At 38.0% G+C, this 144,179-nt stretch overlaps 1 protein-coding gene across 16 annotated transcripts; it reads right to left on the bottom strand.

Annotated features, from left to right (window-relative positions):
- Positions 1-1,418: 1,418 nt before the first annotated feature.
- On the bottom strand, positions 1,419-106,471 carry PICALM (phosphatidylinositol binding clathrin assembly protein). Of its 16 annotated transcripts, none has more exons than XM_055581542.1 (23): positions 106,249-106,471; positions 71,602-71,744; positions 68,395-68,470; positions 64,506-64,608; positions 57,039-57,132; positions 48,607-48,718; positions 46,611-46,717; positions 44,481-44,522; positions 41,035-41,120; positions 39,154-39,277; positions 38,743-38,879; positions 36,057-36,160; positions 30,915-31,043; positions 28,049-28,129; positions 25,283-25,390; positions 23,518-23,649; positions 23,392-23,422; positions 23,113-23,212; positions 19,913-19,936; positions 18,505-18,564; positions 16,900-17,004; positions 4,042-4,144; positions 1,419-2,797 (listed from the first exon to the last, which is right to left on the bottom strand). In XM_055581542.1, the coding sequence occupies exons 1-22, from the start codon at positions 106,376-106,378 to the stop codon at positions 4,052-4,054; spliced, it is 2,121 nt and encodes a 706-aa protein (XP_055437517.1). In that variant the 5' UTR covers positions 106,379-106,471; the 3' UTR covers positions 1,419-2,797; positions 4,042-4,051. The 16 variants fall into 16 exon arrangements, with proteins under 16 accessions (XP_055437517.1, XP_055437516.1, XP_055437515.1 ...); XM_055581541.1 differs by having other exon boundaries at positions 23,518-23,634; positions 30,915-31,064; XM_055581540.1 differs by having other exon boundaries at positions 30,915-31,064.
- Positions 106,472-144,179: the final 37,708 nt, after the last annotated feature.

Raw genomic sequence — 144,179 nt, forward strand, 5'->3', positions numbered from 1 at the left:
CTTCCCAACCCATGGATCGAACCCAGGTCTCCAGCAATGCAGGCTGATTCTTAATCATATAAACAACAGAAGAGCCTTGCAATTATTTTAGTACAAGGAGAAACTAATTCCATAAAGTCCTATATTCTAGGACTAATGTTTTGTCGGCTTGTGGAGAAGTAAACAATTCCTGCTCTAACATAATGCCTCTTCCTAAATACGGATTCTCATAGTCACTTATTAAGAAAAATGTATCTTAAGAAAATATAATGAATAGTAATAACGAGATGTTAAAAGCCTAAAATTTTGAAAATGATTTGGGATGGGCTAGCTTCCCTCTGCTAACAATCTCTGCAGCCACTTCCAACTTGCTACCTAGACTGTAAGATGGTGTGGGCATATACAGGTTTATAACCTGATTCAGTTTTGTGTGTTTTTATGTATTCAACAGCTGACTTACCTCACTTGTTACATTCTGATTATAAAGCTAACATGGTTGTGTGGTTTGTGCTTTTCCTTGTCAATCACGTCTAGACATCAGAGCAGGAAGTGGGAAATGTGCTCCATCTGAGAATAAACAGCGGTCATCAGGCTAGACCACAGAAGGAAACAATTCCCCTCTCAGTTCATGTAAGGCCTGACTCCCAGGTCTATTAGCTAATCGACCTGGGCAAGGCTCTAATTCCAATCTGTGAACTGGGTATAATGGAGATAATACCAACCCAACCAAGCCCCAAAGTTTGAACCGTAAGATGGAAATGTTTCTGAAGCATTTCACAAGCTTGAATAAAAAAAAAAAAAAAAAAAAAACACAGTATAAACGGAACAAACCATAGACCTCAACTATAACATCCACTCGAACACCAGGAGAGACAAATCAAAATCCGTCATAATGGTAAGGAAGTTAACTTACAAAAGTACATTTTCCAGTTTGTATGAAAATGGTTTAATAACAGTGAAACTTAAAAAAGTGGTAATATTCACAAAGTGTATCGGTTAAAGACTATTTTTTCCAACCATGGCAAATAGTATGCAGACACATTTATCAATGCAAAGCTTTTGGTCCCTCTACCATGTATTCTGAATCCTACTTACTATTCACTACGAAACACGATACAGTCAGAGACTTTTATGGCAGACAGATCACATGCATCAATACGTCAAATTCACAGCATTTTCTCCCTTAAACTTACCTGACTGAAGGCATCTGATCAAAATGCAAAAATGAACAATTTTAATAAATAGTTCAGCGTATCAATGTCTAGAAGGTAACAAAAGTACAAAGATAAAGCTTTTTGGAAATTAAGTTAAAACAGAAATAAATTTTACATTTTATTAAATCATCAAATATAATCACTGGGATATACTTTTATTAGCAAAAAATAATAATACCAATGATAAAGAAAAACGGAAAAAAGAAAATGCGCCTCAGACCAGAATACCATAACAAAAGTTTTGTGGAAGCTGCATTTTATTTGAAAATCCACCCATTTTTGCTAACATACATTTTAATATTGTAAACAAAAATAGAATCTGCAGAGACAATGCAACAAGTATGCTTAAACTCATGTACAGAATTGCTTTCCGACAACAAACTGTCCTTCTTAAGGCCCCTCTCAACCCAAATGTTAAGATGTATTTACACAAAGCACCGATCAACAGTGCAGTTTAATTCTTCATTAACTAAACTCTTGGCTAGACATTAATTTTAAAGATACTATTTCCCCTTATTTAAAAGGTACATGATCATAACATGGCATGAGCCAAATAAAAGTTCAAGGATTTTGTCCCCTCCCCTCCCCCTATAACACCTCCTAGAGTTTTACTGAAAAGAAGGAAAGTCTTGAAGTGAAAGCAATTCCTCACATTCATTTTGGAAAGGCCCTAATGTCAAATGGAAAATAATGACATGCCAAGCACAAAGCAGTAAAGTTCCTTCCCAATGCACTAATGCTGAATTTAAAATGTAGTGCTTTTCCTAGTTCAGTGAACTGTTCCCTTGCAAAATCCTAGGCACAGAATTGACTATAAGGATTAATGCATTTATAATGCTTCCCTAAATCCCATAGAGACTGAGAATTCTTAAGCGATTCAGACCTATGGACTTGCCTTAAAATATTTAGTGCTCTGTATGTCAGCTGAGAAGCATTCTGAATCAGGTTCATTCTTATGGATAACAATCACACATACTGTGTACATCCATACTCATTTTCATAAGGAGGTTTGATACAATATTAATGTTACGTAAATTGATAATCATAAATAAATACAAATACTTAAGGAATGTCTACTGCAAACTGAATATATAATTTTTTTTTTTTTTTAAAGAAAAGTTAATTTTAGTTACTGTTTCTGTATCTGTGAGGACTGGAGAAAAGAAAGATACTGCATAATGAAGAATTATGATTTGATCCCCCCAAGAGTCCTGGTGCATTAGCGTAAAGGACACAGCTCTTCTCTCCAGGCAGCTTTTCCAAATACAAATTTCACACTTTCCAAATAAGGGCTTTTCTTGGTAGGTTACTGATTATGGGTATTAATAGGAGTTGAAAGAACTGAAGGGTTAGTCACCAAAAAGACAGCTCTTAGTCTGAAATCATGGTATTTCTTGGCTTTATAAACTGTATTGATACGTTCTCCTATAGACTAGTCCCAGTTTCCTTCATGGGCCTTTACTGGGTTACTGTAGCATTCTAATGGAAGAAGAGAGTTTAAGAGACAGCAGTTTGGATTTTGCTGGAAGTAAGTATTTGCCGCTTGAGCACTTTGTCTTTTTGGAATAATTCCATTCTCTTCCATCTAGTTACATAAACTGTATCTGGAAAAAAAAAAAAAAGAGTGTGAGTTAATTCACTGCATTAAGAGATACCTTCTCATAAGTGAAAATGCTTTGTGTCTTTTACCATTCAACTTGCCCGGAAGTGTTCATAGCATGCTTATCACAAACCCTGATTACAAAACAAAGTCAGTATAATCAGCTTATCATGAGCCAGAACTCAGTATTTGAAGCAAAATTACAGGGCCTTCCAAGTTTCTTTCTAACTACTAAAAACCAAGGGGTATGGAAAGAAGGAAGATGAATGAACAATTTTTCCATGACAAGTTCAGAAAATCTCTCCATGAACACAAATATGCCACATAAAAATCTCATTTAGGCAACAAGCAAAATTTGAAATTTTACTTCTAAAGATTATAGCAAAATTAGAGATAATTAAGGGAACAGTATTGATATTTGCTAAAAATTTCTTTACTAATATAAATCAAAATCTGAAAGATCTACTTTCTATTCACTCAGATTCTTCATGCATAATATCCTTTAAACTGCTCATCCAAAGAAATTACTGGAATAGATATGCCAGTGAACTGTTGTGAAATCAGAAGAGTACAAACTCTCAAAGATCCACAAGGTGTATCTACACTGGGGCTCCAGCATCAAGAAGAAAAATGACACTGCTTCCAGGAAAAGAGGTGGTGTGGATTAAAAGCAGAATCTTTCTATCAAAAAGGGCATTATGTATTCACTTGCCCTTACCTTAGAAAAATAATAATAAGCTGGTTTTGGGGGAGGGGGAAAATATTACCATTTTAAAGTGAAAAGGCATACATAAAAAAAATAACCCTTTAAAGAAACTGTTAAAAATTAATTCTTCACAATGAATCCTGGCCATTACATTAAAACTAAAGATGCTCCTTATTAAGCTTGAATCCAATGCATAAAATTGCTATTGTTCTCTATATCTTTTAAGACTGAATACAAACACCCAGTTTTTAATGGGTGGTGTTTGATCTCATCCATCTGCTGTGAGCAGTGGATGCTTATATGTACACATGTGAGATGGTCCTTTGGTTTCACACCTTCTAACAATGTTACAGACATTTTCCAAAAGCAGTTTGTCCTCATGCCCTATTTGGATCTATTACTCTTCACTGCAAGAACAGAGGAGGAGGAAGAGGGGGAACCTAGAGTGTTTTAAAAACGAAAAAGAAGAGCCATTTGTGCTTAATGTTTGGTAATTTTTAAAAGTTATTTCAGTCCCCGTCTCCCCCAACAAGCAGCAATACCTAAAGTGATTTATAAGAAATCCTCCAAAGAGAGCTCTGCAAAAGGGTCCTTTCCTGAAGCTCTGTGAGGACTGTGACTGGAGGGGCTGGAGGCTGCCGACAGCTGGGGGAAAGAGACAGAGAGAGGGAAAGAAAAAAGATCTCAGAACGACAGAACATGAAGGCAGAAAATGTAATGAAAGAGGAGGTGGTTTTTGTTTGTCATCTTTAATAAATATATAATGGCAGCCTTTGCAGAAAGCAGAATCATTAAAACAAAAGTTTCAGTCACATGTCAAGTTAAAGGGTATCCAATGGCATGTGCTTTTCAGAAAACAAATTCTTGTTTCTGAATTTCAAAGGAATAAAGTCTTTTACCCAAAAAGGTCGAAATGAGCTGACCCATGGTTAAGACTTTTATTATATGTGTGAGTAGGAGTGGGGAAGAAGGGAGCCAGAGTACAATTGTGAGCTGCAGATGGTGGCTTCCAGGGTGGAGGCTGTCTGTCAAATGGTGTGCAAAATCTGACCTCTGTCCAGACCCAACACATCTAGTTGCAATACTCTTTCCTTCCTTCCTCATCAGAGGTGGAAAGTCCTGTCCTCAGTGTTCACACTTTGGACAAGGAGTTGTCTCTTGCCTGTTTATATGGAGAAGCTGCAGCTGATGCTTTTATACTCTGGAGGGAGAAATGAGCTCAGAGGTGATTATCTACCATAGTCGAACTACCCACATACTGCCCTGAATACAGGGAATACTTAAGATCCTTGATTCAGCTTCCTGTTAGAATACATTTACTTGATTCTTGGAATTTGCTCCTTTTGTTTAAATATACAGTAAGGCAAATAGACTGCTGAAATCAATAAAATATTTTTAGTATTTCCTCAAGTAAAGACAACTCCTGAAGTACCATCAATATCTCCTTCATCAAGTCTACTTGAACAGTACTTTAAACCAAATATGAAGCTATTTTTTTCTCTCTTTTTAATCGCTAAGTCATGTCCGACTCTTGCGACCACATGGACTGTAGTCTGCAGGCTCCTCTGTCCATGGGATTCTCCAGGCAAGAATATTTTGGAACAAACTTTTAATTTTTTTCCTCCACCTGCATTAGATTGCAGAGGCACACAAGCACAGGAATATTCAACTGAGCATTAAATCAAAGCTAAGTAGAAATAGTTTCAATTCATACCTCAACATTTGAATTCATGTAAAGGATTTCAAGGGTCAAAATCTGTCTTTGCTGGCTCAAAGTGATCCCATTTCTGCCTTTTATTTTTTTTAGCACTACAGAGCATGAATAGCCAGTGAGTTTTCAACAAATATTAATATTACACCTCAAGCATATGCCATTTGTTGTTTTGGGTGCCAAGATTAATTTACAGGTTTAGAAATCATTCTCAGTTATATTAGTGAAAGAAAGTGAAGTTGCTCAGTCATGTCTGACTCTTTGCGATCCCATGGACTGCAATCTACCAGGCTTCTCTGTCCATGGGATTTTCCAGGCAAGAGTACTGGAGTGGGTTGCCATTTCCTTCTCCAGGGGATATTCCTGACCCAGGGATGGAACCCAGGTCTCCTGCACTGCAGGCAGACGCTTTACCCTCTGAGCCACCAGGGAAGCCCAGTTATATTAGTGGTTGAGTCATTTTCTTAATCCAGATCTTGTTCTCAGAAATAAATGTTCAAAGACAATGGGAAGAGACAATGGAAAAGTTGATGGAATTTACACAAGCAGCTATGGACAGGAAGACAGGACAGTAGGTCTGGGTTTGGAGAGTCAAGTATCATCCAGGCTGCTGCTGCTGCTGCTAAGTCGCTTCAGTTGTGTCCGACTCCGTACGACCCCATAGACGGCAGCCCACCAGGCTCCCCTGTCCCTGGGATTCTCCAGGTAGAGAAGCTTAATTGGAAAGATGCTTCTCTTCCACCTTTCATATCAACCAGGACAACCATTCAGAAGCAAAATGATTTTAAGTAAAGTAATCATTGAGCTGGGAGTTAAAGATTAACTGGGTTTTTCTCCAAAACACGTTTTCTTTTTCATTTGACGTTAAAACAAAAGTCCCTGCTTACTGCAGAACGCCAATCATCCAAAATCTACAGTCCTGTATGAAAGCCTCTCGCTAAAACATATTCTTGTATCACATTTTCATAAGGGCAGCAGTCTGAGAGGAAAATGCACTCTGAAGAATATGGGAAAATGGAACACCAGAATTCTTTTCTTTTCCATATGTGAGCACACTGCTAGAGTAAAGTCCTAGAGGCTTAATAATAATGTTGAAGAGCATCAATTTTCCTTGGGGGAAAAACTGCTAGTTTCTAATACTTCTATTATTTGTTAAATTGGCAAAATAAACACATACATAAGTCTTCAACACCTATTTAAAAAATATGTAGCTACATTAAAACTTCAGAAAATAAGACTCAATAGCCCTGCAGTTAAGTTGCATATCAGCAACAACCATCTCAAGCAGATGGAACCTTGGCCCAGACTGGACAGGCTGACTGCACAGGGCGCCCAGGGCTGAGCCGTGCAGCAGTCCTTCACCGCCTGTCCCACCCTTCCAGCACCCACACCAAAGGACATGCACATCATGCACTGCTGAGAAAGCAGTCAGTTCAGAGAGCAAGTAAGGAAGCTGAAGGAAAGGAAATACACTGCAAGAGCCCAGTCACTGCTCAAGGAAAGAAGGAAGAACGGAGTGCACTAAAGGGCAACAGGATCCTGGTGGCTGAGAACCAGCAGGATTTAAGGAGCCTGAGAAAGTCACCCGAAACTACAAGCATTAGCTCTCCTTTACGTATCATTCTTGAGAGTGTGTTAAAGAATATGTACGGCTGCTACGTACTGGAGAGGGTTCAGGATGGAGAACGCATGTACACCCGTGGCAGATTCATGTCAATGTATGGCAAAACCAATACAATATTGTAAAGTAATTAGCCTCCAAAAAATAAATAAATAAATAAATTTTTTAAAAATTAAAAAAAAAAAAAGAAAAATCCAATGATCTTTGTTAAATGCAAAATCACTGTATTTTACAAGGTAGCAATAAGACAAACTGTAACTGACCACTGCAGTCATATTCCACTACAAATACGCCAGCACACACACACATCCAAACAAAAGAAAGACTTTCACTTATTTAAGTCAGTAACATTCTCTATACCACAATTTCCACAGAGCTAAAAAAATTAGTACAGCCACCAGTTTGTTCAAATTAAACTGACCTATCCCACAACTAAATATGCCATTTAAACAAATGGTCAGTCTCACTAGTCTAAAACAGACATACTTAAGTTTTTTCTCATTTTATACGAAAATGAAATACTGAACAATTTAAGAAGAGCTGAATATAAATTAAAATACTAAAATGTACAGGTAATTGATGATGGCAACTCAGTTGATACTCTTTCACCCTCTTTCTCCACCTGAATCAACCTTTATAAAAATGCTGCAAAAAAGCAGATTTTCCCCCCTTTTTGGCTGTAGTGTGTGTTTAGCATAGTAAAGACAATAGTACAGAAATCGTAAGTTAACTTCAAAAAAAAGCAAATATTCTAATAAAGGAATTTTTGAAAAACAGAGTTCTATCAATATACTAAAGACCATAAAATAAAAATGGTTACTACTCCTTCGTTCTACAATGTTCAACACCAAAGAAGAAAATTTCATGTTAGAACAAGAAAACAGCATCAGTCTCAGAAAGTGGGCCTAGTGCAACTGAAAGCTTATAGGAGAATAAAGGACTGGGCATTTTAGGACAAACTTCTTGAAATACATACTGGCTGTGTTTAAAATTCTTAGAGAAGGAGCAACTCTGCTACATCTTTACATCTGAATTTGAATTCAAAAGCCTGGATAGCAAATAGCAACACTGTAAAGACTCATTTTGTCTTTGCTCAAGAGACAAGTTAGGAGAAAAATGGGTGCACTTCTTTTGCCAAGGATGAGAGCACAGTTTTATGGAAAGATGGAGATGAATCTAATCCTGGCTCTTTCGTAAAATGGGGTTAAGAAAGACCCAATACCCAAACCTCTGTTAACAGCTGCCTTGAGGACTGAAATATACAAAAAGCACCCAGCTCGTTGAGTGGCATATATTAGTCACTCAAACATTAGTTCAGCCTTCCTTACCCACTACAATCAAATGCTCATCTAATTTTATATAATAGGATCAGCTCGAATCTCACTGAATCTGCATTGCTCTTTTAAGAGTTTTTATTTTACCATCAACCAGTCACTTGTGCTTCCATACTACACTCACCTTCAGGCTCCTCAAATGTACAGAAACATTAAGAATAAGAAATATATTTTGTCTCTTGTTCAGCAACTAGCAGTGACTTACACACAGTAAACACATTCTATAACATGCTAAGTTAAAAATATAAAACTTATAAAGTAAAACTAAGTAAAATTACACATTCTATAACATGCTAAGTTAAAATGATTTTTGATGATAAAACAAGCTCTGTATAAAAATGATCACCAAAGTGGCATATTAGAAGAAAATATTAGAACTTCCCTATTTTTACCCTCTTAAAATGTCTATTTCTCCACGTTTTTAATGTACATAACACTGCTATAAGAATACAGAAGTATAATACACTGAGGGTACATGCTTATAGACTACTTTCCTGATACTGCTGTGTAATCAAAACATTTTAGAAACCTAAGCCCTACTTAATATGATTTTATTGAGACATTACCTACAAAACTAACCCACAGAAAGATATGCTGATTTTGAATGTTACTGAATCCAGATGAGTAAGACATAAACACTGCAATATTTTATACTAAAGACAATGCTATTCTCAGCTGCCTCTCAGAAGTATGGCTACAAAGAGAAGACTTCTCTATTGCATAAGGTAAAGGGCCTGTCCTGGAGGCTGAGTCAAATACCTTTGATAACTGTTTCCTTGGGGTTTATGTTCAACACAAACCCATCATGGGCTTTGGCCCATCAATAACACCAAAAGTAATGCCAACATTACTGTCGCCTTCAAAGCGCTACTCATCTTGTTTTAGGGGCACAAAACAGTGACCTAAGAGGATTTCTCTTTAAATGTATGTTGTTTCTAAACCTCTTTACATAGAAGTAATGTTACTGCAAAACGGCATCTGAGACATCTCCTTAAAATCATGGCAACGTAAATTGACAAAGAATTAAAGAAAACCAAACTGCAGAGGGAAATGGATCGCAAGACTTCTTAAACTCATGGAAGGAAATATTAACTGCTAAAGCTAAAAATAAACATTTCCATATATAAGTAGTGTTTCCAGGGTAAGAGAAGTCTGCCTAAAGTTCAATTTGATGGATGGAAATCCTGAAAGTTGGCTCAGCTTATGTGAATAAAATGTTTACGGCTCATTCATATAAGACTTTAACTTCTTATCCCTTGAAAACCAAAGAAAATGAAAAGCTTAGGTTTATGTTAACTGGTACATAAGGAGACAAAATAGTAATTATACCTAAAATGCACTACTTATTTGCTATTTATTGAAAATATGGCACTTTTCTTCAGTCAAAAAAACTTTCAAACTGTGTTCCATATATGAGCTTGAGGCTATTAACTGATTTATCTACTACCTGATTTATGCTTTTACCTGATTTATCTACTAAGCTTCAATTTAAAACATCTATGGAGAGAGCTCCTTAGACTTGGACATTTTCACAAAAGGTTTGCTACTCCCACCAAAAAGGCGGGGGGAGGGGGCATATAAACTATACTAAATTGGACCAAATAAAAACTTGAATATAAAATCAAGTTTGGTAGTTTATGGTAACACTACCTCCACAAATGCTAAAATACATAAGGTAAAATCATCATTTTATAAAGAAACTGAGGCTCATCAAATTTCCAAGGGCAACTTTCTCTGAAACACCTGGTTAGTGGGAAGTCGAGCTGACGAATCTGTTGAACTATCCTCGCAAAAGGTATCAATATGTTGAAGTCCTGACCCCTATGAATAAATCTATGAAAGTGACCTATTTGGAAATAGGGTCTCTGCAGATGTAATCAAGTAATGATGGGGTCATTAGGGTAGGCCCTAATTCAATGACTTTCTATGAGGGAAATGCCACGTGAAGACAGAGACACAAGGAGAGCACCACATGCGAGAGGCAGAGGATGACTTGGGCTGCTAAAAGCTGAAAGAGGCAAGGAAGGGTCCTCCTCTAGAGAATTCGGGGAGAAGCATGACCTGCTGACACCCTATTACTGGTCTGTAAGCCTCCAGGATTGTGAGAGATGAAATTCCTGTTGTTTGAAGCCATCAACTTTACGGTTCACTCTGTTATGGCAGCCCTAAGACACCAATAACAGACTTGAAGCAGTCCCAGTTCCCAAAGCAGTGTGACTGCTTCCTCTCTAAAACTTGCTGTCTCTATTAATCTCCACTCAGCTAGAATTTATGGTTATATTTAATATACAGAAAAAAGTTTAAGATTAGAAAGATCATTTTTTAAAAAGGATTTCTCTAGTCGATGTCAGTCAGTACCCACAGTGTGGCTTCTACATTCACAGTGCTATACAGTCACTGACGTTCATCAAGAAGACTTTGTAGAACCTCACAGTCACCCAGGATTTTATGGATTTGTTCCAGTTTTGTTGAAAACAAGAATCCGATTTCCACCTTTTAGGGAAAAAAATGTCCTCAGCAAAAATCCAGCGAAAAGGCCTGGTGCTACATGTTGTCTTATTAATGATAATGGTCAGCAGATGGGACTCCTCCAATTTTTCTTTTGACTGATTCAGGTAGGCCCAGGAGACTACAGAAACAGTCTCACCAATGGTACTAAATCCCCGCCATGGGATCTTCTACTAAGCAAGGATGAATGACCACAACACACTGCTGACAAGGCAAAAGGCTCCACAGAAATGCAGCTGGGCAGATCAGCTGACAGAGAGGCACTGCCAATACCCACAATTAACACACCAAGAAAGTTAAAACAAACAAACAAACAAAAAACGTAAAGCCTAAAAGCAAAGAGAGCTATTAGTTCTCACACACAAGAAAGTCATTAAAAAGGCCTTTTTTTTTTTTTGGTAAGACTTAAATTATTCCAACAGCCAAAGCTAACAGTACCCCCATTTAGGCTGGTAAAAGGCACTCACAACCAGCCACTGTGTCCTTTCAGACACTCAACTGATGTCATACTTTCTTAGATCTGGCAGATACAAACAAAAACACAGCAGCCATTTTACATTTTATCCATATCCTCTACTAAAAAAACCCTCAAAGCCTCCCAATACCAATCAGAAAAACAGTAAAACTTTTAATATGCTTATTTTAAAAATCAGATATTCAAATATAACACTCTATGGTTTTCATATTGCTTTTTGGAAAACAGATTGATAAGGGGATCAGTATGAGATTCTCATATAAAAAAGTGGTAAGAACATAAACACAACGTCCCCCTCACCAAATCTTCAACATCTCAACTGTTTTATGAACATTCATTAAGACACTGTTACTTCACATCACAGTTAAAAAAAAAAAAAGAAAGCAAAACCAGGTTAACTGTCTTCATGCTTAGTAACATAATTGCTGCATTACTGCAACGTTGGAACGAGTTTACAAACTGTTAATCAGCAATATACATTTCAATTTATATACCAGTGTGTACCAGTGTTTATATAAAGCACAAGCAAGAGAGGGCAGTAAGAGTCCCCATTCTCCCCAAGTTAATAAACACCCTAGTAACTGGTAACAGGAAATCAAGTAGTGTAAGGAAGCATGGAAGAGAAGAAAAAAAAGCATTAGCCATACATACGGTTCTAGTATTCTCCATACAGTCAAACATACAGAAATATGCACTCATGTAGAGCATTAAAAAAAAAAAAAGGCTACAACATTAGTCATGAAACAGAACATCTTTAAGCTGTGTGATAATATTTAAAAAAATATAGAATTAGCACAAAATGTGAACAGAACAGAGTAAGTGTATAGGTCTATAGGAACATTAGAGTATGGTCTATTAAATAAATTAAGAATATACTGAAGAACAAAATAGTCTGAGCTAACAGCCATGTGGAAGGTATTACCTACTTTCTTGTTAGCAGGCACTAACATAGCACTAAGAGAAAGCTAAATATAATTTACAACGCGCAACACATTGTTTGGAATACTTCATTAATGGTAATATGATAAATATATGTGGCAGGGTTGAGGTACCCTCAAGAATATTAACTTGGAAAAAAAAAGAGTATTAACTTGGTTTCATAGTAAGTAGGTAAGAGACCAGGAGCTATAAGTTACATCTTTAGTAAGTAATGGCTCCCAAAAGAAATACTTCAAGAAATAGGAAGACTTCTGACAATAGTAGAATTGGGATTTGATTAAAAGATTCTATTTTGATGGTTTGCTTATATTTATAAACTATCATTTATTTTATACTGTATAAAGGACATCTTTGCCTCAAAGAATTTTTATTAAACAAAGAAAGCATAGCAATGAGAGAACTAAAAGGTTTAAATTAAACATTAAGAAAAATTATTTTGTTTACTGCTACCACTGAACAGCCAAAGTTAATAAAAGAAACTAGCTTTGCCATTGTTCAGTTGCTCAGTCATGTCCAACTCTTTTGCAACCCCATGGACTGCAGCACGCCAGGCTTTCCTGTCCTTCACTATCTCCTGGAGCTTGCTCAAACTCACGTCCATCGAGTCAGTGATGCCATCCAACCATCTCGTCCTCTGTTGTCCCCTTTTCCTCCTGCCTTCTCTCTTTCCCCAAATCAAGGTCTTTTCCAATGAATCGGGCCTTTGCATCAGGTGGCCAAAGTATTGGAGTTTCAGCTTCAACATCAGTCCTTCCAATGAACAGCCAGGACTGATTTCCTTCAGGATGGGCTGGTTGGATCTCCTTGCAGTTCAAGGAACTCCCAAGAGTCTTCTCCAACACCACAGTTCAAAAGCATCAATCCTTTGGCGCTCAGCTTTCTTTATGGTCTAGATCTCACATCCATACATGACTACTGGAAAAACCATAGCTTTGACTAGATGAACCTTTGTTGGCATAAAAAGGTTCTGCTTTTTTAATATGGTGTCTAGGTTGGTCATAGCTTTTCTTCCAAGGAACAAGCGTCTTTTAATTTCATGGCTGCAGTCACCATCCACAGTGATTTTAGAGCCCAAGAAAATAAAATCTGTCACTGTTTCCATTGTTTCCCCCTCTATTTGCCCTGAAGTGATGGGACTAGAAGAAACTAGCTAAGAATTATTAAAAACTAAAGCATGAGAAAAATCTTTCCTACTCCAAAGATAGTTTAATTCTTAAATGAGTAAAAATATTCAATCATGAAATTAAAGGCATTTTCATTCCTCAGGTTAGTCACCTAACATTTTAGCTTACAGTCTATTAGCGAAGAATTTAAACCAATTTTGCACACTGCTTTAAATTACTACAATGTTTTTAAGTAAGTAAAAAGATATATCAATGAGAAACAGAGTAAGTGACACAATGGAAAATTATTTGTCAACCAAATTCTCTTGTTTGACAAATAATATTCAAAACCTGTTGAGTCAGGCACCATTTTAGGAACCATGAACATAAAAGTTATACAAGCTTGCCTCTGTGAGGGTTACAGTCTAATATAGGCAACTCTCACTAGATCAAATGGATGGAGGGAGCGATGAATGGACAAATAGACGAACTGACAGATGCTAAGTAATGACAAATTCTATACAGAAAAATAATGCAGAATAGGAAAAAGAACTTCAAATCTCAGGAGAACTGAAAAGGGATGAGAGATAACTTAGAACGAGCAAAGAGTAAATCCACTTTATGACAGACAAAGTTCTTCTAGAAAAGACAAAACAGCAGAACAACACTGGATAATTACAGGGAATTGTGAATGCATGGAGCTGGAAGAACATGAATGTTCTGCTTATTCATTATTATTTCAAAGAGGGAAATTCTGTGAGAAAGTTTTTAAGACAAAAGAAAAGCTGAGGGTATATCTTACATGTTGTTATATTAGATTCATCTCCTTAGATTTTTGAGTCTGGAGATAAGATGCTACAAATACTGCCTACAGAAGTTTACTCCAGTATCTACACATGGATTAAACTAGAAGGGCAAGAAAGGTTCCAATCTGGGTCAAGGATTATAGACTGCAAAAAGGGAGGGGCTAAGAATAGCAGAGGAATGATTAGTGGGACACCATCACAAGATACAGGGAAAACAAAGAGGGGAAAGGAATCAAAAGCAACAACATAGCATTTAAGACTCTGACTTTCAACTGGTTCAAATAACTCTGTAAGGAGAAGTCCAAAGCCTCTTTGAACCACTTCAATGCCACCCAGTCTTCTTTTCCTCATCATCAATTTGCCTTCTTCATTTGCTTTTCTCAACCAGTAATATTTAAAATTAACTACTGACTTCAAATTTGATTTCTCAACTAGAAGCTTGTTCCCAAATGTTCTCATTCTCTTCTGGGAGCAAGTACTTAGAAAAGGGCAGTTCTATCACTATTTCATTTATATACTTGGGAATTCTTGCACTGTTTTGGTATTTTAGTGACAGTTAACATGGATTTCAAAAGGAAACAAGATATAAAACCTGTGTTAAGAACTGATGCCAGGGGGCTAGCAATTTTTAAGGTAGATTCTTTTTTACTAAGATTTGTTTTAAACTATATTAAAAACACACACACCAAAAACCCTCATGCATAATGTTTCAAGGTTAAAGTATTATCCAAAACTGTATAGGATGCTCTTGACAACTACAGCAGTTATATCTTAGATACATAAATATAGTCTATAATCTAACAGGAAACCCAAGGAATTAGCAGAGTGGTTCACCACGGGCACAGGAAGACAGCGGTGCCGTAGTGGCCACATGGCTGAGGAGCAGCAGTAGAGAGGTAATGTGGCGCAAGTGAGCACCGGACCAGGGAGGAGCTAAGGTGCATTTCACCACTTGTTTAGTTTAGTTGAAGAATCTTTCCAAATCTCAACTTTTTTAAAAGAAAGAATGGTGACACTAGTGATAGGAGGCTCGTCTACCTTAAACGTTATTTTGAGAATGAGGTAATGTATGTGAAAGTGTTTGCAAACTGTCAGGTAGCACCCAAGCTTAGTAACAATATATTCTGTTTCTGAGCTAGGAGCTTGCAAGACAAGACCCACATTAGGTGCTGGGTTTTAGCTATGCATCAGGGAAAATTAGGTAGGTAGTGGTTACCAGTAAATTTACAGCTCCAAAATATAGTTGTTGTTTTTTTCCTCTAAATACATTTAAGTTCTTCATCACTTGGTCTTGTAACAGTAAAAAACCCAAGGCAATTTTTAGAAATAAACTACATGTACCTCAAGTTCAAAATGTGGGTAACAAAGAAAAAACTAAAAAAACAACAGGAAGACATATAAACTAAAGGATCTACATCAAAAGTTAAGGAAATCATCAACAGCTTAATGTTATCAAAATCTATACATTTCTTTAACAGTATTCAGCCAATATTCAGAACTGCTGCTGGTAAAAGATGGAAAGGAAAGAAAACTATAAATACCCATAATCTAATTTATAAAAACAAATGCATAAGAAAGATAACTGCATCAATTACCTCATCTACCAACTAACTTCATTATGAATACTTAACTGTTAGAGGAGCAGGAAGAAAAGGTCACTTTAACATGGACAAATGGGGAATAAAAGAGACATCCGGGGAAATACATGAAATTCAAAGAACATAGATTTTACCTCTCAATCAGAATTAAATTCACTATCCACTCCCAGTCACTGGCACTGCCCAAGACATCAATTTATTAAATGATAAATACTCAAATTTATTAAATGATCAATACTCAAAAAGGCTGAAAAATGAAACGGTCTCTTCTGCTTCACTGGTCTATGAGATACATATAGACTAACTTAACTGGATCAATACAAACTAATTTTTGCAATATAACACTGTATACACTGGCAAGTATAAAACTACCTGCATTCCAGTGGAAAAGGAATAACAAGTCCATCAACAAACATGCTCACAAATGCTTTCAAACAGCATTAAATACATAAAATAATCAATCAGTTGGCACTGGAAGCCACGAAAGGGGGTAACTTTTACAATCACATGTCAGTACTTCCCAACTGTTAAACGATATGAGCAGGGTAATAGAGAGGGATAAGCCAACCTATCTCTTTACAAAGGTCTCATCCCACAGGATGTCATCAGAGAGGTAAACAACAAAGAAACTTCTTATCTCCTCTCCTAACCATAATGGGAGAAGCGTTTTTCAAAAAAAAATCCAGATTTCCCTGATGTTAACAATAGTGAGATGAAAAAGAAAGAGTGAATATCCAGGTGAATTTTCATGAACTGAAGAGAAAAGTCCTTCCTGTGAAGAAATTAGGTCAGGATGGCAATTCAAGCTTTTTTGCTCTTTTGTGGGGAGAGGGTTATCTGTTTTTAAATATGATCTTCAGCAGGAGAAAGTTATCTAATGAAAAAATAGCATTCACAACTTTTGAAGACTTGTCAAGTTTCACAGACATCTCAACGTCAACACTTCATTGTGGCATTCAAGCCAAGAACTGAGTTCTGAGCTCAAGGTTTCTAAGACCAACACAGGAGAGTGCACATCAGAATTGTTATCAGAAAGAAGGCTTCTTAACCTCTGGCCCCACCAACTATAAGTTATCAAGACTTTTCCATCTTTACCTGTTTGTAATCTGCTTATCCTTTCTTTCCAAATAGTCAACATTCCTAAAAGCTCTAATATGAGAAAGATTCACGAAGAAAGTATCATCCTCCATGAAGGGAAAAAATGCTAACAACTTGTTTTTTTGAGCTGCATAAAAGGATTTTTCGGTATTATATTTCTTCCACATCAAGCACAGTACAAGTTACGTGCAGCATGTTAATTAGTACCTGTGCTCCTGATACAGGGCCAAAAGGGTTTGGTGGTCTCATGACAGGTTGGCTGTATATTAAGCTTGGTTGTGTCATTACAGGTACACTTCCCATTTGAGGAGGCTAAAAAAAACAAAAAAACAAAAATTCTCAAGTTAAAGGATGCTGACTCACATTTTCCTTATTATGAGTAAGTAAACAAGAAGGATGATAATGATGTACTAGTATTAGTACATCTGAATTAACTCAAAGGGGAAATGTCTATAAATGCAAATAAGACTGACAGCTAAAAATTTTAAGAGAATTTTTTTTTGTATGGAAAATCTTTCTTGTGCTTATTTTTTAACGTTTACCAAAAAACTCAACTTTTTCTATATGAATTGCAAAATTCAAACTACAATAAACAGACAAAATAATTTAGACCAAAAAAAATTTCCAAATTTGCCATCTTTAGACATAGGGAAACTTAAAACTATAAAATGGCTAAGACATTTCAAAGTAAATTGCCTTTGTTCATCAAATCCAGTTCTTATACCATAATGCAAGTAAGTACAAGGGAAAATAGTTGATTCTTTGAAGAAGTTTACCTTCAACATTCTTTCATTTTATCTTAACACATTTTTAAAGAAAACCAAGAAGAGGCTTAAATTACACACACAGAGGTTAGTTCATTCTTAAGTAATTGAAAATAAATCTCAAACAACCATCTCTTTAGAAATTACCACTCCACGATATAAAATTAACATAAGTGACAGAACAGAGTACACACACCATCACATTATTTTGGTCAAAATGCAATATTCTAAAATCTTATCTTTCTGCAAGTTCTATTTAACTTTTTAAGATGACTCCTATTTTCAGTGATTCACTTTATGAGTTTTCTGTGTAGATACCCTTTTTATGTAATGACTACTAATCCAAAAGCTTTTATGAAACTTTTTCATATGCAGGGAAAGAGCTACTTTCACTAAGACATAAATAAAGAAGTAGCCACAACAGCAATACCAATGGATGAACACTGCCTCCCACCAGCAACAGTTTCCCAGAATGTGTAGTGGGCTGAAGCTACCACACCTTCATTTTTATTTGAGTCTGCATATTAAGAGAGCTGGGAGAGTAAGAGCAGTTTATAATGTGGGTTGTGGGCAGCTTAAAAGTTTAAACACTGTTTCTGTACTATACCAATCATGTCATAGGAAAATTTCTCTGGCCTTTACTAAACTAAATTTACCCCCTACACAATGCAAGAAACATCAACTCCCCACATCCACTATAGTAGTATTAAGGTTATAAGACCTCACTGGTATTAATATAAGGTCAAAGCAACAGAGACTTGGAGTTAACATTAATGTTTAAATGAGTTCACAACGAAGCATAGATGCCTAACAGAACTTATGAGAGGAAAAATAAGCCGAGTAATACAGTTAACATTAATAAATGATATTTGTTGTACAATAACTGTTCTAGAAATACTTATGAAACCTATGCTGTGGTGCAAGGTTCTGTGCTAGTTACTAAGGGTATATGTGGCATGAACTCTTTTTTCAGTTAAGTTTGGAAATAAATACATGTTAAATGCAAGTCAATCGATTTTCGAAAAGCTGTGTTTGGAAAAATACTTACGATTCCATATCCTATCATGCCTGTTGGTGTAGTAGCAGGATAGGCCATTACAGGGGGGGCCTGACATGGTGAGAGAAAAAACAAACAAGCAAGTGTAACTCACATATGTCAATGGAGTCCAGGTAATTAATAGCTAAAAAGAATTGCTAAGACAGCTGTGATTAAAGGTGATATTTGTGTTCGTTAATAACTGTGTCAAGCTCAATGACAAAAGGTGTCTTGAAATTAGCAGAAAAGCAGATTAGAAAGAAAAAATACCATTTAAACTTAGATGCAACAGTGATCTAAGATTTCAATGTGCTTTTACAGCATTAAAAATATTCAGATTTTTAGAAACACTCAAATCCTGCAATGTAACGTCTGTCTCTCCCATAAAGATGTCTGCCCAGAAAAAGCAGCAGAGTGAATGTTCCTAGGTGCTTCACTTCTGCAGCAAAGACAAAACTTAAAGATTTCAAATCAGTGAACAACCTGATCTTCCAAAAGACTAGTTTCTAAGGACCTCATTCACTTCTTTCAAATAAGCCCAAAGATTTCAAACCACTATGGAGTATATGACTCAAGTTTATATGTAGAGTATGCATATTAATATTCTAATTTATTCTGTAAATTATTTAAAATATGTTCTGCAAAGCACCAATTCAGAGGAGTAATACATTTTCAAGTCTGTTTATGCTTAAATGTCTAAAAGAATGCTCTATCACTAAGATTTTTAAGGTCCTTCCTCTTCCTACTTCAATTCATGCTTTGAAATATACGACCTCAGCAAGAATCATTTTAGATATATTTGCTGTCTTAACAACATTCCCCTATGTGTTATCTTTTAATAAAAACTTAAGATGAATACAGGTGAAAGACCAATAACACTGCTAAAACATAAAAATAAATTATATGGCAATTTGAACATACACATGGAGAAGTTAAATAAAGCATAACTAAAGTGAATAGTTAAAAGTTTAGTATTTGAGTGAGCATGTAGAACTTATTGGTCTCTCCCTACTTAAAGACCAAGAGCTGCAAGAGCAGTAGACAAACTGCCAAGTACAGCAGAAGCCTGTAAGATTTCATGCAATTGTTATTTTCAACATTACCACAATCACCATTTCCCTTCATTCATAAGTCATCAAGTGCATAGTGGAAGCACAGATACAAACACAGATGCCCAGCCATCTGGCAGCAAATGGCAGAATATTAAGCAAGAAAAAAAATTAATATTTCCCATGCTACCATCATCAGAATCAATTCTACAACAAACCCATGAGATCAGTAGATGCTAGGAAGAATTTTTGGCACATTGAAAATTTGAATGTGAAAACAAGTAATAGCTGGAAGGTTATGAGATTCTGCTACAGCAGTGGTTAATAGCATGCCAATTTATTGCAAAAAAGGCTAGTTTTTGGTCACTTACGTATTGTGGAAAATGCATGCCATTCTGTTTTTCCCAGGGAGAACAATTACATAATGCAATAACACTGGATTAGAACAAGTACTTACACAACAGAAAATACATAGAGAGCATTTTAGTTCACATGTACATTCATTAACTACCTAGAATTCCCTGTATTTCCAGTATCTAATGGAAGAAGATCTATACCAAAACACTATCAAGGTTGACAAGGGAAATTTAGTCTTTGGCATCATCACCTTACTTACGTAGAATTACAAGTGTCATTAAAATATAAAACCTATCAGTAGTACAAACAGTGTAAAGTTCAGTGCATACCATAAACCGGGATGCACTGTATAATGAATATCACAGAAAAAAAAAGCAAGCAGTTAAAAGAGTTGATAGTGTAACATCATTATATATTTTAATAAAATATCAATAAATTTGTTTTAAATTTTTTAAAGTTTAAAAACCTTGACAGTGTTTAAAGATTAATAAAAAGGTTAGAAATGTAAAGAAATGTCATAAGCAGCAGTTTATCTAGGTAGTGACTCACATCACCAGCCCTAAATGTTAGTCATTAAAAAGAACCTCTATGGAATACATACATACAAATATTTTAACCAAGTCCTCAAGAGATGACACACCTTACCATATACAACACAGCACCATAGATATGGTTTCTTATCAACATTCTAGATGGTTAGATGCCTATTACATTCTAACAGTCAATCTAAGGTCAAGTGCTATTTGCAAATTTCTACTATTTCATATAGATTAGTACTAATTTAATACAAAATAAGAAAATAGTCATTGTATTTTCGTATCAGCATGCGGATTTATATCATGGTTCATATGTTATATCAATGTATGATTCACACCTACAGGTGTGTTACAGTGGGAAAAACACTGGATTCAGAGTCAGAAGGGATGGATTTCAATTTAAATCTGCTTCTGAGCTGCTTTCCACTTGAGGGGAAAAAAAAAATCACTTTACCCCTACAGTTGGGACAACAGCTGCTACCAAGAGTGCACTAATTATAGAGTCAGGATAGTGTGTGTGTGTGTGTGTGTGTGTGTGTGTGTGTGTGTAAAATGTAAACTATTTAAAATGTAAGGTTTTATTATTGGTGATGGTAGTGACCACTACCAGGAAAAAAGTTGTTGTTTAGTCACTAAGTCATGTCCAACTCTTTAGAGCCCATAAGGTTTCTCTGTCCATGGGATTTCCCAGGCAGAAGTGGGTTGCCATTTCCTTCTCCAGGGAAATGTTCCTGACCCAGGGATCAAACCCGTTATCCCCTGCATTGGCAGGTAGATTCTTACTGCTGAGCCATCAGGGAAGCCCAGAGAAAAAGTACTGATTTTAAAAGGTAGCTAAATTTTAGTATAAATTTCCACTAATGAAGACTGAGATTAATAAAACTCTCTAGATAATGTCATGGAAAACTTTAATTGCACACTATTTTTAGCTCAGCCGTATATTTAATTTTTACAATTAACCCAAGGAAAACAGCAAAACAGCAGGATGCTCTGGAAGAGATTTAGTAACAAAAGTGGCTATAACAAGGGTATGGGGGTCTCTAACAACAGGAAGGACACAATGTGCAGCTTGCATAATCAAAATGCTGCTTGTTAGCCCAAGTTTGCAAGAAAGCATGTTTCAAATTTTTCTACAAAAAAGAAACTGGTTTTCTCTGACCCAGGAAGACATATTGGATTGATAAAACAGTAGCTGACCAAGGGTAGTGACAGCCACAAACTACTCAGGGACAACCATACCTTACGGTAATTAAAACCATTAGAACTTCTTTAGTATTAGATTCTAACTCATTGGTCCTCCCTGGAGGCTGACAGTGAAGAATCTGCCTGCAATGCAGGAGACCCAGGTTTGATCTTTGGGTTGGGAAGATCCCCTGGAGAAGGAAATGGCGACCCTCTCTAGGATTCTTGCCTGGAGAATCTCATGGACATTAATTATCGTACAATTAATTTTCATTATTCATAGATTCTATATTTGCAAATTTGCTACAAACTAAAATTTATTTGTAATCCCCAAATCAATACTTATGAAGCTTTTGAAGTCTTTCATATACATGTGCAAAGCAGTGAAGAATTTGTCACCAGATACATCCAGTTCTGACAAGAAATAACCAGAGGATGGAGAACTAGGGAAGACGCTCTGGCTCTGGGGCCAGGTGGGCAGGTCTGGAGTTTCAACTTAGGTACCAATTAGCGGGTTGGTCAACTTAACACCTCTGAATCTCCTTTTCTCTTTTGTAAAATAAAAGAATATACCATCTACTAGAATAAATTTATTTAGGATTTAAGATTATAATCTATGTGAGATGTGTGAGTGTGTATACATACACAGCTGAAGCTATACTTGCTTGGTTTTTGTTAATACTGTCATCTAATTTTTATAGCTGATTCTCCTTATTTGCTGCACTTAAGGTTCAAAAGACCCCGATGCTGGGAAAGACTGAAGGGAGGAGAAGGGGACGACAGAGGATGAGATGATTGGATGGCATCACCGACTCAATGGACATGAATTTGAGTAAACTCCAGGAGTTGGCAATGGACAGGGAGGCCTGGAGTGCTGCAGTCTGTGGGGTCGCAAAGAGTTGGACATGACTGAGTGACTGAACTGAACTGAAGGTTCTTAAAGTCACCAGAACACTGAATTAGTGAACACCGAGCCATTTTTAGGGGAAACACTGTGTGTGTGAAATTAGCAACCGATTCAGTGTCAGACAAATAAATAACAGATTTGAAACCAGCAATAGAGAATAATGATTAAGAACATAGCCTCTGAGGTAACGCTGCCTGAGTTCTAAAAACCCACCCCATCTCTTTTATTTGGGCTCATTACTTAATAATCCTATGTTTCCATTTCCTTATCTGTAAAATGGGATAATAATAGTTACTACCATATAAGGTTAATTTGAGGATTATATAAAACAAAACCACGTTATTATGTTAGAATTGATGCCTGGCACAAAATAACCCTTAAGTAAACGTTAGCTACAAAAATGTACCTGGCAAATAGTGTCAACCCAGCTTCCTTTAGAAGCTGAATGAAAGGAATAAAAATTACTTTTATTTCTTAAATTTTGTAACGATCTTTGCACTTACGCTTTATCACTACTTTAAACACATTTTCACAGTACATATTCACCTAAATTATTCATATTAGTATATCATGAGATTTTCCAACTCACCATTGTCGCAGCATTCCACGCAGTTGTTGGTGCAACCTTTGGTTGCCAGTTAGATCCTCCAGTGAGCTTCTTTTCACCTGGCTGACTCCAATTTACATCACTTTAAATAAACACAAGTGAGATATAAATGTTTGTAATTAAGAAGTTTCTTTACTATAAATTTAGATTGAACAGAGCATTTAAGATGCAGATGACACTTATACACACACTTTCTTGAGATAAAAGCCAAACCAACCTCTAGATGGCACATGGGAAAAAAAATGCAAATTTAACACTCACTTCTTAGTGGTTCCATTTCCAATGCCAAGATCTAGGACACAAGAAAAAGAAAGCATTTAAAAACTAGACTCATTTTTATAAAACAACTTATTGTAAAGAAGACTCAAGAATTCAAAAAATACTTACTGCCCACGAGGTTGGCTAAGGATGAATCCAAGTCATCAGATACTAACTTGTTAGGTGGGAGTTTGGCAACGGGAAGACTCTGGTTCTGAGAGGCCACTGTTGGTTTGAGAAGTCCACCTAGTTCATCAAAGCCTTAAAGTTACAAACAGATGAAATAGGATTTTGTAAGGAACTTTATAGAGCTACAGCTTTCTAAAGGAGGTCTCTGCCTTTTCTCCTTGTTTGTTTAATGGAAAAATCCTCTAAGAAAATGGGCACCAATAAATGCCCTTAAGTGAAAAAGGAGAAATCCACCATTTCAAAGTAAATCGATTGAGGAGGCTGTATGTACTTTGGCAGAATTCATTTGTCTTACGTCATAACAAAATTACATTAAAGTTAAAGGAAATGAAGAAAGAGGCATTCAAGTAAACTACTCGTATTCCAAAACTGGGATGAGAAGGATGGAATTAATCCTCCCCCTCAGCTGACGAAGTCTTCTGAAGACTCACTCACACTTGAAGAAATACAAGTAAAAAATACATCTCTGAAAAAACGTTTCTTTTAAGAACTGTATTTTATAGACCTTTTTATACTCTTTAAAGTGAAGAATGTAAGGTATACGTAAAAGAGTATATTAGAATCAAGTGAAAATGAACCACTAGCTTATCTCTTTTTTTCTGTCTAAAAACAGCCTAAATTATACCTAAGAAATAGCTAAACTACACTCTAATTGTACAGAATCATGTAGTAAATTAGGACATTGCTTAAAAATAAAATCCCTTAAGGTTCTCTCCTGAAGGGTAAAAGGTAAAACAAATCCAATCAACCAAGCCACCCAACGACTCAACAGCATAACCTAGGAATACTAGAGAATTTGAAAAAGAAAGTCACCAAAAATGGGGGCTTAGAAAATATGAACTGGTTTCTATATCCTTTATCCTTCCTCCCAGTAAGACAAACTCAAGAGGAAAAAGTTAAATACATCAAAAATCATTGTAAACCTACCAGTGCACAGAAAAAAATGAATTTCTAGTCCGTAATACTCTTTATAAGCTTGCTTCTTACTTTTGTATAAACACGTATGATAACTATTAATAACTGTATATTATGAAATTAAGAGTATCTCAATGTTTAAATGGTCTGAATTTAATTACTACACTTACCACTCTACGATTAAGAACATAATTTAGTGTCAACTTTATAGGAATTCAATTTTTACAAACTTCAAATTAACAAGATACTAAATGGAAACCTAGCTCTATAGGTCTATAAAGCTGTCTTAAGACAAATGAACAACCACACTACAAAATGATTAAAAAAAAAAAAAAAAGCCCCTGCACCCATAGCTCTGATATTTAATTATTCCAGCCGTTTACTATACAGACTATTTCCATACGTCAAGGTACCACAGGTAATACTTTCCTAGTTTTCAAAAAAGCCAATTTTATTTCAGTAAAAGTAAAAATTATAGTGAGTAAAAAACAGAGCATTCTACACATAGTCACTAGTAATTGAGAACTCTAATCTAAGGAAAACCTCTTTTTTCTCTCTCTTAACAGCTCTGGGAGAAACAGAATCTTCCCAGATTCAAAACTGCCACTAAGAAAAGAATAAAGGCTAATAGTTGCTTGAAATTTTCTTCCAGTCGTTGAGGGAAGAGGACCCACTTCTTTGGCTATCCTAATTCCATCTATTTACACATGGTAAAAGTACCATTATCTGTCCTTACACAGACTCTAAACTAGAACACTAGAGTAAAGGTAATAAAGTAATTTTTTCTTACCCCCAGAATCTACAGTAATGTTGGTAGATTTATTTCCAAACACAGATTCAAAGTCAACATTAAGGCCAGCTGAAGGATGTGGCTGTGCAACTGGAGAAGGAGTGAACCCTAAGAGAAACCAAAATGGAAGAAGCTCAGTCTTTAGTAACTCTACATTTATAAATATCTAATAATGAAGAAAATAGAATGGAAAAAGCCCTAAATTCCCACAACAAAAAAACAAAGCCAACCCTTCAAGCAAAATGTTCCCTAGACTACCACATCTCCTTGTAGTGATTACATTTTCCAGAACAAAATCACCCCACTAAGAAAATAAAAAAGTAAAGTTGAATTACTAGTTTGTTTCATTACAAAATAACATTTTTGCTTATTTTTTACTTTAAATTTTTATGCTAATGATCTTTAAAAAACCAAACACATCTAAAATTCTAGGATCTTGTACGAAACCAAAATTTAAAGGATCATCTGGGAATAAAATAAGAATTCTGTGGTGTTTAAGAAAAAAATAACTTAGTATCCCAAAAAGTCTTTCTCCCTCTACCTACTCACCTTCCATATTTCTCGCCTCCCTTCCTTCGATGGTTAATCAAAAGCTATACGGTTTAAGTTCATTTGTGAAGTAACAGGATTCTTAAAAGTTATAACCCACTAATCCTTATGAACCCCTTGTGTCCAGGTGTTTTTTGAATATTAAAAAAAAAAAGAACTATTTTCAACCATCTTCTAAGTTCAACTTAACTACTTCCATAGGGGGCCGCCACATGTGTCATCAAATATACTGGTTTAACTACACTGAAACACAAGAACAGAAAGGGAAAATTTATTCTCTTCTGTCAATGTGACACTGATGCCAGTGGCATTCAGCCAAGACATCCAGTTTATAGAGAAACCAGGTAATGCTGAGGTAAATGCAAGATTTTCAATTGTGTGAAGTTTTATTTTTGTGAAGTGAGGTTCTGAATTTCTACAGGCCAACTAGAAGAACCAAAATCATCTAGACCTATTATGGCTGTCACATGACTTGAGGAGTTTTCAATCACTGAGTATATATTCAAGTAGAGAACAGCCTAGCAAGGATCACAAAGAAGGGATTCTTTCACTTGTGGAAGGCTGGAATAAATGGCAATAATAAATTCCTTCCTTGTGGAAGGAATTCTCTTCCATCTCTAAATTTTATAAATTCATAATGTTAAAAAGTTTTAAATATCTGGTATTAGAAGATTAATAACTATATTAGAGAGAAATTAAACTTTTGAGCTGTAAACAAAGACCCTTTCTTCCTGTCCTATCTTTCTGCTAAAGGCAATTTCAGTCTGTAAGAATCTCACACTGAACTCTTAATGCACATGACCAGGATATAAGGAAGTATAATAACGCTGTACTAAAAAGACTGATCTTAAAGAAAAACTAGGACAAGATTTGTTGAGAAGTTCAAGAAGGTCCTCAAAGTCAGAGAAGCCAGAAAGGACTTTTTATTAACAGTGACTCACACAAGCTGGTATACATCAATGATACTACTGTAAAAGTAGCATTTTACATCAGAGTGTCAATATTCTGCAGAGGCAAAGATTTTTAAATGTACAAGTTTGATCTTTTGCCATAGTCATTTAGCCCGTAAAATACTCTTAACTCAAAGACACTGACCATACAATGAGAATACAACATTATCAAAATATAATTACATATACTGATTTAACAGTTCTCTGAAGTATACAAACTGTTTTAGAATATACCACAGGCTTGCCAGTTCTTCTCAAAGCTCCTTACAAAAGGAACAGATATATCTACTCAAGAAAGACAAAAATCTATCGTGCTTTATAATTACATCCCCATGCTAAACCATTACAGTGTAAGAAGCTTACAGTGTTCTTTAAATCCTGGAAACAATGTCTGAGCTATGGTATCACTTAATAAGAAAACAAAGGGAACAATAATTTGTAACTAGGACAGTATATCAAATTTCTATTTGCCTCTGATAACCTGCCCAAATTCTTTCTAGAATTTTGTTGGTATCAGAGATAAGCCTATCCTTCATAATAATACAAAAACAACTTCATAACTTTCTGTAAAGAGAGGAGCCGTCTCCTGAGGTCCCTAGGGGCACCAATCTGTGAAATTATGATGTTACTGCCTAAAAGTATAAAAGAGCTGAAAAGATACAAAGTAATCCAGAGCTAGTACCTCAAATTTCAACAGCTTCTACTAGCAGAGGAAAAAAGTAAAAGGGAAATTCTTAATAAATTATAATAGCTGATTAGATTGTCAACCTTTAATTTTTAAAAGTGACTTAAAGCAAAGTTATAAAATATCACCATTTCAAAAGAGAAGATTTAGGGATTCCCTGCAAAAGATGAATAGGCTCGCCAAGTTAAGGTTAACTTGATGAAAACTGAATTGCCTAACTCTTTCATTTCACAAAACCCAGTGTAAAGTCTGTCACTGGCCACTTCACAGATCAACACTTATTAATACTGCACTGTAGGAACAATCTCAAGAGGAAAATAATAAGCTGACTGAAAGGTACAAGATGAACAAGTGTTGGGGACAGAAAGGTATTCCAAACACCCCTGAGAAAAATTAGATTGTTAATAGATTTTGGTGGTAGTTCGGTAATAAATAGGCCTCACACTTTTTTGAGAAAATAACTCTACTATTTATTAAACCAAGTTTTTTTTTTTTCTTACCAACTCATTTTAAGGAAAACAACAAAAAGAAATACCTCTTGCATAAACAAACTAATAAATTTTAGAGATTATTGTTACCTACCTCCAAATAAACCAGCTACAGTAGAAGGCTCATGGCACATAAAGGTAGTATTACGATAAGCTTGAGTGCCACAAAAAGTATCTGACAAGGCATATAAGGGAGGAAAAGAAAGGATAGGAAAAAGAGAGAAAAGTGAGAAAGTGAGGAGGAACAGCTAAGAGTGGAATGAAGTAATTAAAAGCAAAAACAGGAACAAAAACAAAAGAGAAAACAGAGGAGTCCAAGCCTTTGGTGTTCTTTAATTTACAACTTACTAAAAATAAGCACTTAACTTAAGGCTCCATTATGAGTACTATATTTAAAACATATATATAAATAATATTCACAACAAATTTTAAAAAACAACCAACACTGCATATCCTTAGATGAAAAAACATGAACCAGCTGGCTTGTTAGCCAATACTAACATGTCTTCTAATGTCTTCTTCTGCAGATGAGGAAGGAGGCCTTGACAAAGTCACAAACATGGCACGGCTGGGACCATGATCCACTCACCTGACTTATACATCCCAGTATCCCTAGGGCTTTAATGAGAGCAAGCTACAAACTACACTGAGAACTATATCAAATCAAGGTCCTCCTCTGAAAGATCTGGAAGGTATCTACATATCTAACTCTCTGATTTTTCCTGGTCATGCTTAACTCTATAGAGCAGGAGCTGGCAAACTACAGCCTGTGGCCTATTTATATGGCATGAGAGCTAAAAATGGTTTTTACATGTTGAAAGGGTTTAAAAAAAAAAGAAGAGATGATGACTCACAGATTTTACGCATCATATAAAAGCCTACAGTATTTATTACCTGGCTCTTTACACTAAGTTTCCTGATCACTATTCTAGAGCAGCATGATCCAACAGAGCTTTCTAGTAACAGAAATGCTTTATAAATCTGCACACTATGCAGATATGTGAATACGGTACATTATGGTAGCCACTGTGCCACTGAAGAGTGGAACTGTGGCTAGTACAAGTGAGAAAGAAAAATTTTAATTGTATTTAACACTTAATTTTAATAAATCAAGCCTTAAAGGATGACATGTGGCTAGTTAGATGATGCAGTGTAAGCAATGACAAACCTTGGGTGGTCCTTTCATGCTCTTACTACTGAGTAAGAAACTACTAGGATTTTTATTACACAACTGTACTTCTTAGGAACTTTCAACTTGCACTGAAAGACTTACTAAAAGGCCTCTTCTATGACAGGGATCAACTATAGCTCCTTGTCTTTGTAAATAAAGTTTTATTGCAACACAGCCAAGCTTATGTGTTTGTGTCTTGCCTATGGCTGTTTTCATGCTATGTCAAGGTTCAGTAGCTGTGAAAAAGACTGTGTGGCTCACAAGCCAAAAATATTTACAATCTAACAATCTTTTAAGAGAAAGTTTGCTGACCCCTACTCTAGATTAATGCCTAATTGGTTGATAGCAGTGGTTTTTAATTTCCCCTTCTGTACTTTCATAAAAGTATGTAACAATAAGTTTTAGAAAGAAAGAGTATTTAACAATACTCTGTAACAATACAAAGAAAAAGTATTTAACAGTAAGTTAAGTCCCCTGTGTCTTCAGGGGACACAGATGTGACATCTTGAAGCCCATGCACTGCTCTGACTTAAAAGATGGAAATATACAGCCCAAATCAAAGTCATATCTGCTTCATATTTTCAAACTAAGGGAACAGACTTAAAAAGATACAGTTATATTTACTAAATACATACCATGGATATTCAGTAAATATGAAGAAAAGATACAACCTGTAAAAGACTATTGACAGAACACTCCAAAGATAACTCTTGTTACCCCTTATTACCAAGCAAAAAGGTACACCATCTGACATATTTCTAAGAGTAACAAAATGTATAATTTAGTTTCAACTGCTTTTAATCTAATTTTTAAATGTATTATAATATAATAAAGGAATTACAGCCACCAAATATTACCCTTTAGAACTATTAGACTAATTATGTAATTAGAGCACCTGCCTTGAAACTTTCTCAAATCTCCAACTACTGCTTTCCAGTCACTTTCTCTTCTTCTCTCTCAGATATAGCTAAGTATTCAGAATGTGGCCACCTGCTCTATCTAGGGTACACAGATGACTTTATGCATGCTGCTTCAATCAAAGATTTAAATTTGTGTCACCTTTCGCTGTATCTATGAATTGAATAAAAGCACTTTCATCATCTTTTAAGGGGGTTTAGCATCATTTTAGCAGGATTCAAAAACATTTATATATTTAAAAACTTACTCCTCCTAGTATAACTTTGGTATGAAATTTTGCTTTTTTTAATAGATTTTTATATCACAATTAAAGCTATTCAGTCAAGTTGCTTTTCATTTCCTATTTTTCATTTACCTCCAGGCTAACAATGAAGTGAGACCCTTAAGATTAGACAGAGGGTATGTACAGGTTTTAGACAATATAAAATTATACCATTATTTTGAAATTAAAAAGGGGGAAAAAGATTAAGAAAGCTACTAAGGGTGATAACCACCCTCTCTCTCAAACAGAAAGGGAAAAATGTAAGCACACATAAACATGTAAGTAAGTTCAGGAGATGTCACTCTTCATCCAACTCTAATAACCAACTCTCTGAACTATAAACAGGATGTAGCATGTGATGCTACAATATGACAGAGAACAAAACAAAATTCAATTTCAAAGGAAATTTTCCGTCCTAAAAACTTGCATCAAATAAAATCAGGGATACTGGTGTAAAAAAAAACCTCACTACACTACTGCTAGTTTATTTTAAAGTTTGTTATTAAAATCCAAAGTAATTATTGCAGTGCTTTAAAAATAATGGATACATTAAAAAATACTTAGGCAGTATAAACATTAATTGGAAAGAAAGGTTAAATGGTACTTTACCAACAAACATTTCATGAGTAGGTGTCCTAGTAGTAAAAGTGGATACATCTGAAGAAATAGGAAGGTGAACATCACCACTACTTTTTGTGAGGAAAGGATTTAAGCTTGGAATGGCATCATCAACAGCATCTACAGTAGCAGAGAAAGGATCTGTGCAGTCCAAGTGCATTACAGCAAAATGAAGAAAGGAAGTAAATTAATTAGTATTGTAATTAGTCAAAAGAGGCAAAGTGAAAAGTAGTAGCTATTATCATTATTAATCCAAATGCAAATGATCAAATCTAATCACCAAGATGGAAGAAATGCATTTAACATATTTTAAAATGAACCCTCAGAAAAAAATACTTTTGTGTCCATAACAACAGCAGCAAACTAAGGATGGATCTGCTCTACAACATCAGAAAGACAACCTTCAGGTAGTTAAAAAAGAGAATAACAACAAAATGTTTCTATAAATGAGCCATCTAACCTGAACCGTGTTCCCCACCCAAGATGGGAGTGTATTGGCACTGGTGGCATAGCTATGCATACGTAAATAATTGATATAAATAACTGATATGAATATGGAATAAGTAGTTATTTCAAAAAGCCAAAAGGGATTAGGAGTTTCTAACATGTCCATATAACTGTTGTACAGCTTCAGATGTAGGAAACAAAATAATAAAGATGAAGCAAATGTCTAACGATGGAAAAAGAAATTTTGGAAAAATTAAGAACAGAGACAAAAGACTGGCCATGTAGTAGACTGGGATTAGCTTTGAAGGCCTGGCTGTAGATTTTAAAGCCTAAACGATTTGGTAGGAATAACAAATGTACTATTTCCTACTAGAATGTATCAAATACATACTATCATCAAGTGCTACAATTGAAGTTATTTTAGAACCACATATTTACTGTATCTATTCCTCATTCAAGATAGCCAACATTGTAATGACTGAAAGCCATTCATCATTCCTTAAGTATGGGGAGAAGCAAAAATAAAGAGCAGCAAAAATAAACTCTCATAATTTTATCTAGCACAACTAAAAATGAAAGGTACTCCTGTACTCCAACCAGTAGCCTATTTTTGTGTATTCTGGTTTGTGGTCCTAACTTAAGAATACAGTATTCAGCACTATTAATCTACTCTAAGGCTGTAAGGCAGAACAATAAGGAGGCAATGGCCAAAGAAACAGCTTCTGCATTACAATACAGGCACACTTTATCCTTAAAGTCAATAAACTGAAAGCTAGTGTTCTGCAAATGCTCCAACTGTAACTTCAAAAAGAAAAACATCAAAATAAAATTGAGGTCACTGTATTGAGTCTTACAAACATACCAAAACTCACTGATACACTATTCTAACTCAAATGATCATAAACATCTTTCCCATCCCTCCAACTCCTCAATAAATGGAAAAATGGGGGAAAGAATCAGAAAAAATAATTCAGAAACAAAAGTAGAAAAGAGTCAGAAATAAGATTCACTTTTTGTACTAAAATACAAATGCGATGATGACCACTCTAACTCCTTCTTGTATAAGAAAGGAGCTGCATTAAGTTTAGAGTTGATCAGTTCGGTTCAAAGTATTAATACTACTCTGAAATATCTGATAGTGGCATGGTGCTTTAAAAGTACATTATACTTTGTTGGACAAGTAAGTAACACAAAAACTCTCTCTAGTTATCCCTGCAGAAGCAACCATGAGAGAAGTCATTCAAAAAGAGTATGCACATTTCTACAACAGATTCATTAGGTTTTTGAGAAAAGACATGTTTGGAAAAAGTTACTAGTTATCTGCTACTCTGTTGACTGATACTTTTTACCTAAGCACTTAATATCAATCATTTCCTATTATATGAAACATCCTAAAGAGTATGCAGAAAAATGTAAGTGCATTTGTATATTTAGATCAATCACACAATAAGAAAAACCAGCTTTTAATCTACCTTGACAAAACACTTCTACTATGGTATAGTAGATTAACATCATTTAGATTTAATTATACCACAAAAATTAATTCAAATTCATTAAAGATAAAAAAAATAGTAATAATATTCCAGTTATTCCAACTTAAACTTTATCAGCCTGGCAACTCTAAAATTCTGTATATTTTAATTAAATACTTTTTTCTATTATTTTTTATCATTATTCACTTGAATGTTTAATTTTATGTAGAAAAATAATCCAAAAAGTTAAAATAAAGATTAAAACAGTACCAGTCATTTTTTTAGTTTTGAGATAAATATCTGATATCTACATTTGCACAAAGAAAATTGAGTGTTTTCATAATGTATTTTTAATGAGTGTTTTCACTCATTAAAAATGAGAAAGAAATAAATTAAACTTAAGAATGGGTCATTCTTTTTTGCCTGAAATAAATTTTGAAATCTTGCTTAAAATATACAACAGTGTACTAAGCTGAAAATAATGTGTATCTCTAGATCTGCTGTAACTCAGTTTTTAAGGTGGTAAAAACTGAAATCTCAGCTATTAGTATTCAATAGCAATTGCGTGTTCGACTCCAGACCATTTCTTGAAAAATCAAAGGCTCGTTAATAATGGAATGAAAGAAACAAGCGAGCTTGTGTTCTCTTCAATGTTCATTTTTAGGTACAATCTTACTTACATACCTTTCATATAAACAGGCAAATCTTACTTCCTCTTAACTCTGTTTATCACTAACCTAGCTGTGATTGGAAACACACATCATTTCTGTGGTGCTTATGATAAGAACTAAATTAAATAACAAATCTGTTGCTGACATTCATTTTCAGCAAATGAGAGCAATAAAAGCATTAAATAATATTTTAGAATTATCAAAAAAATCTAATCTTTGTTTTGTCACATGCTATAAAAGCATGATACAAAATGCTACATATTTCAAATGTTCAGGTAAATGGTTAACTTCAAAAAGTACCTTCTGGAATTTACTGTTATGATCAAAGCTTTATATAAAGGACTTATTATCTTAGTAACTTTAATTTTAAAAACAAAGGAAAATATCTTAATCTGAATGTTATGGATATGACAACACAATGAGTAAGTATTAAGAGTTCTTGGCTTAAAATACTCTTTGGCTATCTATGTATAAGTCAAAACTTTGAAGTTATTACCAACTCAGAAGCCAAATACAAGACAAAGTTTCATTTTTCTTAAATTGAGGGGCTTATAGTAAGATCACCATGCTTTCCTCATATATAACTGTAAGCTTTTGGAAAAACAGTAGTCAATTGCTACTGCTTCTGCTCCCAACTATACCTTATACCTGATAATACTTTTTTTTCAAAACAATTTTTACAGTGCCACATTTAGATAGCAAGCCTAATGTTAAAATATGGGGGAAATTTTGACAAAAATAGTACATAAACCAAAATAACCTAAAACAGAAAAGTAAAACATAATTAAATGTACTCCAACATTCTATTCACAAACTGCTATCAGATATTTCTTCTAACAGATTATAAAACAATGTTTACATACTGAAATTACTTAAAATTATTCTCCCACAGTAACAGTCTATCTGCTTTCATATGTGAGCTCAACGATTCCAAACACTACAACTGTATATGGTATCCAGATAAAACTAACACCCAGTTCAGTTTCACTAAAATATTACATTAGTTCTCACTAAGTCTTCTGTAAAATTTTTCATCTCTCCAGTAATACAACTTTTCAGCCTTAATTTTAGAAAACCTATAGTTTGTTTTTTTAAAGGTAAGCAAACTAAAACTGCTTGAATGGTCATGTTAATCCTATTAATAGGCACTTCACAATAAGCAGGAAATAAGCATGCAAATTTTGCCAGATTAAAAATCCTAAAACTGGAATTATCATTAGGCTATTAAGAAATTCCTTTCTCTTAACCCTAATATGCTATCTACAGATCATTTAAATAATTCTAAAAAACTCAATGACTTTGAACTAGCTTACTCCTTTTAGAAATTACTCCCAGATCTTAAGATTTAGCTCAATTAGTTTTTAAAATAAAGTGATAGCTCACAAAATTCATCTAAAAACTTAGTATTTTAGTGTTTTACTATTCCTTTTCCCTGTCCTGTCCTGAACCAGAAATAATCTGCCTCCTAAAAGGAAAACATCTACTGACTCAAAAAACATTTACAAAGTACCTGTTTTATACCAAGAAATGTTTACTCCATCGGGGACATATCACTCAACATATTTTAGAGCTCCTCCCTTCACATAGTTTATGTTCCATTATATAAAATTGGGTCTTAAGAAATAACTATTAAAAAACCCAAAAAAGTTATTAAAACTCAAATTATTAAAAGAAAGGAAAAAAGTCTAATATATCATAAAACCCCACTAGAACAATGAATCCCTGCTCTGAGAGGTAAGCCACTCGTTAGACTTTACATGTGAGCCAGCACAAAGTTTAAGGTAGTTTGCCATTCTCTAACAGTTTTCTAGACAATGTCCTTTCTCAGAATATCTTCCCCTCTCATAAAATTTTTTGAGTGTTTGTAAAATAATATTTATATAAATACAAACAGAAGTACCAAAACCAAACAAAGGAAATGATTTGAAAACATACTAAATGTCTAACTTAAAAACTAACGTGGCTCACTCTTCAAAAATGCCGGGTCATGAACATAATATGTTCACCTTAAGGTCGAAGAACTACTCAAGGGCAGCAAACTTTCCTGTTGGTACTAGGGGAAAATTCTTTGAATACCAAAATCTGAATTAAATGAACATTTTAAATATAATTAGCAGAAGTTTGTCATGACATTCCTCTACAGAAGACAGTGCACTGCCTGATAATACTACCTGAACTTAATTAGAACTTCATTAGATGAGTTTTCCCCTCTGCAAGTAAATTTTTTTTCTATACCAAAAGTAAAATACCCATTATGTATTTCTCGGTAACAGAACAGAAATTCAACATGGGAAGAATTATTTCACACTTAAACATATTTGGTCCTTCTTCATTTGCATTAAATCTCATTTCGTAATTTAACTGAACACATATTCCAAAATTGTATTTATTAATAAATGAAAATGTCTTCAAGGGGCAAAATAACTTCACTGTCATATTAATATTTTTCAAGTTCTCATGTGTCAAGTGAAAGCAAGTAAACCCCACAAAATGGGGAAGGGAGATGCCTATACAACATACAAAGTAGATTCATTCATGCTTACCTCCCCATGTACTTGCTACCTGAGAAGCAGTTGACATTGAAAGTACAGGTGGGTGAAAAGTTGGCTGCTGCAAATCAAGCAGATCATTTGGTAGCTTTGATGTGCTAGAAAGATATTTTGAAAATATGATTTATTTATTAAACTTTGTTGTATTCGTCACTCCTCTCACCCATTCCAGTAAATAAAAACATTTTTTTAAAGTGAGAAAAAAGTCCCAATAAAATAAATCTCAAAAGGGAGAAGAGTTTCAGCAAGATAAGAGTTGCACGTCCCTCATATAACAGCATATTTCAAAGGAGACCTAGAAAATGATTCAAGTACCGTATCAAGTTTAGAGAGGATTCAAGTAATAATAGCCATTTTGGAAAGAATCAAGGTCTTGCCCAGGAAAAAACTAGTCTCTTTATTGAAAAGAACCTAGAACCTAAACAATATAATTCTAAATTATGAAATACATGACAAATTAGTTTTTCTAAAGAAATGTGTTTTTTAATATTTAAAGGACTCCAATTACATTTTCAATACCAAAACACCCACAAAATAAAATACCCTATTAACATTACCTCTATTGCTTCAAATATCAAGCATATCAGTAATCAGGGAAAAAATTAAACATGCATATATGATATAAACTTGTAACAGAGCCACCCCATTACACAATACAACTTATATATATCTTACCATGAGACTTTTACGTGATTAAGAAACAACTCAAATAAGATTCCAATTTCTAAGAATTGAGGCATTATTTGTACTTTAGCATAGTTTATTTTTTACTTACACTTATTCAAAAATAAAAAGTTTTGAAGATGTACCTTTTAGATGTAAAACATAGTGTTATAAGTAGATAAAAATACAAATGTATTTAGTGCTTTGGAGAAAAATACAGACTATGCAGTAAGTGTTACGTAATAGGTTGTAACATATGGAAATTACATGTTGGGGTTTATGATCTTGGTAAGTTTTTGATCTAAGGGAAAGGAGATGGCTTGCTGTGAATCCACCAGTGAGGAATGAGGAATTACATATGCATGTGCAAATATAGTATGTTTGAAAAGAAAATTTGCCCTTAATTACTACTAAAAAGGTGAAAATGTTGAATGTATTAAGTGAAAGAAAAATATTAGATCTTTATCAAATGATTTGTTTTATCCTCAGATATTTAACATTCTTTTCTATTTACCAGCATCCTCTTACCCTGCTTAGACAGGCTTCTAAGATCCCTAAGACAAAAACTTAACACTTAATGGGTTTGATGTTATTGGGGATTAAGGAGAGTATTATACAAAAATCAAAACAAACAAAAAGACAAAACTGAAAGAAAGAAAAACACATAACGAAATACAACATCTACTAAGACTTTTGGGAGCAGGCAGCAGTTGAGTTAAGTTACACTGAACTGTGACAGGAGTAGGTAAGTTGAAGGGAACATCGTTTAAGGATAAGTTAATAAGCTAAAACAGCAACAACAAAATCAAAGAAAAACAAGCAAGCATCACTCTCCATGTGGCATTTACCATGCAATAAGCACTGTGTCCATGGGATTAAACCAGTCAATCCCAACTAAAGAAAATCAACCCCTAATATTCATTGAAAGGACTGATGCTGAAACTCCCAATACTTTGTCCATCTGATGCGAACAGCCTGAGCACTGGAAAAGACCCTGATGTTGGGAAAGACTGAGGGTAGGAAGAGAAGAGGACAACAGAGGATGAGATGGTTGGATGGCATCGCTGACTCAATGGACATGAGTCTGAACAAATTTCAGGTGATAGCAAAGGAAAGGGAAGCCTGGGATACTATAGCTCATGTGGCTGCAAAGAGTCGGATATGACAGCAAATGAACAACAAGCACCATGTTAAACCCTATATTAGTGATCCTATGACCCTGACAGAGATGAAAATTCTTGGTCTTTACCCTACAGCTACTGAACCAGAAACTCTAGAGGTGGGGCTCATAAATCTGTGATTCCGATGTTGGCTAAGACTGAGAAGCATGATCTGTACATTATCTTGTCTGGAAACTGAGATTTAAAAAAAAGAGAGATATAAGAAATAAACAAACCAGGATTCTTATACTCTAAATCACTTTAAGGTAAAACACAGGAGGGATTTTTAAAAAGCCAATTATTTTAATTTGCCTGGAATTAAAATATTTCTATTGTTAAGTAGCTTAAACTAGGCAACAGGATTACTGAAGTTGGGTTGATAGGGTTCAATACCACAGAAATCTGGCAACTAACTCTTACTGTGTTTCAAGTTACCTAAGGGACTAGAAGTGAAAAACTTTATAAGTATCTAATGAAAGGATATTCTGAAATTACATATCATACATACATATCCAAGAGTCATACACAAGGTCTTGAACCATTAGAAGCTTCACAAATCTGTATAATAGTTCATTTTAATTTTTTTACAATGAAACATTTGCCAAGAGAAAAACCACCACTCTCTAACTGGTATAAATTTATCATTTAGCCATCTTCCATTTTTTAAATATTCAAAATATAAACTCTTATCACTTTGTATTTAGCTATTATTCACTACCACCGTTTACTACTACCTTCTTTGTGTGAATTCATGATTATGAAAATCTGGTATCAAATTAAACCTGAAAAGCTCTGCACAATTGATATAAATCTTTAAACCTAGGCATTCAAAGGTAAGCGTTAACCATTCCACCTACCTGTTAGAAGAACTAGGGGTAGAAAATATGTCAATGGCTGGTGCAGTCATTACACTCCCTGCTGAGGTGGACACAGGAGAGGCTGCAGTTGTTAAAGAGGTATGAGGTTTCTTTGCAAGTTCTTTTAGGCGCTGCTCCTGTTGAGAAACGGCACTACCATAAGGAACCTAGAAATGAGACTGATTTGTAAGGCCTTTGAAAGAAAGTATTCTCTAATTTTGTTTTGATAGCAGAAAGGTATTCTCTGTATTGTCAATTGTTCAATGTCAGGATGAAAAATTAAGACTACTAAATTTCATCTCGTTTGTACAAATATTTATTAAATACTGTTAGTCTGTATGGAAGTCCCAATTACTTTATCAGCACTTATACTTGCTTTTCCAAATAATTTAAGAGAATGCATACACCTACCTTTAAAGCTTTTAAACGAGCCTGTTCTTCCTCTAAGGCTGCCTGCTTTTCCCTTTCATCCACTTTGGTAAGAGACAGGCCAGTGCTTGCCAGGGAAGAGACTGCGTTGGAAAGTGTTGTTGCCCTAGGATAATCAGACAAAAGTAATTCAGTTTTTGGCCAAACATTTCACATTACATCCTGGTTACAAAATGGTTTAGCAGGCTAGCCATGGATAGATACTACAATTATGAACTAAACCTATGGAGTCAACATCAGTACTTCAGAAGAAATATTCTACCCACTCATCTAAAGGATTATTAAGAAATTAGCTGATTTACACACACATTCATTTATTATTAATATTTTTAACTAAATGTTAGACTTTGGAAAGGATTTGGAAAGGATTCACAACAAAGGTGAAGGACACTGCCTCTTCCAAGCCCAAGGGAGGGATCCAATGCACTGGAAAAGAGTTCACATACCTCAGGGAAAACCCTGACAGGTAAAACATAGTGAATTTCTCATTAAGAAGTGACCTTCCACTAATTTACAACCTGGGTTTTGGCAGTACTACTACAGAACACGAAAATACAAGAACCAGCAATAAATAATGCATATGTAGATATGCTTCCCTTATAACATCCCCCAAAGATATCATTCCCAGAGGACCCACATTTTCTCTCAAAGGAAGACTAATGTCATCCCAGTCACCAGTCCATTTGGCACCTCCTTTCTATCTGCTACCCTTTTGCCAAGCTGGAATTTTCTTTTCAAACGTACTATATTTGCACATGCATATGTAATTCCTCATTCCTCACTGGTGGATTCACAGCAAGCCATCTCCTTTCCCTTAGATCAAAAACTTACCAAGATCATAAACCCCAACATTTAATTTCCACATGTTAATTCTAGGCAAAGTAAACATGTGTGGTAAAGAATTCTAACCTGAAACTACTCCTCAGTGACTGCTATTAATTTTCCTTTTATCACACACCAAACACCATTAATTTCTACTCTAAGTAAACAAGTAGAAAAATTATTTAAGTTTTATATAAAAATCAATTTTATAAATAAGCCAATATAAAGATAAAACTCTGAAGACAAAGGAAGAGTAATACTGTTCTAAAGAGATTTGAAAATATTAAGAGACTAAAAAAACACACAAGGTAAATCGGTATATCTGAAGCTACTTGGCTATGTTTTGCCATTACCTTCTCAAATAATTGGGCCTTGTATTTCTAAAAACCTATTAGAAAATCACATCAAAAAGAAGGAAAGTTCTAATCATAATTTATACAAAAGTTTTTCTTCTACTAACCAATACAATAACAACATTACAAGGTCAATGAGATGATCTATATTAGTTATGATTTGCCAGGTTCATTGGTCTTAGTCTTGGAAATCAGCTAAAAGTCTAACAGAATGATAAAAATATGTCACCAATCACCCCCAAGAACTGGCATTAGAGAAAGATGGTGAAATCTTATGTTGGACATCCTAGTTCTGAGTCCCTGAATTACTACTGCATACTTCACAGGGTTATTTGTGAGGGTCAATCAAATTTGTAAAAAGAGCCTTATAATTAAAATATACCATATGAACCCATGCATTTCATCTCTAAGAGAAATACAAACATTATGAACATCATTCTAAACCACAGTTACTGTCATCATCTTACCAAATGCTGACATTTACTGAAAACAGAAAGTGCCACAAAAACTTACTGTATTCATCTTTAAGAGCAACTCTCTGAGGTTGATACTATTAATAAACTTGACTTATAAATGGTGAAATCAAGATAAAGAAAAATTAAATAACTTGTAACTTCAGCTAGACTCATCTACTACTTTCTCAGAAACAGCACTACCTCTCTTTGCCCCACAAAGAATAATAATGTACCTGCTTGCAGCTGTAGAATCTTTGATTTTCTTTCCTTCCAAGGAAGCTAAATGTTGTTCCAAAGCATCAAGAAGACTACTGGGGGCCTAAAATTGTACAAATATTAAGACTTTCATGGTAATCACACCATTACTCAAAATAAATCAAGAATCATCTAATACAAGAAATAAAAATAGGTATATTCCCCATGAATGAATTAACAGCGGCATTTTAGCTATCTAAGAATGACACTATTATTTTTATTACATAAGCATCATCTGGTAAGAGTATTAACAAACAATCAAAGCTATAAAAACTAAATCTATGTGAACATAAGACATTAAGATGATCCCGCAATTTTTTAATATTTAACTTATTTAAATTTTAAATAAAAACAATCCTAAAAGCTGGATATATTGTTGAGTGAGCTCCAATAAATACTGAGTAACTCAAAGTGTCCAAACACTGTTTTGAAACTGACAAATGAAACTGAAAATTAACATCAAGTAAACAAAAAAATCATAGTGAGATTCAACTTCTTACTCACTAGATGGTTACACAGACTAACAACATCAAATGCTGAGGATACAGAGCAAATATAACTGTCATACAATGCTGGTGGGAACACGTCTACCTTGAAAAAAGACATGGATTTGTTTTTTAAAGAAAGCTAAATATACACCTACCTTTATTACCCAATTTCATTTCTAACTGTTTATTTAAGAGATAAGCGTATCTCCACAAGAAAAGACTTGTAAGCAGCTTTATTTGATGGTTTAGTAGCTAAGTTGTGTCTGACTTTTGCGACCCAATGGACTATATCCTGCCAGGCTCCTCTGTCCATGGGATTTCCCAGGCAAGAATACTGGAGTGGGTTGCCATTTTCCTTCTCCAGAGGATCTTCCCAATCCAGGAAACAAACCCAAGTCTCTTGTATCTCCTGCACTGCAGGTGGATTCTTTACTGCTGAGACACCAGGGAAGCTCCAGCTTTATTTACAACAGTTAAAAAACTGTAAATAATCCAAAAATTTCCAAATTTTCCAATTTAGAAAAGAGGCAAAACTGTGGTAAATTCACATGATGGAATACTATTCAGCAATTAAAAAGAATTAATTATGGTATATCTAACATATAGACAGCTCTCAAAACATGATGAGCAAAAGAAGCCACATAAAAATAGTCACATGATTCCATTTATGTTAAATTCAAAAACTGATAAAAATTACTCTATTAGAATTCAAAATAGTGATTTGTGTGGAGCAGATTAGGGGTGACTAGAGGGGGACAGAGGCTGATGCAAAAAATTTACATCTTAAATGGTGTGTTGATTATACGAGTGCTTACGGTTATCAATCCTCATTCAAACAGATATTTACCTCAATTTTTTTTTAAAGACTAGCTTGAAACCCTCAGTCTATGTGTCAAATCTCAACTGAATATGAACAGTTAATTACTTATTTTCAAAAGGAAACCTTTTCAGTGAGCTACGTGAAGCAAATACATCAGTGGCATTCACTTACACCAAATATTCTTTAGGATTTGATATAAAGTTTCTGAATTACAGGTATCCAAAAGCAGTTGGAAGAGACAGTGCTAGCTAATTTCTCTGTCAACTCTGACCTGAACAACTTCCTTCTTCCTGTATTTTCTCTCTCTATATCAAGCCCTTAGCACAAGACAGACATGGTAGGAAACATGGACTTCTGTGTTGATCTGAGGACACATGTGTAATCCCTCAACCCCAACAAATCAGCAGCCCAATTATTTCCACTTTTTAAAAATCTCCACTCGTGTATAACTACCATCTTTTCTAAAGTATAATACCATGCATACTACAGTACAGACACATATGATAGTATGGCCTGAGGCTGATCTTTTTACTTTTAAATTTATTTGTTTTAAAATTTTTTATTTATATTGGCATATAGCCCATTAACAATGCTGTGATAGTTTCAGGTGGATGGCAAAGGGACTCAGCAATATTATATACATGTATCCATTCTCACCCGAACTCCCTTTCCATCTGAAACTGTCAAATCAGCTTATACTGTTCAAACAATGCCTCTTATCACACTTAGCCTATAGCAATAATGTGCTCAATCTTAATCAGGTCAATTATTTCATGTGGGCATATACAAAAATTTTTATTTGCATACAATTCATAACTAGATCTAGTATATACCCTTAGCCTGGAGATCAAAGAGATGAATCAGAACAAGTGAGTACAGAGAAAAACACTAAGAATCATTAACAAGCAAAGTATTTAAAAGAATCCCAGAATGACTGAAAATAAGGTAAAAGAGATAACTACTGAGGAGAGAGTTGATACATAAGGGTAGTTTATGCCAGGTCCTTTCATTCTTAATACTCAATAAACAAACACCAGAAAAGGCCATAAAAAACTGCAGGTTTAAAGTTTCCTTCCTAAAATTTTTTTAAGATAATGATAATAAAAAATAATATTATAGTAGCTAACACTGACTGCTCAATGCGCTAAATGTTTTTTAGGTATTAACTCTTAATCCTCCCCACTGAGGCAGGTGGGTATTGTAATATCTACATTTTGGAAATAATGAAACTGAAGCACAGAGAGTAACTTCCCCAGATCACAGGGCCAGCTGGTGCCACAGCCAGGACTCAAACTTAAGAGCAATGTTTTGAGGTTTATACTGATGCTTTTGAACTGTGGTGTTGGAAAAGACTATTGAGAGTCCCTTGGACTGCAAGGAGATCCAACCAGTCCATCCTGGACTGGAGATCAGTCCTGGGTGTTCACTGGAAGGACTGATGCCGAAGCTGAAACTCCAATACTCTGGCCACCTCATGCAAAGAGTTGACTCATTGGAAAAGACCCTGATGCTGGGAGGGATTGAGGGCAGGAGGAGAAGGGGACAACAGAGGATGAGATGGCTGGATGGCATCACCGACTAGACGGACATGCATTTGGGTAAACTCTGGGAGTTGGTGATGGACAGGGAGGCCTTGCATTGCTGCAATTCATGGGGTCGCAAAGAGTCGGACACAACTGAGAGACTGAACTGAACTGAATCTATCTACCTGAGTCCAAGAGCCAAAGTGGAAGGTTTAAAACTGGAAAAACAAATCTTGTGTAAGATAATTCTCTACCAATAGTACAGTGAAGATTCTGTTTTTAAAACACCATTCTCTAAGTTCAGTTCTTACTTTTTTTTGGGGGGGGGGGGGGGTATGGTAATGATGATGAGAAACAGAGACTAAAAGGGAATAAACTAAAAGAAGAGCAGAGTACTGGCTGGCTCCACCAAGAAGAAATGAGTAGACTTTTATATGGTTATAATGTTAGAACAATCAGCAGCAATATATCAAAACATTAAAAATCAAGAAAAATTACACTGATCTTGACAGCAAGAGCTTCATATTATTCATCTTTGTACACTTCAGACCTAGTAGAACACAGCAGACAGAGACTGACACTACAATACTTACCTGCGAAAGATCTGGTATATCACCTCTGTCAATTCCAACTTGCTGTAAGAAGAAGCAGCATCATATTTAATAGACAAAATTACAATAAGGGGTTTCATAAGTAAAATTTAGAAAATAACATTTATGACTAGTACTATAAGCAATATTTTAGGAAGAATTCTTTAATCCCCACAGATATCACTCAATACTTCTAAAGACTTAGGTATTATCTGCTGGCTCTAAAAGTTCTAACAGGAGGAGAAGGAGAGTTGGAAATTCAACAAGGCTACTAAGTTACCATCTCCACATCCTCAAAACACCTAAAGAAGCTACCTTGTCACAATCTGAAAAATTCATCATTTCTGTGACAAAAACACTACACCAAGAATTAGAAAGGCTGACCATGAACAAGCCTGTTGGAGCATAAGAAGTAGTTAAGGAACAAACCTAACAACAATGACTCACTCTTTCACCACAAAGTACACTTTCTCTGCAGTCACCAGATTTCAAACCTACGTTCACTCAAGCAGGACAGGTTTTATACAAATACCAAGTGATATTTAACCAGGATATAACTGTCCCCACAAAGCAATCCCAACACACTTTCATGACGCTCAGGTACTAGGCAAATTCCAGCAAAGAAGATAAAAACCATTCTTATTTATTCCAACACCCTAATTTAGAAATTCTTTTCCCTCCTGTGAAAATAGTCATATATTATGCTCTATGACTATTTCATTTTCTAATCACTCTCCCTTCCTTTTCTCAACCTTTTAAGGGCCAATTCCAGAATGGTATCAGTAGAAAATTTGATAAAATAATTCATACTAAGATCTTCAAAGCTAATCACTGAATGATATATTTGTCATCTTCAAACACATTTGAAAAAGTTACTTGAGTCTTTACTCCAAGAACTAAGGTCTCATAATGAAATTGCGAGCCCAAAGACCACTTCATCAAAGAATATTCTTAAGGTAGGGGAGTATTCCTATGGAGTGAATGGTCCATTCCATTGCAGGGTACGACCAGCAGATCTGGAGGCGAATAAAGGCTTAAAACTTAAGTCATTATATACAGCTTATCAAATGCAAAGAACAAAAGCCAAAGGGAAAGGTCAACAAACTAAATGTATTTAAAGAATTTACTAGAATCATCATAAATACTACTTCTTTCTGGTTTTCGCATGTGACTGACCCTAAAGATATGGAGGAAAAATTGATTTCTCCTTGAGAGATACTTTAAATCAAAATAAATTCCAGTACACTTCATAAAATAGTTTTAACACCACAAAGCTATTTTCTTCAAAGGTCTCATCATCTTTTTATATCTTACTCCACCTGCTACAGAATAAAACATCACTACGGTAATAAGAGGCAGAATCACCAACTTGCTAGTTTCAGATGAACTACTTTGATATTACTGATCAATAATATAATGTACTCATCTTTTAGAATTACCCTAACAAGACACCTCTGGTAATAATAGGTAGATGGAAGAGAAAGCGAAAACAAAAACTCTTTAAGTGCTGCCCTTGTGGAAACAAGATGATGTCTATAAGCATTACCACAACTACCTTCTGTGACTCTCAGAAACTCATTTTTCAAAAAGATTTACAAAATTAATTATTCTATAACCTACATTCATAGCTTTCATAAACAATGACAAACAATAAATGCATTAAGTTCACTTCTGAAGGGAAGAAAACACTCTGAACCATATGGTTCTGGTTGCAAGTCTTACTGAAGGAAGGAGAGCTGCACTAACATAGAATATTCTTTACCACATTTAATAGAATAAATCTTCTACCATATACAGCCAATTCCAAACATAAAAATCACCACCATCTACCTGATTTTACAGAGAAAGAATTTAAAAATTAGGTTACTTTTTCGTATTCAATACTAAATTAAATACACAGGGTAATATTCAATGTTATATCGTATTCATACGATAACATGAATACGTATTTATGTATGAATACGTATAATGTATTCATAACAGCACAGAATGTGATATAGTATAGTGTTATAATTGAATATGTACCTTACTATATTTAAGACACTTCTTTCACTTGGGTAAAGACTGATTTCTTTGAAATGTACACTTAAAGACAAAGAAACCAAGAGATACAGTCATTTAAACACAGTTTACCTCTGCAACTTTGAGAAACTCTGAGATTCTAGTCATCCTAGTCAGGAACTTCTTATAGATGTCAAGACCTTCTTTGCACTGGTTCTTTTTCATATCAAAATATTTTTCTGCCAAAAACAGATATAAACATACTTTTATTCATATCAAAATATAATACTCAAAAGAGAAAAAAGATTTAAAACAGCTCATGTTATACTGATGTCTCAGAAAACACATTCACCCTACAGAAAAAAGTGTTAAATTAGCTTAGGTATTCAAAGCAAGTTAAAATAGAGATGCTGCTATATTAAAAATTAAGAAATTATGATTTTACTATTACCAGTTTTTCCTACAATACTTCTTCCCTAACAATTCCCTAAGTATAATTTGCATGTTAATATAGATCACATTTGATTCCATTTAAAACAGTGCTAAATGCCTATTTCCAAATACTCTAAATAATATTAAGAAAGATGGCAACTTTTCTAAGTCCAGATGTCACTTGGAAAACTAATTTAACCTACATAAATAGCAGTAAAGAGCTTAATTTATACCAAGGTGGGAGACTATACTTTATAAAACTTTGTAAAAAACTTTCCATTTTTCACTTGTGGAAAAAAAAAAAGTTTCCCTATCTCCATGGATTAAAGCATCCCTAAATAAGTTTGTATTACCCCTGCCTATGAAAATCAAATTTAAATAAATTCTTTTAAAAAAATTACTGAAAAGGGAGAACAAATATATTAGAGTAAATATATCTGACATCTTGACACTTGATACTTTGACACTCTTTGCAGTATTACTTTTCTACTCCATTCAAACTCCATTGAAAAAAATTAGCATCTCTAGGCAAAACTGAATGCCATATATACCTAATACACAACAAAGCACCACATAGTCCTAAAATGCCTCAAATGTAAAAAACTTCCTTTAAAAAAGTATTTATTTTAAAATAATTATCAATCTAAAAATTAGGTTTAGAAAAAAGTACCAATTTTACAATTAAAAGTTCATTTTGGAATAAACTGAGGAAATTATTTTCCTGAGACAGAAAATTCCAACTTAATTTTTAAGAAATTTTTCTATTTCTAAAAATAAAACTGATAGAAAAAAATACAGATATATCTAAAAAGTGCATAGTTCATCTGGCTAAACATTCTAATTGTATAATTATTTAATCACTTAGCATGTGTCAGATCAGATCAGATCAGTCGCTCAGTCATGTCCGACTCTTTGCGACCCCATGAACCGCAGCACGCCAGGCCTCCCTGTCCATCACCAACTCCCAGAGTTCACCCAGACTCATGTCCATCGAGTCAGTGATGCCATCCAGCCATCTCATCCTCTGTCGTCCCCTTCTCCTCCTGCCCCCAATCCCTCCCAGCACCACAGTCTTTTCCAGTGAGTCAACTCTTCGCATGAGGTGGGCCAAAGTACTGGAGTTTCAGCTTTAGCATCATTCCTTCCAAAGAACACCCAGGACTGATCTCCTTCAGAATGGACTGGTTGGATCTCCTTGCAGTCCAAGGGACTCTCAAGAGTCTTCTCCAACACCACAGTTCAAAAGCATCAATTCTTCAGGGTTCAGCCTTCTTCACAGTCCAACTCTCACATCCATACATGACCACTGGAAAAACCATAGCCTTGACTAGACGAACCTTTGTTGGCAAAGTAACGTCTCTGCTTTTCAATATGCTATCTAGGTTGGTCACAACTTTCCTTCCAAGGAGTAAGCGTCTTTTAATTTCATGGCTGCAGTCACCATCTGCAGTGATTTTGGAGCCCAGAAAAATAAAGTCTGACACTGTTTCCACTGTTTCCCCATCTATTTCCCATGAAGTGGTGGGATTGGATGCCATGATCTTCGTTTTCTATAAAATTCTCTTCTCCAAATTGTTCAATGAATAACTACATCTCAATCAATTTTAAGGCAGCTTTAAGTAATAACTAAGACAATATTATTTATCAATGACACAAGATAAGAAATAAAGTGTTATTAAATGATAGAAATATTTACCCAACAGGTTAATAATTCCTTCATTGTATGCTGCAAACAGTCTAATGGCATCTTTGAAAAGGAGCATGAAGGCAGCATTTATTACCCCATTTGTAAGTTCGTTGCTATTAACCTGGAAAAAAAAATAGATTAGCTAATGTTCTGTTCTAAAATGACAATGACTTCCTTCAAAGTAAAATACAATGAATTCAAACACTTAGGTGTAGGACAGAAAAAGACATTTATCTCTAGCAATCAGAGTCACAGCCATACAGTGCAAAAATATTGATCGAAGAATTCAGATTTATTTAAAAGCCACAACACAAACCCTATAACATTGAATTTAGTTCAGAAATAAGTCAGTGAGAACAAAAGTACCCTTCAACTCTTGAAATTCTTAGGCTACATATTTTAAGTTCATTTCAACATTAAATACTTCTAATTACAAAATAAAGCCCATTTCTAAGTTCACTTCAGTCATGAAGAATTTACTGAATGTTTCTAAATAAAAAAAATATTTATTAAATGGCTACTATAATCACCAAAGAACTGAATTAAGCTAGGTAGAAAATATTTTTTTTAAAGAAATAATTTTCCCAATATTACAAACAAACTGAACTTCAAAATGGTTATAATATTTCTACCTCGTTGGTTACAGGAGAATTAACTGACATACTCATGTAAAGAGTCTGATGCAGTATTTTACACATAAATAATCAATATTTATTTTTTCTTAAACTTTTTATTTTGTATTGGGGTCTAGCTGATTAACAATGTTGTGCTTGTTTCAAATGAAAAGAGAAGGGACTCACCCATATATATACATGTATCCAATGATCAATATTATTAGTGACTCATGTTTTAATAAAACAAAAACAAGCAGTTGTCTACCAAGATATATGAGAAATACCTTTAGCTTAACAAGAAAATAATCAAAAGGATAGAACAAGTTAATCTTAAGTTCCTTTTAAGATAACTGTGGTGGTGGTGGTTCAGTTGCTAAGTTGTGTTGGCTCTTATGACCCCACGGACTCTAGCCTATCAGGCTCTCATTCCACAGATTGCCCAGGCAAGAATACTAGACTGGGTTGCCATCTAGACAACTAAGTACATGATAATTAACTTGTTAGGTAAAGAAAAATATAAGCTGAATGGTAAGCAACAAATTGGTAAATATTTTCAGAATATCTGACAAGATCAATCTGCATTATAGAGAGAATTCTATAAGACAATTCACAAAATAAAAAATACATATAGCTAATAATGTGAAAAGAAGTTCAACTTCACCAATATGCAAATTAAAAGAATCAAATTAAATTACTGAACTATCCTCTCTTGAGTACCAGACTAGTAGGTATCAAGATAGTCAAAACCAAGGTATTATTCTACACCAATAAGAACAAAAAAAACCGGTACCTACTGACTAGTGACTGGCTCACCCCTTTTGGAGTATACTTTGGCAATATTTATTAAAAACTTAAATGTTTATGGCCTCTGACCATCTAATTCTTTGTCTAGGGCATTAATTCTATATAAATAGGCTTATAAATGTATGCTGCTGCTGCTGCTGCTAAGTCACTTCAGTCGTATCCGACTCTGCAAGCCCATAGACGTCAGCCCACCAGGCTCCCCCGTCCCTGGGATTCTCCAGGCAAGAACACCGGAGTGGGTTGCCATTTCCTTCTCCAATGCATGAAAGTGAAAGGTGAAAGTGAAGTCGCTCAGTCGTGTCTGACTCTTAGCGACCCCATGGACTGCAGCCTACCAGGCTCCTCCATCCATGGGATTTTCCAGGCAAGAGTACTGGAGTGGGGTGCCATTGTCTTCTCCATATAAATGTATAGATACACTATTATCTAATGCACACATGGAGTATCTAGTATCCCTCCCTTCTGTTTTTTCCCCCCATTTTCTGAACTAAAAAACCAAATGCCCTAAACATTTATCAACAAGTAACGTGTTAGTCGCTCAGCTGTGTCCAACTCCTTGCAACCCCATGGACTGTAGCCCGCCACACTCCTCTGTCCATGGGATTTTCCAGGCAAGAATACTGGAGTGGATTGCCATTTCCTTCTCCAGCAGATTTTCCCAGCCCAGGGATTGAAGCCACGTCTCCTGCATTGCAGGTGGGTTCTTTACCACCTGAGCCATCTGGGAAGCAATAAATTATTACGTACAACAAAGTATAATACATTGAAAAGAACATGCAATTTTATAAAGATACCCACAATAAATCAAGTGGAAAAAAAAATCATGATTGGACGTTTTCTCTATAAAAATCAAAATAAAGTTCAGCAGTTACATTAATCCCCTGTCTTCTGGACTAGGAGCCAGCAAACTAGGGGCGTGACTCAGTACTTCAGACTGTGCAGGCCATAGGATCTGTCACAACTTCTTGGCCCCATTATTACAGCAAAGAAAGCAGCCATGTAACCAATGAGCCTGTTCTAAAACCACCATTGTGGACACTGAAATATTAATTTCATATACTTTTCACCTATTTAAAAAATTCTTTTATTACTAGCAACCATTCAAAAATGTAAAAATATCCCTTTTTTTTTTATTATTTGCAACCATTTAAAAATGTTCTCAGTTCACAAGCCACATAAAAAAACAGTAGCTTGAGAACCTGCTCTAGTCTCTAAAGTACCTATGGGATGCATTTACTCAATGTTTATTGAACACTATCTATGTGTCACACAGTCCTGACAACAGGGACACTGCAGAGAAAAGCAAAGCTGGTCCCTGGCCTCTAGAAGTTAAAGATTACCAAGTAACAGCACAGATTAAAGGAAAATCAATTTCAGCATAAAACTGTCACAGTTTCAATCACTAACTTAGACTTACAAGGTCTAAAATAAAATATCTTAAGCTAGATGCACCAAAAAAGACGACTTGAAAATGCTAACACCCAACATCAGTTCAGTTCAGTTCAGTCGCTCAGTCATGTCCGACTCTTTGCAACCCCATGAATCACAGCATGCCAGGCCTCCCTGTCCATCACCAACTCCTGGAGTTCACTCAGACTCACGTCCATCGAGTCAGTGATGCCATCCAGCCATCTCATCCTCAGTCGTCCCCTTCTCCTCTGCCGGGAGCCGGCATATTGCATACTGAGTGTATATTGCATATTGCATATTGAGTGCAGCACTTTCCACAGCATCATCTTTCAGGATCTGGAATAGCTCAACTGGAATTCTATCACTGCTGGGAGCCAGCGTGAGGAACTCCGCCCATGACAAAGGTCATGAGGAAGGAGGCTCAGCATACGCAAAGGCGGGATCGAGCCTCAGAAGTCCCCCTGGAAATTCTCGAGCATCTACCCCCAAACCACAGTCTGCCTACTTTCTGCTTTGTGCTTTCACCTACACCTCTGACTTTACGGGGGGCTGTCCCCCACTACCTCTCTCTGAAAAAAGAGTTAGCTTACAGTTCCAGTTAATAATTCCTGGGTGTGACAGTGTTTAACCTACAAACTCCTTTGGAAATCCTCTAGCCTGCCTGAATAGGTTTTTCAGGCCACATGTGATTGTTCAGAGCCTCCCAACTGTGAGAGGCAGGAGATGTTCTAAACGGTCTAAACAGATTCCTTTGAGTAGTTAAAAGATTGATTAGAAATTGTATTGGTGAAGGGTTTTTCACTTATTGGGCCAATGTTTGCTGCTAAGTCTCCATACTCCTTACCTACTGTGTCCTTGGCAGTGTATTGATTGATATAATGGGTGTATAGAAATGTAAGTAGTAGCCTCAATGTTTGTAACCTTGGACCCTTGAGTTAATTCTTTTCTTGATTGAGCCCACCTCACCTTTGCCCTATAGGAATGCAGCTTTGTCCAATGCTTTTTTGGAGGCTGGTGCCTGACTTTGGGATAATCACCTTTAGAGAAAAATAAATTTCTTAAAATGTTAACAGGCCTCCTGGCCAGAAGATGATATAAATCACCTGAACTTTTGCATATGATAAGTTTGAAAGCCTGGCTTTGATTAGAACCAGGAACTGCTGTCCTTGCATGACTCCACCCCTTCCCCCATTATCCTCTATGCACAACTTAAGGTATAAAAACTACTTTGGAAAATAAAGTAAGCCCCTTTTTTTGTTCACCGAAATTTGGTCTCCCCATGTTGTTCTTTCTTTCACCTTCTGGCTGAATTTTTCCTCTGAGGCGGGGAAGCTCGTCAAGCCTACTAATTTTGCCTGGGCTTCTAAGATCCAACCGGGGAGGCCTTAGTGTCTCCTCTCCTTCGGGAGAACGGGAGGACGCCTGCGGCCTTCGTAGGTGACGTTAATTCCCTGCTTTGGAATTTTATTCAGCCTCTTTTCTTCACTGAATTTTCCTACTGAGCTATCCTTATTTCAGCCGCTTTTCTCCACTGAATTTCCTCACTGAGCTATCCTCCTTCTATTACTCTTTATATCCTTAATTAACATTTAATTAAGCAGTTGTTTCCTGACCCTCGCCTACGCCATCTCTCCTTCGAATACCCTGGATCAGCTGGGGCTGGACCCCGGTACTCCTCCTGCCCCCAATCCCTCCCAGCATCAGTCTTTTCCAATGAGTCAACTCTTCGCATGAGGTGGCCAAAGTACTGGAGTTTCAGCTTTAGCATCATTCCTTACAACACCCAACATACTACAAACAAATAACAAAGCTAGAAACTCAGTTCAAGTAGCAGTCATTAAAACAAAAATGCCAGGGAAAACAGAGTCTTTGGGCAATAGCTATACGATACATTGTTACAAGTATATTTGAACTTCCCTTTATTTCTTAATAACTGTCATGTTTTGAGTTCTGCAAAGTGGACAAAAAGTGAAATCTTAAGACAGATAGTCATAAGGAAAATTTTTGTACATTTTTAACATCTAAAAACCATTATCAAAAAAAGCAGATTTTCACATCAATCTCTTCACCTCTCCATCACTTTCTTCAGCTTCAGTTGAGTTCAGTTCAGTCGCTCAGTCATGTCCAACTCTTTGTGACCCCATGAATCGCAGCACGCCAGGGCTCCCTGTTCATCACCATCTCCCGGAGTTCACCCAAACTCACATCCATCAAGTCAATGATGCCATCCAGCCATCTCATCCTCTGTTGTTCCCTTCTCCTCCTGCCCCCAATCGCTCCCAGCATTAGAGTCTTTTCCAATGAGTCAACTCTTTGCATGAGGTGGCCAAAGTACTGGAGTTTCAGCTTTAGCATCAGTCCTTCCAAAGAAATCCCAGGGCTGATCTCCTTCAGAATGGACTGGCTGGATCTCCCGGCAGTCCAAGGGACTCTCAAGAGTCTTCTCCAACACCACAGTTCAAAAGCATCAATTCTTCAGCACTCAGCTTTCTTCACAGTCCAACTCTCACATCCATACATGACCACAGGAAAAACCACAGCCTTGAATGACGGCCCTTTGTTGGCAAAGTAGTATCTCTGCTTTTCAATATGCTATCTAGGTTGGTTATAACATTCCTTCCAAGGAGTAAGCATCTTTCAATTTCGTGGCTGCAGTCAAAACTGCAGTGATTTTGGAGCCCCAAAAAAAGAAAGTCTGACACTGTTTCCACTGTTTCCCCATCTATTTCCCATAGAGTGATGGGACCAGATGCCACGATCTTAGTTTTCTGAATGTTGAGTTTTAAGCCAACTTTTTCACTCTCCTCTTTCACTTTCATCAAGAGGCTTTTGAGTTCCTCTTCACTTTCTGCCATAAGGGTGGTGTCATCTGCATATCTGAGGTGATTGATATTTCTCCCAGCAATCTTGATTCCAGCTTGGGTTTCTTCCAACCCAGCATTTCTCGTGATGTCCTCTGCATAGAAGTTAAATAAGCAGGGGACAATATACAGCCTTGACGTACTCCTTTTCCTGTTTGGAACCAGTCTGTTGTTCCATGTCCAGTTCTAACTGTTGCTTCCTGACCTGCATACAGGTTTCTCAAGAAGCAGGTCAGGTGGTCTGGTATTCCCATCTCTTTCAGAATTTTCCACAGTTTATTGTGATCCACACAGTCAAAGGCTTTGGCATAGTCAATAAAGCAGAAATAGATGTTTTTCTGGAACTCTCTTGCTTTTTCCACGATCCAGCGGATGTTGGCAATTTGATCTCTGGTTCCTCTGCCTTTTCTAAAACCAGCTTGAACATCTGGAAGTTCATGGCTCATGTATTGCGGAAGCCTGGCTTGGAGAATTTTGAGCATTACTTTTCTAGCATATGAGATGAGTGCACTTATGCGGTAGTTTGAGCATTCTTTGGCATTGCCTTTCTTTGGGATTGGAATGAAAACTGACCTTTTCCAGTCCTGTGGCCACTGCTGAGTTTTCCAAATTTGCTGGCATATTGAGTGCAGCACTTTCACAGCATCATCTTTCAGGATTTGAAATAGCTCAACTGGAATTCCATCACCTCCACTAGCTTTGTTCGTAGTGATGCTTTCTAAGGCCCACTTGACTTCACATTCCAGGATGTCTGGCTCTAGGTCAGTGATCACACCATCGTGATTATCTGGGTCATGAAGATCTTTTTTGTGCAGTTCTTCTATGTATTCCTGCCACCTCTTCTTAATATCTACCGCTTCTGTTAGGTCCATACCATTTCTGTCCTTTATCGAGCCCATCTTTGCATGAAATGTTCCCTTGGTATCTCTAGTTTTCTTGAAGCTATCCCTAGTCTTTCACATTCTGTTGTTTTCCTCTATTTCTTTGCATTGGTCGCTGAGGAAGGCTTTCTTATCTCTTGCTATTCTTTGGAACTCTGCATTCAGATGCTTCTATCTTTCCTTTTCTCCTTTGCTTTTTGCTTCTCTTCTTTTCACAGCTATTTGTAAGGCCTCCCCAGACAGCCATTTTGCTGTTTTGCATTTCTCTTCCATGGGGATGGTCTTGATCCCTGTCTCCTGTACAATGTCACGAACCTTCATCCATAGTTCATCAGTCACTCTATCTATCAGATCTAGTCCCTTAAATCCATTTCTGACTTCCACTGTAAAATCATAAGGGATTTGATTTAGGTCATACCTGAATGATCTAGTGGTTTTCCCTACTTTCTTCAATTTCAGTCTGAATTTGGCAATAAGGAGCTCATGATTTGAGCCACAGGCAGCTCCTGGTCTTGTTTTTGCTGACTGTATAGAGCTTCTCCATCTTTGGCTGCAAAGAAGACAATCAATCTGATTTCGGTGTTGACCATCTGGTGATGTCCATGTGTAGAGTCTTCTCTTGTGTTGTTGGAAGAGGGTGTTTGTTATGACCAGCGCATTTTCTTGGCAAAACTCTATTAGTCTTTGCCCTGCTTCATTCTGTATTCCAAGGCCAAATTTGCCTGTTACTCCAGGTGTTTCTTGACTTCCTACTTTTGCATTCCAGTCCCCTATGATGAAAAGGACATCTTTTTTGGGTGTTAGTTCTAAAAGGTCTTGTAGGTCTTCATAGAACTGTTCAACTTCAGCTTCTTCAGTGTTACTGGTTGGGGCATAGACTTGGATTACTGTGATACTGAATGGTTTGCCTTGGAAACGAACAGAGATCATTCTGTCTTTTTTGAGATTGCATCCATGTACTGCATTTCAGACTCTTTTGTTGACCATGGTGGCTACTCCATTTCTTCTAAGGGATTCCTGCCCACAGTAGTAGATATAATGGTCATCTGAGTTAAGTTCACCCATTCCAGTCCATTTTAGTTCACTGATTCCTAGAATGTCTACGCTCACTCGTGCCATCTCCTGTTTGACCACTTCCAATTTGCCTTGATTCATGGACCTAACATTCCAGGTTCCTACGCAATATTGCTCTTTACAGCACTGGACCTTGCTTCTATCACCAGTCACATCCACAGCTGGGTATTGTTTTTGCTTTGGCTCCATCCCTTCATTCTTTCTGGAGTTATTTCTCCACTGATCTCCAGTAGCATATTGGGCCCCTACTAACCTGGGGAGTTCCTCTTTCAGTATCCTATCATTTTGCCTTTTCATACTGTTCATGGGGTTCTCAAGGCAAGAATACTGAAGTGGTTTGCCATTGCTTTCTCCAGTGGACCACATTCTGTCAGACCTCTCCACCATGACTCGCCCATCTTGGGTGGCCCCACAGGCATGGCTTAGTTTCATTGAGTTAGACAAGGCTGTGGTCCTAGTGTGATTAGATTGACCAGTTTTCTGTGAGTATGGTTTCAGTGTGTCTGCCCTCTGATGCCCTCTTGCAACACCTACCGTCTTACTTGGGTTTCTTCAGCTTGTATACCCTATAATATAGAGGGGATTATGGAAGCACCACCAAAGAAATCAGAGTAAATCTTAAGCAATTATTAAAATATAAAGTAATCTGATTTGGGGCCACATTATAGAAAATCCTTAGCCAAATAGGATAATAGTGTGAAAAAATTAGTCTATGACAACTTGAGATAAAAAATCTAATTAAAATGATGCAATTTTTAAAATACCAAATTACAAAAGCATTTATGTAATCAACTTACATTAAAATCAAGAAGGGCATCCATTTGATTCTGAATAATTGGTACAGTTTTTAGGAGTTTTTCTGTGTTCATGGTTCTCATAACTCCATCAGCCCTGTTTAAGGAAAAAAACAATTGAGTTTGTTATTAAATCTATATTTCAAATTCCCATCTGGTTCTCTATTTAAACAGAGAACAAGCTGTTACCAAACATCACACGTTTTTATGTCATTATTGAACCTGAAACCTCAAGTAGAAATTGTATAGAAAAACAAAAACAGAAAATATCATATGTCCAATATCAAGGTCCTCATTTCAAACTAAAAAGATGTAAAACATGAAACATAAAAATAAAAGCTTACAATATATAACCAGGTTTATACTATACTTTTCACATGAGGAAATCATCTGATGCTCACACTGCTCATTCATCTAAAGGGCATTTCCCTCAAATCACTAAAGAGGACACAGCACTTGAATACAAGTCTTGGTAAGTACCACTTTATTTAAAGTAGTTTATTTGTGACTCAAATTAAAATTATTTTAGGGATTCCTTGGTGGTCCAGTAGTTAAGAATCCTCCTTGTAATGCAGGGAATGCTCTTTGGTACCCTGGTCTGGGAAGATCCCACTTGCCACTGGGCAACTAAGCCCCTGTGCCAAAACGGCTGAGCTTGAGCTCTGGAGCCCGTGAGCGGCAACTACTGAGCCCAAGTGCAGCAGCTACTAATGCCTCGGGCCCTGGAGCCAGCGCTCCTCAACAAGAGGGATCACCAGAACAAGCAGCCCGTGCCCCACAATGAAGATAGCCTCTGCTCTCCACAACGAGAGAAACCTGTGCACAGCAACAAAGGCCCAGCATAGCCATAAATAAAACATGAGGTTATGTACTCAAATATATACAATTTAAAAAAATTTTATTACAATATAAAGAACAGTTTTACCAAGTCATTCTAATTGGGCCATTAAAATAAGTGATGCTTAAGAGAAATTGTTTTTAATAAAATATTGTTACATACTTCCAAAAAGATTTGTTTAAATATTTCTTTAGATATTTCTAAAGAAAGATAAATATCAGCAGTACCAAATAAATTAGAATTTTATGAAACTGACACCAAAAACATTAAATAAGAGGTAATAGTTAACACACACAACTAACACCAATATGTTTATTATAGACCAGGCTTCTGTCTTATGGGCTTGGTGTATGTTTTTCAAATTTTCAGAAAAATCCTGCAGGTGGTCTTGTCCCATCTTATAGACAATGAAATTTTAGGTTCATTGAGGTTATGAGAGTATCTAAGGTCAGAAAACAAATTGATTTTAGGGTCAGTGTGTATGTAAACCCAAGTGTATAAGAGTCTAAAGCAGAGCTTTTCATAAACTTCTCGTAGAGGAACAAGGCCCTTTCGAAAAAATGTATAGATGTTCCCTAATTTACAAATGATCCATACTTAGAAATAGCTGTTCTACCCTAAGCTATCTCTTAAAACACAACTCCAGATACCAGAAAAACAATTAAGCTATGAAAAGCAAAAACAGTTCTTTGCAGGACAAGAGTTTAAAGAACAAACACTGGACTGCCTTATGTAGGCAGCTGTTGACCAGTTTTAGTCCAACAACCCTCCCAAATAAGATGTGTTAACTCACACATACCCATGTCCTCACTGACTGGTACCAGCTTCAGGGGTTTAGGATGAGGACCTCACCCCCTCTTTGCAGCCCTTTCTTTATCCCCACACATATCACACTCCTGTTGGTCACTGTTGGTCCCTTTAGTTCTCCCTCCCTCTCCTTGCTAAGTGATTTTTTAACCTTCTGGTCACTTCCCCTGTATCATAAAAGACTTCAACATTGGCTCAGTTTTTCTCAGTTAATTTCAGCATCTTACATGCACAATCAATCCAACATCTTGATCTCAAAGGCCCTTAACCACATCCCCTATTCTCACAGTCATGTCCTGACCTTCAGTTCAGTTCAGTTGCTCAGTCGTGTCCGACTCTTTGCAACCCCATGAACTGCAGCACACCAGGCCTCCCTGTCCATCACCATCTCCCAGAGTTCACCCAAACTCACGTCCATCGAGCCGGTGATGCCATCCAACCATCTCATCCTCTGTTGTCCCCTATTCCTCCTGCCCCCAATCCCTCCCAGCATTAGAGTCTTTTCCAATGAGTCAACTCTTCGCATGAGGTGGCCAAAGTACTGGAGTTTCAACTTTAGCATCATTCTTTCCAAAGGATACCCAGGGCTAATCTCCTTTAGGATGGACTGGTTGGATCTCCTTGCAGTCCAAGGGACTCTCAAGAGTCTTCACCAACACCACAGTTCAAAAGCATCAATTCTTCGGTGCTCAGCTTTCTTCACAGTCCAACTCTCGCATCCATACATGACCACTGGAAAAACCATAGCCTTGACTAGACGGACCTTTCTGCCTGCCAAGAAACCACATTATCCCTAGCCTCCACTACCACTCCCTTACCCTCAATGTAAGAAAAAGCCAAGATTCAGACACCTCATCCTGACAAATCACCTTTTAACTTTCTAGCTACCTTGATCAAGTGTCCCATGACAAAAACTATTTGACTTCATCATAAACTCCAATGTATCAACCCTACCACTACCCATATTGATCCCTTCTAGTTTTCCCTTCTTTCATCTAGCTCATAATTCCAAAGATAAGTATTATCATGCCCTTGCAAATACCCTTCACTCTCTTGCACCTCTCATTCCCTTGTACTCACCTGGCAAATCCACAATTTTCATTCATTATTCAACGCACTCCAGTGTAAGCTCCACTTTTACCTCTATGTTGCCTCTCCAGTGGATACTAGGCCAACATTACTTGACTAGACTTCTCAGCAGCATTCAAACTTTTTCCTCCTTCTTGTAGTTCTCTGCTCTCTTAGCATCCCTGATACCCATCACTCCTTGTTTTCTTCCTACTGCACCATTACTTTTTCAGTCTCTTTCCTTGTCTCCTCATCCTCTACTCATTCTCTAAAATAAATGCTGTGTATCTCAAGATGTTTCTGGGCCCTCCCCTCTCATTCTATACTTATTCCCTAGGATACTGTCATTCCCCAGGCAGAAATTACCAAACTGCCACTTATACACCCAGACCAGAACTCTCAAAGGTCCTAGTTAGTACTGTCAAATTGCCTACTTGATATCTTAACTTATAAAAATCACAGACATCTAAAAACTAATATTTCCAAAATTAATTTCTTAAATTTTAACCACTACCCCATGTTGCTTCCAAAAACCTTCCCAGTAAAAGGTGCCATCTCCCCAGTGGTTTAGGCCAGAAACAATGGGAACATTTTTTATTCTTCTCTCTCTCACTAGCCTCCACATCTTTTCTTCCCAGAGAACTTTAAATTTCTCAATTAAGAAAAAGCCAAACAGTTATCACATGCTACGTCAGCAACTGACTTCAAAAAACTCAATTCACAAACCCAAATGCTTAAATATGATTCAAACCAAATGCATGACAATTCATACTCCATGCAGAACACAAGTATTTATTACTTCTGTAATCAAGTGTAATTAAATTCATATACTTACTTCCCAAATATAAGAGCAATGAATTAAAGGCTGATCATCCATACTCTTACTCACAGACAATATCTGGATTATTCTTTCTTTTGCTAGTTACTAACAATGTCTTACCACTTCAAACTGTACCAATTTAGAATTCAAGATAATTCTACACAGCAAGTTAACACTATCAAAAAAATGAAATGCTAAACAAAAAGAAAATGAAGGGACCAATGTTTAACACAACCAACTAAAAAAGATACATCAACAGGCAATTTACTGGATCCATTTTTCATAGAACCATTTAATGTACTATTTAGAAACTCATCTAATAATCTTTTCAAAAACTATTAACCATCTACTATGTTTAGACACTGTGGAAAGTCCTGAAAATAAGAATCCGAGACTGTACTGTCTTCATGGATGAGAGTGTCATAAAAAAATCTAACAGAAAAAAAGGCTTCCTCAAAAAATATTTGAGTGAAATCTTGAAGAATGACTAAGAATTTGCCTAAAGTAAGTGTATTTAAGTGAAAAGTCATTTAACCAAGCATGCATGCTGAGTCGCTTCAGTAGTGTCCAACTCTGTGTGACCCTATGGATTATGGCATGCCAGGCTTCTCTGTTCATGGGATACACCAGTCAAGAATACTGGAGTGGACTGCCATGTCCTTCTCCAGGGGAATCTTCCTGAGCCAGGGATTGAACCCACATCTCTTATGTCTCTTGCATTGGCAGGTGGGTTCTTTATTACTAGCATCACTTGGGAAGCCCATTTAACCATACAGGGTAATCATTCATTTTGATTTTTGAATATCCCATATTTCTATTAGAAATTGTAGTTAATCTCCATCTCACTTTTTTAATATCAAGATATATTCTAAATGAATCTAAGATTTAAATAAAAATACTGAATCCATAAAAATATCCAATGAAAACATAGTCAATTGATCACTTCGGGGTAGAAAACCCCACTCGAATTTGCTTAAAAGACTGTAGCCATAAAAATAAAGATAACAATTTTTATCACATAGATTTTTTTTAAAGTTTTAATAAATGCTAAAAAAGGGAGGGGGGCAGTATTTATAAACTGTGACAACTTATTTTCCCAATAAATCCAAAAGCTTGTCAGTTTGTCATGTGCTAATAAGCATTATATACAGTAAATCATCTAATTCTCACAAAAATCCTAATAGATAAATGCTATTAACATCACCATTCTACAAATGAAACAATATTTACAGAACTTTGCAGTGGCACAGGGGACATGGGTTCAATCCCTGGTCCAGGAAGATCCCACATGATATGGAGCAACGAAGCCCATGGGCCACAACTACCAAGCCTGTGTGCTACAACTAACGCAGCCCATGCACGCCAGGGCCTGAGAGCCACAACCACTGAGTACACGTGCTCAACCACTGAAGCCCGCACACCTAGAGCTGCGCTCCACAACAAGAGACGCCACTGCCATGAGAAGCCTTGCACTGCAACAAAGAGTAGCCCCACTCACTGCAAGTAGAGAATGCCACACACAGCATCGAAGACCCAGTGCAACCAACAATAACAATAAATAAAATTTTAAAAATTCACAGATGAAATAACTTGAAGCTTAAGTCAACGCTCTCCAACTGTGCCACACCATGCTACTACGGTACAAATGGGCTATACGTATGCCGCCACATTGATCCCAAACCCTTCAGTCTCATGTAGTCCTTTCCATGTAACATACTGTCCTGTAAAAATAGCATCAGTTTGTGTGGCATGATGTGGAAAAAGTTAGCCAATTGATGGATATGTAATAAAAGATATTTTTTCTTAGGAAATAGGCACTGAAATGTTAAGAGCTATAAACTGTAAAACGGCATGAGGTATATGAGGACTTGTCTAATCATCGCCCAGAAAGGGTTCGGCAGGGCAAAGCCTGGATGGCTCCTTCCAGCTTGGTTTATAGATTGTGTGATGTCCTTTGAGTTGCTCCCTCTTGACAACTGAACTCACAGTGTGATAACCTAGTGACTGCACTGTTTTCATCAGTCACATTTTTACAAATAGGTAGACTCATTCATCGGAGAAGGTGATGGCACCCCACTCCAGTACTCTTGCCTGGAAAATCCCACGGACGGAGGAGCCTGGTAGGCTGCAGTCCATGAGGTCGCAAAGAGTTGGACACAACTGAGCAACTTCCCTTTCCCTATATATAATCCACTCTCAAATGGGTCAAACAAAAAAGTAAACAAACACATACACAAAGAATAATTAAATGTTAAAAACTGATGAATCTGAGTGAAGTGTTATAGGAGTTATCTGTATTGTTCCTGCAGCATTTCAGGAGGTGAATTATTTCAAATAAAATTATTTTTTAAAAGTTAGCAAGCTAGCTGAAGTATCTTACTAAAATCCCTCATCTAATTGGAGTAAAGCTAGAAATCCAACCTAAATTTATCTGACTAAACTGCCAGTAAGCTTTTAAGACAGAAGAATTTTAAAAGTCCAATGGAGAAATGGGCAAAGGATACTAAAAAGCAATTAACAAAGCAAGAGTGGTATTTTTACAAAGAGAGAAAGAGGCTCAATATCACCATTTAAAAGTTAGTCAATCAACTAACAAAATAAATACCTAATGAGATACATTTTCATGATGATAGAAGAATACAGTGAAAGAGGTATTTATAACTGTATTTAACTCAATAATTTGGTACCACTTTTATATAGGGCAATTTGGTGTTTTCTATTAAAATGGTAGTCAAAGTAGTCAAAGTCACTCAGTTGTGTCCAACTCTTGCGACCCGATGGACTGCAGCCCGCAAGGTTCCTCTGTCCATGGGATTCTCCAGGCAAGAATACTGGAGTGGGTTGCCATTTCCTTCTCCAATTAAAATGGTACATGTATATATATATATTGTTTGACATGTCAATTCTAAGAATTTATTCTACAGGAAATTTCACTTACAAATGCAACCACAGGGACCTCCATGATGATTCAGTGGTTAAGACTCCGTGCTTCAACTGTAGGGTGCACGGGTTCAACCCTGGTTGGGGAACTATGATCCCACATGCCAAGCAGTGTGATCAAAAATAAATTAAAAAAAAAAAAAAAATGCAAGCATATGTAAAAGAATATTCAATGCATTTCTTTTATAACATTAAAAAAAATGAAATAAATCAAAGGTACATCTAGAACATAATTCTAAAGCCATTCAAAAGAATGAGCTGGTTCTATGTGCACAGATATTGAGAATATCTAAAATACCTATTAGGGGAGGTAAGCAGTCTTCAAATAGTGTGATCCAAACATGTGATTTTCTATGTGTCTTCATACACCTATTTTTATTTCTATTTTCACAGAGAAAACAGATGAGATACACCAAAATATTAACAGTTTAAGTCAGATTTCTATGTTGCCTGGATTTTTTAAAAATAGTTTATTACTTTTATAAACCTAAAAAACATTCAGAACAGACAAATCCTTACGGATATAAAGTAGATTTGTGACTGCCAAGGTCCAGAAGAAAAGGAAATGCATGTTTTGGAATTAGACAGCAGTGATGCTGCACAACTTTGTAAATATACTAAAAAAACCACTTATTGTACACTTTAAAAGGGTGAATTTTATGTTGTGTGAATTGTCTCAATAAAGCTGTTGAAAAATTTAATAAGAACTTCGAAAATCCTAGTTCAAAAGTATCTGATATACTTAAAAAAAACATGAAGTTCATCTTTTAAGACTGGCTGGAAATTCTGTAATTCATAATCAAGAATGCCTATTGTTGTTGTTTAGTCGTTCAGCTGTGTCTGACTCTTTGCAACCCCATGGACTGTGGCACGCCAGGCTTCCCTGTCCTTCACCATCTCCTGGAGCTTGCTCAAATAATGCCTGCAGTTAACATTTTAAAATATTCAAGTTCATTAGATGTCAAAAAGAAAAAGAATGAAAGAAAGCTTAACTCACCCTCGTTTCACTTTTGTGAAATCAAACGCAACTTGTCTGTATGAAACTGCTTTTTCATTTAGATACCTACTATACCTCCTAATAAATGTAGACATGTCATATCCTGTAAGAAAAGAAACATAAAAGGATTTCATAAAATATTAAAAACCCGATTAGCTTAGAAAACCAACTTATTTTATCCATTGGCCACAATGTCTTGATATTCCACCTTCAATTTAGTGATATGAATTAAGTGACATTAACATCTATAATATTTTACATTTTTAAAGTTAGGTATGTCTTATGTGGCTTAGAAAAATCTTCCCCCTTAAAATTTCACTAAAATAGTAATTCTGCTTTATTCTGACCAACATTCCTTTTATTTATTGGAAATTGAAAAACTTGCTTTCTTATACTACTTGATAACCCCATAACTCAAATTTAACATCCTGCAGAACCAAAATCCCTCTCCTCAAAATCTTTAATTTAATATTTTTCATATTTTTCCATCTTTAGTTGCATATGATTTAGCACAACTTATGGGTGCCAACCTTATAAGTAGCAGAGAAAATGACTGCATTGTACAATGAAATAAGTGGCAATATGCAAATTTAAGGCCTAACAAAAAATAATTCTATGAGTTTTCAATGAAACTTTCTAAGTGAATAGCTAAATCATTCTAAGATTTTGCTTCAACACAATCATGAGATTTGAAGACTTCAGCACCATAAAATCTAATCAATATTATTAAAAACAAACAAACAAACTTGTGTTTCAGCTACTGCCTGGCTCAAGAGAGTCTACAAATTTTTGCTCTTTCCCTTGTGGCTCAGTTGGTAAAGAACCTGCCTGCAATGCCAGAGACTTGGGTTCGATCCCTGGGTTGGGAAGATCTCCTGGAGAAGGGAAAGGATACTCACTCCATTATTCTGGCCTGGAGAATCCCATGGACTATATAGTTCATGGGGTCGCAAAGAGTCGGACACGACTGAGCGACTTTCACCTTCACTGTAAAAGCAGATCCATTCTACTTTAGTTCATCTTCATCTAACAAATTTAATTTTAGTTGATGGTCTCTGCTACTTTAAAAAGATATAACACCAAAACAAGTCCACACACACACATAAAGTACAGTGACTGGATTTAACATAATCACCAATTCATTCATTCAGCAAATATTTCTTAGTAGCTGGCTCAGACAGTAAAGCGTCTGCCTGCAATGTGGGAGACCCGGGTTCAATTCCTGGGTCGGGAAGATCCCCTGGAGAAGTAAATGGCAATCCACTCCAGCACTCTTGCCTGGAAAATCCCATGGACGGAGGAGCCTGATAGGCTACAGTCCATGGGGTTGCAAAGTGTCGGACATGACTTCACTTTCACTAACTTGCTACTGGAGAAAAATCAGTGAACAGAAAGAAATCACTGCCCTCAGATATTCTCATAGCTATTAGTGTATTGTATAAGGTGTCACATACTCATATTTTTCAGCTCTTTAGTTAATACTGTTTCCTCTAATACACTCTACTAGATCCTCACTAAGGGGAGAAACATCTCTCATCCTTCAAGGCTCGGTCTCTAAAACTTTCCCTGAACTCTTTGTGTACCCATATTATTCTTACTTCAAATAAAGCTATTAGATGTATACAATTATCTGACGCACTTTAATTGTAATATATACAACCAGTATAACAGCCGGTATATACTGAATAAAATATACCAGACTCCACCCAACAAAATACATCAGCAATCAAAATTACAAAAATATCACTGAATTATAACTTTTTTATCATTTCAGTCTAACCTTTATAATATCTTTGAATATAAGCTTTAAATAAAAGGCCTAAAAACTGTTCTCTACATAAATGAATGAAAGCCTTAAAACCTTGTCACTAGAAGTGCTTAATTTCCATCTCAAAAAAGTAGAAAATCAGTAGTTAATGAGACACAAAAAACCCACTTGGAACATATGCATATATTCTGCTCTAGAGTAGTGATTTGCATATTGTTTTCCAGACTCTTACAGTTCAAATGAACTAAATAAGGCTGAAAGCAGAAATAAAAAGATGAGGTAGTTTTATCCATGTTCCAGAAAACAAAACAGCTCCAGTTTCACCTATTATATATACAGATAGCTTCTACTGAAGATTTTACTTGAAAAAGGGATTTCATGGCTTCATTTTTTCCCCCCTTAACTATTTAAGGCATGGTATCTCTCATTAAAGTAAAATCAACCTTGTAACAGCTGGTTCGATGTACAGATTACTGATCTTCCAGAATCCCTGAAAGACTGAGTATTCAATTCTAATTAGCACTTTCAACTGCCAAAAGTAAAGAAGTATTGAACAGTTCATAAACACATACACAGCTACTCACTAAATTCTACTGATTTTCATCTCCACAGAAGCCACAATTCAAGCCCTCATTAACTCTCTACTAGATGAGCAAAATAATGACCAGAGCAGTCTCAAGGTCCTTAAGATGTTACTCACTCAAATACAACAGGCTAGAGTGGTTTTTTTTAATAATACACGTTCCTTCTCTCCTCCTCCCTCAAAAACTTTGATGGTTTCTCACTGCATTATAAAATCCCAAATATATCAAAATCCTTTGTGCATGATTTTGGCCCCAAACAGCTTTCCAAGGGTTATCTGCCATTACATATTCTCCAACACCTCATCTTACACTCTATTCATTTTCATTTGCCCTATAAATAAACACCCATGCTCTTTACCATCCACATACATCTGTGTACCTTTGCTTAAGTCAACTCACATTCTCATCCATCTTTCAAAGCACAGCACAAATCTTACCTTTTCTAAAGATACTTCCCAGCTGAAACTTACTGCTGAGTACTCCTTTAGTATGGTCTTAGTATGTCCTTTATGAGGCTCTTCCTAGAGTTATTCTATAATGCTAACAGTCTCGCTCTGGCTAAGTGTAACAGATCCCGTTAAGACAGTACGAACATGGAGGGCTACAGTACTAGACTACAGCAATTTCATGTTACTGAATTAAAGTAAAATAAATAAAATACCTGGTAAGTATTAATAAGTAATTCATCTGAAAAACATATTATACTTACCTTTGCTACTAAAATGTATGATATTCTCAACATTTCTTAGAATAAAGTATAAAATAATAACAAAAGCAACAACGAAAGCAGATATGTTAAAAGTTACTTTCTACATTTACAGATATGTAAAGTTACATCCTAACTTTACATTTTTAAAGTTAGGTATGTCATATGTGGCTTAGAAAAATTTTCCCCTTAGAACTTCACTAAATAAGTCTGTTTTATTCGACCAACATTCCTTTTATTTATTTAATTTACTGGGAATTAAAAAACTTGTTTTCTTATACTACTTGATAACACCAAACTCAAATTTAACATTCTATGGAACCAAAATGCTACTCCTCAAATCATTAATCAATTTAATATTTTTCATACTTATCAATCTTTATGATTTAGAACAACTGTAACAGAATGTAAGTAGTGTCTCCTATGTGCCAGGCATCATTCTGGGCACCTTACATGTATAACTAGGTTACACCTCATGATAATCCTACAGGTGGGTGCTATCATTACTCCTGATTTTACAGATGCAGAGAGGTAAAGTAACTTGCTCAAGTTTATGCAGTTGGTGTTAGAGATGGGATTCAATCCAGGCAGTCCACTTTCAGAACCCATTCTCTTAAACTATTACTTTATACTGCTTCTCAAAGAGCTCTGGGTGGCAAGAAGTGAAGTCAATCAATCTTCTTATGCAAAGATACTTTTTTTTTCTCTACAACCGTCACTAAAACATGAGGCTCCTCCATAGCATATGTTCTAAAGGACAGAGTTCAACTTTGCAGTAATCCTCAAATGGGGTCACTCTTGATTTTTCTGTAATGAATAAGGTGTCTTTACCTTGCAATCCACTTTTATCCAAAAAATTGCTTAAGTTAAACAACGTGTTTCTTGAAGCCAAATACTGAATGAAACGCTGGGGGGAAAAAAAGACAACAAATGATTATGTCAAATAGTACTGCCATCTAAGAAACTTTAACTTGAGAATTAGGGGGGAAAGTGGTGGTTAACACATTAATCTTATCTAGTTTAAATTTATCATCTTCAGTCCTCCCCAAAACATAAAACATACTTTTCACTAGCATGCAGGAATTTATTAAAGTCTAATGCCCACAGCTATGGTATTAAAGTTAAAAGGAAACAGGCACTTTTAACTAGAAGCGCTTTACTATAGCATATTATGGCTACAGCTAATCATATTCAGATGGTGCCTTTATTTTAAAACAGGTATCTAGTGATCCAAATTTTTATTATTTCTTTTTAAAAACAGAATATTAGTAATCATATTGGAGTATAACAGAACAGACATCCTCTTACCCACAGTCCATATTAAAAATCATCACTTTAGATCCTCTTACAGAATCAAATTACACACTACTAAAGACCCACGCCTTCAACACCATTCCCTTCTCTTCCTCCCTCTGCAAAGGCAATCACTTTTCTAAAGTAGGTTTTTATCATTCCCATGAATGTTTTTTAAAATTTTACTACATATATAAGGATCTAAAAATAGTACATAATTTTGGTTTCTATCTTAAATTTACAGAAATTCTATACTGTACTCATTCTTTTCCAATGTGTTTTTTAATAACTTCTTCCCAAGAATTATCAATTTAATATATGCACATCTAGTTCACTCATTTTCAACAGTGCGTGAGTATTTCAACAAACTACTGCATCTGTTATATATCCATTTCTACATGGACACTTAAGTTCTTTCCAGTTTTACTGTTATTAGCGATGTTTCACTGACGTCTTTGTTCTGGTCTCTACCTGCAGGCATGCAAGGGTTTCTCATGATATACACTTAGGGCTGAACTGTTGGCTCAGCAGGTGTATAAAAATTCATCTTCTCAAAATACTGTCAAGCCCCTCTCCAAAATGCTTACCATAGAACACTACCTTAATTTCCTTTTACACACAACCTCTAAAACAGCTAAAGAAACTCTTTTCAACTTTGTAGGACAAACTTTAAAAGGACTACTTTTGTAAATGTATGCAGAGCATTACTATCAATTTTATGTACACGATCACTTCTCTGACTCAATAGTGTTCATCAGAGATCACCACAAACTAACAACCATGATTTTGAAAAACAATTTGAAAATCAAAGACTCCTGTTTCATCACTTATCCTAAAACAACTTGTTTCAAAATGCATTCAAATATCCTCAGACAAAAAAAAAAAAATCCTAAGACAATGTAACACTCTATGATTTTCGTAAGTTTTGATGATTCTTTTTTGTGAGGGGCTGTGCTGTGCACTTGTAAGATGTTCAGCATGCCAGCAGCCTCTACCTTCTACATGCCAGTAGCATCCCCTCCAGTTATGCCAATGTCCCTTGAGGGTGAAAATCACTCGCCTGCCTTGCCCTATTTCAGAACAACTGTTCTAGAGAATCTCCATCACCACAGCATAGTGAAACTCTATGCATACTTTCACAGACCAGTAACGCCTGCCAATGCAAAAACTTGAGGGTTGTACAAACTAGCACACAAAAAAGAGCAGAGCGCCAAATTTCTCTCAGCTGCTGAAGGGAAACAGTTTATCTGAAAACCACTACTGAAATGCTACCTTTCTCTTCCTGTCAGTCAGTTGTAAGGAATGACAGTCAACTTTCTATTTCTTTGCCTTTTAAAAAGGTTTTGTTTCTGGTATTATCACCGTTGGGGCTTCCCAGGTGGCTCAGCGATAAAGAACTCGCCTGCCAACGCAGGAGACCCAAGGGATACTGGTTCAATCCCGGGGTCAGAAAGATCTTTGGAGCAGGAAATGGCAACCTACTCTAGTATTCTTTCCTGGAAAATTCCATGGATAGAGGAGACTGGCAAGGCTACAAGTCCATGGGGTCACAAAGTTGCACACGACTGAGCACTGGGCAAATTATTACCTTATTCACCTCTGAAAGTCACCACTGAATGTCTGCCTCTTTAGCATTGCAGTTTGTATTTGTGGCTTTTTCTTGCTAAAGAATAAACTACATAGTTTATTCTTTAAGGTAAAAAAATATATACAAGCCTGAAATTCTTCTGAATAGATGATCATGATCTTACATAAACACATTCCGAATAAAAATAGAAACTATTATTATAGTTAAGATGAAAATGTTTTAGATTACACTGAAGCTAGTATATTCAATTTTTTCTACTGACTCTGTATATTGCTAATAATGAGTTAGAAAGCAACTGAGTAACATGTCCTAAAAATGGGTCACATGTGTTACCTAAGTAATCATACTTCAGGTAGCACTCCTGAAAATAACTTTTAAAACTTAAAAACTACAAATATAATCAAAAAAGTCCTTCCTCATCTCACTGGGAACTATCTCCTAGCAATCAGTGATCTGCATTTTTCTAAGGCACATACCAAGGTCCTAGATTTATCTAATTCCATTCAAACTTTCTTTAAACACAGTTTTAAATACTCCTTTTGACACAATTTTACAAGTAAGCATACTAGGCTGAGAAAATCAAGAACTCAAAAATTAGCTACTGGGCTATCATGGAAAACAACATGATTCTCTCCAGACGTTAAATTGCAAAGGTTTATGCATCTTATTCGTTACCCTTTCTGGGTAATGAAGACTTTAGACACAACTCTGCTGAAGAAGGTATTCTTCTATCAGACCCTCTCAGCAAAATGCCATCTTAGTCCTTAATATCACAGCCTTGAACTAGGCAAAGGGCTTCTACAAACTATATGAGATCAGACAGAAACCTGACTGGGCTGTAATGAAAAACCAAGTGAACAGAGACAAACATATAAGCTATCCACAAAGGCCTGCAAAACCAGAGCTGCTTACAGAACCCATCTCCGGGTACTAATCTTTGCTTCTCAATCCCATTACTGAAAGTCCCCCGTGCTCTGACCCACTTTCTGCTTTCTGACTTAAAAGGCAGAAAAAAAAGTGTAGGGTCTACAATTCTATTTCTGCCCTTTTGACCTATATTATTCAGTTGCTATAGGCATTTCTGAGGTGTCAGTGGGAGAAGCAACCTGAACCAGTCAACACCCCTAGGACACTTGTTAACCAAAAATACTGCTTACCTCATTTCCATACACCATCAAATGATGAGTTGTAATGAGAGATTTGAAGACCACCACCCAACTACTGTTAGTAGTTCTTTCAAATAAACTGTCTGCTAACTGCGGGATGTTCACATTCATCTCATTTGTGCACTGAATTAAGTCTGCAATAAAAAAAAAAAAAAAGATCAATTTACTCTGCTTTACTTTTAACGGTAGGGTCTGCATACTAATAGAGTAAAGGTTTAACAAGAGTGGAACAAAAATGGATAGTTTGGAAAAGTTGTTAAAAAATCCTCCCAAGAGAACAACTGAGACAGAATTTCTATCTGAGAAGTAAACAGGGCATTGATAAATATCACATAATTAATCAATAATACCAGAAAGTAAATCAAACTTCCTTCACCCTGAAGCACATTTTATTGTTTCAACGCCTTGGGTAACTCTCAGTTCTCTTACTTCTCATAAAAATTTAGAATTACAATACTAATAATATTCATCCCTACAGTTAACTCATACATATAGAAACAGACACAAGCTGAAGGTCGAACACCTTTATTAAAATCCTCCCTAGAATGCTGTGCTTGTACTAATAGAGCAGATATGTGGTCTGTGAGTGGACAGGACTCTCAGTTTGTTTATAGAAAACGATTCTCATTCTTTTCTCCCTTCAGTTCTGAGTTAGCTCAGTTTTCACTTGATAGCAACTAGCTAATATTGACAAAACTGAAAATGGCTGAAAGCTTCTCAGTGCAACGAATTTCCAAAGAACTGATTCAGGAACTCTACTCAATTATTACTCTGAAAACAAGTAAAACAATTTAAGTTCTAACTTTATATTTTAAAATATAAATAACTGGAAAACATTACCATAAAATAGTCTAATCTACAATTGTTCTAGCACCAAAACTGAAAGAAAAAGTTAATATACCTCTCAGAATTTCACCTCATATCTGCGTCACAGATATTACTGGCAAATTCAATGAAGAAAATACAAAATATGATCCAATTTAGACATGTAATGAAGAAGATCAAGAAATGAGTTGTTTTAAAAGTATGCATAAAACAAAATGTATAATAACTACCTCAGTTGTAAGTACCATTAAGGGGGAAAATATTATTTATTTGTGACTCATTAAAAGTTTGTCCACTTTTCACCTTTAGTACCTAATGATTAAATATGAACTCAAGTGATCTAACTTGGCTGTGATTGCTAAAAAGAAACAATGCAACTATGACCGTTTATCTGCTTATAATCTTTCAAAAATGTTTGTTTAATAGGGCCAATTTCTGTACAAAGTAACATCTGATAAGCAAATGCATTTTAGATAAGCAGTTACCCTGGCCAACAATGCCTGAAGAACAAAGCACAGACGAGTCAAACAGAATGCCCGTGGAACACAAGGCTTTCACAATTGAGACTACTTGCAACAAAAATTAAATAGTTCATCCACTTGGTTTGAATGGTTCAGCTTCTGATATTTTACTTCTCCTATTTTAAATTTGATCTTGAATAGTACTTTATACCTGCCCCAAGACACTGAATATATTGTACTTGCCTTATTCCAAATCTCTCAAAATATAATTTACTGGGAGCAAGCCCTATCTATGTTCTGCTCATTTTGAACCCTTTAAAACGTCAAGCACAGTGATCAAGTTTTGATTTTAATTATATGAAGTTATATTCCTAGCTTCCTGTTTTCCCATGGATTTATTCTTATGTATCTGTATTTTTCTTTATCCTTCCAGAAATTCTCTTTGTAAGTTATTCATTTAACAGTTACTTCTCACAATGATGTCAATAATCATTTTACTCCTCACAATCTTACTTTCCAAAACTGAACCTGTCACAAAATTTTTTGTCATAATACTTGCCCAAGGGCACTTCTACATGTGTGTACGTGTTCGCACACCCACGTTTTTGTGAACATTCCCTAGAGCCCATCAAGAACCAAGTCTCTTAAACTTCTAGATATCCCACCTTCTCCTCTCCACCCCACTGACAAAGCCAGAGTGAAGATCCTATGTTTCCCTAACTAGAAGTCAACCAGTCCTGGGAGTATTTAGAACCAAGTTAGGGGGAGGAATTATCATACCCTCTGAAGGGCATACCCTCTTACCGGCATGTGAGGACAAAGATGAGGGAGACTGGCATGCCATGCACAACTGACTCTCTGCAATTAAAAGCTACCCCACCCTGCTCAGCGGTACAGAATCCACCTGCAGGAGACACGGGTTCAGCCCCTATCCAGGAAAATCTCCCCCACGCAGGGCAACACGGCTCTGTGCGCCACACCTACTGGGCCTGTGCTCTAGAGCCCAGAGCTGCAACCACTGAGGCCCGCACGCCCAGAGCTCGCGCTCCGCAGCAAGAGAAGCCACCGCGGTGAGCAGCTCATGCACCTCAACCAGAGAGCAGCCCCCACGTCAACAAAGACCTGGCACCGCCAAAAATAAACAAACATTAAAAAAGAAAAAAAGCTGCTCCACCCAAAACCGTCCCCACTAAGAAAATGCTGGACTAACTGGCCTCTTCACTTCTAATGAGATCTCATTTGGGGTCTCACCCACCCCACATGCCCAAATAAAAACTGGCCATGACACTGACTAAACCTCAATGATCTCCCATCCTCCTTGTTGAACCTTAACTTCCAAGACGGGCTTCCGTGGTGGCTCAAATGGTAAAGAATCTGCCTGCAATGTAGGTGGCCTGGGTTTAATCCTTGGGTCCTGCAGATCCCCTGGAGAAGGGAACGGCTACCCACTCCATTATTCTTGCCTGGAGAATCCAATGGACAGAGGAGTCTGGAGGGCTACAGTCCATAGAGTTGGACACAACTGAGCGACTCTCTCTCTCATACACACACACATACACATATTGCTGCTTCACACCCAAATCCTTCCATTCTTGCTCATTCCTCAAAATGAATGATGTATTTTCCTTTGTGAAATTCTCCTCTCCACAGACTAAGGTACCCACCACACAGACACTAAAGCTGGTACACAATTCTACACTTTTATTATTTACTTCCCCATCACTCTCGTCTAGAATCAGAGATTTTAAAAAGAATCTGCAAATACTTTTGTTGGTAATTTTCCATATTCTTAATCAGGGAGGTTAAGTAAATCGCTGGATTAGTCAGAGACAGCCTGATTCTAAATGAAGCCAAAAGTGTAGATTTCAGTTTCAATGAGCATTAGTCAGAGACAGCCTGATTCTAAATGAAGCCAAAAGTGTAGATTTCAGTTTCAATGAGCATGTTACCCAGTAGATTACGTATACTGCATCTATGGTATATTCCCTTTGTGATCAGCTCTCCTCATCACTTTGCTTCAGTTACACTAATGTCTCCTTTGCAATGCCTTCCACGAGCCAAGCACTCTTAACCTCAGGTGTTCAGTATTTTGTTCCTTCTGCCTAGAATATTCTTTTCCCAGATATCCACACTTCTCTTACTCCTTTATTACTATAGATCTTTGCTCAAATGTCACCTATCAGATGAACATCTCTAAATATTTATAAAAAGTAACAAAGCCTTAAGGCAATCCTCTACCTCCAAACCCTCACTATACCCTCTTATTCTGTTTTATTTCTTTCCAAAGCACTTATCACCTAACTCATTTTTAACGTGTTTAATGTCTTTCTCTCCCAATTAAAGTATAAGTTCCAAGTACGGAGGGCTCTATTATGTTCTCTGCTGGATTTCCTAAGAATAGTGCAATGCATACAATGGTCACTCACACTTTTTGAATAAATAACATTTATTTTAGTATGCACTTGAACAGCCCTAACATGACCATGCAAAATGTATTTTTTACACAAATTACACCAACGATCTACAACTCTTTGCACAACCTGCAATCCCCAAAAGGTTAAAAACAGACCTAAGCCCATCACATGAGGAAATTCTCAACTTCAAAGTTAAAGGGGATCAAACAAGTAATGGTTTATTGTAAGGTTATGAAAACTATATTTCACAGCATTTAGAAATGACCACATAAAAATGGAAGGAAAACTCCAGAGGCTAAAATGTAACACTTCAAATATAACAGGAAAAATAGGATAAGAGTTCATGCATAAATTCAGAGTAGACCAAATGCAAAAACCAAAGATATACAAACGTTTCTGGGAGAAAATACACTGCACGATTACACAAACCCTGCAGAACACACTTGCCCGTAGTACTTTAACTCAATCAGTCATTTTCTGCAGGGGTAATTTTTCCTCTGAACAATGTTTCTACTATAGTAGTAACTTGAAAATGCTTCTAAGCTTGAGCCCCAACAATTCAGGAAGGAAAATGTTTTCCACACCTCTAATCAACCAAAAGCCAATTGTTTCAAACAAATATCAAGCATATCATGGAAACCTTGATAGCTTCTGCTTTTCTCATTCTCAATTCAGATTTCATTTCTTAAAAAGCACAAACTTGAAAGTAAACTTCCTTTACCATCAAAAGGCTTCCAAAGTAGAAACTCATATTTTCATTTAGCTGTTTACCTTAAGAATAGAAAAAATGTAAAACCTTCTTTAATATTACATTAGTAACAAATCCTAAACTCTACACTCAAAAAAAAAAAAAAAAACTATATGGCATATAGGTTCTCTGCTTTAAGTATAGGTGAGAATTCATGAGGATTTCTAGTATTTAAGGGCAGAGGAAAACAGGCCTACTATGGAAATGAAGAGCATTTTTCCACACAGAGACAGCAGAAGGAACCAATCTAAACTTTTAAAACAAAATGCTCAATTTTATTATTTAATATGCCTCTCCAACAAACAAGGTCTGGGGTAGATAAAATAAATGTTTACTGCATTAACACAGGTAAGGTACTGACCCATAGGTAAGGTCACAGAAGCTCACTACTAAATACCAGACTTAGTAACAGAATTACATTTTTTGTAAAAGATAAGGATGCTTGGAAACATATACAAAGCAAATACCCAACTAGCCAATTTAATGTAGGTTCTAAATTTCTTGCTAATTTAAAAATAATAAGAAAAGCAGTGAAATGCAAATATATATTTTTGTATTCATCAGGACATGTTCAGTAAAGTACAAAAATTAAGAAATAGCCAGTTACCAGATAGCCACAGATCAGTATTGACTTGTCGAAGGGTAGATTTCCCCAAGTCAGGCAACCCAGTCAGTGACATGCACCATTAGCAGAATGTAAAAGCCTCAAGTTCTCATCTAAACAGGCACTCACTAGGCTATATCAAAACTACAATGATACCCAAAGTAGATTTTCTAATAAAAGAGCTTGCCTAAAGCTAGTCTTTAAAAAAAAAGCACAATGCATCACAATCATTTAGCCACATATTACTGTCTCTTGCAAAAGGGTCATTTCGAAAGACACTCCTTTTGCAACTGCCTTCAGAAATTATTTTAGTAGCATAAGATTGATCTCTTCAATCATCTAGAAAACTGGAGACACACTCAATTTGGAAGGCAAATTAAGTGGTTCATCAAATGTTGCTTCGCTGATCAGATCTTCGAAACTTTTCCTGGGTAGGAGTACAAACAAATATTCACCAAGAAACAGCAATGAGAGGATAAAGAAAAGCTTCTGAACTTTTGCTATAAAGTATCAGCACAGTTTTTTTCACTTAGGAAAAGTCTGAAAGTATTTAGAAAACATGCAAGTTGAAATCAGACCTCAGACAAAAGATGTCTGGGAAACAGAATGAACCATCTTACATCATTCAATTTTTTGTGTAAACGGTCACAAAATATGGTCCAAATTAAGATGTAGCTATTTTCTTTAAAGTTTCTGGGATCCTCTGTGAGAAATGTGTTAGACTTTCACATAATTTCCATTAGAATTAATTCAAAAATACAACCTTTACAGACTGATTTATACCTTAAGAAACAAATCTAACCAACATTTTAACTGGATTTAAAATTAAAACTAGGTAAAGACTCACATAATATACTCAGTACAAATAATAAGGATTGAGTTAACTTGAGAGAGGAGAGAAAGCAGCATTCAAAGCACTAAAAAGAAATGACAATAATATCCCAAAAGTTCTGATAAGAGTACTATGAAGCTAAGGTACCTAAGTCAAAATGTGAGTGGACAAGTTCAATAATGGAGGAATACTAGCTCATTAAATGACAGCAGTCTGGTAGTGAAATACTATGAGGCCAACAAATACACAGAAAAGAAAAAAAGCTGAGTGGGGAAAACGCTCACAGTATATTATACAAAAACCATGTTAAAGAATACTGCAGAGTAACATTAAGATCTCAGATATACTCTATTTTCTGATGTATAGCATATTTGCCCAAATATGGAGTGATGCCAAAAGAACTGAACACTTTCAAAATCACTCGGCAACTAAGTTACATGTATAACGGCTAGTTAAAACCGGTATGTAAAGGAACTATATCACTATTATTCCCATAATTTCACAAATTTCAGTAAGGACCTCTCACATCACACAGCAAACACGTACTGTAACTAATTCCAGACCCCTTAGAGCGTATCATGATCACTGGCAGAAAAGACAGCATTGATTTCTTCCTTTATTTCCTCAAGGATGAGGAAGAGGTGGTACAAGCACAAGAGCTGCAAGTGTAACAGCTGGAAATCTGGTAGCCCCTGTTGCTGAGGTAGACCAGTACTCTGAATACAAGTTCAGTCTCACACCATTGCAGGTGAGTCTTGAGTAAACTCCAGAACCAACAAAGAAAGTAAGGCAAACTCCCATCTTACTGAAAAAAACAAAAAAAAACAAAAAAAAACAAGTTGCAGCTGCAGGGAAAAATCAGCCTGTTGGCACAACTAGGTGTGCTATTTCTGCCAATGTGTTTTCTGCAAAAATAAATGGACTAAGGACTCACACTGGTGAAAATTAAGATTCATACTGGTGAAAACTAAAATGTAAAGATGACTTGATAGCTTGATAATTATATATCAGTACATGACCGACTTAGTGGACATGGGTTTGGGTAACCTCTGGGAGTTGGTGATGGACAGGGAGGCCTGGCGTGCTGTGGTTCATGGGATCGCAAAGAGTCAGACACGACTGAGTGACTGAACAGAACTGACAGCTATATTAAGAGCAGGATAGTATAGTTATATTTAATCTGGTTATTGAGTAGTAAGTTTTCTTTCAACTGTTTTTTTTTAAATCATATAAGAGGTTTTGCCCCCCTTAAAAACTATTCAACAGAAAAGCTGCTATAAATCCTCACAAATTCTCGCATTATCTAGCTCTCAATTTTAAACAAAATTTTTGAAGAAGATATATTAACCTGAAAACACCTTCATGAGTGCAATTTCAGGTGCTTATGGAGACCACCAAAAGAAAACAACTTTTTTAGAAAGAGGAATAAAAAATGTAACAAGATTTAGGAAGTGTTGAGTATCTTTCAGTTCATTTCAGACAGTCGTGTCCGACTCTTTGCAACCCCATGAATCGCAGCACGCCAGGCCTCCCTATCCATCACCAACTCCCGGAGTTCACTCAGACTCACATCCATTGAGTCGGTGATGCCATCCAGCCATCTCATCCTGTGTCGTCCCCTTCTCCTCCTGCTCCCAATCCCTCCCAGCATCAGGGTCTTTTCCAATGAGTCAACTCTTTGCATGAGGTGGCCAAAGTACTGGAGTTTCAGCTTTAGCATCATTCCTTCCAAAGAACACCCAGGACTGATCTCCTGTAGAATGGACTGGTTGGACCTCCTTGCAGTCCAAGGGACTCTCAAGAGTCTTCTCCAACACCACAGTTTAAAAGCATCAATTCTTTGGCACTCAGCTTTCTTCACAGTCCAACCCTCACATCCAAACATGACCACTGGAAAAACCATAGCCTTGACTAGATGGACCTTTGTTGGCAAAGTAATGTCTCTGCTTTTGAATATGCTATCTAGGTTGGTTGTAAGCCTCTTTTAATTTCATGGCTGCAGTCACCATCTGCAGTGATTTTGGAGCCCCAAAAAATAAAGTATGACACTGTCTGAATGTTGAGCTTTAAGTCAACTTTTTCACTCTCCTCTTTCACTTTCATCAAGAGGCTTTTGAGTTCCTCTTCACTTTCTGCCATAAAGGTGGTGTCATCTGCACATCTGAGGTTATTGATATTTCACCCGGCAATCTTGATTACAGCTGGTGTTTCTTCCAGCCCAGCGTTTCTCATGATGTACTCTGCATATAAGCTAAATAAGCAGGGTAACAATATACAGCCTTGACGTGCTCCTTTTCCTATTTGGAACCAGTCTGTTGTTCCATGTCCAGTTCTAACTGTTGCTTCCTGACCTGCATATAGGTTTCTCAAGAGGCAGCTCAGGTGGTCTGGTTTCCCATCTCTTTCAGAATTTTCCACAGTTTATTGTGGAAAAGGCTTTGGCATAGTCAATAAAGCAGAAATAGATGTTTTTCTGGAACTCTCTTGCTTTTTCCATGATCCAGCAGATGTTGGCCATTTGATCTCTGGTTCCTCTGCCTTTTCTAAAACCAGCTTGCACATCAGGAAGTTCACGGTTCACATATTGCTGAAGCCTGGCTTGGAGAATTTTGAGCATTACTTTACTAGCGTCTTTAGAACACTTTAAAAAATAGAAAGGACTGGTCTCCTGTACATCTGTAGCAAAGGAAAGAAGTAGAACAAAGGTATATCTAAGAGAAGAAAGAATTCAGATGGAGCTAGGTAAACAAAGCCAACCCTAAGGTACTCTACATTAATACTTTGCTGAAATTTACCTCTTGTATCACCGATTATACAAGCCAAGTTTGCTGAACTCTCCATAAAGTTTAAAATAAATTCCTTTTGTTAATGCCATCATCAAACAGTTGCCTTAAAATTTTAATCACACACAAAGCATATTTTTCAAATCAGCTCAAACTACTGTCTCTTAAAATTATCTATTATTATTTAGGCATTTGTCTCTTTATGACATCAACTTGTTATAAATACATAAAAATCTCACAACAAGAACAGAAGAAAGTTCAAGTCATGAAAGCATTATATAGAAAAACATAGTCTTGGAACACTCTCAGAATTCAAAGCCACTACCTTCTTTTTCAAATGAAATAGTCGTTTCACCCCTATGAAAATTCTTCAGCCTCCTATGTAAAAGCATTTGTAACAGGAAAAGTCTGAAAACCATGTTGTTGTGGTGTAGTCTGCATTCCTACCACTAGATGGCAGACTGTACAGAGAAACAATAGGACTCTGGTAAGAACAGACGTGGGGCTTTCCAGGTGGCACAAGGGTCAATAATCCACCTGCCAATGCAGGAGATGCAAGAGGTACGGGTTTGATCCCTGGGTCGGGAAGATCCCCTGAAGGAGGAAATGGCAACCCACTCCAGTATCCTTGTCTGGAAAATTCCATGGACAAAGGAGCCTGGTGGGCTACAGTCTACAGACCGGGTCTCAAAGAACTGAACACAAGTGGGCGAGTGAGCACGCACACACACACGAACAGTCATGGCTCCAAGCTTAGCTATAAACAAACACCTTAATTTTTAGACTGTTTAGGATTTCAGGCGGTTTCCAAACCTAGATAACTTTAGTCCCAACCCAGATTCCAAATAAGATTTCAGAGGTGAGGAGAATCGCATTTTCGTAAGCACTATCTCAGAGGTACTATTACAATGTCTAATTTTCCACACAATGTAAGATAACAATAAGAAGTTACTTAACAGAATAAAAACACATCACTTAATATAAGAATAAAAATTTTTATTTAAGTTGAATAGGAAAACAAAACAAAAGCATTACAGTGTTCCAACATAAAAAAAATTTACATGTCCATGGTATAAGCACAAGGTGTTCTCCTTCCCTTCTCTGAAGATCTGAAATTTCAGAATTACAATCCCACCTATAGAAAAGAAAACAATATGTTATTAAGTATGTACCAAGCAATTTAAGAGTCAATGCCAAAATTACAAACTCTTTTTTTACTACATTCTAACAACTTGATAACAGTTCATCAATCCAGTTAAGGAGACATATCACGGCTCTCAAAAACAATCAAACACTGGATCAGAAACACACAAAAGCTGATTTCCTAAGCAGAATAAAAGGTTGGCTAACAACACAGAACAAGCTCTGTACTTACCTCTACCAATGCTGTAAGTCAGAACAGTCCGGGGCTGCAGAAAATATGCAAAGAATTCTTTCATTCCACCGAGACCAGGTAAAAGGAACCAAAGTGTAAGAGACTCTGTGAATGCACGTTAGAGTTCACTAAAGGAGAAAACAAATTACATGGAGAAGTTCAAATAACTGGGACTAAGTCTGGAGAAAAGTATGTTATCACCGGCGGGTGAGCAAATGTCCTCGTTTTCCTGAAACAGTCTTGGTTTACACCTGTTGTCCCAGTGTTCCATTCAGACAGCATATACTTTCACTCTCAACAGTGCCCCAGTTTGGAATATAAATTATATGTCACCCTAGTTATAAGTGACCTAATAAAAGTCTACATGCAGCTAAGGAATTAACACACTATCATCATCTACTCCCAATGTATTTGCATTTTTCTTTCTTTGAGGGCTAAATTCTGGTCCTAGCCTTCCTACACAAACATGCTTCCAGTCTATTTTGTCCTCTCATCCCCAACAAAAACCTCTATGTAAATGATTCTCAGATTTCTTCTCTGGGAAACTGTAAATACTAGAAATTTTCACCTCTATGTCCAAAAATATCTTATGTTTAAAAAACAGAAACATAATCTCAACTGTTACAAGACTGTCCCACCATTTTTAAGTGATCAAGATTCATTCTTAGATTTGTTAAAATAAATTCAGTAATCTTTTTTTGCTTTTATTGTTCACATGTGTGGCATGCTATTTTGTACATGCATTGATATGATGGGATAAATACTTGTAGATTTATAGGTGAAACAAAAGTCCGTTTCTCCACTCTAAGATCCAGAGAGGAGAGACGAGGAGGCAAAAAGTCCTCCCCAGAGCTAGGTTAATGTTACTCAGTAACAGCCAAGCCCACGTCTAGAAAGTAGGAATCCAAAAGAATTTTAAAGGCTTCTCTTAAGAATTTAAATCTGTCTAGACAGAGAGAATAATAAATTGTAGTTAGCCTCTGTGCCAGAATCTACCTCATCCAGAAAACACAAGTTTCATGCCTCCAATGCAATTAGAACAATAGAATCTTTATATTCCATCTTCCCACAACTTTGCAAACCTCAGTATGAACAGAAATCTCATTTCTTCTATAATACTCATTGCATGGGGTCGCAAAGAGTTGGACATGGCTGGGCAACTGAATAGCAACAACCCTCATTGCATAATATGCCAAATATTTAAGAAATACACAATAGTGGACAGTTTCTGCCACTATATACTAGTGAGAGAAACAATCAATAAACGAACAAAAGCATGTCAAATGGTGAAAAGTGCAAAGGATTTCTTAGCCCTTAAAAAGAATGGGCCAAGTGTTAGGGGGAGGCTGTTATTTATACATGATAATCAGGAGCCTTGGATAAAGACTACTGAAAATTACAGTAACAATGATAGTGTTACTCCAGTGGCTTGGAGGCCTATGGGACTGACTGCCATGATCAATTACCATCATCCACGTAACACAGAAGTACAGAGGCATTCATTCCATCACCTGTCTGCTTCACCCTTGCCAAACCTAAGTCTTGATGAACAGCAACCTTGTTGATCCTGCAAAAGCCTCTAGCATTACCCAGATAGTTCAGTAAGAGACGGTGGGAATCTCATTTATTCACACACTTCAAAATTAAAGCAGAGCAGTATGTTCCCCTTCAGTGAGTCAAAGCGGCACCAGTCATCTACTACAGTTCATGAAGCAGACAACCTTCTTAGAGTAAAAGCCATTTCTGAAAAATCTTTTTTCTAACTGATATAAACAGTAATGACAGATACAACCCAAAATAGTAACCACCAAATAACAGCCCATCTACACGCCTTTAAGTTTTGAAATAATGCTCTGTAAGTGAAAAATGTGAGGAAATAATACATTATTAATAAATCACTCTAAACTAAGGCCAAAGTATTTTTCCTAGTGATTACTAGGAGCATTTCAGCCAAAAGATCTCCATTTTCATACATTTCATAACCATACAGCTGTTTTTATAAAATTCACTATAAACCCATGTTTGCCCATTTCTCAGCATTACAAAAAAGAATCTGAAAAGTTCATAACAAATCAATTTCATACAAAGCATAATATATTCTGAGATTAAAATCTACTTTATAAAACCCCTAAAACTGAAGATATTATTTTTTCAACTTAAAAATCCCATGTAAACTATGCTTCAGTAATATTAAAGAATTAAAAAATCCCACCAGTTTAAATGTTTGCTGATCTGAAAACATTTTTTTCAGAACTATGCAAGAGAATAGGGAAGTTATTCCAAAATAAAGGTATCTGAATCACTCTATGTTTAAAAGCCATTAACCTAAGTATTTTAAAGCAAAAATCAGTGTTTTGAAGATCAGTTCTATTAAAAATTGATATAATCATAACTTATTCTGCACACTGAACAGTAAATCATGGATTTATTTCCCCTAAATATAGACTTTAAGTATTTCTCAATATAAGACACTTTGATAAACTGACCTCTACTACTACAGAATTTGGAAACAATGGATTTAACACAACATATATTGTACATAGTAATTACAGTAGGTTTTTATTTAGTTCTGCTTTTATGTACCAACTTCAATAACACTAATAATAAAAGAGTAAGAATGAAAAGTTTGTTCTTTCATGCAAGTATCTGTATTTAGGTATAGATAGTATCACAAATATTGGAGAAGGAAATGGCAACCCACTCCAGTGTTCTTGCCTGGAGAATCCCAGGGACGGGGGAGGCTGGTGGGCTGCCACCTATGGGGTCACATAGAGTCGGACTGAAGTGACATAGCAGCAATATCACAAATAGTTTTCAATACTCACATTCTGTTTCTGAAAGGGTATCTGAGGAACTCCTCAAATTTGAAAGAATGTATCTTTCACTTGATTGTTAAGATGATACAAATTTTAAAATGGTCCAGACAAGCAGCAGGAAAATTTAATCCCCTTTCTCCCTTCATTTCACAATACCAACCCTGCACCAATTTCTCTTTTGCTATAGTGACAGATAAGATGAGATCAGATCAGTCGCTCAGTCGTGTCCGACTCTTTGCAACCCCATGAATCGCAGCACGCCAGGCCTCCCTATCCATCACCAACTCCCGGAGTTCACTCAGACTCACGTCCATCGAGTCGGCAATGCCATCCAGCCATCTCATCCTCTGTCGTCCCCTTCTCCTCCTGCCCCCAATCCCTCCCAGCATCAGAGTCTTTTCCAATGAGTCAACTCTTTGCATGAGGTGGCCAAAGTACTGGAGTTTCAGCTTTAGCATCATTCCTTCCAAAGAAATCCAAGGGCTGATCTCCTTCAGAATGGACTGGTTGGACCTCCTTGCAGTCCAAGGGACTCTCAAGAGTCTTCTCCAATACCACAGTTCAAAAGCATCAATCCTTCGGCGCTCAGCCTTCCTCACAGTCCAACTCTCACATTCATACATGACCACAGGAAAAACCATAGCCTTGACTAGACGAACCTTTGTTGGCAAAGTAATGTCTCTGCTTTTGAATATGCTATCTAGGTTGGTCACAACTTTCCTTCCAAGGAGTAAGCGTCTTTTAATTTCATGGCTGCAGTCACCATCTGTAGTGATTTTGGAGCCCAGAAAAATAAAGTCTGACACTGTTTCCACTGTTTCCCCATCTATTTCCCATGAAGTGGTGGGACCGGATGCCATGATCTTCGTTTTCTGAATGTTGAGCTTTAAGCCAACTTTTCCACTCTCCACTTTCACTTTCATCAAGAGGCTTTTGAGTTCCTCTTCACTTTCTGCCATAAGGGTGGTGTCATCTGCATATCTGAGGTGATTGATATTTCTCCCAGCAATCTTGATTCCAGCTTGTGTTTCTTCCAGTCCAGCATTTCTCATGATGTACTCTGCACAGAAATTAAATAAAGAGGGTGACAATATACAGCCTTGACAAACTCCTTTTCCTATTTGGAACCAGTCTGTTGTTCCATGTCCAGTTCTAACTGTTGCTTCCTGACCTGCATACAAATTTCTGAAGAGGCAGGTCAGGTGGTCTGGTATTCCCATCTCTTTCAGAATTTTCCACAGTTTATTGTGATCCACACAGTCAAAGGCTTTGGCATAGTCAATAAAGCAGAAATATATGCTTTTCTGGAACTCTCTTGCTTTTTCTATGATCCAGCGGATGTTGGCAATTTGAGGTCTGGTTCCTCTGCCTTTTCTAAAACCAGCTTGAACATCAGGAAGTTCATGGTTCACATATTGCTGAAGCCTGGCTTGGAGAATTTTGAGCATTACTTTACTAGCATGTGAGATGAGTGCAATTGTGCGGTAGTTTGAGCATTCTTTGGCATTGCCTTTCTTTGGGATTGGAATGAAAACTGACCTTTTCCAGTCCTGTGGCCACTGCTGAGTTTTCCAGATTTGTTGGCATATTGAGTGCAGCACTTTCACAGCATCATCTTTCAGGATTTGGAATAACTCAACTGGAATTCCATCACCTCCACTAGCTTTGTTCGTAGTGATGCTTTCTAAGGCCCACTTGACTTCACATTCCAGGATGTCTGGCTCTAGGTGAGTGATCACACCATCGTTATTATCTGGGTCGTGAAGATCTTTTTTGTACAGTTCTTCTGTGTATTCTTGCCGTCTCTTCTTAATATCTTCTGCTTCTGTTAGGTCCATACCATTTCTGTCCTTTATCGAGCCCATCTTTGCATGAAATGTCCCTTTGGTATCTCTGATTTTCTTGAAGAGATCCCTAGTCTTTCCCATTCTGTTGTTTTCCTCTATTTCTTTGCATTGATCGCTGAAGAAGGCTTTCTTATCTCTTCTTGCTATTCTTTGGAACTCTGCATTCAGATGCTTATATCTTTCCTTTTCTCCTTTACTTTTCACTTCTCTTCTTTTCGAAGCTATTTGTAAGGCCTCCCCAGACAGCCATTTTGCTGTTTTGCATTTCTTTTCCATGAGGATGGTCTTGATCCCTGTCGCCTGTACAATGTCACGAACCTCATTCCATAGCTCATCAGGCACTCTATCTATCAGATCTAGGCCCTTAAATCTATTTCTCACTTCCACTGTATAATCATAAGGGATTTGATTTAGGTCATACCTGAATGGTCTAGTGGTTTTCCCTACTTTCTTCAATTTAAGTCTAAATTTGGCAATAAGGAGTTCATGGTCTGAGCCACAGTCAGCTCCTGGTATTGTTTTTGCTGACTGTATAGAGCTTCTCCATCTTTGGCTGCAAAGATATAATCAATGTGATTTCAGTGTTGACCATCTGGTGATGTCCATGTATAGAGTCTTCTCTTGTGTTGTTCGAAGAGGGTGTTTGTTATGACCAGTGCATTTTCTTGGCAAAACTCTATTAGTCTTTGTCCTGCTTCATTCCACTGTAGTGACAAGGACTCCCCAAATAGCCTTCTACCCAACTAAAACGCTACTACTGTGAAGACTGCTACTTGTAGAGCATAATCCTTGCCTAAATTTGACAAATGCCGGAGAACATTAGCTTTCCCTTTCACTGCTATACCTGGCTACCTTCCAGAAGGGTTGATTGGCAGGTGGGGAGAAGGGGGTGTCCGGTTTTTAGTTCTTTTTTCCCTATTAAGGGTCCTTCTCTGACGCACACTTATTTGACAGTGTGTCCTAAGATATCCTATTTGTTTCCAATCTGCTTTGAACAGTAATCATGAGGATGCTAATTCCACCCATCACTAAATTTCTGCTCTAGACTGTCTCTCCAACACTTCCGTGCTTGGTCAAATCCATTTCCATGTGCTAGGACTATACCATTACAGGATGAAGTGACTCAGAATAACTAGAGTCTCTAGAACCAAATTCTAGATTCACTATTCTACACCTTTATAACTTCATGGCATGTTAATTACTCACCCAGTTTCAAGTTCTCTATTTTAAAAATAGGGATAGCAGTCATTAATTTTCACAAGAATATACTGTAAGACAACATATTCAGAGTACTTTACAACTTTAAAGCACCATGAAATATTAGATATCACTTATTTTATTTAGTATCATATTTTATTAATCAACTTTAGTAGACTATTCCTCCATCACTTTTCCAATATAGTACTATACTGCTGCTGCTGCTGCTAAGTCGCTTCAGTCGTGTCCGACTCTGTGCGACCCCACAGACAGCAGCCCACCAGGCTCCCCCATCCCTGGGATTCTCCAGGCAAGAACACTGGAGTGGGTTGCCATTTCCTTCTCCAATAGTACTATGAAACCACCTCAAACACAAAAGGTGTCTTACAAAACCTTCAGAAAATGTATAAAGCCCAACCTCTTCCCACTGAGAAATGTTAACCAGATACTTGCACTCAATCTTAAGAGTGGCAAAATCTTTATATGTGGGGATTTCTTCATATTGGGTTTGCCAAGAAGTTATTTCAATTCTCAGTCCTTTAATTCTGTATTACTGGTGCCTTTGACAAGGCAAAGAGCTTCCCCTGGTAGCTCAGACAGTAAAGAATCTGCCTGCAAGGCAAGAGACCTAGGTTCAATCCTTGGGTCTGGAATATCCCCAGGAGAAAGGAATGGCTACCCACTCCAGTATTCTTGCCTGGAGAACTCCATGGACAGAGGAGCCTGGTGGGCTACAGTCCACAGGGTGGCAAAGAGTCCAACATGACAGAACAACTAACACTTTGACAAGACAAGGGATGCTGTTATCTCCATTGAAAAAATTTAAATACTTGCCTACCTTAAGTTAACATAAACCAGTAGCTGATTATTTAAAACAGTAATCTTTCCACTAGAGGATAGATGAAGACATATACATATTTTCTCTGAATTCTCTTTCTGTTCATTCTACATGGTTCAAGTCTTGTCATCACCTACTCCAATTATTCTAAAATTCACACATTTCTCTTTAGCCCTCACAAACCTAATTTCTAGTACAGACAGTAACCACTTCTTATCTGGTATGTATATTCTGCGCATTGGCATCCTCATTTTCATTCTGACTGCAATAAACTGAAGTTGACAGGGTATACAGAAGGAATCATAATATTCAACCCAAGTTCACAAGAAACAGGTTTCAAGATTTTTGGTATTCCCATTTCAAAATGCCTTAACTACTGTAAGCCTTCATTTATATGCAAGGTTAAAAAGCCAAGGTTTCGGCCCCAGAGATGTAATCATTACTAATTCTAAATAATAGGAGAGCAAGTAAACTATGTTTATAAAGGGCCTCAAAAGCTACAACACCTTCTTGGTTGGTCACTGGCTAAGTTAGGAAAACCTAACTGATCAGGAAAATAAAAGAAAAAGCATTTTTAGGTTAAGTCTACAAGCACAAAGATAAGAAGCAGCTTAAGCTACTCTTAAAATCGTTTCCACCTCCTGATAGGAAGAAGCGGTTTTCTTTCTGCAATCAGTCAAGGAGTGTCTCAGCCTTCTGAGCTGCTTTATAAATACCTTTCTAACTTAGCTGCCAGTTGCAACTCTATAATTCATTTCTTTTTCTATAACTAACTTTTAAGTCAATACTTATCCTTCTTGTTTACTGCCACTCAGCTATGTTCATGCAGTGTTTCTGGGATGTGCTACCCAAGTCACCTGAAAATAATGCCTTTGTCCACTCCACGTCACCAATTCGAAACAACCTTTTGCAAGAGTATGAAAAACAAAAATAAAGGAGGGTTTATCCTATACCAAATCTAAAACCTCATACTAAACTAACACCTAACACTAATTCCAAACCTGCTAACTAATATACAACTATACAGTTCTGTGAAGAAAAGTTATAAAAGTTAATGTTGAGAAAAGAAAAATAAAAAAGGAAATACTGCCTGTTAAACCTTAACTTCTCAGTGATTATTAAAGAGCTGGTTTTACTTCTAAAAACAAATGTACAAATGGGAATAAGGATAATGTGATTGTATCTCCCAGATTTGAAAACAGAAGATAATGTCTTTCATGTAAAGAACAAGCCAGATCTTCAAAAGATCAAATGCAGCTATCCTGTAACCCTCTTGGATATTCAGTTCTTAAAAACAAATTCATGTAGAGCAATCCATTCAATTTTGTATTTATCTTCACAGTGGCCTTATAAATCAAAACTAGACCAACTTCTCAGTATCTCACCTGAAACAAAGCTAGGAACTACAATTAGTGAGATGTTTTGTTTTCTACTCTCCTGATAAAAATGGTACACACTTCCAAAATCTTGCCCCTCCCTTTTCAAAACTGCTATGTGAAGATAGGCAAACTGCACTTAAAAAGGTACAATAAATACTGTTGTTGTTGTTCAGTCACCCAGTCATATCCAACTCTTTGTGACCCCATGGATGGCAGCACAATAAATATTACAAGTTTCCTAATATAATTTAGATTGTATACAACTAAGGATTATTCTAAATGATACCAATAAGTTGCTTAAAGTCACAAAAGGTGAAAATATTGCCAAAAATAAAGATAGCTCATGCTGTATTTGTAAAGTTAGCTCAAGACTAACTATACATACATGTACCTGCAAATAACAGCAAACCTTGTTTTTTTTTTTTTTGGTTGATCCCTGACCAGGGATTGAACCCGGGTCCTCAGCAATTAGTGTGCAGAGTCCTAACCTCACAGCCAGGAAACTCCCTGATCTTCTCTTAGTGGTGGTCCCAAGTACACAGATGGTTGCAGACCAAAAAAGAGTAAGCAGCTACAATCACAAAAATGGATGCAGTGTTGGCCTAATACAAGTTCCAAGATGCAACCTCCATCCACAATATATATTCACAGTATACATATACTTCAAGAAATAGTTTCTCCATCACACAAAGAATCTTTGAAACAAAAATAATGCTTAGATTTCTATAGTTCTATGAAATAAAAATAAGGGATAAAAATAAGGTTTAAGGCATTAATTCACAAATTCATCACTTAACCAAATAATTTTAAATTACTGTGCAAATGAACACATGGTGATAGATTAGTGATGCATCATTATATACCATCAACTGAACTCCCATTATACCCAACAGCCAACAAAAGCAAGATAAATAGCCAGTGTACAGCATTTAGTCTGTAGTTAAGGGACCACACCATTACCCCTTTTCAGGTATCAAGTACATAATCCTAGCATGAACACTATGAACTTATCAAGTGAACCAACTCACTCAAGATCAAGATCATATCTCAATATTTGCAATAAAGATGAATTCTGTCCAAGAACTTCACATTTAAAATATAAAACAAAAAAACTGCTGACTAGATAGCTCATTCACCAGCCCAGCATAGTAAGTTCGTTATCTTCATCAAAGATTTATTAAATATTTACTAAGCTATTATTCGGAGAAGGCAATGGCAACCCACTCGTGTTCTTGCCTGGAGAATCCCGGGGACGGCGGAGCCTGGTGGGCTGCTGTCTCTGGGGTCACACAGAGTCGGAGACGACTGAAGCGACTTAGCAGCAGCAGCAGCAAGCTATTATTATAGACCAGGCATTATATTCTGGGTATTGGGGATACCAAGATGAACAAAGCAAAAATCCCTGTTTTCAGAAAAAATAAACAGGCACAAGATGCTTTGAGAATTTAAAATAAAAAGAAGACAAAAACCAGAAAAAAGAAAAATGCCTCTGGAGATGGACAGAGGAGCAATTTGATTACAATTGCTACTTGCACCCAAAGGGAACAAACAGGAAAGGGTGAAACATCTTGTGTCAACCTGACTGAAAACTCCGAAAAGCAGGCATTTGCAACACGGGTGGGAAGGCTTATAAAGGAAGTCTTTTATTATCAAGTATTTTAACATTGTACAGAATTCACATATTTTTAATAAAAGAAAATTCACATTTTTCTTGGCCATTTTCTCCTAAAACAAAATCACAGAAAACAAAGCTATACCCCCACTCCCAATGACAGTAAAATATGCAAGTTAAAATTGTTTTTCAAATAAAGATAATATATATCAGAAGATGAGATACTGTAATGGAGAATGAAGCAAAGCTCATAGTGAAACTCCTTAATCTTAATTTCCAAAGCACCAAGCCAAGAACAAAAAAGCTAAAGGGGAAAAAAAAAAAAAAGCTAAAGGGGCCCAAATACAGCATCACAGAGTAGAGAGCAGGGAGGTAATTTAGAAAACAAGTAATTTAATGAGAAAGGGATTTTCCTAAGGTCATATGGAGCTGGGGCCAGGACACCACATTCCAGTTCAGGGCTTGTTCCTTTATAAGAAGTTGCTGTTTCCAAATATAATCTTACATATTTACAGAAATTATATTTCTCAAGGAAAGGCCTTCTCCTATTTCCAATTCCCTCTAAGTTCTCTGTGAGCTACAGATTGTCCAGATTGCCTCACTTCACCCAAGGTTCTTCACTGCCATTTAAGTGTTCATTTTATTCCCTATTTCCTTCTATTACAGTAATATTTCTCATTATGTATCTGTACAATAGAGCTAATAAAACTACCTACTCAACAGGCTTTTTTTTAAGTCAACCGTGTTAATGCACGTCAACTGGTTAAGAAAGGATTCTTTAAATCTGAGCTATTATTTCCAATAAATGATCTGATCAGATTTTGTGTAATAATGAAGACTGAAAAGGTTCCTTAAGCGTCAATAAAATATCTTCAGATCAAAATTAGGAATGTATTACTACTGTTTAGAAGATTTCTTCAATAATTCATTCCTGGGCAATCTATAGACTCAGAAATCCTCCAAACTTAGATACCGCCACTATGATGCCATTTTTAATAATCAAGTTAACATGAAATGCTAAAGGCAGTAAAATCTCATTCTCAGCTTATAGATCAGCAAAACTTGCATTCCCTATTTTAACACTGGCAGCAGAAAATATAGTACAGCTTTGAAAATCGGCTTTAACTAGGGTCCAACTTTACCTACAGTAGCCAAAAGTGAAAGAAAGAAAGTGAGGTCGCTCAGTCATGTCTGACTCTTTGCGACCCCGTGGACTGTAGGCCGCCAGGCTCCTCTGTCCATGGGATTCTCCAGGCAAGAATACTGGAGTGGGTTGCCATGCCCTCCTCCAGGGGATCTTCCCCACCCAGGGATCAAACCCGGGTCTCCTGCATTGCAGGCAGACGCTTTATCCTCTGAGCCACCAGCGAAGCCAGGAAATGAGAAATATCTAAAGGTCACAGGATTAAAATCCATATTCCCTCCACAATCTCATCCCAGACAGTTGTTCCAACTATACTTCCCCTTAGGCCTGACCTGTCCTTCCTCTGGCTTCAAAGCAGCCCATTTATCATCTACAAGGAAGGTAGATTCCTGTTTACCATCTAGATTCCTTTGTTTCCCAAACACAGTTCCAGCTTTGCTACCTACAAAGTTTGCTCATGCTCTTTCCTCCACCTGAAATGCCTACCCCTCCTAATTACCATTTAAGGTCCATTTCTCCTCCTTTATCAAAAGCAGTTATCTCTCTCCCCTCTAATTTTCAATGACATCCATTCTGAGCTTATCTTACACTGTTGCCCCATAATGTAACCATCTGTATATGTCATCTTCCTTACTAGACTGAAGACATGATCAAACAAATAATTTCACTTTTAGATTTCTCAATAATCTCAACACAGTAGCTTGTTTGTACTAGTAGACAACATGTAATTGCTAATGAGTATTAATTTCCATTAGACTAATAAAGTCTTGTTCCGGAGAAACTGACCTTTAAAAAGCTAAAGAAACTAATAATGTATCCTATGTAACAAATTGCTATCAATTGTTAAATCACATAAATCAAACATGCCCCCAAGAATCTTAGCAAACTTTTCCTATTCACACTGACTGTCATCGGATAATAAGATAGTTTGTGTTTAAGTTCATTCATAAAGTTGAAACAAAAAAACTTCTACCTGCAGACAAGCCCACAAAAGTCATTCAATCAGTGTACCTGGTTCTATTCATTCAGCAACCCAAACGACCACATATAACAACATTCAGTACTTCTGCAGTTCTCTAACACTGGCATGGAAAACTGGGAGAGCAGCTAACAGGAGGAAAGGGAGTCTAAAATGAAGATCTGGACAGAAGAGACCAGAGTTTATCAAGGTAACTCCTATCTGTTTCAAGACACTTTAAGGGCTCTCTCTCCAACCTCATCACCCCCCATTCTCATTAACAGTTTACATTCCACCATATGACACTCACTACTCACAGTTTTCACCAAACACACCAAAATGCTCTTTCTTGCCTTTCTGTCACTGCATGTGCTAATCTATTTAGAAGGAATTTCTCTGTCTGTCTGGCAAATCTCTGTTCATCCTTAAAATACCTGTTACCTCGTCTACGAAGCTGTCACTAACTCCTTCAAAATTAATTACTCCATCCCATATTCTGATACTTTATGTAAATAATATTACGCATTTATCTCAATGTATTAGTTATTTGTTTACACATTTTCACCATTAGCTCTCATGTTCCTTTTAGGGTAATGACCAAGTGTCATTCATTTTTCCAATATTTCCTAGACTTCAATCACTTTTCCTTACCACTCCACCCACTTAATGCTTCTTTCTAACCAGGGTTTTTGCTGGCCCTGTGCAACTCAAAAGAACTCAATCTCTGAACCTTCACCCCATAGTCTTGCTCATAGAACAAGCAAAAGATCCTAATATAGTTTACTAGATAATTTTACTAAAATATATGAAATTTTTTGAAAAATTTGCTCTTATAATTATTTTTCCATTCAAGGCCTTCTCCAAGAAACATAAAGTCAAACAAAATGCTCAGTTCTTGAGTCTGTGGGTACACAAATGAATTAAGATTTATCTACATTATACTTTCCCAAAAATTAATTTGGATTTCAAGGAGTCAATCAAGGTCAACATCCAGTTCATTCACTATATAGCCTTTTAAAGTCATATATTTCATTTCTAACTATCTTCCTTTGCACTTTACATGTTCTGCCAATGTCTTACAACAACACACACAAGCAGGCAGCAAGTAAAGCATTCATAGCATTCTGCGGTCAAGTGAACCACTGCAGATAACACCAAGTCTAAAGTCAAAGACTGCCAGGAATACACTTACAACAATCATACATTAGCAAATAAAATTCATAATAGGGAAAAAAAAAAAGCATAAGAAACATTTGAAGTCAAATATACCAATATTAAGTAGGTCCTGGAATAAATATTTTAAGTGTGTCAAACTACCCTAATTTTATATAATCTAACTCCGGAAGTCTACTTCTTAACGTCCATAATTCCTCATGTTTTCAAACCGTAAAGAATAAAAAGTAGCTTCATTATGAAAACAGAAAAAAGGTGAACCAAACAACTACTACTCATAGTGAAGACATTACCCCTACAACAATCTTTCTCTTCCTTCATAGAAAAAAACCTAAAACATTGTTTGGTAGCACATTAGCAATCCCCCAAGAAAATTTTATCCCTCCTTCCTTGTTTAAGCATCTTTTCATTACAAACTTGCTATATGCTCTATTTAGCACAGTAAAGAAGACAAGCAATTATAAACGCTTATAATTATAGAAGCTATAGAGCGTTGTATCACATGAAAAGTGTCATTATGGGGAAGTGTAAGATATTATGGAATCATACACACCATTCTGTGTCAACAAAAGTAACTGCTTATTGATCCTCATCCAACTATGTGTTATCTCTTCACACATTTAAACCACCCTGAAAACGTTAAAAAAAAAAAAAAAAAAAAAGTTTGTTGGATTAGATTAAGTGCTCTACCCAATTAAAAATGTTTGACATGAATTTTCCACAGTCAATGAATTATACCAGTACTGGAGAATGCCATTAAGGAAAATTTTTTGTCCCTCATTAGTCTCTACTTCTATGTCACACAGAAGAAACAGAGTTGTACCCCATGTCAACCTCAAAAGAAGGGGAAAAACTCAAATATCCTCCATTTTCCTTACTATCACCTTGCCGCCACACACCATATATAAAAATTAACTCAAAACTGATCAAACCTAAAAGAGCTAAAAAACATAAAATTCTCAGGAGTAGTTAGAGCCTAAATCTGCATAACCTTGGACTAGACAACGGTTTCGTAAGATAAAATAGCAAAAGCACAAATAACAGAAAATACAAAAAACTGAACTTCAAAATTAAAAAGGTTTGCACATCATTTATAAAAATATTATGAATCACTATACTGCATACCTGAAACTAATAAAATATTGTAAATCAACTATACTTCAATTTTTAAAAGGGCAGGGTGTAGAGGGGTTACTATCAAAAAAGTAGAAAGGTAAAATGCAGGATGGGAAAAAACAGTCATAGAAGTCACATAAGGACCTACTCTCCAGAATACCAAAGAACTCTTCTGGGCTTCCAAATAAAGAGCCAAATTTCAAATGAGCAATGGATCTGAATAGACATATTTTCAAAAATATACAAATGGACAGTAAGCTCAACATCATTAAAAAGATGTTTAACATCACTAGTCATTTGGAAAATGTCAAGCAAAATTATTACCAGCTTCCCTAATAGCTCAGTTGGTAAAGAATCCACCTTCCATGCAGGAGACCCAGGTTTGATTCCTGGGTCAGAAAGATCCACTGGAGAAGGGATAGGCTACCCACTCCAGTATTCTCGGGCTTCCCTTGTGGCTCAGCTGGTAAAGAATCTGCCAACAATGTGGGAGACCTGGGTTCAATCCCTGGGTTGGGAAGATCCCCTGGAGAAGGGAAAGGCTACCCACTCCAGTATTCTGGCCTGGAGAATTCCAACGACTGTATAGTCCACGGGATCACAAAGAGTCGGACACAACTGAGCAACTTTCACTTCACTTCAAGCAAAATCATTATACACACATAAACACACGTATGTATGTATTTAACTAGGATGACTGCAATGAAAAAAATTTAATTAAATTTTAAATACCCTGAAAATAATAAGTGTTAGAAAGTATACAGAGAAACTGAAACCTTTATACGTTGCTCTTGGGAATATAAAATGGTACAGCTGCTGTGGAAAACAACCCGGTAAACCCTCCAAAAGTTAAACATTTAACTATTAGAAATTCTTCTCTTTGGTACATACCCAAGAGAACTGAAAACACATGTTAACACAAACATTTTTATACAGATGTTCATAGCAATACTATCCTTGGTGGATTTAAAGGGGTAAACAACCCAAATGTCCATCAATGGACGAAAGAACAAAATGTGGTCTATCCATAAAGGGAATATTATTAGGGGTTCTAGAAAGAATGAAGTATTGTTACATGCTACAACATCCACAAACCTGGAAAGTTTTATGCTAAGTGAAAGAAACCAGACATGAAAGGCCAAGAATTGTATGATTCTGTTTATATGAAATGTCCAGATTAGGAAAATCCATAGATAGAAAGCAGATTACTGGTTGCCAGTGAAAGAGGGTGGCGAGATTGGGGAGCTGACTGCGAACAGATAGCTATTTTCTTTTTGGGGTGTAGAAAATGTTCTGGAATTAGATAGTGGTAAAGGTCACACACAACATTGTGAATATTTGATGTTATGTGAACTACATCTCAATTTAAAACTTGCATACAAGAGATGTCCCTGGCAGTCTAGTGGTTAAGACTCCCAACTTCCACTGCAGGGCGAGCAGGTTTGACAGCTGGTTGGAAAACTAAAATACCACATGCCGTGAGGTAAAGTACTTCCCAAAAATTTTGCGTAAAAGAATCCCTTTGCCTCACAATCCCCCTTTTCACAATAGCTCTGTATGACTTAAATGACAAAATCTCAAATTGTTCAATACCGTGCATGAAATCAAATTTCTGTAAAGAATTGTTTCAAATACAACAAAAAGGTCTGCAAACCCTTTCCAGAGTGAATATCACTGTAATTACTTTTGGTATATACATGAACTAAAGTAAGGTTTCTGCATAGGAGATGTATTTAAAATGTTACTTCTGTATTTCTCAAGCTTTCACAAGATAACGAACTCTATTCAGTTCAGTTCAGTTCAGTCGCTCAGTTGTGTCCGACTCTTTGCAACCCCATGAATCGCAGCACGCCAGGCCTGTCCATCACCAACTCCCAGAGTTCACCCAAACTCATGTCCATCGAGTAAGCGATGTGCTATCCAGCCATCTCATTCTCTGTCGTCCCCTTCTCCTCCTGCCCCCAATCCCTCCCAGCATCAGTCTTTTCCAATGAGTCAACTCTTCGCATGAGGTGGCCAAAGCATTGGAGTTTCAGCTTCAGCATCAGTCCTTCCAATGAACACCCAGGACTGATCTTTAGAATAGACTGGTTGGATCTCCTTGCAGTCCAAGGGACTCTCAAGAGTCTTCTCCAACATCACAGTTCAAAAGCATCAATTCTTCGGCACTCAGCTTTCTTCACAGTCCAACTCTATTACCAGCACATAAAAATCTTAATACACACATACACACCATGACGCTTTTTCTTAGAGCTTATAAATCACATAGGAGACCTATAAAGACCTATAATTAGCAGAAAAATGTATTGGGTAGGTTGAACTTGTTGGATGAACCAATACATTAAAATGGGGCTTCCCTGGTGGCTCAGTAGTAAAGAATCCTCCTACCAATGTAGGAGATTCAGGTTCAATCCCTGGGTTGGGAAGATGCTATGGAGAAGGGAATGGCAGCCCACACTAGTATTCTTGCCTGGAAAATCCCACGGACAGAGGAGCCTGGAGGGCTACAGTCCATGGGGTTACGAAAGAGTCGGATAGGACTGAGCGACTAAACCACCACCATACGTTAAAATACAGCAACTAAGTAGACCCTATGAAATCACTTGTAAGGTACACCTGCTCTCTTTAAGTGAGGATAGAAATTTGGAAAGTACTTCAATCACTACCTGGAAAAAATTTCCCTTGAGTAAATCAGGGCCCCTAGCAAGCTTTCAAGTACCAAGTTTATGACTATAAATACCAGCACCGTTTCAGAAATCACTCCTGGAATTCCAAGCATTCAGAGAAGACTTTCAGCAATTCGTACCAGCCCCTGGAACCAACCGACTGACGATCTAGATTTAGTGGTCCTACTATTACGGCCATCACTATTACCACTCCAACCTCCATTCTAAAGCAGTCATCTCTTTCGCATTCTGACATTATCTATTTAAGGTGTACTGCAACCTTTCCTATATCTAAAGTGAAGTTGTGGTACAGTTATATACAGGAAGCAGCCTCCACAGATTATAATGTGATCAGCACCTCCTGGAGCTGTACAAGGAAGCAACTCTGATACATATTTCAAATATAATTCTTAAAATTAATTTCTTCTTTTAAGACCACATCCTCAAAGTCATGCATTTTAAAAGAGCTTTCAAACTGAGTAGCTGTAACCATGAAATTTTTTTCTTTACTATACCACCACTTTGGGAAAATCACAAAATATTGAAACAAAACTAAACCTCAATTCCTCATGGGTCCCATGAAATACAGCAATTTGATATGTTTTTTATCAATGCTACTGAACGACTTTATATATAATTTTGTAACCAAGTGATTATCATTCACTGGAACTAAGATAATGCCCAAAAAAACATTGTTAAAATATCTACTGGAATAGATCTCGATGCTACTATGTCCATAAGTGGTTCATTCAATAGCCTGAGATGTTACAGGAGATGACGTGCATTCAGCGTGCATTCAGTATTTAATGAGTACCCAAAGCACCACTGATTAGGTACTGTGAGAAGAGATATACAACAGTACAAAAAAGAACAGTTTCTATTCACAATTAAAATACGCATGAACCCAAAATATACAGAGAATCAGAATAACCAGGGGGAGTTGTTCAGTAGTGTCCTTATGAAAGAGGTGATTTAAAACATGAACTTTAACAAAAGCAAGTTAGTTTAAAGAAGGTTAAAGAGGAAGGATGGATCTGTTTTGACACAGAGCGCAAAGATATTTTGTGTCCTAGGAATGGTATCTGCAAAGGATAGCTAACAGTTTGGGAGTCAAGAACTTACTTTGGCACAACTGGTACCCAACCTGCTTAGCTGAAAAATAAACAGCTTAGCTATATTTAAAACAAAATACAACAAAACCAAAAAGTGAGGAAAAAGAGGATCGAGAGTGTCAACTAAAGACGGACTTTATCAATGCCTTTTAGGAAAAATTACATTATTACTATTAGAAACTCTTTGCCCCAGTGCAGTCTCCTTTGAAAGTCACACATCACATTCTTTCCACTCTACTCAACAGGATGACATAATCAAAGGATTATGTCACATCTCTTGCTCAGTCTTAACAATGACTGGGTCACTGTTACCCATCAAATCAAATGCAAAATTACTCTGAGAATTCCAAGGACCACTTAAATCTAGCTTCTCAGTTTCTTTTCCTCCTATCTTAACATACACTCTTCCTTTAAGTTGCATTTTTTTTTCAGTCTCAGAACATTTACAATCTTAAAAATTAAGGACTCCAAAGAGCTTTTATGTGGTTTTTCTCTGATATTTACTGAGGGTTAGAATTTAAAACTCAGAAATTTTTAAAGATTAATTCATTTTAAAATAATAGAACTCATGTTAACATTTTTCATAAAAAATAACTATTTTCCAAAACCAAAATTTAGAACAGCAGCACTGTTTCATAATTTTTCCAAAACTCTTTACTATCTGGCTTAATAAAAAACAGATTCTTCTATCTGCTACTACATTCAACTTGTTGCAATATCACATAGCCTCTGGGAAACTCCACTGTGCAATAGTGGAAGAATGAAAATGGGAAAGCTAAACAATGTCTCAGCATATGTATACAGTTTTGACCTCACAAATATGCTGAAAAGGTCTTGGGGACTCCCAGGAGGCAGAGGACCACACTGCAAAAAACACTGCAAGGGACTTCCCTTGCAGTCCAGTGGTTAAGACTCTGTGATTCCACATTAGGGGACATGGGTTTGATCCCTGGTTGGGAAACTTAAGATCCCACATGCATGGCCAGGAAAAAGAAAAACAATGCCTTGAGTAAATAAACATGGCTTATCCATTTCCTGGAATAGAAAAGCATTACATAAAAAGTCGCACTAAGGTGAAACCCAGACCTGATGCCAGACCACCTGGGTTCAAATCCCAGTTCTATGCAACCTTGGGCAAATTACTAAACTCAATACCTTAGTTCCCTCTTCAGCAAAATGGTAATAATAATACAAACCTCTCTCACAAAATTGTTGAAAGGAATAAACAAGTTAATAAATACAAAGTGTTCAGTAATGTGCATGCCCAGCACAAAGTACGCACAAATAAACATTTGTTAAATAAACACAATCCAGGCATAAGCACAAAGCACATGCCTAGCTATGAGTACTGCTACTATATTCTAATGTAACTTCAAAACTCCTTGGTATTCTTATAATCTCGCAAACTACAATTCTGAAAGTAATTTTTAACACAAAGGTTTAGGGTCATCAAAATACCCTTTTCAAGGAATATCATTAGTAAATTCTAACTGCCCACAAACAATTCTCCATGAAAAGAACTATATATATATACACACACACACACACACACACACACACACACACACAATGAATATACGAAATTCTAAAAGGTTAAATCCAAAACTTCAATTCTCTAGAGAAATATATAAAGCCATTCAACAGGGAACAAACATACTGAGACAGAACACAAAGTAACGGAAATGCCACTTCAGCCACCAAAAGAACAGGAAGAGCAAATAGTAAGACTTTACTTTGAAAATCTAACCCTACTTCTCCTTGGTAGGGCTGTAACCTCTGGCCAAGACATCTTTATTTTTCTTACTTCTTTGATTTTAAGGGTGAAATCATGAAACTAGGCACTTTGACACTGAATGAAAAAAAAAAAAAAACACAGAACAAAAGAGATTTCCATGTATTACGAAGGTGAACTTTCACATTAAGTATTCTAAATGATAACCAGAGTCAAAATAAACTATTTTATTTAAATTAAAGCAATTCTGACTATTTCAAATAAATTGTATTAAACAATTAATGTATTTTTAAAACATCTAGGGAATTCTCTGGCTATCCAGTGGTAAGGACTCCATGCTTCCACTGTAGGAGGTACAGGTTCAATCCCTGGTTGAGAAACTAAGATCTCACAAGCCTTCAGCACAGCCAAAAAACTAAAGGATTAAGTAGAAGAGCTTTCAAAAGCTAAAAAAATAAAACATATAATTAAATACAAGTACTCTACAAATCAAAGGAGAGATAATCAAATGAGTCAAAATTAAATTCTAAGACATCTTAAAAACTATTCAGATACACAAAATATACAAACATAAAAAGCACTGGTACACGAATAAAAAATAGATGAATAAAATCTAAACATTATTTCTTGAAATAACAAGTCCACCAGTGATGCCTAATTATTTTACAAAGATATTTTACAATTAATTTGCTAATTACAAATAAGGCAGGTACTGAAATGGCTAGAGATCAGATTCATTTCTGGGTTTCTCTTTTAAAATACATACTATCCAGAAATATAACTAAATATATCAAGGAGGAAAAAACTTATATTTGTAGAGTTCTACTGTACACCTCCTGCATTGACAGAAGTAGTCAAATCTTACTATTACCACTTTGATGACTCAATCACCATTTTTTGTATTTCAGAACTATTAAAGGAATAAGGGACAGAATAAGTCACATAATGAAAATGAAAATATAAACCACAATTCTTATGGTAATTCTTATGAGAAAGAACAGTAAGCCCAAACACAAATACAAAATAACTGTCCATTTGGAAAGCCTCAGCTTCCTTATTTCTAAACAAGAGCCATCAAGGGCAGATCTTCCACTTACTACCTTCTTCGCATGTACTTTCTTGCAGATCAGATTCCAGTTACCAGACATCTTCTTGATAATACAAAAACTAAGTACCCACTGACTATCATTAAGATATTAAAAATCAATAATTTGCTTTAAAAGACCATTATTTCAGCTGCATGTCAATATTTTATATGTATTTTCAATGTTATAAAAACCACTAACCCAAATACAAATTACACCTTCTATAAATTCAAAGCATTCACAAATTCTTACTTTAAAAGTATGCACAAATTTCACAATTAAAATTAGGCTGAGTCTAAATCCAGTACACAACACACAAATACCCACACTGTATCTACCTTAGAGATATGCTTACAATGAATACTTAATAAGAATGTGATTTTGATTTTGTTGTGCAAAATGGAAGGCAGATGGTGGCTAGGATGAAATGCCTCTTGAAATTAACCGCGAAAAACATGGATATAAAAGTGAAGACATTAGATCTGTTAACACAGTATTTCATTTCAGTGAAACATGTCACAACATAAATGCCCAAGGAAAGAAAACTAGTATAGAAAAAAGAAAAGTGTTCTTGTCAAAAGCAGAGTGAAGGCTGTGAAATCGGATAAGAATGTTTTTAAGAAATTATAAAACTGTTCTGTGTACTTCAATCATCAATGTGTTCAGCATTCTACATCCATCTCTTTAAATGGAGTAAGAGACAAGCTTCTATGCCTATGACTTGCCTATCCCATAGCTATAAAAGAGGATTAAATTAGATAATGGTTAATAAGTGCCTGGCAAACAGAAGTCCTTCAGGTACAAGGGCTGCTATTCTCCTACCTTGATTATGGACATTAGAGGCCTGGAATTAAATGCAAATCATGTTTATTTTTAAAAATGTGTTTCAGAGGTTTGACAACTCTTTTCCCACTGTGGACACTAGTTAACATTATTATCTATTGACCTCTATAAGCAAAGCAAAAGCTCTTTCTTAAACATATATACAATGCAGTATGCATTAGGCCATAATTCATGGATTACAATAATCATTTCCTAATATGGACAGACCTTGGAAAGGTGCACAGAAACCACCTCCACACTCTAAAGGCTTAGAGGAAAAAAAAAACCAGTCCTAAGCATATTTTTATTAACTACTAACATTTAAAAAATGAAACCATTTTCATTAGGCTCAACTAATTAGGCAACAGTTTCTCAGGATATTAAAAGGTGCAACAACAGAACTAAGCCTTCACTAGAAAAATTCCTAAAAGAGGAAAAATTGTATCTGCATTAAAGCCCTAAAGGTCCATGGTGTCATATGGCTGAGTCCCTTCACTGTTCACCTGAAACTACCATAATTTTTAATTACATATGTTAATCGGCTATACTCCAATATGAAATAAAAAGTTTAAAGTTTGGGGGGGAAAAAAGTCCATGATGTCAAAACCCAAAAGTGTTTGTGAAAGCCTTTTGAATTTCCTCAAACTATGTTAAAGTGTGTAAGGCAAGAGGGTGTTTAGAAAAGCCACTCATTGGTCAGACTTTAGTTAAGTGTATTTTATTAATGGAACTGGTTGTGTTTCAAACAATATAGGGAAGACAATATTAGTGTATTTTTAAAACTTCATTTGAAAGAAATAAGAGTAGTGGCACCTTATCTACACAGATTAAAAAAAAAATCAAACATTATCAGCAATATTCAAGTTCTAAACAAGGAGGAATGTATAAACACAGCGGTGGCAGAGAAAAAGAACTACAAATGTGAAATTACCCATACCAAATGTAATCCCAGATCGATTCTGCAGTAGCTTCCATTATAAGAGAAAAGGCTAACATTTAACAGTCATAAAACCACAAGCAAGTCTCACTCTCCTAAACTTACCTAGCCTATTTTCTGACCTTTTCCACAATGTATTAGAACTGCAACATTTGAAATAAGACAAAAATCTTTACAAGGACTTTTAAAACCAGTATCTATTCTTGTTATAATTTATCATTTTGAAATGAGAGACGAGGGTAACAGTTCACAAAGTCACAAGTAGTTTCTTTAACACTGAAAAGCAACAGAAACCAACCTCACAAAAGAATTGTTAGGGCAACCATAGATTGAATAGAGAAATCCAAGTAGTTATTTGAAGAGAAGTGAACAGTAAAAATGTCTATTCCAAATATCAGATAATCAAAAAAGCACTTACGGCTTCATAATGCATTTTAAAGAATTTTCCGTTTACGAAAGTGTCACCAAATAACATTCTGAATTCCTTAAAACAGTCTAGGATTGATGGTTTAACAAGCAACCTACAAGAACCGCACATCAGAAAGAACCACCGAGCAGTAATAATGTTTTTTTAAACTTTTCCACAAGGAAGGAACAAGTCACAATGAATAATGAGTTTGTCTGTAGCAATAACTTGTTCTAATAGTACTTCACGAGCAAAGCGTCTTGGAAGAATTCACATTTTGTGCTTTTTTTTTTTTTTATAAAAGCGCAAACCTTAGGGCCAAAGTCCAAGCGAGAAATCAAAACAGGACTCCCGTCAGTGAATTCTCTCTCAGGACATGCTCACTCTTGCTTCAAATAGTAAAGCAAAGTAACTTTCATCGAGGATAAAAGTCAGTCAGGCTTCTGTGTCCAAGAGCCATTAAAAAAAAAAGGAACTTATTTCTTAACTATGCTTTTTCGCCCATGTTTCCCTTAAAGTTTCAGGTCAAAGCTCCACCGTGTCAAAGATTGAGTAATCCACTGATCTTTGTACCTTGAGGTAAAGGAGCGGAATAAAAAAGGATATTACAGGTGGCTTCCAGGTTTGGAAAAAGTTGGGAGGAGTTATCTCGAGTAACTGTATTTGTCAGTGAATGGTGTAATGTTATGCCGTGTAAGAAAAGCTAGTGTCCCAAAAGACAACCAGCATAAAATAGAACGGAGTCCAAACTCAAGCATCACCAAATACTTTTCACCAGTTTTTTAAAAGACGTATGTTATTTGTGGGTTTGATTACTAATCCACTTTGAATTCCAATAGTCTACGCTTCACTAAAGCGTTTAAACTGAAACCGCCAGGTTTAACAGCTCTACTAGAACTGACACCGAAATCAGCAAACATTTTTCTGTATCCCCATCAGACCAAAAAAAAAAAGGGGGGGGGGGGGCGGTTTGCGCCTGACATTCACAACTTATTCCAGTCCGAAGCAAGAAAACACAATGGCTAAATTCCACCAGGGGTGATTAAAAATCCCGAATTTCCCACAATGCTGTCCCCACACCAACGGAATCCCTTTACTTTCACGATCCTAAAAAGAAAAATAGTCCAGAGGAAGGGGGCGGGGGGGAAAAGTCGGGGACTGAGTTATAATATTTACAATGAGACGAAGGGAACTTAAGAAAAGCTACGGAGGCGAAGAAAGGTAACCCGAGAGGAGGAGGAAAGGTGGATGAGAAAGCGGGGGGGGAGGGAAGGGACGGGAGAGGCTGGCGGAGCAAAAAGTGGGGACTGTCCCTTCGGGGGGAGGTAGCCCTCGGGGGCTGCGGAGAAACGGGGGGGTCCGGGCGCTCACGGAAACCCCGAGGAGGCTGCTGCGGGAACAATGGGGCGCTGAGGCCGGGAGCCGGCGGCGGGGAGACGCCGGGGAGCGGGCGGCTGGGTGCGGAGAGAGGACAGAGGACAGAGGGCTGCGCCAGGACCGGAGGCGGCCGGGGGGCGAGGGGCGAGGTGGGGGGCGGGCGGCCGGCCGGCTGCGGCGGGGCCCCGGGGCCCCGGGGGGCGACGGGCTCGTCAGGGACGGTTCAGACCGGGAACGGAAGCCGTGAGGGCAGGTGTGATGGAGGCGAGAAAGAGAGAAAGAACACGGCTCCGGGAGGGGAACCCAGGACCCGCCGGGCCCCGAGGAGACCGCAGCTGAGGGAAGAGGCAGCGTGAGACGCGCGGGGGCCGTCACTCACAGTCCAGGTGCTTCTTCTTGGGCCCCATGATCTCGTGGGTCGTGGCCTTGCATACTGTCTTGGACACGGCGGAGCCGGTGACACTGTGCTGGGCGGCGGTGATCCGGTCCGTCAGGCTCTGGCCGGACATCTCTGCGGCTCCTCCGCCAGCCCTCCCGCTCAACAGCCGGCGGGGAACTGACACCCCCAAGCGCCGGAGGGTCCCCCGCCGCCCCCCGCCCCCGCCGCACCCCCTTAACCCCGCACCGGCCCCCCTCCTCCTCCGCCTGCCGGCCCGGGGCGGGGCTCAGGGCCGCGCGCCGCCACCCGGACCGGAAAGAGCCGGCTCCGGTCCGCCGCGGGGTCAGGCGCGGCGTCGTCTACTCCGCCGGCCCCCGCCTCAGTTTCAGCCCAGCCCTCCCCTGGTCAGCTGGAGCCCGGCAGGGCGAGAGGCACAGGCGGCTGCAGGAAAATGGCGGCGCCAGGCTCCTCCTCGGAGCTTTCCGGGCTGCCCCGGGTCACGTGACGCGGGCGCCGCCCCTCCTCCTCCTCCTCCTCGTCCTCCTCCTCTTCCCGCCCCCTTTCTCCCTTCTCCGTCCTCTTCGGCACCCGCCCTCCCTCGCTCGGCGAGGGCAGAGCGGGGCGGCGCCCGCGCGTTACGTGGTGGAACCCGCCCGGCGGGCGCAACAGGAGGCCCGCCCGCGGGGGAGGGGGGAGGGGGAGTGCGCGGCCCGCCGCGTCACGTGACACTCCCTGCCAACAGGTCGCCTGAGGCCGGGCTCGCGGTTGGGGGGGGGGGGGGTGGTCACAGAGAGGGGGCGGGGTCACTGTGAGGGGGCGGGGTCACAGAGAGGGGCGGGCTCACGGAGAGGGGGCGGGGCGTGCGGCTGCGCTCGCCCGCCTCGGGGGTGTCCCAGCGTTGGGTCGGAAGCGACGGTGTGACAAAGAGGAGGTGCGGCGCCTCCTCAGCCCCTCCCTGAGGAAGCGGGTGTCGAAGCTCCCGGGGCTTTTTTTCGTTGTAGAATCAGAACGGGGTGTTCAGTGATGCCCCCCGCCGCCCCTCCGAAGCCATTCTCCTGACTTTAAGGGCAAGGCTTCCGTCGACCCATTCTCAGGTCTCTCCCTCCAGTGGGCACTGAAGCTCTCCCTGCTTCCTGACCCAGGAGGGTTGGGTTTTGTGTTTTGTTTCTTTTTTTTCTTTCCCCACCCTTTTTCTTGAGACGCTTGGAAATACCACCTGTTTTTGTTTATCGCTTCTCTGAAAACGCGACGCGTTGATGCCAGTCTATATTTGAATACTAATGGACCAGGGTTCTCTTGGGGCGTCAAATACGACAGGAAACACATAGCTTCACTGGAATTTCAAAAGGGAAGTAGTAGGATGATGTCACCAGAGATTAGCTTGACCCTACAAGGGCTGACTGCTGTGGTGATTAAAGGTCCAGACCATAGAAGGAAGTGAGAGGTGGTAAATGGAGACGTCCCATTCAGAGAACCCAGACATCACCACCTGGCATCTGCCCCTGGTTAGTCTTTGTTCTCTTTGGCCTCTTTTCTCTTGCATAAACCAGATTTTTAGGGAAAGAAGACACTGAAACCGTCCTATGGGGCATTTAGAAGAGTTACTATATCCTGTGAATCTGTTACATGAGATCCAGACCTCTTAAAGTCTTAAAATGTTATTAGGGCCCCACTTGCAACACTAAGGATAAATTTTTAAACCTCTATGAACGTTAATGTACCAAGTAGTCCTTTGTAGTCTTGCTAGTTTCATGTGAAATGCTAACATACTCAAGAGTCTGTGTACACCATCTGCCAGCCAAGTCCGGAATACTGTGCTTCAGTCTGGTGACTCTCAGAAGATGCAAAGCTAATAGATAGTTAACATTTTGTGTGTCATCGTGAATTTTGTGGTCTCTTCTCATTCCCTTTCCCCTCTTTTATTTCATGATGGCTGGTGAAATTCTGCAGCACTATGCTTTTGCCAAGAACATAAAGTACTTAAACCAGCAGGCTTCATCTTTGTCGAGCCAGCCCAAATTTCTCAAAACTGTAATGACTTCCTTCAGTGCATCTGCAATCCGCCTGTGCTTTGGTGCCCAGTTTGCTGCCCTGTTGTCCATTGGGCCATGGAGTTACCCAATTTTCAAGACATCCTTGCTATTCTTCTCTGGGTTCTATTTAGTAAGTTACTGGATGGCCTCTGTGCTGGTACACCCACAGTGAGGTCTGCTGCTAAGTCACTTCAGTCGTGTCTGACTCTGTGCAACCCCACAGACGGCAGCCCACCAGGCTCCCCCATCTCTGGGATTCTCCAGGCAGGAACACTGGAATGGGTTGCTATTTCCTTCTCCAATGCATGAAAGTGAAAAATGAAAGTGAAGCTGCTCAGTCGTGTCCGACTCTTAGCGACCCCATGGACTACAGCCTACGAAGCTCCTCCCATGGGATTTTCAAGGCAAGAGTACTGGAGTGGCTTGCCATTGCCTTCTCCCACAGTGAGGTCAACAGGAGCTAAATCAGTAGATAAATATTTCATCTTTAGGGAAAATCTAAAAGTTATTCCTAAACACACAGAAGGCAACACTTATGTTTTGCACGCTATGAGTGACATCCTAGCAAAGTATTTCACTGTTACTTCTACCAAAGAGATTCGTACAAAGCACCTTTATTCAAATAACTGTGGACATGTTCCCTTTACTAATAAACTAGCTTCTATTAGAAATATCACCATACTCTTTTTCAAGGATATATTTTAGAAATTTCCAAATATGTAAATAATTAGTGAGCATTGGAGAGATGTATAATTGTGGACTATATGAAGCGATGTAGATGGTGGAGAAGTGCTCTAAGAATAGGAATTATTGACCTACTCTTTCTTATATGCTTTTCTGTATGTTCCACTTTCCTTGTTCTAGTCAAGAAATAGCTCTCCCTGAAGTCCCACGGGTGCCTCAAAACCACTATGGCCAGAGCTGAATTTCTCTTGCCCTTGCCCATTTTACATCCTGAATCCATAGTGATCTCCTGTATTCCTTGTTTCTGTTAATGGCCTCACCACCTAGCCTGAAGTCCAAGCCAGAAAACTGTGATTCGTTCTCAGCTCTCTCCTCTCTTATTTCTCATCTAGCTACTTTCATTCCCTCTAACTCATCTTCTGTTTCCTACACCACTTCTGTCGCCTTAGTTCCAACCTATGATCTCTTTCCCATGTAGACCGTTCTAGCTGATTTATCTCTCTCATACCTCAACTCTCCAATCCAGATCATTCTGAACCTAAAATCTGATTTCTTTTCATGAAAACCCTTCTATATAATCCTTGTCACTACTCGAGAGGATAAAAATTCAGGGCTCTCAGCCTGGCATACAGGCCCTTCATAATCAGTAGCCCCTACCTAACTGCTGCTCATTGAGCCTCATGTCTTCCCAGGCCTCCACATGCACTCCAGCCAGTATCACACTACTGGTCATACTTGGATATGCCATGCACTCAGCAGGTTCCTTTTGTTGCTCATGTAGTATTCTGTACATCCTTCTGCTATCGAATTTTAATTTTTATTGCACTAGCCACTGAGCAACTGAGCACTGATTATACTAGCATGGGGTGCTGGCAGAGATATCTTCTTGGTAGCATTGTGGCTGATGCATAGTAGGTTTGTTTTTAGGTTTGTTTTAGGCACTCAGTCATGTCTGACTCTTGTTGCAACGCCATGAACTGTATATAGCTCACCTGGCTGCTCTGTCCACGGGATTTTCTAGGCAAGAATACTAGAGTGAATTGCCATTTCCTCCTCCAGGGGATCTTCCTGACCCAGGGGGATCGAACCCACATTTCTTGTGTCTCCTGCATTGGCAGCCCAATTCTTTACCACTGAGCCAAATGGGAAGCCCGACACATAGTAGACATAGTCAAATGCTGGTTGAATGAATGAATGAAAACATTCTGAAGTCGCCCATTGGGAAACACCACTCCAAACCTCTCATTTAATAAAACCTGTCCATTGTTTCACACTTAGAGCATAATTGTCAGGTTATGGACAATAATTATGTATTATGGGCGGCAGGTAAACGTAGTTATGTCCATCCTATCATTATCCATATGGAGCATCATCCATATTTCAGCACTGTACTAAGTCATTCAGTCTTTCAAAAAATATGTATTGAATAGCTGTTGTGTGTCAGGCACTGTTCTGGGTGCTGAGCACTGTTCTAACAGAGAACCCATTAATTCTTTGGGAACTAATAACTCAACTTTGATCATCAACTTGAAAGTCTTTGTGCTTTCATTATAAATGAACAGAACCAAAAACAGAAGAAAGGAAGAATTTGAATAGAACATGATATTTTCTAAGGTTCCCTAAATTAAAAAGTATATTGTAGAGAGGTATGAGGGACAGAGGAGGGAGAAACAGTTTTTTGAATGCTTTTTGTGTGCTGGGAACACTACATGAATTTTTTCATTTAACTCTCATTATTATAACTCTGGGTTTCCCTGGTGACTCAGTGGTAAAGAATCTGCCTGCCAATTCAGGATACTCAAGTTCAATCCCTGGTCCAGGAAGATCCCCAAAGGAAGGAAATGGCTCCCCACTCCACTATTCTTGCCTGGAAAACCCAATGGACAGAGGAGCCTGGCAGGCTACCCAGTCCATGGGGTCACAAAGAGTTGGACACAACTGAGCAAATAAACAACAAAAACAACTATAACTCTAAAAAGTTTTGTGCCACTTAATACAAGGAGAGAAAAAGTCTTAGAGTTTAAATGTTTATGCAATTTTACTCTATTGCTTAAAAAGAATCTTAAAAGTCTCAGAATTCCACAAATACTCAAGTGAAGCAAGATTTAAGATAGAAGCAAGATTTAAAAACTCATTGTCTTATATACGCATTACTATGTATAAAATAGAATACTAATGAGAGCCTAATGTATAGCACAGGGAATTCTGCTCAGTGCTCTCTGATGACCTAAATGGGAAGGAAATCTAAAAAAGATTGGATATACGTATCCATATAGCTGATTCACTTTGCTGTATAGTAGAAACTCACCCCACTCCAGTACTTTTGCCTAGAAAATCCCATGGACGGAGGAGCCTGGTAGGCTGCAGTCCATGCGGTCACTAGAGTCGGACATGACTGAACGACTTCACTTTCACTTTTCACTTTCATGCATTGGAGAAGGAAACGGCAACCCACTCCAGTGGTCTTACCTGGAGAATCCCAGGGGCAGGGGAGCCTGGTGGGTTGCCGTCTATGGGGTCGCACAGAGTCGGACACGACTGAAGTGACTTAGCAGTAGCAGAAACTCACACAACATTGTAAAGCAACTATATTCCAACAACAACAAACCTCATTGTCTTTGCCTTTACTTTATCTAGATCCTTTCACCGAGACTGAAGTTACTACCATATAGATTAAGTTCATTTAACAAATACTTGCTGGCCTACTCTGTGCTAGGCATTGCTAGATGCTAAGATATAATAATGTGTGAGGCAAACGTGGTCTCTGTTCTCAGGATTCTTACACTATTACAGAGGAGAAAAATAAGTGGGGAGAAGAAAATACGCTCTACCTAAAGAATCTTTATGAGGTCTATAACTCTTAAAGTAAGAAAGTGAAGGAGAAAAAGAATATGGAAGAGAAGATTAACCAGAATTTTTACCCTTCATTATTTCAGTTAAGCCCGTGCCCAAATCCAAAGAATCTACCAGTTCCCTGTTCCCACTCTTCTTAGACATTAACGGTAAACTAAATTATAATCTTTTGACATTCTGTTAGCTAAGCTGACATGAACACCTTGGCAACCTCTTCACCCCTTGCCTTTTTATGTTTATGCTTCCTGATGCTGCTGAATCAGTTAAAGATTATAATCTTATATAACCTTACTCAAAAGTAAGTACTTTTCTTTGAATGTGACTGAGTTCTCTGGCTAGAACCTCCAAGCAAGGACTTCACTTCCAACCTGACTTCCTTATTTAGGCTCTCAGCCTACATCCTTGTGATAATAATTACATGCTACTGTGTTGATTCCTTAGCCTGTGCTAAGCACGTTACATTTTTTTTTCTCAGTGAAACCCTGAAACAACCTCATGACGGAAAGTAGCAGAGACACCTTTGAATTCCCCCAAAGTCTGTTTCCTTTTCTCCTGAGCACACATACTATGATTCCCAGTCTCTTTTGTAATTAGCTGGGGTCACATGACTGACCTGATACACAGTGGAGTGTGGACAGAAACAACGAAAGCCATTTATGGTTCAGCCCACAAAACCTCTAAAACTTCCTGCAAGTGCATCATATTCTCTTTATTTACCTACCAGCGAATGAAGATTTCAAAGAATCTAGAGGAAGTCAAAATGGAAAAATAGAAGCCTGGGGCCCCAAGTTAATCTTTAGAGGAATCCTGCCCCAGAGAACTGCATGAGCAAGAACACCTGTGTTGGATTTTACTTGCTTTATTAAATTACGCCTCTAAAATTTTGATGCTATGTTTTATAGTAGTCCCTTAGATAGCAAGGAGATCAAACCAGTCAGTCTTAAGGGAGATCATCCCTGAATATTCACTGGAAGGGCTGATGCTGAAGCTGAAGCTCCAGTGTTCTGGTCATCTGATGTGAACAGACGACTCATTGGAAAAGTCCCTGATGCTGGGAAAGATTGAGGGCAGAAGGAGAAAGGGCATCAGAGGATGAGATGGTTGGATGGCATCACTGATGCAGTGTGAACATGAACTTGGGCAAAATCCGGGAGAGGTGAGGGACAGGGAAGCCTGGCGTGCTGCAGTCCATGAGGTCAAAAAGAGTCGGACACAACTGAACAACAACAACAAAATCACAGTAGTAATTAACTACCCTACCAAATACTCTTCTTTTCTCTCCATTTTACTGATAAAGAGATTGATGTTTAGAAAGAGTTAAGCACCCTTGTGGTTCAGCTGGTGAAGAATCTGCCTGCAATGTGGGAGACCCGGGTTCAATCCCTGAACTGGGAAGATCCCCTGGAGAAGACAAAGACTACCCACTCCAGTATTCTGGCCTGGAGAATTCCATGGACTGTATAGTCCAAGAGGTTGCTAAGAGTCAGACAGGACTGAGCACCTTTCACTTTCTCACTTTTATTAGGTGGGAGAGCAAGGGTTAAATATCAGGTCTGTCTTACTTTAGAGCCTGGCGTCTCACTGCTTGAGGTTCTCATGATACTATTTTATGTACTTCTAAAGTTTTATTAAAATTTTAGTACACACTGCTTCACGTAACATGCAGAAAAGACAGTGATAAGGGTAACCACCAGGTTCCTCTACGTATCTGAGAGTCTTTTACTATATCTTTAACCCACTTCTGCCACATTCTCCTTTCTTTCAGGTATGTTAATTATATAATCTCGATATGAATTACAGTGTATTGGGACCTTTTATACCTCTTGAAAATGACATGTGGACTAGCTATTGAATATAATCCTTCTGTTAAAAGCAAAGACTATAAGAAAGCCTTCTTCAGTGATCAATACAAAGAAATAGAGGAAAACAACAGAATGGGAAAGACTAGGGCTCTCTTCAAGAAAATCAGAGATACCAAAGGGACATTTCATGCAAAGATGAGCTCGATAAATGACAGAAATGGTATGGACCTAACAGAAGCAGAAGATATTAAGAAGAGATGGCAAGAATACACAGAAGAACTGTACAAAAAAGATCTTCACGACCCAGATAATCACGATGGTATGATCACTGACCTAGAGCCAGACATCCTGGAATGTGAAGTCAAGTGGGCCTTAGAAAGAATCACTACGAACAAAGCTAGTGGAGGTGATGGAATTCCAGTTGAGCTATTTCAAATCCTGAAAGATGATGCTGTGAAAGTGCTGCACTCAATATGCCAACAAATCTGGAAAACTCAGCAGTGGCCACAGGACTGGAAAAGGTCAGTTTTCATTCCAATCCCAAAGAAAGGCAATGCCAAAGAATGCTCAAACTACCGCACAATTGCACTCATCTAACACGCTAGTAAAGTAATGCTCAAAATTCTCCAAGCCAGGCTTCAGCAATATGTGAACCATGAACTTCCTGATGTTCAAGCTGGTTTTAGAAAAGGCAGAGGAACCAGACCTCAAATTGCCAACATCCGCTGGATCATAGAAAAAGCAAGAGAGTTCCAGAAAAGCATATATTTCTGCTTTATTGACTATGCCAAAGCCTTTGACTGTGTGGATCACAAGAAACTGTGGAAAATTCTGAAAGAGATGGGAATACCAGACCACCTGATCTGCCTCTTGAGAAATTTGTATGCAGGTCAGGAAGCAACAGTTAGAACTGGACATGGAACAACAGACTGGTTCCAAATAGGAAAAGGAGTACGTCAAGGCTGTATATTGTCACCTTGTTTATTTAACTTCTATGCAGAGTACATCATGAGAAATGCTGGACTGGAAGAAACACAAGCTGGAATCAAGATCGCTGGGAGAAATATCAATCACCTCAGATATGCAGATGACACCACCCTTATGGCAGAAAGTGAAGAGGAACTCAAAAGCCTCTTGATGAAAGTGAAAGTGGAGAGTGGAAAAGTTGGCTTAAAGCTCAACATTCAGAAAACGAAGATCATGGCATCCGGTCCCACCACTTCATGGGAAATAGATGGGGAAACAGTGGAAACAGTGTCAGACTTTATTTTTCTGGGCTCCAAAATCACTACAGATGGTGACTGCAGCCATGAAATTAAAAGACGCTTACTCCTTGGAAGGAAAGTTATGACCAACCTAGATAGCATATTCAAAAGCAGAGACATTACTTTGCCAACAAAGGTTCGTCTAGTCAAGGCTATGGTTTTTCCTGTGGTCATGTATGGATGTGAGAGTTGGACTGTGAAGAAGGCTGAACCCTGAAGAATTGATGCTTTTGAACTGTGGTGTTGGAGAAGACTCTTGAGAGTCCCTTGGACTGCAAGGAGATCCAACCAGTCCATTCTGAAGGAGATCAGCCCTGGGATTTCTTTGGAAGGAATGATGCTAAAGCTGAAACTCCAGTACTTTGGCCACCTCATGCAAAGAGTTGACTCATTGGAAAAGACTCTGATGCTGGGAGGGATTGGGGGCAAGAGGAGAAGGGGACGACGGAGGATGAGATGGCTGGATGGCATCACTGACTCGATGGACGTGAGTCTGAGTGAACTCCGGGAGTTGGTGATGGACAGGGAGGCCTGGCATGCTGCGATTCATGGGGTCGCCAGGAGTTGGACATGACTGAGCGACTGATCTGATCTGATCTGATCTGAACCAAACCTTTACCCTGAATCATCATCAAAAACTCTAATCGTGAAGCAGAATAAAAATAGGATACTTGAGCTGTTAAGGTACCTGGGGTCCATTCTTCTCTGTAATCTAAAGAGGCTGGATAAAGTAAAAATGTATTACAGCATGCAACACTGATCATGTTGCATGCTATAAATGCAAAAATAGATCAGAGTTTCAATGTTAATAATAAAATTAGTATATTAAATTTTGACCAGTAAGTATCAATAAAATTAAGGAGATTTATTCATTCATTTGAGGCAATGGTAGAAATATCAGATTTGGAGTCAGACACACTTAAGTTCAAAATTTGGGCAAGTTACTCAGCTTCCTCATATATAAAACAGGAATCATAGCAGATATCTTACAGATTTCTTGTCAGGATTAAAATAATGTACACTTGTAGCCTTTTTTAGATTGCACGTATAAGCGATATATTTGTCTCTGTTTGACTTACTTCACTCAGTATGACAATCTCTAGGTCCATCCATGTTGCCATAAATGGCATTATTTCATCCTTTTTTATGGCGGAGTAATATTCCATTGCATGTGTGTACAAATGAACTTATCTACAAAACAGAAATAGAGTTATACATGTAGAAAATAAATCTGTGGTTACCAGTGGGTAAGGGATAGGGAGGGATAAATTGGAAGATTGGAATTGACGTGTACACAGTGCTGCTGCTAAGTCACTTCAGTCGTATCCGACTCTGTGTGACCCCATAGACGTCAGCCCACGAGGCTCCCCTGTCCCTGGGATTCTCCAGGCAAGAACACTGGAGTGGGCTGCCATTTCCTTCTCCAATGCAGGAAAGTGAAAAGTGAGAGTGAAGTCGCTCAGTCGTGTCTGACTCTTAGAGACCCCATGGACTGCAGCCCACCAGGCTCCTTCGTCCATGGGATTTTCCAGGCAAGAGTACTGGAGTGGGTTGCCATTGCCTTCTCCAGTACACACTACTATATATAAAACAGATAACTATTAAGGATATACTGTATAGCACAGGGAACTCTACTCAATACTGTGTAATAGCCTATACAGGAAAAGAATCTTTAAAAATAGTGGATATGTGTTTATGTATAAGAGATGTACTTTGCTGTACACCTGAAACTAACACATTGTAAATAAACTATACACCAATAAAGATTTTAAAAAATAAATGAAATAGTGTACATAAAAAACTAGTACAATGCTTGACACACAGTTGTTACGCAGGAAATAAACTCATTCAATAAACATTTACTCAGAATTTGCTATGGGCAAAGCTCTCTACTAGAGTCTCAGGATACAGACATCAGATCAGATCAGTCCCTCAGTCATGTCCGACTCTTGGCAACCCCATGAATCGCAGCACGCCAGGCCTCCCTGTCCATCACCAACTCCCGGAGTTCACTCAGACTCATGTCCATCGAGTCAGTGATGCCATTCAGCCATCTCATCCTCCGTCGTCCCCTTCTCCTCTTGCCCCCAATCCCTCCCAGCATCAGAGTCTTTTCCAATGAGTCAACTCTTTGCATGAGGTGGCCAAAGTACTGGAGTTTCAGCTTTAGCATCATTCCTTCCAAAGAAATCCCAGGGCTGATCTCCTTCAGAATGGACTGGTTGGATCTCCTTGCAGTCCAAGGGACTCTCAAGAGTCTTCTCCAACACCACAGTTCAAAAGCATCAATTCTTCAGGGTTCAGCCTTCTTCACAGTCCAACTCTCACATCCATACATGACCACAGGAAAAACCATAGCCTTGACTAGACGAACCTTTGTTGGCAAAGTAATGTCTCTGCTTTTCAATATGCTATCTAGGTTGGTCATAACTTTCCTTCCAGGGAGTAAGCGTCTTTTAATTTCATGGCTGCAGTCACCATCTGTAGTGATTTTGGAGCCCAGAAAAATAAAGTCTGACACTGTTTCCACTGTTTCCCCATCTATTTCCCATGAAGTGGTGGGACCGGATGCCATGATCTTCGTTTTCTGAATGTTGAGCTTTAAGCCAACTTTTCCACTCTCCACTTTCACTTTCATCAAGAGGCTTTTGAGTTCCTCTTCACTTTCTGCCATAAGGGTGGTGTCATCTGCATATCTGAGGTGATTGATATTTCTCCCAGCGATCTTGATTCCAGCTTGTGTTTCTTCCAGTCCAGCGTTTCTCATGATGTACTCTGCATAGAAGTTAAATAAACAGGGTGACAATATACAGCCTTGACAAACTCCTTTTCCTATTTGGAACCAGTCTGTTGTTCCATGTCCAGTTCTAACTGTTGCTTCCTGACCTGCATACAAATTTCTCAAGAGGCAGGTCAGGTGGTCTGGTAGACATAGATTAGACAAAATGTTAGTGTAATGTACAATTGACCTTTGAACAACATGGATTTCAACTTCACAAGGCCACTTATACCTAGATTTTTTTCGATCAACACACCTACAGGGCTACACAATCTTTGGTGGGATGAATCTACAGTGCAGAGGTTTGACTGGAAAGTTATACTTGGATTTTCAGCTTGGCAGTGGGGTGGAAGGCGGAGGGTAACTCTTGCCTTCTTCAAGAGTCAACTCACTGTATTAAGTAGTATGATAGAAGTAAGCCTACAGTACTATAAGAACAAAGAAAGATGACACCTAGTTCTTCCTGGTGGGATCAATAAAGGTTTATCAGAGACAGTGACATGTAAACAGTCTTGAAGGTGATTAGAAATTGTGAGGGAATAAAGGAAAAGTTATTCCAGGCAGAGGAAAACCACAAATGCAAGAGAATGAGCCATTTGGGAATTACAAATTGTTATATATGGCTGAAACATTAAGTGTATGTGAGGTTTTTATTTATTCATTCAATCATCAAGTAGTTACTAAGCACATATATATGCTGAATAGTGTTCTAGGCCCTGAAAACACATCAGTGAACAAAGTGGGAAAGTGTTCTTTCTGCCTTCTTGACTGTGTGCATATTCAAGTGGGACACATAACGAACAAATAAATATGAAACAGATACAGGGAGAGAAGAATGCTATGAGGAAAAATTAAGCAAGATAAATGAATCAAGAAGGACAGGGGAAGAGGACCTTAAGCTGGATGACAAGGGAAAGTCTTTCTAAGATGGTGACATGTGACTTGAGTGACTTGTGGGATCAGCAATGCAAATATTGGGCAGATTACTTTGTGTGCAGGGAGCAGTGGAAACAATGGCCCTCAGACAGGAACAAGATTAACTTGTTTGTGGAACAGTAAGGCCAGTGTGGCCACTGAAGAAAGAGTGAAGAAAAGAAAAAAGATTTAGGAAATGATCTCAGAGATATGACTAGACTATGAAGGGCTTCATAAGGTATGTTGAGGAGTCTAGGTAACATCTAGAGGTAGCTATCCCATGACAGACACCCCTAGATCCTTGGAACAACCTGATAACTGCATGAAGTTGGCTATTTCCAGCCAAGACAACTGGAACAAGACCCCATTGGTCACCATATTATTCTTTGTGCATGTATCCCCTTGGCTTTTCATGTTTATCTTGTCAGCTATTTTCTCCCCCAACTTCTAAATTAAGGTCCTAGACAGTTAATGGACATCTGTGGCCTTGACTACTGGTATTCCTAAGACTTACATTCCTAATATAATGGTAAGGTTGAATAAACCCTACCCATATTAAAGGAAAAAAGAAACTTGATTATGTAAGGAAGATCCAGATAGATCTTCCTTCCTTATGTAAGGAAGCCAAATAGATTGGATTCCCAGGTGGAGTTAGTGGTAAAGAACCTGCCTGCCAATGTAGGAGACATAAGAGATGCAGATTCGATCCCTGGGTTAGGAAGATCCCCTGGAGGAGGGCATGGCAACCCACTTCAGTATTATTGCCTGGAGAATCCCATGGACAGAGGAGCCTTGGGGGTTACAGTCCATGGGGTCGCACCGTCGGACACGACTGAAGCGACTTAGCACATATCCAAATAGATTATGTCACATCAAAATCTAAGAATATGGATTTGAAATGCCTTTCAAACTCTAATAATCTTTGTCTTAGTGTCTATCTGCATTGCAGTTACCAGATATATGATCTTCAGTGTCTTAAATGCTGCTGCACAGCCATTGCTGCTTTAGGCTTTACATTGATCATTTACAAATGATCAACCAGCAAAAAGAACAAAAAACTTTGATGCTTGTAGAGGTCGATTATGACTGGTGAAAAATTCAATACATAATTGCAACTTATAAAATAGCAATGCAGATCTGCGTTGATCCCATCCCCAGAAAAATAAAAGGCTTTCTCCCAGTTTAGGGTGAAAACCAATCAAAATAAGGAGGACTGAGAAATGAGGCAAGAATGATCATTATGTGCAAAGTGAAATGAAGTGCAAACTGAAATGATCTACTGTACTATTCCATGATATGTAACAAAAGCTATTTAAGCTCTTACTGTTTAACACCAGCTTGTTTACGCTGTTTGTTACAATATAAGGCCACATATGAACTGGTTTGACTGTAACTCTGCACAGATTCATAGATTCTAGTAATTCAGTTAGCTTACAAATTCTAACCAATTTCTGCCCAGGCTCCTAATATCCACCACCAAAACACCCTATGATTAATACCAGCCCCCTTCCCAATTCTGTAAATATCTTTCCCTCATCACCCCCTTTGAGATGTTATTGGGACTCTATTACTGTGGTGCTCCCCACTAACAGCAATATTAACAAATCCAGATTTTACTGATGAATGGTTTTTTTCATGGTTTCTGTATAGAATGTGGCAGACTAAGTCATACCCACTCCCTGACAAAGATGTCTATGTCCTCATTCCCAGAACCTGTGTATTTGTTATCTTACATGGTAAAAAGGACGTAGCAGATATGAATAAGTTAAGGATGGGGCCCGAGGTAATCACAGTACCCACAGGGAAGCAGGAAGTCAGAAGGAGATGAAGGCTATGTGACAACACAAACAGAATTTGGAGTGATGTGATCACAAGCCAAGGAATGCCAGTTACCTCTAGAAGCTGGAAGAAAGAAGGAATGGGTTCTCTCTAGCACGTCTGTAAGGAACCACCCCTATTGACAGCTTGAAGTGAATTCTGGAAGTTACAAGTCTAAAATAAGACAACAGGGAATTCCCTGGTGGTTCAGTGGCTAGGATTCTGTGCTTCCACTGCAGGGGACTGTGGGTTTGGTTCCCAGTCTGGGAACTAAGATCCCACATGCTACTTGAAGCAGCCTAAAAAATAAACAAATGAACGAATAAATAAAATATGACAACAGATTGAATAAGGTCTAAAATAAGACAACATAATACATTTCTGTTATGTAAGGCACTAAGTTTGTGTTAATTTTGTTAAAGCAGCAATAGGAAACTAATACAGAGCTTTGGCAGGAATTTGGATTTTATTCTAAGTGAGATGAGAAGTAATCAGAGGGTTTGAACAGAGGAATAGCATGATCTCAAAATATATATATTTTTTATGTCCAATCTTGCTGTTTGGAGAATGGAATTTTGAGCAAGATAGAAGCGGGGAAAGTGGTTAGGAAGGAATTGCTACAGACAAGAAGAATAGTCAGTGACAGTGACTTAGATTAGAGTGGAAGGCAGAGAAATGAACTGTAGATAGATTTAGGTATATTTCTAATGTAGGATCAACAGAATTTGCTGGTGGATCAAATAGTAGGGAGAGAATTTGAGGACAGCGACTCAAGGGAAAAAGATGATACAAGGATGCCTTCTAAATTTTGACCTGAACAACTTAGGTGAATGCAGAATGGGGGCAAATGAAGTGGAAATGAAGACAGTAGCCCTGTCATGAAACACCTTGTATACTGTGCTTAGGAATCTGGATATTGTCCTGAAGGCAATGAGAGTGCTTTGACAAATTCTGAGTCCAGGATGGCATCAACATCTAATCAACCTCTGTGTCCCTTTCATTTTTTAAACTCAACAGATACATTAAAAGATGTCCCAGGCCCATAAACCATTATTCCATCTACTTTCTCATTCTCTACCTGTGTGATGCTTTGGTTTTTAATTTAATGAAAGCCTCATTATGAGAGAAGTTATCAAAAAAAGTTCTAAACAGCTAAGTTTTACATTTTATGGTCTGCATTGGGCCTGATTGAGAAAACAAAAATCTTGTAAAAATAGTTGTACTTGTTCATAATACTTAACCCAAGGGTAGAGCAAGGGAAAACTGGTCAGTGGGTAAAGGGCACTGTAGTAGAGGCATTAGAGAGGGGAAGAAGGATATAGATCCTAGAGATAGGAAGCATTAATAAAATGCATAAAATCTGATAAATAGATTGCATGAAATACATGAGAGAACCCAAAGTAAAGGTTGATTCCTAATTTTCTGATACAGTTTAGCTGGATACATCATGATTCCATTTAGTGAAAAGGATGATCTTGGAGGAAGAGAAAGTTGGCAGGGAGAGAAATGCATTCAATTTGAATATAATTATTTTTTAATTCATAAAACATATTTTAAGAGCAGTTTTAGGTTCACAGCGAAATGGAATGGAGGGGCTTCCCAGGTAGTCCAGTGGCTAAGACTCTAAGTTCCCAATCCAGGGGCCTTGGTTTCCATTCTTGGTCAGGGAACTGGATTCCACATGCCACAGCTAAGAGTTTCCAGGCTACAGGTAAAAAATATCCCACGTGCCACAACGAAGACCTAGCACAGCCAAATAAATAAAGAAAAGAAAATGGAGTGGAGAGACAGAATTTACATATACCTCTGTTCCCACACATGTCCAACCTCTCCCACTTATTAACATCCACTATTAATATTTGTGACAATCAATGAACCTACACCAACACATTATTATTATCCAAAGTCCAAAGTTTACATTAAGGTTCACTCTTGGTGGTGTGCATTCTATCAGTTCAGTTCAGTCACTCAGTTGTGTTCGACTCTTTGCGACCCTATGAATCGCAGCACTCCAGGGCTTCCTGTCCATCACCAACTCCCAGAGTTTACCCAAACTCATGTCCATCGAGTCGGTGATGCCATCCAGCCATCTCATCCTCTGTCGTCCCCTTCTCCTCCTGCCCCCAATCCCTCCCAGCATCAGGGTCTTTTCCAATGAGTCAACTCTCCGCATAAGGTGGCCAAAGTACTGGAGTTTCAGCTTCAGCATCATTCCTTCCAATGAACACTCAGGACTGATCTCCTTTAGAATGGACTGGTTGGATCTCCTTGCAGTCCAAGGGATGCTCAAGAGTCTTCTCCAACACCATAGTTCAAAAGCATCAATTCTTTGGCACTCAGCTTTCTTCACAGTCCAACTCTCACATCCATACATGACCACTGGAAAAACCATAGCCTTGACTAGACCGACCTTTGTTGGCAAAGTAATATCTCTGGTTTTCAATATACTATCTAGGTTGATCATAACTTTCCTTCCAAGGAGTAAGCGTCTTTTAATTTCATGGCTGTAATCACCATCTGCAGTGATTTTGGAGCCCAAAAATATAAAGTCTGACATTCTATAGGTTTAGACAAATGATAATAACAAGTATCCACCGTTGTAGTATCATAATAAGTAGTTTCTGCCCTAAGCATTTTTGTGCTCTCCCTTTTGACCTCTTCCTCCTCCCTAAACTCTGTCAACCAGAGGTTATCTTTTTATCTGTAGTTTCGCCTTTTCCAGAATGTCATGTAGTTTGAATTATACAGTGGGTCACCTTTTCAGATTTGCTTCTTCCACTTAGTAATAGGCATTTAAGTTTCCTCTATGTCTTTTTGTGGCTTGATAGCTCCTTTGTTTTTAGTGCTGAGTAATATCCCATGGTCTAGATGAACTACAGTGTATTTTCCCATTCACCTTCTGAAAGATGTCTTGGTGGATTCCAGTTTTGGTAATTATAAACAAAGCTCTATAAATATCTGTATAGAGGTTTTTGTGTAGACACAAGTTTTTGGTTCATTTGGGTAAATATCAAGGAGCACAATTGCTGGGTCACATGGCATTAGTATGTTTAGTTTTGTGAGAAACTGCCAAACTGTCTCCCAGAGTGGCTGTACCATTTTGCCGTGAACTTCCTGATGTTCAAGCTGGTTTTAGAAAAGGCAGAGGAACCAGAGATCAAATTGCCAACATCCGCTGGATCATGGAAAAAGCAAGAGAGTTCCAGAAAAACATCTATTTCTGCTTTATTGACTATGCCAAAGCCTTTGACTGTGTGGATCACAATAAACTGTGGAAAATTCTGAAAGAGATGGGAATACCAGACCACCTGACCTGCCTCTTGAGAAATCTGTATGCAGGTCAGAAAGCAACAGAACTGGACATGGAACAACAGACTGGTTCCAAATAGGAAAAGGAGTACGTCAAGGCTGTATATTGTTACCCTGCTTATTTAACTTATATGCAGAGTACATCATGAGAAACGCTGGGCTGGAAGAAGCACAAGCTGGAATCAAGACTGCCAGGAGAAATCGGATATGCAGATGACACCACCCTTATGGCAGAAAGTGAAGGGGAACTAAAAAGCCTCTTGATGAAAGTGAAAGTGGAGAGTGGAAAAGCTGGCTTAAAGCTCAACATTCAGAAAACGAAGATCATGGCATCTGGTCCCACCACTTCATGCGAAATAGATGGGGAAACAGTGGAAACAGTGTCAGACTTTATTTTTGAGGGGGCTCCAAAATCACTGCAGATGGTGACTGCAGCCATGAAATTAAAAGACGCTTACTCCTTGGAAGGAAAGTTATGACCAACCTAGATAGCATATTGAAAAGCAGAGACATTACTTTGCCAACAAAGGTCTGTCTAGTCAAGGCTATGGTTTTTCCAGTGGTCATGTATGGATGTGAGAGTTGGACTGTGAAGAAGGCTGAGCGCCGAAGAATTGATGCTTTTGAACTGTGGTGTTGGAGAAGACTCTTGAGGATCCCTTGGACTGCAAGGAGATCCAACCAGTCCATTCAGAAGGAGGTCAGCCCTGGGATTTCTTTGGAAGGAATGATGCTAAAGCTGAAACTCCAGTACTTTGGCCACCTCATGCAAAGAGTTGACTCATTGGAAAAGACTCTGATGCTGGGAGGGATTGGGGGCAAGAGGAGAAGGGGATGACAGAGGATGAGATGGCTGGATGGCATCACTGACTCGATGGACGTGAGTCTGAGTGAACTCCGGGAGTTGGTGATTGACAGGGAGCCCTGGCGTGCTGCGATTCATGGGGTCGCAAAGAGTCAGACATGACTGAGTGACTGAACTGAACTGAACTGAACTAGCAATGAATGAGAGTTTCTGCTATTCCTCATCTTGAACAGCATTTAATGTTTTGAATATGTTCATGAGACACTCCCAATATACCAAGGATATTAATGTATAAGCTGGAGATATAGGCCCAAATGATACAAGTGTAGAAGTACTGTGGTTGGTACAATCACAGTGTTAATCTCTCAGTCCTGTCTGACTCTTTGTGACCCCACAGACTATAGCCCGCCAGGCTCCTCTGTCCATGGAGTTCTTCAGGCAAGAGTACTGGAGTGGGTTGACATTTCCTTCTCCAGGGGATCTACCCGACCCAGGGGTCGAGCCCAGGTCTCCTGAACTGCAGGCAGATCCTTTACAATCTGAGCCACCAGGGAAGTCCCCAGTATATCTGTATAATGGAATATTATTTAACCATAAAAAGGAATTAAGTTCTGAAATACACTACGATATGATGAATCTTAAAAACACACTAAGTGAAAGAAGTTAGTCACAAAAGACCTCATCTTATATGATTCCATTTATCTGGAGTCAGAAAATCCACTGAAATAGAAAGCAGATTAGTGCCCACCAGGGGCTGGGGGAGGGGAAATGAGACATTAAAGTGTGTGTTCTTCAAACTGTGGGCAGGATTGAATGGAGCTATCCTTTCCTTGTTGAGGTCAGGATCCCTGTCTCCTCCACATGAAAGCACAAGAAAATCAATTCAAAATTTCCAAGAAATCAATCATTCTAGATCTTAATGATGAAGTACAAAGCAAAGTTCTAGTGTCAGCCCAGGATCTGCACTCACCAACCAGGCAGTTCTCTTCTCGGGAATCCCTTCGGAGCACTTCAACCTCTAAGAAAATGAGGCTTCCAAAATATGGACTTTTTAACAAATTCAAACAGTTGCAAGTAAGAGAATCTATCTAGGCAAGCCTCTCTGTTTATTTAAACATACCCCCTTTCCTGGGCTTCCCCATCCTGAGGCTGTCTAGCTACAAGACTGGAAACTGAACCATCCAGGACCTCCGACTTTCCTAGTCACAGAAAGGTCTGCTGTTGGCCTCACGCTGTCACCGTCGAGGCTCTACTCTCAAAAATGAAGTCAATCAGGGACTTCCCTGGCGGTCCAGTGGCTAAGACGTCACCTTCCTAATACAGGGGGCCCAGTTCCAGCCGTGATCAGGGAATTAGGTCCCACATGCCCAAACTAAGAGTTCTCACACCAAGCTAAAGATTCCAAGTGCTGCAGCTAGAACCCAGCACAAATGAGGAAATAATTTTTTTTTTAAGTCAACCAGGTACAATTACAGAGTACTTGAAGTCACCCTGAGCATAAGCTCCCAGGAGTGAGACAGAGTCCTGGGGAATTCCAGCATTAAAGAGATAGCATACAATTTTGAAGGAGCACTGAATAGAAAGCCACCCTCCGATAAAATTAAAATTTCTCTGGTACTTTGTTATTGTTCATATAAATTTATCAAAGTTCATTACCTTCTATTCTGTTACACCCACACCTCCCACACCCCAATTAACTAAAGCAATTATATTACATAATCCTCTCATCCTGGGGCAATTTTTAACATGGAGACTTTTAAAAAGTATAATAAAATATTTTAAACTCCCTTTTAAATGAAGATCTATAGCTTGTTCTATAAATCTTTTGTTTAAACATATCTCTGGGAAGCAAAGATAGTTTACTCCAATTGGCAGACCACAGAAAGCTTTGAGTACCAAGTTCTAAACCTCCAAAAGTCGGATTAAAATGTGAGATACTGAAAGATTCCAGGAAACAGCAGCATTTCTGCATGCGCCAGTAAAACGAAGACAGGAGGATGCATCTGCCAAACTTTATATTGTAATTAAATCACTTTGTACTCACATAGCTTTACTTTGGAGGAGAATGTTTGTAGGGATTTTTAATCAGATAAAAGTAGGGCTGCTGTTTTCTCTATACCAATTAACATAGTTGACATCTAGCCAGATCTGCCCTGGACGCAGCAGGGATGTTCAGTTTGTCCTGATTCTGTGGGAAATGAAAAATGCAGTACTTGGCACAGAGAAAATATGTGAACCCAAGAAATGTTGTCAAATATAGCAAGTCAAATTAAGAAAATTGATTTACTGAAGGGCAGTCTATGCTTTCTAGAGAACAAAGGAGGGAGGAAGACTCTGGACTACTAAAAATGAAGGACCTTGAGTTTAACTATTAATACTCTATGTTAATGAATAAACATATTTAGTTAAAGACTTTCCTACCACTCTATTAAATATGCAATTTGTCCTACTTTGAGTTTAAAGAAGGACCCAGTAGTGGCTCCAACATGGTGTATAAAAATTTATTTAACATTTTTGCACAGAAAGTCAGCCTAGATGTCATCTAGTCAAATTTCTTCTTTCTTGGAGGATTAAAATTGGTCCCAGGGATGTTAAATTACTCTTCCTGAGGTCACAATGGTACAATGCCCTCACAGACCCTTTGGCTCATGGACAGAAAACTATAATGGGGACATCAAAGCTATAGTAATATTTCAAATAACCAGAGTACTTTCAGAACAGTTGATTCTAGTTCATTTAAACGTATGGGTAAGTAATGATGTGAAAGAAAAGTGTTTTTATAACTGCTTAAAAACTGATCTAAAGTGTCAGTTCATAGTCCTATCTTTAAAAGTAGTATGTTAAAAACACGAAGTTACTGATGTTGGGTAATTATTTACCCACAAAAATCACTAATTTCATATGGTTCAACCTAAAATATAAAAGTAAATTAAACTGAATATGTGGGTAATTTGTATAACTCAACTCCATCACTCTAAAAAGTATTTTATATAGTTCAGCATTATGGCTTAAATATAGATGGTTTAAGTGGCTATGGAGGAAATATTCTGGTTCTTAAATACCCTTGTGCTAGTCATTAAATAATAGCTACCCTATTAAAAGCAAAGACATCACTTTGCCCACAAATGTCCATATAGTCAAAGCCATGGTTTTTCTGGTAGTGATGTATAGAAGTGAGAAATTCCTGGCCCAGGGATTGAACCCAGTTCTCCCGAATTGCAGGCAGATTCTTTACCATCCAAGCCAGCAGGGAAGCCCCTGCAGATGTGAGAACTGGATCATAAAGCAGGCTGAGCACCAAAAAACTGATGCTCTCAACTTGTGGTGCTGAATAAGACTCTTTAGAGTCCCTTGGACAGCAAAGAGATCAAACCAGTCAATCTTAAAGGAAATCAACTCTGAATACTCTTTAGAATGACTGATGCTGAAGCTGACCCGCCAATACTTTGGCCACCTGATGCAAAGAACCAGCTCATTGGAAAAGACCCAGATGCTGGGAAAGATTGAGGGCAGGAGAAAAAGGGAGTGACAGAGGATGAGATGGTTGGATGACATCACTGACTCAATGGACATGAGTCTGAGCCAGCTCTGGGAGATAGTGAAGGAGGACAGGGAAGCCTGGAGTGCTGCAGTCCATGGGGTCAAAAAGAACTGGATACAACTCGGCAACTAAAGAACAGCAACAAAAATACCTTGAAAAACTTGAGACCTGTGCTAGCCAGCATCCATGAGGGATTTCAGTGATCCTTATCTCCTGGTGTTCATGCCAACATATCGCCCCCTCTCACAGTGAACCGGAATGGCCTGTGTAATCAATAGAACCTTGAGGAAATGATGGCGTGTGTCTTCTCAGACTTGATCATAAAAAGTATTGCAGCTTCCACTTTGCTCTCTGTTGGCTCACTCACTCTGGCAGAAGTCTGTCGCCGTGTCATGAGAACACTCAGTCTAACGGAGAGCTCCACGTGGCAAAAAACGCAGGCCTCTTGCCACCAACCTGCACTCACTTGCCAGTCTTGTGAGGGGACCATCTTGGAAGCAGATCTTCTAGCACCCCAGCCAAGTCTTCAGATGCTCTGACCAACGTCTTGATTGCAACCCCGGGACGGATCCTGAGCCAGAACGACCCAGCCAGGCTGTTCCCAAATTCCTGACGCACAGAAACTGTGTGAGATGTTGGCTTAAGCCATGAAGTTTTGGGAAAATGATTAATATGGAGCTTTTCAAATATGTCTGTCCGCTAGGTTTGTTTCCCTGGGTTGCTGTAATAAATTAACCCAAATTTGGTGGCTTAAAAATAACACACGTTTATTCTTTCACAGTTCTTGGGGCCAGAAGTCCAATATCAAGGTGCTGGCAGGGCTGCACTCCCTCCTGAGCGTCTCGGGGAGAATCCTTCCTTGCCTCCTCCAGTTTCTGGTGGCTCCACGTGTTCCCTGGCTTGTGGCTGCGTTTACTTCTTTCTCTGTCTCCACTTTCACATGACCTTCGCCTCTTCTCCATGTATCTTCTCTTTGTGTGGCTCTTAAAAGGACACTTGGGTTTAGATCCTACCCGGCGAATCCCCATGGACAGAGGGGTATGGCAGGCTACAGTCCATAGGGTCGCACAGAGTTGGACACGACTGAAGCGACTTAGCATGCACGCACCCATAATCAAGGAGGATCTCGTGTTTGGATCCTTAATGTAATTACATATGCAAAGACCTTTTTTTTTTCCAGATAAAGTGACCTTCTCATGTTAGAGAATATGGACATATCTACAGGGGGGCCACCATCCAACCTACTATGCCCTGTTTACATATAATTCAATATATAATTTGCTTAAGCTGCCAAAGGAGTCATAAAAGCAAAATAATTTAACAATAACAGGGATCACAGTGGTAAAGAACCCACCTGCCAAGGCAGGAGATGCAGGAAACATGGGTTCAATCCCTGGGTTGGGAAGATCCCCTGGAGGAAGGCATGGCAACCCACTCCAGGATTCTTGCCTGGGGAATTCCATGGACAGAGGAGCCTGGCGGGCTACAGTCCACAGGGTCACAAAGAGTGAGATGCAACTGAGCATGCATGCAGTTATAGAAGGCCTGGTTAATTGAGTGCTCTGGTGAATGGGTTTAATCACTCATAGCTGCATAATATTTTTTTTTTTTATGAACAGGAATCAGAAATCCTGTGTTCTGGTCATCACTGGTTGTACAGCCTTGGCAAAAATTCTTTACTTCTAACTTCTATGATCCTTTTTTTTTCTTTTCTTTTTTTGGCTGCACTGTGCTGTGTGGCATGTGAGATCTTAGGTCCCCAACCAGGGATGGAACCCATGCCCCCTACAGGGGAAGCATGAGGTCCTAACCTCTGGACCGCGAGGGAAGTCCCTCTGTGATCATTTTTAGGGGAGACTCCTTTCCCCTAGCCTCTGTTCATGTGTGAACATCTCCACTAGGTTACACCTCTGGCTTCTCTTTCCCTCCGCAGTCACTCTCTGTAGGGCAAGAGGAGGGATGTACCTGATTGGTGAGTTCAGGAAAAACAACTGGACGTGCCAGTGGGGCCAGGACAATGTGAGGCCAGGAAGGCACCTGAGGCACAAAAGTGAAGAAGGCCCGCACCCTCAGGGTCAGGAGACAGACATGGTCACGAGCTGAGAGTGAGGGCCTCCTTGAGTTTTGCACCCTAGGTGCCTCGTTCACTTCACTCTACCTCTAGCCCCATGCGTAGGCTTCACCTGGTTGGAGCTGCCTGCCTGCAGGGACCTTGTGTCTGTCTCGTCTGTCTCTGCTAAATGGTAAGAGGCCGGGACCTGCTTAGGGAGGCATGAGTCTCCAGTGAACCCATGTCTAAATGAATGAGTCTACCCAATTAGGCAATGAAGTGTAGCCACATAACAAAGCTCTATCTTCCAATTTAGCTTTTTACCACTAATAAAAAAGCTGACTCGCTGGAAAAAACCCTGATGCTGGGAAAGATTGAGGGCAGAAGTAGAAGGGGGCTACAGAGGATGAGATGGTTGGATGGCATCACTGACTCAATGGATATGAGTTTGCGAGCTCTGAGGTTGATGGACAGGGAAGCCTGGCGTGCTGTAGTGCATGGGGTCACAAAGAGTTGGACTTGACTTGACAACAACCACCACCACCACTAATAAAGCTGCTATTTTAATCTCTAGTTATTTGTTCTGTCAGCTGATTCCACAGTCAGGTAAAGGAAAAGAGCACTGTTAATGACATTCATACACACACACACACACACACACATACATGTCACAGTTCCCTCATTGATCAAAAAAAAAAAAAAATAGAACTAGACAACACTAGGAACCTTTATAGCATTACTATGGGAGAGGAAGGAGAGGGATGGCATTTTGTTTGTATTAAATTACTATTTACAGCTCATGTGATTTCCCTGGACCTGTAAGGCCCTAACTCCATTCCAGGGATCATGTTATTGGTCTCACCCCAGTGTCCCTCTGTGAAGTCCTCCCTGCTGGGTGACTCAACATAACACCAATCCTTCCCTACTCAGATCCTCCGTAGCACTTGTTTGGACCTCACAGTTCACAATTCCTCCCTATTCTCTAATTTTTCTAGGGTAACATTATTTACCTCTGCAGTTAATTTTGTTATTATAATTTATATTTATTACTATTATTAAGAAACCCTCAATACTGGCCAGCTGTGTTGGGGCACATTACAAGAGCACCATTGCACATTAGGCTATGACCCAAATCAATAGGGACACTGCTTCAAGAGAAACCCCCTTAGCATGGTTTTCTTCTGGGAGATCATTTTGTCTAAGAAATGATTCTTTATTTCAGGACACAGTACAGAGATTTTCTACATGGACTATTTTCCCCATGAAAACTGTGTAGTACTTAAAGCACCTGAATCCCTTACGTAAACTTCTTTAAGCTATTCATATTTCAGAAATGTGCATAAACTTTTTGCTGTTAACTTGCTTTCCCAGTTTCTTAATTTGTGACTCTTCTCTACTTGTGAGGCTACTGATTTAATTATATTGTTTTAGACAGGCTAAAATACCAGTTATCGTTGGAAGGACTGATACTGAAGCTGAAACTCCAATACTTTGGCCACCTCATGGGAAGGCCTGACTCATTTGAAAAGACCCCAATGCTGGGAAAGATTGAGGGCAGGAGAAGGGGACGACACAGGATGAGATGGTTGGATGGCATCAGCGACTCAATGGACATGAGTTTGGGTAAACTCCGGGAGTTGGTGATGGTCAGAGAGGCGTGGCATGCTGCGGTTCATGGGGTTGCAAAGAGTCGGACATGACTGAGCGACTGAACTGAACTGAAAATACCAGTTAGGCCAAAGAGAGCTTGCTATGTATAGACTCTGCCTGAAAGGCACACTCCTAATGTATGTGGAGGTGGGACCAGATGGTACATAGAGACCTACACATCCTATATCTACATGCTTAAAAGTCACATATTAAGTTCTCAGACGTTTAGAGGAGAAAAAAATCCTATACTTCTACATTGACAAATTTTCTTTTTTCTTTTCTGAATTTTACTTTTATATTTTCTCTTTCTATCTCAGCCTGAACTTGAACTCACTCGTAATGCTCTAAAAGATTAAAAGCCAAAATACAATTCTATTCAAACTGTCCAAATTTTGAACATATTGTCCATCAAAAAATATAAATATAAAAAAATGAAAAATTGCAATTATTTTTGGATGAAGATAATCAAAGAGTGCAAAATTCTTGCTAAAAGATAAATATGTTCTGGGGATATAATGTGCAACATGACAGTTATAGTTAAACATGCTGTATAGAAAGTCAGCAAGTTTGAGAGTTGCTAAGAAAATAGATCTTAAAAGTTTTTACCACAAGGGGGAACAAATTGTAACTGTTATTTAATGGATATTAACCAAATTATTGTGGTGATCACTTTGCAGTTTATACATACATTCGGCCCTCTTTATCAGCGGGTTATGTGTCCATGGATTCAACGAACCATAGACCAAAATTATTGAAGAAAATGCAGCTGTTATGAAAAACAATGTGGAAATTCCTCAGAAAACTAAAAATGGAATTACCATATAATCCAGCAATCTCACTCCTGGGCATATACCCATACAAAACTATAATTCAAAAAGATATACACATCCCTCTGTTAATAGTAGCACTATTCACAATAGCCAAGATATGGAAACAATGTAAAAGAACGTGTGGTACATAAATACTATGGAATAGTACTTAGCCATAAAAAGAATGAAATAATGCCATTTGCAGCAATGTGGACGAACCTAGAGATTACCATGCTAACTGAAGTAACTCATATCACAAATACCGTATGATATCACTTACATGTGGAATCTAAAATACGGTACAGATGAAATGAATATGGCACAAATTCTATTTCTACAAAATAGAAACAGATTCATGGACTTGGAGAACAGACTTGTGGTTGTCAAGGGAGAGGGGGATGGGGGAGGTAAGGACTGGGAGTTTGGGATTAGCAGATGTAAACTATTATATACAGGATGGAGAAACAACAAGGTCCTTCTGTATAACGCAGGGAGCTATATTCACTACCCTGTGATAAACCATAACGGAAAAGAATTTTTTTAAAAAAGAATATATGTGTATAACGGAGTCACTTTGCTGTGCAGCAGAGATTGGCACAACATTGTAAATCAACTATACTTTGATAAAAAGAATATTTGAGATAAAAAAAGTTCCAGGGAGTTTCAAATAGAAAAACTAGAATTTGCTCCATGCCTGCAACTATTTACACATGGCATATAGATGGGGAAACAGTGACAGACTTTATTTTGGGGAGCTTCAAAATCACTGCAGATGGCAACTGCAGCCATGAAATTAAAAGGCGCCTGCTCCTTGGAAGAAAAGTTACGACCAACCTAGACTGCATATTCAAAAGCAGAGACATTACTTTGCTAAAAAGGTCCGTCTAGTCAAAGCTATGGTTTTTCCAGTAGTCATGTATGGATGTGAGAGTTGGACTATAAAGAAAGCTGAGTGCAGAAGAATTGATGCTTTTGAACTGTGGTGTTGGAGAAGACTCTTGAGAGAGTCCCTTGGACTACAAGGAGATCAAACCAGTCCATCCAAAAGGAAATCAGTCCTGAATATTCACTGGAAGGACTGATGCTGAAGCTAAAACTCCTGTACTTTGGCCACCTGATGCAAAGAACTGACTCATTGGAAAAGACCCTGATGCTGGGAAATATTGAAGGTGGGAGGAGAAGGGGACGACAGAGGATGAGATAGTTGGATGGCATCACCAACTCAATGGACATGAGCTTGAGTAAGCTCTGGGAGTTGGTGATGGACAGGGAAGCCTGGCGTGCTGCAGTCCATGGGGTTGCAGAGTTGGACATGACAAACAACAACAACTAATCTGCTTAAGGGCACAGGTAGTAAGTGACTGTGACCTTCAAATAGATGTTTTCTGCATCTTAAGCCTGTACTTTTTTCACTTTGTTCTTGGTGAGTCAACCATGTCTCTTAAACCCAGATTCCAGGTTCTCAGAGTACAATGTTACTATTATTCATTTGTTAAGGATGAAAATTATAAGTAACTTGTCATCACCAAACTGAACTCCTTGAGGGCAGATATTGTTTTATTCAGCTCTTAGCACAATGCCTGGAACACAGGTGACACTCAGTACATGTTTCTCAAACTAGAGGAAGATAAATATCATATGATATCACTCATATGTGGAATCTAAAAGATGGTACAAATAAACATATTTACAAAACAGACTCAGACATAGAAAACAAATTTATGGTTATCAAAGGGGAAAGGCAAACAGTTTTGGATAGGGGGCAGGGAGGGACAAAGTAGGAGTTTGGGATTAGCAGATATAAAGTGCTACTGTTGCTGCTAAGTCACTTCAGTCGTGTCCGACTCTGTGCGACCCCATAGACGGCAGCCCACCAGGCTCCCACGTCCCTGGGATTCTCCAGGCAAGAACACTGGAGTGGGTTGCCATTTCCTTCTCCAATGCATGAAAGTGAAAAGTGAAAGTGAAGTCGCTAAGTTGTGTCCGACTTTTCGCGACCCTATGGACTGTAGCCCACCAGGCTCCTCTGTCCATGGGATTTTCCAGGCAAGAGTACTGGAGTGGGGTGCCATTGCCTTCTCTGATATAAACTACTATATATAAAATAAATAAGGTCCTACTGAATAGCACAAGGAAATGAATTCAATATCATATAATAAGTTATAATGGAAAAATATGAAAAAGCATAGATATGTATAACTGAATCACTTTGCTGTACACTGGAAACCAATACATTTTAAATCAACTATACTTCAATTATATATATATGTACGTATACATATATATATATATATATGTTTAGCAAACCAATGATGATTAATTTGGAGCCAAAAACAGGCTAGGGAAATTAACAAACGGTATTTTGTGAATTGATAGTCAAAAATAGATTCACTGAGATAACTTCAGTAGTACCTCTGATCCCTGTAACAAAATTTTATATGATTAAAGAGTGATTTTTTTAAGTTCAGTCATCTCTACCCTTAGTTCTTATTTTGACATCTTTAACCCAGGGTAGACAGGTCAGGACTGGAAAAGGTCAGTTTTCATTCCAATCCCAAAGAAAGGCAATGCCAAAGAATGCTCAAACTACCGCACAATTGCACTCATCTCACATGCTAGTAAAGTAATGCTCAAAAATCTCCAAGCCAGGCTTCAGAAATATGTGAACCATGAACTTCCTGATGTTCAAGCTGGTTTTAGAAAAGGCAGAGGAACCAGAGATCAAATTGCCAACATCCGCTGGATCATGGAAAAAGCAAGAGAGTTCCAGAAAAACATCTATTTCTGCTTTATTGACTATGCCAAAGCCTTTGACTGTGTGGAGCACAATAAACTGTGGAAAATTCTGAAAGAGATAGGAATACCAGACCACCTGACCTGCCTCTTGAGAAATCTGTATGCAGGTCAGGAAGCAACAGTTAGTACTGGACATGGAACAACAGACTGGTTCCAAATAGGAAAAGGAGTTTGTCAAGGCTATATATTGCCACCCTGCTTATTTAACTTATATGCAGAGTACATCATGAGAAACGCTGGACTGGAAGAAACACAAGCTGGAATCAAGATTGCCGGGAGAACTATCAATAACCTCAGATATGCAGATGACACCACCCTTATGGCAGAAAGTGAAGAGGAACTCAAAAGCCTCTTGGTGAAAGTGAAAGTGGAGAGTGAAAAAGGTGGCTTAAAGCTCAACATTCAGAAAACGAAGATCATGGCATCCGGTCCCACCACTTCATGGGAAATAGATGGGGAAACAGTGGAAACAGTGTCAGACTTTATTTTTTTGGGCTCCAAAATCACTGCAGATGGTGACTGCAGCCATGAAATTAAAAGACGCTTACTCCTTGGAAGGAAAGTTATGACCAACCTAGATAGCATATTCAAAAGCAGAGACATTCATTACTTTGCCAACAAAGGTCCGTCTAGTCAAGGCTATGGTTTTTCCTGTGGTCATGTATGGATGTGAGAGTTGGACTGTGAAGAAAGCTGAGCGCCAAAGAATTGATGCTTTTGAACTGTGGTGTTGGAGAAGACTCTGTAGAGTCCCTTGGACTGCAAGGAGATCCAACCAGTCCATTCTGAAGGAGATCAGCCCTGGGATTTCTTTGGAGGGAATGATGCTAAAGCTGAAACTCCAGTACTTTGGCCACCTCATGCGAAGAGTTGACTCATTGGAAAAGACTCTGATGCTGGGAGGGATTGGGGACAGAAGGAGAAGGGGATGACAGAGGATGAGATGGCTGGTTGGCATCACTGACTCAATGGACGTGAGTCTGAGTGAACTCTGGGAGTTGGTGTTGGACAGGGAGGGCTGGAGTGCTGCAGTTCATGGGGTCGCGAAGAGTCGGACACGACTGAGTGACTGAACTGAACTGAGACAGGTCTTGACTCTGCCATGACTCTTCTTGAAGTGAAGCCTAGGAACATTCAAATTCTTTCTGGTGTCCACTAACATTCCCATGATCCCTGCTAGAAAACAGGAGATGTTTTCCTTATTTAGATTTGAACTGCATGTGGCTATATTTTTCTCAGAAAAATCTCATGGTACACACAAGTTCATACCAGCTTAAATATTGTTATTTGCATGCTTTTCACTTTAAATAACATTTAAATTTAGGTTCATATATTTAAGAACATAGTGATGATTCTACAGAGTTTTATTCTGAATTTCAGTTCTTCTGGAGTTCCACAGGGAGCAACCTGCATGTAGTACTGAACAACATCTTAAAATGCATTTCCTAGCAAGTTGTAGGAGGAAAAAAACAAATAAGCTATTTATTTACACTTTAGTCCAGACTGGGAAAATAAGGGATTTCAAGCAAACTCCAGCAGCATAAGCTCAAGTGACTGACTAACCAAAATGGTGATAATAATAAAAAAAAAACACTTGTGTCAGACATAATCCCAGATATCCATTCCTTCATCTTTACTTGGTTGGAAACTTGATTTAGGCTGGGTTTACAGCCACTCCAAAAAAAAAGCAAAAACCTCTCTCTGGTTGTTAGGTATGTCTATAAAACTAAATTCCAATCAGTGAAATGTTAGTAGAATTGTTTTTTGGAATTTCACAGAAGACTTCTTAATGGGAAATCATGCAGGCTTCCTTTTCATCTCTATCTCCTTTATTTGGACAGAAAACAAACTGTGATGGCTGGAGCTCCAGCAATGATTCTGTATCATCAAATAGAAGCCCTGTGCTGTGGGTGGCAGAGCAACAGGGTAAAAAGTATCTGTGGCTTTGACAATTGTAGATCTACTTTACCAAACCCAGACTGTTTAATTCCAGACTTCATTCATGTAAGAGAGATATGAATTTATACCTCATTTAAGAAGCTGTTACTTGCAGCTTTCTGTCTTTCTCATCTGTACCTAATCTTAAGAGACAGAAGGATCTGCTATACTGAAGGGTCTATTGTAGAAGACCTCATATATTTTTCCTCTCTTAGACAAAGAAAAGAGAAAGATTTGACCTTATCTCCATGATCATTTTCTTTTTCTACTCCCCACTCAAAATAATTATCCTATTTCCATCTGGCTCACAGAAGCCAAAGATACATAAACAACTTTAAGATGCAATATGTCAATTAACCCTAGCTTATGAATACAGTAGCAATTTCTCAAATAATATGCGTATATTATCCTAAGATGACCTAATTAAATATTCTGAGTTTTGTTTTATAAAATTAGTTTAAATGGTTTCCCAGCTCTTTACACAGTTCATTAACTTTACACCTTTAAAGGCCTTAAAACCTTTTCCTACAGATAAATGTGACTTTTAATCTCAAACTTCAACCTGGTTTATACATAGCATTGAAAACAACCACACAGATGTTTCTCCTAAAAGCCTAGTTTTTCTTTTCAAATATTCCCTCATTTTAATAATCTAATCTCTAAGCTCTATCAACTTATTATTATATATGGAATCCTGTTGTAAGGTTATAAATTCATTTTTTTACATTTTCTTTTTTATCCTCGAAAAGATATTTTACACTTTGAATAGTGAATAATTTTTAGGGAGGTAAATAAGAGTAGGAGATGGGAGGAGAAAAGAAAATGACATTAAAAAAAATTAGACTTTAACATAAAACCTAACTAAGTGCACACTGAACATTTTGGCCAAGAAAATTCTAATAAATACCAAAAAGATTTTTAAGCAGCAGGAACACTGACAAAACCAAAGGCAGGTTTCCTTATAATCTAATAGGATGATTTTGTCTTCTTATTAGCAAATGGATGTTGTTCAAACAGCACATGGAGAAGTATGCTCAGATGTTCCCCCAACCGTAGCAATGCGCATGATTCAGACTGTGAGCGACATCAGCTTGACTTTGGGGAAAGGCACACAGTTGCCAAATCATATCCTCAGGCGCCAGAACGCGTGTGAATCCTCTGCCCACGACCAACTCATGTCTCCAAGATCTGTTGACACACTTGTTTGTCATATGTCTGTCTTTAGTCAGCAGTGTGGTGTAATACAAAGAGCACTGGGTTCAAGGTCAGAAGACGTGAGCCCCAGGCCAGGCTCTCGCACACCCTTGATGGCCTCGTGCGTGCCACTTGACCTGGCCCAGTGTCAGCTTCCTCATCCATACTCTGGGGTTGCTAACACCCACCCTGGACTTTCCCGGTGCTTCAGTGGTTAAGAATCTGCCTGCCAATGCAGGGGACACCGGTTTGATCCCTCCTCCGGGAAGATTCCACATGCCTTGGGGCAACTAAGTCCACGTACCACAACAACCGAAACCCAAGCATCTAGAGCTCACGCTGCGCAGCAAGAGAACCAATCTCAACAAGAAGCCCACACATCCAGCTAGAGGGTTAACCCACCTTGCTCAGCTAAAGAAAGCCACACACACAGTGAAGACCTGGTGCAGCTGGAAAAAAACCAACCAAACAAAAAACACCTGCAGTGTTTGCTGTGAAATCTGTCATGAGGATCCAATGATGTGTATGTATCAGTGCTTTGTAAGTATAAAAGTTAAGCATTCTCTTACTGCAGGCTTTTCTGCCTGTACCTCCAGATCTACTCTGACCTTTCTTTTCCTGAATATCTGTTTTTTTTTTTTAATTAGTAGTGAGTCTGAATCTTTCAGTTACCTCTCTCAAGAGAAAATCCCTTATCCTCTTCATCCTCTTAATCATAAATGACAAAGTGGACTACATTGAGAGGTCAAACTTCTATTTAGCTACAGAAAATGTTTTGAAATAAATGTATGCAGAAGATCAGCATGTAAAAAGGACAGAAGCAGGTTTGCTGTTAGTTGAGATGGTTGAAGCTGGAATGCGGAGACTTCAGAATCCTGTCTAATTAGATGTTTCCCCCACTATACCCCATTCAGGCATTTATTGAAGCCCTTCCAACAAACCTTAGGTCCTTCCTACACTACATCTACACTGTTGATATTATGATTGCAGCCCTTATATTTCTATGATTTTCCATGCAAATTTCTCTACTTTAAAGGGGTAAAGAAAATCTGTAGTATGTTATGGGCAGATGGATGCCCTGGAATCTGAACTCTTATTAGCAGACCGACAAACAGGCTGAAATGCAGCCAAGTCAGTCTTATCAGTTAAGTATCAAACTCCTCAAGATGGAAGATGTCTTTAAGAAGCTACGTGAAATATCTCAGCAGTCCCCATGGAGCATAGAGCTCTGCCTGAAAACTATAAAAGTAAATATCGAATGGGCAGTTCTCCAAGTTGTTCCACACTAAATATACAGCAATTGTGCAGGCTCTTTGAAACTGTTTTCAGTAAGAATGACTCAGAGATGAGGAAGCCACTCATAATAAAGCAAATAATGCAATGCCATTTCTCAATGCCCCAAACAAGAGCGTTTACTTAGGGAAGCTGGCTTCAGAATACACAGATCATATAATCGCAGAATGTCAGACCTAGAAATAATGCTAGAGAGCAACTGGTCTATTTTACAAATGAAAAATCTGAAATCCAGGAAGTCTGTGAGCTGCCCAAGATTAGAAATTCATTCAAGCTTCATCAAGTAAACATTAGCAGAGGACGAGGTATATGCCAGGTGGAAAGAATAAGGCAAAGAAAACATGATCCCTGTCCAAGTGGTGAGAAAAGACAGACAAGTAAATTCATCATTGCGGTTGGATTGTTGTAAAAACAAGGTTCAAACTCTGTGTCCAAGTTCTTAAGTCAGTGTCTGTCCCACCACCTCACACTGCCTCTCAAATCAAAAAGCTTGAGAAATTAGTAGTGGGGAATGATGGCCAAAATTATAAACATAAATTAATGTCAACTAAGTCTCAGTCTTTGAGGTGCACAGGTAAGTACCCACATTTCTTAAGGACCTATGAGTTATAAAGAGGCCTCTATCTGTAAATTAAAAGAAAATTCTGATGAAGACCATTCACTAGCACTTATAAGGACTTCTTGGAATGCTCAGGAAATCACAAATGAAAAAGCCTTACAAAGAAAACTAACAATAGCAAGGCCTTTGCACAGCTTTTGGAGAAGTTGCCATCAGGGTCAAATTCATGAAAAATTCTGTTAACTACTGGCCTACTTTTCAACCTACTTAAGCAAGAAAAGGAGATCTTAATCAGCTGTTTTCATGGGTTTATTATTTTTCTTTAGTATGTAAAATACTGAAGAAATGTATGAAATGTCAAAGACCTAGGCCATCCTCCAGAAAGAAAAGCAAACAAAGCCAACCAAAAACCTATGACCACAGCTATAAAGTCTCATTTCTTCATTGTTGATAAGATAGTATTTATAACAGGAAATTCTTTCTTGCCAATTCTTGACTATCATGTCTTTTCTAAACTGCGTTGTGATTTTTCAATTATAGTAAAGTAAAACAAACACATATACCTAACAAGAAAACTAGGAAATGACATCAATATCCCTACATCTATTTGGCAGAAGTCTAGCATTAGTAGACCCGAGGTTGGGTCTACCTTACAAGGAATCCAACATCTACCCATCTGTTGTCCATTCATTCATCTAGCAAGCTTTTTCTTAAACATATTTATTTTATTTATTTGGCTGCTTTGGGTCATAGTTGCAGTTCATAGGCTCTTTTGTTGTGGTATGTGGGCTTCTCTAGTTGTGGTGCATGGGACCAGGGATTGAACCCACAGCCCCTGCATGGGAAGGCAGAATCTTAACCACTGGAAGAAAGTCCTTGGCAAGCATTTATTGAGTGCCTTCTTCATGAATATCATAACATCAGGAGCTATGTAGAATACTTGAGACATAGAATGAAGTGAAAGTGTTAGCCGCTCAATTGTGTCTGACTCTTTTGACTCCAAGGACTGTAGCCCACCAGGCTCCTCTGTCCATGGATTTCTCCAGGCAAAAATACTGGCATGGGTAGCCATTCCCTTCTCCAAGTGATCTTCCCAACCCAGGGATCAAACCCGGGTCTCCTGTATGTCAGGCAGATTTTTTTTTTAACCATCTGAGACATCAAGGAAGCCTAAGACATACAAAAGTATTTCTCAAAATGTAGTTTGAGGATCCACCTGCATCAGAATCACTTGGAGAACTTGCTAAAACCCAAGTTCCTAAATTTCACTGGTATCATTTATATTGGTTATGGTTCCCTATAGTTCTACAAACAATAGAAATCAAGTCGCGCTACCAAGGAGTTGATTGGAAGGGTATCTGGAGTCCACAGAATTAACCGGAGATTGGAACCAAGGAAGATTTAGAGGAGCCGAAACACAGGTCATAATGCAGGAACGACGTCTGTACACTGACACCGTGACTATCCCTTCTAATTCTGTCATTGCATCACTGCTGTAGATTGCAAGTTCTGAAAAAGAGCCTCCAAACACCCCAGGCCCAGACGACTCTTCCAAGGACTACTCTCCAAAGGGAGATTCCACTGAAAAGAAATTAGGCAGAAAATGGGAAGTGGAGTTAAATGCCAGTTAATCAAAACTGACAAATGTCTGGGTAGCTATTAAATCAAAACCTCTGAGGATTAGGATGGAAATTTTCTACATTTTTAAAACAAGCTTCTCAGACAATTATGAAGTATTCTAAAGACTGAGAAACACTGATGTGAAGGATAGGAACTATACCCTAAAATGGATGTAAATCAATTTTAGTTGAAGTAGAAAACAGAGACATCCTATTTATGAAACTGAAGAATAATTCCCAGTTCCTGATCAGATGTCTCCCTGTAGACATTGCCCCCATCTTTACCTCTTACTCTCATCAGCCATCTAGCTATTCAATCAAAAATGAACATCTTTATTAAGGGGGATATTATGCTTCAGTTCAGTTCACTTCGGTCACTCAGTCGTGTCCGACTCTTTGCGACCCCATGAATCGCAGCACACCAGGCCTCCCTGTCCATCACCAACTCCCGGAGTTCACTCAGACTCACGTCCATCGAGTCGGTGATGCCATCCAGCCATCTCATCCTCTGTTGTCCCCTTCTCCTCCTGCCCCGAATCCCTCCCAGCATCACAGTCTTTTCCAATGAGTCAACTCTTCCCATGAGGTGGCCAAAGTACTGGAGTTTCAGCTTTAGCATCATTCCTTCTAAAGAAATCCCAGGGCTGATCTTCAGAATGGACTGGTTGGATCTCCTTGCAGTCCAAGGGACTCTCAGGAGTCTTCTCCAACACCACAGTTCAAAAGCATCAATTCTTCGGCACTCAGCTTTCTTCACAGTCCAACTCTCACATCCATACATGACCACTGGAAAAACCATAGCCTTGACTAGACAGACCTTTGTTGGCAAAGTAATGTCTCTGCTTTTGAATATGCTATCTAGGTTGGTCATAACTTTCCTTCCAAAGAGTAAGCGTCTTTTAATTTCATGGCTGCAGTCACCATCTGCAGTGATTTTGGAGCCCCCCAAAAATAAAGTCTGACACTGTTTCCACTGTTTCCCCATCTATTTCCCATGAAGTGATGGGACCGGATGCCACGATCTTCATTTTCTGAATGTTGAGCTTTAAGCCAACTTTTACACTCTCCTGTTTCACTTTCATCAAGAGGCTTTTGAGTTCCTCTTCACTTTCTGCCACAAGGGTAGTGTCATCTACACATCTGAGGTTATTGATATTTCTCCCAGCAATCTTGATTCCAGCTTGTGTTTCTTCCAGTCCAGTGTTTCTCATGATGTACTCTGCATATAAGTTCAATAAGCAGGGTGACAATATACAGCCTTGACGTACTCCTTTTCCTATTTGGAACCAGTCTGTTGTTCCATGTCCAGTTCTAACTGTTGCTTCCTGACCTGCATACAGATTTCTCAAGAGGCAGGTCAGGTGGTCTGGTATTCCCATCTCTTTCGGAATTTTCCACAGTTTATTGTGATCCACACAGTCAAAGGCTTTGGCATAGTCAATAAAGCAAAAGTAAATGTTTTTCTGGAACTCTCTTGCTTTTTCCATGATCCAGCGGATGTTGGCAATTTGATCTCTGGTTCCTCTGCCTTTTCTAAAAGCAGCTTGAACATCAGGAAGTTCATGGTTCACATATTTCTGAAACCTGGCTTGGAGAATTTTGAGCATTACTTGACTAGCATGTGAGATGAGTGCAATTGTGCAGTAGTTTGAGCATTCTTTGGCATTGCCTTTCTTTGGGATTGGAATGAAAACTGACCTTTTCCAGTCCTGTGGCCACTGCTGAGTTTTCCAGATTTGCTGGCATATTGAGTGCAGCACTTTCACAGCATCATCTTTCAGGATTTGAAATAGCTCAACTGGAATTCCATCACCTCCACTAGCTTTGTTCGTAATGATGCTTTCTAAGGCCCACTTGACTTCACATACCAGCATGTCTGGCTCTATATTATGCTTACATTTAACTATAATAGAATATAAGTGCACACTTATTTTATGGAAAAAAAATGTGTAGGTGCAGAAAAGTAAATTTGGAATGCTGCTGTGCTGTGCTTAGTCACTCAGTTGTGTCTGACTCTTTGTGACCCCATGGACTGCAGCCTGCCAGGTTCCTCTGTCCATGGGATTCTCCAGGCCAGAATACTCGAGTGAGTAGCCATACCCTCCTCCAGGGGATCTTCCAAATCCAGGGATCAAACCCAGGTTTCCCAAACTGCAGGCGGATTCTTTACTGTCTGAGCCACCAGAGAAGCCCAAGTTTGGAATACTACATGCTGAAAT

This window comes from Bubalus kerabau, chromosome 5 (genome assembly GCF_029407905.1).
Source record: "Bubalus kerabau isolate K-KA32 ecotype Philippines breed swamp buffalo chromosome 5, PCC_UOA_SB_1v2, whole genome shotgun sequence".
NCBI classification, from domain to species: Eukaryota; Metazoa; Chordata; class Mammalia; order Artiodactyla; family Bovidae; genus Bubalus; species Bubalus kerabau.

Bases quoted from the DNA above. Each gene is read 5' to 3' on its own strand.
- PICALM (XM_055581540.1), bottom strand. From the start codon at position 106,378: ATGTCCGGCCAGAGCCTGACGGACCGGATCACCGCCGCCCAGCACAGT. The intron at 48,719-57,038 runs GTAAGTTGATTA...TTTTTTTTCCAG, and splicing joins ATGCCCTTCTTGATTTTAAT to GTTAATAGCAACGAACTTAC. The intron at 44,523-46,610 runs GTAAACTGTGTT...TTCTTCTTACAG, and splicing joins AGTTTCTCAAAGTTGCAGAG to CAAGTTGGAATTGACAGAGG.